At 41.6% G+C, this 142,834-nt stretch overlaps 9 protein-coding genes across 17 annotated transcripts in view; 4 read left to right on the top strand and 5 right to left on the bottom strand.

Annotated features, from left to right (window-relative positions):
• Nucleotides 1-7,985: 7,985 nt before the first annotated feature.
• Nucleotides 7,986-12,093, top strand: LOC134403124 (galactose-3-O-sulfotransferase 2-like). Its single transcript, XM_063133230.1, has 2 exons — nt 7,986-8,810; nt 11,254-12,093. Exons 1-2 carry the CDS (start codon nt 7,986-7,988, stop codon nt 12,091-12,093), a joined length of 1,665 nt encoding a protein of 554 aa, XP_062989300.1.
• Nucleotides 12,094-14,293: 2,200 nt separating this feature from the next.
• On the bottom strand, nt 14,294-20,905 carry LOC134403123 (aquaporin-12-like). The gene is made up of 3 exons (XM_063133229.1): nt 20,299-20,905; nt 18,132-18,248; nt 14,294-14,421 (listed from the first exon to the last, which is right to left on the bottom strand). Exons 1-3 carry the CDS (start codon nt 20,903-20,905, stop codon nt 14,294-14,296), a joined length of 852 nt encoding a protein of 283 aa, XP_062989299.1.
• A 10,397-nt stretch (nt 20,906-31,302) lies between these two features.
• PAK2 (p21 (RAC1) activated kinase 2) lies at nt 31,303-76,939 on the bottom strand. The gene is made up of 15 exons (XM_063132298.1): nt 76,817-76,939; nt 54,962-55,172; nt 49,805-49,905; nt 48,439-48,589; nt 47,717-47,748; nt 46,007-46,108; nt 44,556-44,685; nt 43,452-43,515; nt 42,802-42,850; nt 41,813-41,925; nt 41,287-41,404; nt 40,122-40,221; nt 37,717-37,913; nt 36,518-36,655; nt 31,303-35,058 (listed from the first exon to the last, which is right to left on the bottom strand). Exons 2-15 carry the CDS (start codon nt 55,146-55,148, stop codon nt 34,972-34,974), a joined length of 1,569 nt encoding a protein of 522 aa, XP_062988368.1. The 5' UTR covers nt 55,149-55,172; nt 76,817-76,939; the 3' UTR covers nt 31,303-34,971.
• Nucleotides 76,940-81,360: 4,421 nt separating this feature from the next.
• On the bottom strand, nt 81,361-90,245 carry PIGX (phosphatidylinositol glycan anchor biosynthesis class X). 2 transcript variants are annotated; one of them, XM_063132294.1, is made up of 7 exons: nt 90,223-90,245; nt 88,857-88,941; nt 87,894-87,951; nt 86,784-86,925; nt 83,427-83,640; nt 83,070-83,170; nt 81,361-82,414 (listed from the first exon to the last, which is right to left on the bottom strand). In XM_063132294.1, the coding sequence occupies exons 2-7, from the start codon at nt 88,927-88,929 to the stop codon at nt 82,256-82,258; spliced, it is 747 nt and encodes a 248-aa protein (XP_062988364.1). In that variant the 5' UTR covers nt 88,930-88,941; nt 90,223-90,245; the 3' UTR covers nt 81,361-82,255. The 2 variants fall into 2 exon arrangements, with proteins under 2 accessions (XP_062988364.1, XP_062988365.1); XM_063132295.1 differs by lacking the exon at nt 90,223-90,245 and adding an exon at nt 88,175-88,336 and having other exon boundaries at nt 88,857-88,927.
• Nucleotides 90,246-90,746: 501 nt separating this feature from the next.
• Nucleotides 90,747-93,690, top strand: CEP19 (centrosomal protein 19). 2 transcript variants are annotated; one of them, XM_063131528.1, is made up of 2 exons: nt 90,747-90,830; nt 93,186-93,690. In XM_063131528.1, the coding sequence occupies exons 1-2, from the start codon at nt 90,818-90,820 to the stop codon at nt 93,542-93,544; spliced, it is 372 nt and encodes a 123-aa protein (XP_062987598.1). In that variant the 5' UTR covers nt 90,747-90,817; the 3' UTR covers nt 93,545-93,690. The 2 variants fall into 2 exon arrangements, with proteins under 2 accessions (XP_062987598.1, XP_062987597.1); XM_063131527.1 differs by lacking the exon at nt 90,747-90,830 and adding an exon at nt 91,989-92,143.
• Nucleotides 93,691-104,736: 11,046 nt separating this feature from the next.
• On the bottom strand, nt 104,737-127,489 carry NRROS (negative regulator of reactive oxygen species). The gene is made up of 4 exons (XM_063132281.1): nt 127,411-127,489; nt 113,696-113,772; nt 111,399-111,510; nt 104,737-108,149 (listed from the first exon to the last, which is right to left on the bottom strand). The coding sequence occupies exons 3-4, from the start codon at nt 111,492-111,494 to the stop codon at nt 106,191-106,193; spliced, it is 2,055 nt and encodes a 684-aa protein (XP_062988351.1). The 5' UTR covers nt 111,495-111,510; nt 113,696-113,772; nt 127,411-127,489; the 3' UTR covers nt 104,737-106,190.
• On the bottom strand, nt 124,765-131,398 carry FBXO45 (F-box protein 45). The gene is made up of 3 exons (XM_063132289.1): nt 131,093-131,398; nt 128,449-128,805; nt 124,765-127,557 (listed from the first exon to the last, which is right to left on the bottom strand). The coding sequence occupies exons 1-3, from the start codon at nt 131,381-131,383 to the stop codon at nt 127,372-127,374; spliced, it is 834 nt and encodes a 277-aa protein (XP_062988359.1). The 5' UTR covers nt 131,384-131,398; the 3' UTR covers nt 124,765-127,371.
• Nucleotides 131,189-137,348, top strand: WDR53 (WD repeat domain 53). 6 transcript variants are annotated; one of them, XM_063132285.1, is made up of 3 exons: nt 131,189-131,260; nt 133,919-134,412; nt 136,462-137,348. In XM_063132285.1, the coding sequence occupies exons 2-3, from the start codon at nt 133,933-133,935 to the stop codon at nt 137,035-137,037; spliced, it is 1,056 nt and encodes a 351-aa protein (XP_062988355.1). In that variant the 5' UTR covers nt 131,189-131,260; nt 133,919-133,932; the 3' UTR covers nt 137,038-137,348. The 6 variants fall into 6 exon arrangements, with proteins under 6 accessions (XP_062988355.1, XP_062988357.1, XP_062988356.1 ...); XM_063132287.1 differs by lacking the exon at nt 131,189-131,260 and adding an exon at nt 131,522-131,565; XM_063132286.1 differs by lacking the exon at nt 131,189-131,260 and adding an exon at nt 131,745-131,781.
• Nucleotides 137,349-142,473: 5,125 nt separating this feature from the next.
• SMCO1 (single-pass membrane protein with coiled-coil domains 1) overlaps nt 142,474-142,834 on the top strand; it is a 7,572-nt gene continuing 7,211 nt past the window's right edge. Inside the window, exon 1 of one of the 2 annotated variants that reach the window (XM_063132291.1) lies at nt 142,474-142,499. In XM_063132291.1, coding sequence (XP_062988361.1) covers nt 142,486-142,499 — 14 coding nt within the window. In that variant the 5' untranslated portion in view covers nt 142,474-142,485. The other variant, XM_063132290.1, reaches the window with a different exon arrangement.

Genomic DNA, 142,834 nt, shown 5'->3' with positions numbered 1-142,834 from the left:
ATGGAGAGGAGGACGATTACATATGTTACCTTGGGTTCATTAAGGAGGAAAAAGGTGGGATATAAATGCAAAAAATAAATACCTCAGTTGGAGCCTCTTAAACCTGCTGGCAAAGGACAATATTTACAGGGTATCTCCCATATATACTCACGCATGATGCCATGTTGGCGCTTCGGACATTAGGCTGGCTTCAAAGTGATATGTGAGAATACTGACAAACCTTATCATGGCTAGCTATACAAGAGAAATAGGATGCTGTTTTCTGACCCCCATGGACCAAAGGGAGTAATGTATCTTGAGACGTGTTCTTTTGCTATTTGCCAACCCTTACTATGAATCCACATTTGCTTGCAGGAAAGAATGCTTTTCCTTTTTATATAAAGTGCATTTTCTCACTTTAAATGTTAATTTTTCTGACATTTCTGTCTCACTTTAATTTTAAAACATATTCAATGAAAAAAAATGAAAATCAAAGGGGAAATGTTAGAAGTTCCCTTCTTGCAGTTGGACCCAGTAGATGGCACTATTGAACAACTTCTTTATTTGTCCTGACAAGTTTCTCTGTGGCCTTATTCAGGTTATCAGAGCATCATCACACAAGGGAAAATCGGATTTGCTTACTGTCGCTTCTCCACCCATGCGTTTGTCCCTCATTACTTCTTCTTTTGAAAGAGGAAGTGAACAACGTGCTTGAGGCCCATTCAGTGGGCTGTTTTGATCACGCTGCTTCTCCTGAACACAGCAAGAAGTAGCACCAACCTCCATCTTTATTTTAAGTCGGACTTACTGGGGTGTGTTTTTGTGACATGAGGAAGGCTCGAAGAGGCAGGAGGCATACAATGTCATGAGATGGACCCCCGAAAATCCATGAGTGCCCAGTAATGAGCATGCAATAAAACACTCGTCTGATGGAGTTCTCAGTGACTGCGCCAAATGCATTAATATTCAACCCATAAATACAAGGAATAGGAATCGTCTTATTTGGCACTTTTCTTTAAAAAGCCAAAGTAGGTGTGCAAGTCCTGTACTGGAGAAAGAAGAGAGATCACAGTCTTTTAAATCAAATGCAGTTTTAAAAAATGTTGAAAGCTGACAAAAAATGTTCTTATTTTATTTTTGTTTCTTAGGCACCTTTCAAGACCTATGCCATCTTAAAATATAAAATAGTAAAATTCAATATCACACTATCAAATCACCTTAAATTTAAATAGTTTTAAAATAAGCCAATTAAAATAAAGTAAAATATAATAAAATGCAATAAAACATTTTCAATTAAAAGCCAAAAAAACTCATGTATGTTTTCAACAGGTATGGTAGATTGTTATTGTAGGAGATAGGATAGGGTTACTGGCATTTGCAATGTTGTTTTTATTGCTACAGGAGCTCCCCTGCTCTCAAGCAGTACAAAAGAATAATGTTCAGCCTTTGAAGGAAATGATTTACTTTAGGAATAAGCTCAGGGTTACTTGAGCTTATTTCTTAAAGAAACCCAAACCTAATCTTTGGAACTTGTCAGATACCTTTGGAAAAGTAAACACTCAACTTAACGGCATGGAATATTTAGCTGTTCTCAATAGTCCGATAAATCATCCTAAAAGATTAAATAAATAAGTATGCAGTAACGGCTAAACTCCCATAGAGGATTTTAAAGCTTCTCAAGCCATGGAAAGCACAGCCTCTTTTTTAATTAACATTTTAGTGAGCTGAACACATAAAGCTAATCCCTATATGGAGAGCTTTTCTACATGAGACTTTTATTGAGCACTTGTGATTCCGCACTCACTGTAGTTTAGGGATGTTTTACACAAAGTCAGATTCTCCAAGGTTTCTGTAGTGCTTTGCAACCATTATCGCAGGGTTTTGGTTTTTTCCCCTAATGAGGAAAGTCTAGTATTTTTTCTGAATGGCATTATAGAAACCTAATGTAATTGCACAATTCCGCTATACCACAGTGCCATGTAGTGGTTGTGTAATGGAATATATAGAAAGGATGCGGGGTGGGGAACTAGAAAAAAACAGATGTAAAAGAGCTGATCTTGATCCCACAAAGAATCTGGAAACAGAAACCTCGGTAAAGGCGCAACTTAAAGGCCTCATGTAGAAAAAACATGAGTTGGTCCATTGGCCTGTCTCGCCCAGTACTGTCTGTTCTGATTTCTCCAAAATTCCTGGCAAAGGATTTTTCCATTCCAGTTTCTTGTGGTCCTTTTCATCTGGAGACAGATCCTGGGACCTCCTAAATTTGTTTATTTTTTAATCTGGGTTGGCAAACTGCCTTTTGTTTGTTTCTTGCTCTAACACAGGGGTGGGCAACTTTGGGTCGCCCAGGGAATAATTCCCACCCCCCGGACTCTCCATGGGCCACACTCCCACTATGGTGGCAAAATGTCTGTGGGTTGTTGTTGTTGTTGTTTTTGGTCACATTCTAAACCTCGGTAGCAGCTGGAATGGACAAATTTTACTTGAAAACAAGCAAACCATGTCTCTACTCTTTTTTTCTCCCCTTTGGGGAGGGTTAAATAGGGGAAACAGGGACCACATGTAGCCCATATGCCATGTATTGCCCACCCCTGAAGTGAGCTATGGGCCACAAAAGCTTATGCTAGAATAAATGTGTTAGTCTTTAACGTGCCACAAGACACTTTGTTGGTTTTGCTTCAATCGACTAACACAGCTACTCTCTGATAAATGAATACACTATTCATCTTACAAACAAAAAAACATCAAGAATCACTCTGTGTTATCACATACACAGTTGATTGCAGCAGCTGAACAGATGAGTGGTGAAGTAAGTACTGCAGCTTTGTCATGTAATGTGGGCTTGTGCCTACCTAACCTGGCTTCAGTCTCTCAGGGAAACCAACAAAGCCATTATTTCCCACTATAACACTCCATTAATAATGTGGCAAATTCCAGGCAGTTAATGGTTAGTCCCAAGATAATAAGGCAAGTCCTTCGCATAATCAGAAATACAGATTGTGCATGCACAGCCTGCATGCCAGGTAGGCGGGATTATTCAGATACACCTATTCTGAGTAGAAAGGGAAAACATATTTGCTTTATACGTTTTCCTATCTCAGAGCATCCTGGGTTGATTTCAGCACAGTAGGTCCCTTTCTGTGCTCCGTAAACCCAACCATGTGCAAACTCAAAAGACACTGGATGAAGTAAGTGCCTCAACTTCATTTTATTCCTGCAAAACAGCCTTGTAATGGGTAACAAGTAAATTCCTCCCATGTGTCTGTAACACAAACTGCCATCATGTTGATGGTAGTGTATAGAAACTCAGAACTAAGATGCAAGAAAGATAGAAATGTTTGTGGAAGCTGGGGGATGGGAATCAGCCCAGGAAATATTTCAGAGCAATTTTCCACTACAAAATAATAGGAGAATTAAAGGGTTTGTAAGAAGATGGCCTATTAGGGTGGTTGGTGATGGAAAACTATTTCTCCTATTATATATTTTTAACGTGCACAGTGAACCCTCCTTTTGGTTAAACCTTGCCTTCATCAGAGGCAGTTAGGACTTGTTTACCCTCAACAGTTCCCATTGGCACAAACTAGTGCAAGGATGGGAAGAGAAGACAGATTGCAGTTTCCAATGGACGATCACCTGATTTACACATCCGCACACAACTGGACTTGATCTGATCCAGCAATATACTTTTTATATTTTTAAGTGAAATGCTGATTTGGGATTAATTATACCTTAATTGTTAAGAAATCTTGAATGTGCACTCTTGCTTTGTAAAGATAAAATGCATTGTGCTGTGGAGGTTCTAGTATTTAATAAAGTAGGCCACTTGTGATTAGAAAGCCAAGATTTTTATTTATTTTCATAACTGAGATTTGGGTATTAGAAGTTCAGCGGTGCCAAATCAATCCGGGAGAGACAGGGAGAGACGGAGAGACTTTACTTGGAATTCACATTCTGTTCTCTCTTGTATTTATACCATTTTTTTAAAAAAAAAGAAAAATAAATCTGTACATACCATGGGTTTTGTTGTCATAAATGACTGTAGCTGACTGCTGCACACATGCATGATCACCTTAACTCTGCTTTCCACTTGCATTTTTGTGAGATTTTGGACCAATTTGACAAGCACCCATTCCTGCCTAACTTAGTAGTAGCTATGTTATTTAATTCAATGAGAATGGGAGAAACTGGCCATACCAGTCATATCATCAAGCTCCTCCAGGCAGCCACTCCAGGTTAAAACTCTCCCAAGTCCTAATACTTTTAAAGGAAATGGTGTAGTGCAATATAAGCCCTGTACAACATCAGTCTAGGCAATAATTCCTGACTCTTCTCAGTTTAGCAGAATCTCAGGCACCAGACTAAATTGTATCTGCCTAACCTGCAATAAACTTGTTTTCACTGGCACCAAGGATAATAATTAATGTGTCAAAGGGACTTTCATAATAAATCAGGAAATTAACAAGCTACTTGGGCAGTGAGCAGGCACTAAGAAGTATGGGCTTGCCTCCATTTCTGGATTGCTATATAGTGACGGTGTTCACCTATTCTCATACAAGACTGATATACCCAATCAGCTGAAGCCAAGTAGCATAGAATGAGATCAGTGGCCATAACCTATATTTCACCTGTGTTAAGGCGCTCATGGCTATCTTTTCCATTTTGCCATTTGAAAGCCAGGTTTGCTGCCTGACACACACACATGCTTCCCCCACCACCACCCCCGGCAAGGATCCTGTATTTCAACAGCTGCTCAAGAGGCTGTGATAGGGATAATTTCCAGAGGAATAGCCGTGTTAATCTGTTGCAGTAAAAACAACAAAGAGTGTTGTGGTACTTTAAAGACTAACACATTCATTTGGGCTTTCGTGGACACTACCCACTTCATCAGATGCACCAAGTGTTAACTTCGGGTCTGGCAGATTTATATACAAACACTGGAGAGTGGGGTGGGGAGTGTAGATTGTGTTGTTAGAAAGAATTAAAATACAAAAAATGAAAGTTACTTCAATAGTCACCATTCACAAAACTTTGTTGTATGATAATACAGACATCATTGCAATGGAGAGCTGATTGACATATGTCGTGTGATTTAAATCAAACAAACAAAAAACCATCTTCTCTATTCAAACCACAGTAAATAGATTTGCATCTCTTTATGAGTTTTACTTCAGCAATTTCACATTGATATCTGTTTTTAAATTCCTTTGTTCAAGAATGGCCACCATAAGGACTTTGACAGTGTGTCCTGGGAAATTCAGCATACTGAGCGTCAACTGCTTCATTTGTTCAGGGGTAGCAGTATGCTGAATCTGTGAGTATGGATATGAGAAAGGTGATCGGGAAAGAGTGTTAAATGTTAGGAAAGGTGAGACTGTGGTCATCCAGTAAAGGATTTGCAGTCAGAAAAGATATTTGAGGGAAGGGGAGACTGTATCACACAGAGTATAACAAAAGCTTCAAAGTACAGCAAAAGCTACAAAAGTAGGAATGAGTGAAGTTAATTTCAGATACATTGAATGTCTCACTTGTTCTTTATTCCAACAATTTTAACATTAAGATGTTATGTAGAACAGGCTTGTCTTAATTGTGTGCTGTAAAATCAGACATGTGACCAAGGTCATGTTTGGGTGGGCATGCCCCTTTGGGGGCTGGACATATTGGTGGGCACACCATGTTGTCCTCCATTTTGGTTTCCAAAATATGGTCACCCTGGGTGCTCGGATGGTCTGAAGGATGGGAACGTGTCTTTTCCAGGCCTTTTCCCTGGAAAAAGGGATCCCAGCTCCAGTTACCCCAGAGAACCCCCGTTTTTCCAGAGGTCTTCAGGGTTTTCCGGGTCATCTGGTCACCCCTAGAGTGGTAGTATTCCCTGAGGAGTAGAAAAAAAGCCTCTAGGTCACCACATCTATCATGTGTGTTGATTCAGTGGGACAAAAGGACTGGCCCCATGAAAGAACAGGCTCTTCCACCTGGCTCAGTGTGCAGCTGGATAAATTCACAGTGATGCTGGATAGTTCCAAGGTGTTCCTGTTGAGGATAATTGAAGTACACAACAGCTTAGACAGTTTGGTGTGTTTCTTTTTCTTTAGAGAGGCAAAAGTTACTTGCTTTGCCTTGGAGAATGTTTTCCAGGGCTTGTCATAGGGATGTACTACCTTTTCAATCTCTGCCACTCATAAAGCTGTTAAAGGCACAAGTTCCCTGCCAGCAGTGGGATGAGGGGGATTTAATAATGCAGCCTTAAGCTGAATCACTCATGCCTAAGCCTGCTACAGCAGTAAAGAAAGATTACTCACAGTGCAGGGTTATACAGCACAGCCGCTGATTCGCAGCCACCGCAGGGCAAACAGAGGAAGCTGCGCTTTGAAAAAATCAGGGACTCGCCCTGACTTTTCCCGCTGAAGCAAGGTCACGACTGCTTTTCTGCTGTCTGACCTCGCTCCACCATCAAGCCAGGGGTGTTCCCAGGTGGAAGGCGACCTCTGATTGGTCGCCAGGCAGGGGGCAGGCCCAATGAGCCTCTTGGCCACTGGAAATCCCATGCTGCATCCCTCGTTGGGATTACCTGCTGCCATCTTCCAGCAGCGAAAGTGCAGGGTTAGCGGCAGAGTGGTGCCATGAAGGCAGGCTCCAAATGTCCTGAGCTGATGAACCAGTTCAGAGCTCTGGAAGTTTTGTTGTACCTTTGCAAAACCATAATTAATGAAAGCACATTATATTATGTTGTCAGAAATAATGAATGCGCTGGGTTGCTCCTAATGGGAGATGTCTAATGGGAGGCTACAATTCCCAGCATTTCTGACTATTGGCCATGCCAGATGGGGTGGATGGGAGTTGAAGTACACAACATCTGGAGTGCAATGGTTTTCTTCTCCAAGGGGCTGTCTATACATGGGGAAAGCCCCAGGGTGGCTGTGGATCTGTGCCGCATCGATTAGATGACACAAGCGCAGCTTTGCAGCCACTGCAGAGCTTCCCCTGGATGCTACAATTAGAAAAAACTTTTTCAAACTGAGCAAAGTCGATACGGTGCTTCCACCATGCAATGTCGCTCCAGGGCCAATCTGGGGTCATCCCAGGGGTGTAGCCTGGTGGAAGGTGACCAGTGATTGGTCACCTTCCACCAGGAACAGGGCAGGGAAACTCTGGGACTTGGATGGCTGCCCAGAAACTGTTCTCTCTCCTTGGCATCAGGATTAGCCAACACTGCCCCGGGAGGCAGGGCAAATCCAGCGCTGTGAAGACAGCCCCCAAGTGTGACTTTTGGCTAACGGGGGGGGGGGGGACTGAGTCTGCTTGGCATTTGGTTTAAGTCTTTTCACTTCCACTTCCATAGACTTGTGCCTTCTGCATAAAATGCTATTGAAATCAAAAAGCCCAGATTAGGCTGATGTTTTTCCTTCCCTCCCTGTAAGGAAATGGAAGCTCAGATATAGCAGCCCACTGGGAAAGCTCTGGATTGCCCTTTTTCTCCTCTTCCTCCTCTGTGCAATACTCCAAGTTGTCGAGAAGTTCAAGTGCACCAGGTAGGTTCAGTCCTGGACAAGATGACACATTTTGTATTACACACACACACACACCACATGCAGCTGCCCAAAAGACGGCAATTGCCTGCTTCAATCTGCCACCAGTTCAATTTCACCTGGCTCCCTGACAATGACCCTTTTAAGGAAAAAAAATACATTGACATTATGTACGTCATTGCGTTTTAATGTGCACAGTTTTCAAAAATGCATAGCAGCCACTGATGGTGGGTTGATAATAATTGTATTTGCAGCAGGGCAGGGAGGGGGAGTTTAACCGTTTCCCCCTCTATTCCTTCATTATTACATTTTAATAATAAGATATCTCCAGAGGTGATTTTGGAAAGTGTTTGGACACAGTGGTACAGTCAATATCTGAAGGATACATATTCTCTTCTTCTTAGCAATTGTAGGTGTGATTTGAAACTGAAGCAGCTGGACCTCAAGGAAAGCAGAGCCAAAGAAAAAAAATTCCGGGTTCAAATGAGTCCAAACTCTTCTGACCTTTATTCAGAACATGTGCAAAAGAAGATCACCACCCCACAGAACAGGGAGAAAGAAAAGGATGCAGAGGACAATAGGCATGCCATGAAACTGAGGAAAGCATTCAACAGAATCAAGCAGCTGGATGCCAGTTTCAGCAGTGAAGAGATCATGCCCAAATCATCTGCACAGAGTATTAAGAGGGGAACAATTGCCCATATAACCATAGGTCTGGAGGACCTGAACCACAGCACCAAAAAGATCCCTGTAAGAGCCCAAGTAGCAGTGACCTCTGAGGACAATACAAAGCCTGTTGCTATAAGAAAGGCTGGAACTTCCCAGATCAGGCTGGCAGAAGCTGCAGTGGGCTTCACTACAGATGATCAAACCTCTGGTATTCAAGAACCTGGGAGAAGATGCTCTGCCAATGGTACAGCAATGACTAAGTCTCAGGCCTCTGTTGCTCTAAAAGTCAAAAGGCCAACTGAGTTGGCATCAAGAAAGCCAGGAAAAGTGGTTCTTCCAAAGAGTGGAAGAACAGCTGGAGCAAACATCTCTGACTTTTCTCAAGTTGCGGCTGCAGCATGCAAACCCAAGACCCATGTGTTTTTTCTGAAAGTGCACAAGAGCGCCAGCAGCACTGTCATGAACATCTTGTTCCGTTTTGGCGAGACCCACAACCTCACCTTTGCCTTGCCAACCAATGGCGCCAGTCAGTTGTACTATCCCAATTATTTCACAACGGCAATGGTGGAAGGATTTGCTCCAGGCAAAGCTTCCCACTTCCACATTATGTGTCATCATATGAGGTTCTTTCAGCCAGAGGTAAGAGCCAGAACTCTTATTTGCTCCAATTCCAGAGCTGAGCTGTCATTGTTCTGAAAAAGTATAGCGTTTGGAAGCAGGACCACCCCTACTGTTAGGTAGACTGAAGTGGCTACCTCAGGCAGCAGATGCCTGGATGTGGGGAGCGTAAGCAAATTGTGGGGAGGACAGAGCTGTGTTTGCTCTGCAATCCCAAATTACCCGTCTAAGCCATCAGGTGCAGTCAAATACAGTCCCATTGCCAGGGCTGAAGTAAAATCCAGTTTCTCGTCAAGTTAGCTTCTGTACTTGGAATGGTGGGAGGGTGTCAGGGCCTAGCTTCAGCACGGCAGTGGGCCTTGTAGTTTATCGCTTATTCAGCTTGCAGAAAGTTAGATTCTATGTAAGTTTATCTTTGTCAGTGTTTTTAGAGCAGAGGTGGGGGAGTCACCTTATTCTCTGTTTACCTGCTAGCTTAGGGTGACCATATTTGGGAAACCAAAAAAGAGGACACCTAGTGTGCGTGTGGGGAAGCAGCTTTCTGAGTCCTGCAGAAAGTACGTTATTCCCCCGCCACTTTAAAGAACCCGATTGGAGTGGAGGAGGGGAAAGGATTTCATTCTGCACCACCACCATCCACTCCAATTGGGGCCTTTTCTATAATGTCCAGGAATGACCCACTTTCCCCTTTAAGACCTCAATTGGAGCTCGGGGTGGGGGAATGATGTGCCTCAAGAAAGCATGTCACTCCCTCCTGCCATGCTAATGGCAGCCTTAAAGGGGAAGGTGTGTCATTCCAGGACATTATTGAAAATGATAGAAAATCCCCCCTGACACCATGGAAAGAACAAAAACCAGGACAAATCCGGGGAAATCCTGACAGTTGGTCACCCTATGCTAGCTTGGCTTTGGCAAGGAGGGAGGCTGGAAGGTCTCTGTGAGAAAGCTGACAGAAATAAACTCACACAGATTCTGACATCCCACAAGCTAAATAATCCCAATCTCTTCTAGACTACTTCTGATTAAATTCTAGCTATAAACTACAAAGCCCACTGCAGTACTAAACCTAAGCCCTGTTTTTTTGTTGGGGGGGGGAGGGGGGAATCTGTCCTTTGCCTCAGGCAGCAAAATGTCTTGGGCTGGCCTTGTTTGTAGAAAAGGGGGCCCCCAGAGGCGAGGGAGGAGTGCTGGGAGTTGAAAGGGATGGTGAGAAGGACCAGGACTTTGCTGCAGGATATGCCTCTTTCAGATCTGGAGAATTTGGCCGCATGTGACCAATATTAAGCAGGATGGAATCACAACAATGTAAACCTGCAGAGGTCCCCAGCCCATATTCTAGGAGTCAGATTATAAGGTAACCAAATCATAGCATGCCTCATACTGACAGGAGAAAGAACCAACAAACTGAAATACCAGAACTATCTGTAGGACAGAAGGTAAATTTAAGAAACACACCTCAGAGCAGCCTTCCCCAACCTGGTGCCCTCCAAATGTGTTGGACTACAACCTATATAATCTCCAGCCAATGGCTGGGGATGATGGGTTTGTAGTTCAACACATCTGTACGGCACCAATTTAGGGAAGTCTGTCTCAGAGTAACACCTAAGGCACCTATATATTTTCCCAATTGGATCACTGTAGTTTAAATGGTAATTTAAACAAGTCGGTGTATGTTTAGAACATAGATGATCTCCTAGTGTCAGATGCTTTGAATAGCCTTTTTGACAGAAAGGCAAGATATAAAACTGGTAATTTTAACATGTTAACTCTTTTTAATGTTGTCATTTTTATTACTGATTATTGATTTATTATTGCATTTATATCCCGCCTTTTTTCCTCCAAAGAACCCAAGGCAGCGTACATAATCCTCCTCCTCTCCATTTTATCCTCACAACAACAACCCTGTGAGGTAGGTTGGGCTGAGAGTCTGTGACTGGCCCAAAGTCACCCAGTGGGTTTCCATGGCCGAGTGGGGACTAGAATCCAGATCTCCCAACTCCCAGTCCAACACTTTAGCCACTATGCCGTTGTTGCAAGGTTTTATTGTTTAAATTTTTTATCTACTGCTTTGATGAGTTTGTTTGTTTGTTAGCAGATAAGGCGGTATATGAATGTTAATAATAATAAAAGAAGTAATAAATTATAAATAGAACGCAAAGTTTTCAATTCCTGTCACTATTTAATAATCCTGATCTGGTGTCATCCACATGCATGACATTTTCATAAGGATGAGAGGACAAGTCCCTGGCCCAAAGGGTTACAGTCTAGATAACAACACAAGAGAGAAAAAGGGAGAGGAAATAGTTGAGGTACATGGGGAAGCATACGTGATCATTTCCTGCACTTAATGGTGTGTTGCAAGAGTAGTGTGTTGTGCCAAAAACAAAGTGGAGAAGTGGAAACAGGTGAATTTTGTGACTCAGATTATCTCCACCCCTCACCCCCACTCTGTTCCTATTCCCAGGTTGCCAGAGTGATGCCAAAATCTACCTTTTACTTTGCTATCCTCCGGAATCCTGTTGATCTCATGGAATCTTCATTCACCTATTACAAAATGATGTCCCCGTTCGCCAAAGCCAGGAACCTGGAGGAATTTCTCAATCAGGCTTCCCAGTTTTACAATGCCTCTGCCCAGGATAGCCATTATGCCAAAAACCTGATGACGTTCGATTTTGGATATAACCACAATGGGAACTTCTCGGCAAAACACGTCCAACTCATGCTGCACACCATCGAGGCGCAATTTGACCTTCTCCTGATCTCAGAGTACTTCGACGAGTCCATGGTACTGCTGAAGAAGGCTTTGTGCTGGGACTTGGAGGATGTTGTCTCCTTCCCTCTCAACAGCAGACACCATAGCACCAAGGTCCATCTTTCAGAAGGAACCACAGAAAAGATAAAGAGCTGGAATAAGCTAGACTGGGAGCTTTATGTGCATTTCAACAGGACATTCTGGGAAAAGATAGACTGGCACATTGGCCGGGAGCACATGCGGCAGGAAGTGAGGGCCTTGCAGCAGAAGCGGGAAGAGCTGGCAAAGGTTTGTCTTCAGGAAGGGAGCAGCGTAGTCCCAATGAGCATTAGAGACCAGGACTTGGCACCGCTGCAGTATGGCAAGGCACAAATCCTAGGCTATAACTTGAAACCTGGGCTGGATAAGGCAACAAGGGGGATGTGCCGGCGTTTGGTGACCCCTGAACTTCAATACAGTAGACTCCTGTATAGGAAACAGTTCCACAACAAACTGTTGAAGTTCAGAAACCCAGCTCACTTGCCAAAATTACACAACCGCAGGACCTTTTGAGAACAAATCAACAAGACACACATTAGTAAGAATTGAGCTTTGATCTGCATCCTGACACCATCAGGACTAGGAGCTCCATCACACCTACTGTTTTTATCTGGTTTTCAACCATGGTTTCCCCCTCCGTTTCCTTAGCAAGTCAAGCACTGGGCACTTTCACGTCTGTGCGTTGTTGCATCTCATGTATCTTTTCACCTGGAGCGCTACTATGCTGGCGAAATCTCCTGCCCCGCCCCCTACATTCTCCTGTCCCCTGCAGTTAATTTTTTTATTTTAAAAAAATATTTCTTTATTTCTGCGCAAATACAATAGTACAGCAGCCTGAAACCACACAATTACGATAAAACAACACACTATACTTTCCCCTAAGATCATATTAAACAAACTCCAAGGAAGGGACACCGTTTGTAGGAAGCAGGAGGGAGCGCATGGGCTGAGACTGTTGCTGTCCCTTGGCTGGGGAAAGGTTTACAGGTGGGGAGGAGGGAAAGTTTGTTTTGCTTGTTTCAAAGGGTGGGCAGATGAACAATCATTTTAACTAATTTCTTTTGTAAAGGTGGCCAGGTCCCTTCCTTTGCTCCAAGGTAACCAAAATCCTTACATCTACATAATTTTTAAAGATAAAGAGATCACAGTTGGCGTGGTGATAGCTCTTAAGGAGGGCTTTAGCCATGCTGAGTTTGAATTAGATTGGTTCATGTCTTGATTTTAAGGAATTTTTAAATGGAAATTAACAAAAATGCTTACATCTGTATAATTTTTAAAGATAAAGAGATCAAATTTTGCACAGTGGTAGCTCTTAAGTAGGGCTTTAGCCATGCTGAGTTTGAGTCAGATTGGTTCATCCCTTGATTTTTTAGGATTTTAATTTTTTTCCCTTAAACCCTTTTCCAGATAGTCCACTAGTGTGAAGGTTCACCTGTTTGCAATTGTGAAGGATATCTTTTCCTTTACTTTGATCATGCAAAGCTGTGCATCTCCAGTTCATAAAATAGAGATCTGCTGGTTCCCGTATTCAAGAGTAAATCCCATTGATTTCAACTGCATTTACATCCAAGTCATGCTAAAATCCCATGCATGCTTACCTTTGAGTAAACCCCATTCTGGCAAGCGCAATTGACTGCAATTCTGATAGGCTGTAATGGTGTAATAATGCAATGATGTACTTAAGGGATTAGAGAAAGTCAACCCCTTGCATGTCCACAGACTGGTCTACCTATCCTCATTTCAAGGAAGTATTGTTGCCCTGTAAAACTTCGGAGAAAGGGAAGGGGGGGGGGGGAGAAAAAGAACACACAATCCGTTCCCTAGGTTCCTTATAAACCGAGTTGGAGGCTCACACTCCACAACTGTGATAGCCTTTCCAGAAAAAGTAAAACACACGACACAAGATACAAAGGTCTTCTGCTTTCAATGGGATAGATATGTATTTCTGTGTGATCTCAGTCCAATCCTATGTGTGTCAATTCAGAAGAAAAAAGTATGGAGTGCAGTGCCATTCAGTCCCCAAGTAAAATGGTTTAGGATTGCAGCCTTACAGTGTAGCCATAAGCATAATTACTCAGAAATAATTCCCAGTGAATTCAGTGGGGCTTCCTCCTAAGTAACCACACATAGAACTGTAGCCTCACTGCTCCACTTAAGTTATATTATACCTTGACCAGCCTTCTCCAACCTGGAGCCTTCCTGATATGTTGGACTACAACTCCCATCACTCCCAGCCATGCTGACCTAGGCTACAGATTGGCAGAGGGAAAAGTACAATAGAGTAAAGCTCTTGGACATGGCTCTTAAGCTGTGTAAAGAAACCTTACTCTGTGTTTACAGAGATATTGGTGCTTTCCCCACTGCTAGAGACTTAATTCAGATCAGCTGATAAGAAGCACACACAGTCATTATCAGTTGTGCTCGAAATATTTTAAATGGTTTTGTATTTATTATCTACTGTACTCAAGGGTTGGGATGCAACATTATACTAAGTCACAATACAGGTGCAAGGGGCAGGTTGACCTTTGCTAAGGCTGCAAACCTATACCCACATACTTGGGAGTAAGCTCCATTGAACTCAGTGAACCTTCTTTCTGAGTAGATATGCACAAGATCGCAGAGTAAGTACTAGAATGCCTCATCTCTCTCTCCCTCCATTCTCTCAGTTGGCCCTGAGCAGCTGATCCTCTTCTCTGTTTTTGGCTCGCTCTGTTCAGTTCTGGGCACCAGAGTGAGCTTTCCCCTTGGGTATCCTATATTTGTTCTTTTGACTGTAGAGCAGGTTTGTCTGGAAGAGCCGAGGGATGTTCCCCTGATACAGGAAGAGAGCTATCAGCATCCCTAGAAAAGAGCCAAAAACAAGAACATTTGCTGAAGATAAGCAGATTTGGGTGTGTCCAGTGCCTGGATGGGAGGCTGCCTGGAAACCCCATGTATGCTAACTTGAATTCCATATAAATGTACTTTTAAAAAAACTGGCTCACTTTGTTTCCCTGTACTTTATTCCAGGGCCGTGTCTATATACGACTCCGCTTTGCCTCCGATTCCCCCAAACCCCACAGTATCGCTACAGTGAAGCAGAGTCTAAAGAGTTACAAGGCTTGGAAAAATTGGAGCACAGCAGGGTGGGGAAGGGAGCAAATATGGAGGGGCCCACTTAAAGAACAGAGCAATATAACCCTGTCACAATATACAATCCAGGGTTAAGAAGGGGTTAAGAAAGCAGCCGTACCAGTTGCAGCAGCATTGCCTATGGATTGCCCTTACTTTTGTTCCCCAACGTCCATCACAAGGTGGCTATTATGAGGCTTGTCAAGCCCGCCTCCTGCCCTGCATCCCAGGCCTACCATCCACCAGGATCTGCCCCTGGTATGCACACTTTCTAAACCCCAAACTGAAGCCACCACTGACAGACAGGAAACAACAGTGGTGACATTGGAGCAATGGGGAAAGTCACGGTAAATTGATACTTGGAAAAAGCTCAATTTCGGGGGGGGGGGGGGGAGGCCTGATCTGGCTGCAAGTTTGTGGCTGTGTCCTATGCAGCAGCACAGCCATGACAGGGTATTCAGAGCGTACGGAGCAATCCCAGAACAGTGCAGCTTTTTTCAGAGGTAGACGGTGAGCAAGGTTTGGGCTGCCCAGTTGACCAGAAAGAGAGAGAATAATCTCAGGACGCTGTCAACGGCTTTATTGATGAAAAGCCCTGGTGCATTTTGGCCTCTTTCTGTAGTCTTAGGCCTTCGTCAAAGGGTTATAAAAATGTCTGTAGAGATCCTTGGAACAGACTGCCTTGTGCTGTAAACTTTCTCACTGCCATTGTCGCCAGCTGCTCTTGCCTCATCATTGTTACCCCTTGCTTAATAGGCACAGAGCCAGTGAGCGAGCAGGCACAGGTATCTACTGCTCCTTCTTACCCCCACGGCTGCTCTCTGGGTGAAGAGGAGTGAAGTCCAGGCGGCTCTTAGCAGTAGGACCCTGCTGGGGTGTGAGCCCTCATCAGGTACCCAATCATGTCTACCCTTAACAATGGCCATGGGGCCACCCCACCCATTAGGCACAGTGAGGCAGCCTCCTCAGGGGACAGGTGATGGGTAGTGCAGAGGAGTGGCAAGGCGTTGGAGGACAGAATCTGCAAATCCAGGCTGCTTCTCTCAGGTGCAGTGGAGGTTGTTTTCCTGTGACCAGTGTTGGAAGATCCAATTGCCAGTCCAGTTGGCGTCTGTATGCACAAAGAGTGAGGCGGGTCGGGGGGGGGTGACAAATCTTGTCCTTTGCCTCAGGGCAGAACAATGTCTCATGTCAGCCCTGGGAAGGATGTAAACCCATTTAACAATTCCTACTAGCCAAAAATTGTGTCTTCTGTCTTCTAACTTGTCTGTATACCTGCCTGCACAGATCAAACCCTAATAAATTCATTGGAAGAACTAGCTCAGCCTTCCCCAGCCAAGTATCCTCCAAAGGTGTTGGACTGCATCTTCTATAACTCCCAGCCAGCATGGCCATTGCTAGCTAGGAATTATGGGAGCTGTAGTCCAACACATCTGGAGAGCACCAGGTTGAGGAAGGCTGAGTCAGCTAATAAGACCTGCATGATTGGAAAAGGTTGCAAGTGTCTGTGGAAAGACTCCAGTGGCCTCTGTACATGGGCGCTTTCATTATACACCAGCTTGCCCCAGATTAGGACAATATAATGGGGGCATCAAACACCTCTTACCAAGAATGACAAAGGCAAGTAAATATTTTTTCTGCTACTACTTTGTGCTTCCCAACTATTTAAAAACCTTTTCTATTAGTATGCTTTTGTTCTAAAAATCAGAAAGATTTCCTGAGACAACATTGCTGGCAATTAAGATAAGCAAGATATACTTCTAAGGACTGTGTGCAGGTAGACCAGACTAATACTACTGATATTTAACCTGCCCTTCTCTGCAAGTCAGTTAGAGCAGAGGGGGGAGGGGGAGGGCAGTTGGATTTTCAAATACTGGCAAGGACTCCTTGCTCTTGCATGCTAGTAAGACTTCCGCTGCCGCATAACTACCATGAGAATTTCCCTTGGATGCTTAAAGTTCAAGTATTTTTCCAAAAGAGACCTGTCACTTTTGGAGGTCTGCATTTTGGGCTGCATTTTAAATTTTAGCTTTCAACTGCATGAAAATAAATTAGGATGCATTCCTATCCACGATTACACAGAAAGAAGTCTGACAATTCCCAACATTCCCCAGCCAGCAAAGGATTGTGGCCCAAGTCTTTAAACATTTCAGATTCTGGGCCCATCTTTAACCCCCATTTTTCTTTTTACCATACCGTTTTTCTCCATCTCCATCATGTTCCCCTCACTTTTTATTGGAAGAGAAACTGCCTGGGCTATATCTTGCTCCATTTACTGCAGGACTGTGCAACTTGTGGCCCTCCAGATGTTTTGGCCTACAGCTCCCATGATCCCTCACTGTTGGCTCTGCTGGTGAGAGCCGATAGGAGTTGTAGACCAAAACATCTGGAAGGCCACTAGTTGCCCATCCCTGATGCTTCCTAGCCAACTGCTGTTTTGTTAAGAACAAGTCTGAGATAGATAGATAGACAGACAGACAGGCAGGCAGGCATCTTTAACATTTCCAATTCACATTCCTGTGGGCAGTATCATCTTCTACAGAACGAGACCAGGTGGCTTTTGATGCATGATTTGTGTTGCCGGAAGAAATGTATGCCCATGTTTCTCTAGTGAATCTGCTAGCAAGGCACTTCTGCTTTTCACTTTTTGCAATACCAGTCAATGCTGTCTCCAGGTTTTTGAGGGCGCCTGGGCAAGACACCTTCAATGAGACCTGCCCTCAGGGAGTCTACCTTCTCATAACCATTGTCACTAACCCTGTTGCTCCTCCTCTTCTTTCTCATCATTGCTACCACTTGGTTACTTGACAGGCAGAGAACCAGGGATCAAGTGGGTGGTGGGATCTACTGCTCCTCTTTCTCACTACCATTGTTATCTGGACTAGAGACAGATGAACAAGCACATTGCAAAGAGAAGCAATTCCAGGGAGCTCTTGTCAGAGGGCTCCTTCTGCACCGTGGACCCTTGGCAGGTGAGCAACCATTGCCTACACTTGATGCCAGCCCTGATACCAGTAACAGAGCTTGCTGTCTCTTTTCCAGGAGTTTGGAGGACTTCTTTATTTTTTCTGGATACTCCATCTTTGACTGCTTCGGGAATGTCACCCTACTTTCTTCATTTCTCTTTCTTTGAGACTCTTCTCCAAATGCCTGTGGCTAACTTTATTTGATTTTTATTTTGTGAACCCTTAAAATATTATGGTTTTACCCCTGGAGTGGCACACTCCATCTGGTCACAACCCACTTGTGTTGTTGTTGTTGTTTAAAAATGTTTCAGTGGATAAATGATTGTAATTTATCACCAGATGGCCTGAGTGTTGGAGTCATTTCAAAATGACCAAAAATAAAATGTGAGAAGGGTATAAGCATTAGTGCATGTTCTAGTAACATCTCAGTTGCAAGCATGATTGAACCTTCCATGCTTTTGGAAGCTGGCTCACCTGAGATGGGTGCCAGCCAATACACCTGTATGTACTCCAGTAAGCTGTTTCCAGAGCAGGAAAAGGTCACAGCCCAGGCCAGGCCAGGGTTAAAAAAGGCTCCTGTGAGAGGTGCAGCTGCAGGAGGAGAAAAACAAACAGTTGAACCCACCTCTTTTCCTCTCAGATTGGCTTACAACCAACTAGCATGTGCCACAATACGGTCTATTAAACAGATACAATCAAATGCTGTGTTTAATGAAAACTTAGGGAGTTTCGCCTGAAGTACTGAATTTTGAGTTACAGGTCTGCCAGGTAGCACTTGGTAGAGCGTAGCACTCAGGAGATGTATGAGATTAGTTTGCAGGCAAGAAGCTTAATTGCTGCCACTCGTTGGCTGCTAATTGGCAGACTTATTTCAGATGCCTACTTTGTTTGGTGGGAGGGGGTCTTGCTACCAGTGGTGCAGTGGTAAATGTTGAAGTGCAGGAGATCACCATGACAATGTATGCTCATCCCCAAAGAGCAGACGTACACAATGACCAATTTATTAGGATCATACAACTGCAATCTTATTATGCAAATAAAACAAATTGAGCTTTGAACAAAAGATCTTCAGGCAGCTAAAATGCAACCTTTTCACTTTGAATGAGAAATAAAATTTAAAAAGTCTTGCAAAGAAGTATTACCATCTAAACTGCTGATGTTTTGGACTTCAACTCCCATCAGCTCTAGCTAGCGTGGCCAAAGTTCAAGAATGCTGGGAGTTGTCTTTCAAAACATCTGGAGGACAACAAGTGAGGAAGACTGATGCTGATCTGTGAGAAACAAAAGTAAAATGTGAAGAACTTTGTTATCAACTCATTGATAAAAGCATGGACCTACCCCTTGAAGGAAGGAGATCCGGAAGGCAGCAGTGCTAGCAATCATTTACCTGGGATGAAAAGATGCCTACACTACAAGAAGGCCTGGGTGGAATATTTTGGACTAGAACTCCCATAATCCTTGGCCATTGCCTTGTGAGAGTTGTAATCCCAAACACATTGAGGGCACCTGGTTGGCTACCCATGCTGTAGCACATCCCTCCTCAACAGGAGCAGGAAGCAAATGCTGCTATTGACAACTGCTCTTCAGCATGGAGCAGTTTGAGACCCAATGAGAATCAATGAAGTGTGCAAGGAAGAAAGCACCCAGTGCACCTTTGTCAGCCAATGACCTTAATTTCCAGCTGCCTGGCTGGTCTATATCACTCCCAGATTCTCATTCCCAGTGACTGGGTTCACACAACACGTTAATCTACCATGGATTGCCATGTTGCCTGAATGCAGTGCATTTTTATTTATTTATTTATTTATTACATTTTTATACCGCCCATTTTCCAAAGGATGGCTTGTTAGCCATGTAGTGTGGGTTTTTTTTTTCTTGAACAAGCCACCCTGAGAACCCATAGCTTGTTGCTGGGCTGTTCAGGGTGGTTAACAAGCCATACTGCATGGTTAACGAGCAACCCTGTGGAAAACACTGAGTTCAGACATGATAAGCCACCCTGCAAAATATGTGCTGCATTCAGACAACACAATAACCAACAGTTCAACAACAACTTACACTGGGTGAGTTAGCATATTGTGTGAACCCAGTCTCTGTCTCGCCTTTTGCACTGCCCCTACGATGAAAATCCAAGGACAGCAAATTCAACCAGGTGATTACAAGAGCCAAAAACTAAAGTGTGAGGATTTTTCCACCCTAGTATTGGGAAGGGGGAAACCTCAGCTGATGCTTGGGAAACTTCCCTCTAAGTTTTCAACAGGAGGTCATCACATCCAATAAATAAATAAGCCCTCCCAACATTAATCTCCAGTGAATGTTACAGATCCTGTTTCCTACCTCAGAACTTCTCAAACAGTAAAGACTAGCAGTTGTAACAAGCCTCACACTGATGTCATCATGTGAACAGAAACATTCTAGTCAGAAAAATATGCCATATGGTGCCCTCCAGATGTATTGGGCTACAACCCATCTGGAAGGCTGCCATATCCCATTGGTACACAAAAGAAAAATAGATTAAAGATAATCTAAACATTGGACTAGAGTCAGTAGATTAATCTATATATCAATATCAATACTTAGGTTTTGTGCTTTCTAAATATATATCATGATGAAACGCAGGAGTTTGGGCTGGAGTCCTTACCTGCATAGGCCAAGGCAGTAACCGTGAGTGCCATGACAGGGACTCTGTACATGGGAGAGCTGACCTGGAACCTGAGAACTACCAGCTGGAAAAGAAATGAACACAGGGCTTCCACAAAGATGCCATGGGAGATAGAGGTGCTGAGAGATGAACTGCAGTCTTGGACCATTAAGTTCTGAATCATGTGGAAATCTGTCAATTCCCTGGACCAATATTTCTTGGTAAAAGCAGAGGCCGCTTCCATCCCTACAAACTGGGCCAAGAGTTTGGCAGCAGCGGCCCCCAAAGAAAAATCCAAAGCTAGAAATTCGTGGAGAGAGACAGTTGGGTTGGCAGAAGCACCGTCAAAAGTGGCACCATGAACTAAGAAGAGAAGAAAGAGAAGAGTCAGGCTCACATCTGGGCCAAAGCCACCTCCCCATGGACCAATCTCCCTCAGCATCTTCAGTTCAAGGCAGCAGGCACACATCTGGAATGAGCTGACCAGTTCACTAGCAAAATAAAAGTAGAGCTTAGGTGGAAAAATTCTCTTGGCGAACCGCCTGGTCACCTCACAAAGAGCCACGATGGAGAAGAAAAAGGCTATGGAGACATTCAAACCAGCCATGCTGAAAATCACACAAGAGATGGGAAGCGTGCTGTAAGTCAAGGGACTTCACTGCATGGGAAGAGGGGAGGGGGAAGGATCAGCCACCGGCTATTCTTCCACGTAAAAGCACCTTAAGCAAACGTGGCACAGGCTGACAGGCAACCAAGTCAACAGGGTCATGGAAATCTCTGGGAAAACCAACACATTTGAAACCCAAGAAGTAACTGGTTTGGACAGAGTATAGCTCCCTTATCACCGCCACATCAGCTCTAACTGGAATTTCAGCTTTGTTCTTTTGTATGATCACAGGCACTAGATAAAGCCTCTTTAACTAGAATGCCAATAAGCGGCAGCCTGGAACTGGTTCAAAATGCAGTGAAACAAGCAGTTTTATATTTTGATCCAACAAGTAACCCCAGGAGCACAGCAGTTGAAATCCTTGCCCCAAAAGACCTTCACCACCACCTCCTCCTTCTTGTTAAGATGAGAGTAGTACAAGTATGACCATCCATCAAACTCCTAAGCCCCACCCACTGACAGGTGCCCCTCCCCCTTTAGACCGGATGTCCCGCCTTAGACGGAAGTCCCGCCTTAGACGGAAGTCCCTCCTCCGGAAAGAGTGGTCACCTGACATGAATCACATGACCCCAACAGGGTCATGTGACCCCTCTAGGGTTGCGTCAGACCACCCTCGACCAATAGGAAGGGGTTTTAGAGCCCTAACCCTTACGGGATTGAAGAAATCCCCCTAGATTGATATCTCAATGTTGATTGGTCCAAAGGGGGTCATGTGACCCCTCTAGGAAAGCGGAAGGCCGCCCTCGACCAATAGGAAGGGGTTTTAGAGGGTGCACGTGGTCCTGTAAGGCCAACCCCCTCACTCTAGACGCGTATAGAAGGGATCCCCCAATTTTGCCTGCCCAGACACGTTTTCCTGCATAGAGAAGATGGTGAATCCAACCCCCACCAGTGGCTCTTCACCAGTTCCTCCACAGACACCCTTGAGGAATCAAAACAGAAAAATGAATACAGCCTCACGAAAACGGTATATCAGTTCTAGTTCTGAAGATGATGTTTTCCTCCCATGTAAACATCTAGACATGGAACAAACTGATGAGCCTGAGACACTCCAAATGTGGCACAGCGTCTTAGAAGTAATTTCTGCAGAGAACCTGGAGGTAATCAAAAATCAATCTTTCCGTCTCTGTGCAATACTTACCAGTGGTATAAAGGGGCTCATACATGTTCTATTTATAGGCATCAGCTGTGAAAACACCCACCACAGAAAGTTCAGAGGTGCCCCCACTTGAGGCCTTGTTAAATATGTCTTCAAATGGAAATGTTGAAATAGATGTGTGTGATTAATGCTATAATTTTAGAATGAAAACTCTGATGTGTATCTTTAATACACTACCAGCATCTTATAATTATTTTTTTAGGATTTTAATCTTACAGCTGGTCAAACAGGAGCCGTCCACATGTGTGAGATTCTCGGGCTGCAAGCTAGTGAAATAGCTTATACCTCTCCACAAAAGAGACGCAAAGCTATGGATATGCTAGTGCGATCTACAGTTTTTGCAATTTTGAGACATTGTTTAAACCAGTACCTGCATGAAACCTGCATGGGGTGTACTTTGAAGGGGCCTGGGCAATCCGCACCCGAGTGTCTAGTCTGGCCCAAAAGTGTCAAATCTAGAAAGTTGCGAATTGTATGTGGGAAAATCAGTTTTAAAAGCATATTACATGTTGTCATTCTAATTGGCTACAGTTTAAATTGTCTTGTTCTCCAAGGCATGTTGATCAAATTTTGATATTAATTACAAAAATTGGAAGGTCACACAACGCCTTGAAAACATTAAATACACTCCTGAGACCAGTTCATGAACCGTTTTTAAACCATGTTGTACATGTTATTCAGAAAAGAAAATATCAATACTTCATGCAGTAGGTATAATAAAAGTGATTTATTTTTTAAAAAACTTTAGTGTTTGCCTGTTTTGTAAAAAGAAAAAAAATCATAAGTTGATCCAGGCAGGGGCATTGCGTTGCCTTTTGCTTTTTAGCACTTCTGTGAGAAAGGATAGGTGTGTGTGCTGTTGTTGTTGTAAGGCTCTTGGGGGATTTTAGCTCATCCAAAGCTTCTCTGTTAGCAGGGTTGCCCACTACCGAGGTTGGAACATTCCGTTCAGCCAGAGCCCTCATAAAAACATCCCAGCCTTTAGGGGTGCGTTTGTTTGATAGGGCATGCATTTGCATGACTCCCTTAACCAAATCCATCATATTTGAGCCAGATATAACATCTCCCTTGTACACAAAGGTACCTTTCTCATCCCATGAGGAAACAGCCTTGTTTTTCTTCATTTTGTTTAATAGGAGTCTTCCATGTTTTTTATATCTAGCTGGTAGAATGTCGAGTACTTCTTGGTAGACATGGTCAGAAACCCTGGCCGCATCATCCATGACTTGTATTGTCTGATCTATGGCCTGTGTTGTCTGCGGTAGAAATAAGTTTAGGGTTTCTTTCTGAGCCTCCCTCTGCCTCACATGTGTTAGATATTTTTGAAGCAAAGAATCATACTGCTTGGCTTTTTCATATTCAGTTAAGCCCTGTCTGTTAAGAATGTTCTGCATTTCAACATCCAGAGAGTTTATTGTTGCACTCCTGATGTTCTCTTCCTTAGGTTGCCCCTTTAGTTCTAGCTGGTGGCTGGGGACCAAATACATCTTTTCAGCATACTCCATTAGAGACTGGTTAAAAGACCAGTGATCAGGGGGATTGCAAAACTTAGTAAGGGCCCAAGAAACCCACCAGATTGTTTCACCAAATACTTCTTCCTTCTCAGCGAGATTTTCTTGTTACTCAACTTTTTAATAATGGCCCGCTTCTTTCTTAATACACGTACCTGCTGAGGAGATAGAGGTATGTTGCCTTTTAAAGTATTGAGGGCTATTTCCGCAATGGCGGCGACCAGGTCATCAGAAGCCGTGCATAAAATAGCTTTTCTCTGACGTGGAGATGCCTTAATAAGATGTTTTAAGAGAAACAGATTTCTTTTTACACGGGCTGACATGTTTCCTATTGTCTGTACAGCAATATTTAACACAACACTAAAGCCGGCGCTTTTTGTTACCCCCTGCGGTATTTTTCATAGTGTACACTACAAGTAGGTCTGGTGGAAAAAGACCTGTTCTTAGTCTATAAGATTCTGGGGTAGTGGCATTTAAATCCACAACCAGATAACCATAAGGTTTGCTTGTAGAATCTGCAAAAGCTTCCATGAAGAATTGATTGTTTTGAGGATACATTTGACGAGCTAAAGTCGCAATTTGTAATTTATCTCTAGAATTTTTGAACAGTACCATATATTTAGCATTTAGGCTAATGGTACGGTTGCTTTTTCCCTTGCAGAAAATATTCTGCATGATGAAAAACACACTCAAATTCCTGTGATGTACATACTGAGTAAAGGCCTTTTCAACTTCGCTATTATCAGACGTAGACAGCATTAGATCATCTATCACCAAAAAAATTACTTTATTGGGGGGTAACAAATCAGGATCATCAAGTTTCTCAGGCAAACCCTCCACAAAATGGATAAATGAGTATTTACACAAGAGATTTTTGTATAAAGGTTGCCAACAACCATAACACCAGACAATATTTTCAGGTACCACAGAAAACACATTATGAGCATTGTCCAACATATTTTTGATAAAAAAAACTTTTCCCACAGTTGCTAGGCCCTGCCAAAATAGCTGAAAAAGGATGCAGCCAATGTGTATCCATATTCAAAAACCATAGGGTAGAGTGTTAAACCCTTCAGTAATAACTCTTTTGTCGTATACCACCTTTTGAGGTTTTTTAAGAGTCTTTGATTCAAGGGACCAATTGGCTTTGTTCCTTACAATCCCTGGCTGTTGCACAACAATCTCATGAGCCGGTCCCTGGTCCCTGTCTGAGACGTATGCAAAAACCAGGTCTTTGAGACTGTCAAAATTAATTTTTTCACAATTAGCCATGTTCAGTGTGATCCCTTTGATTTTGAGAAAAGCTTTTCCTTTAGAATTTTTAAAACCTTAAGATTTTGGACCTGCTGACACATACTCTGTGATAAAATCATCTGCGGGTATTTCACTTGTGAGGTCTCCTAAATAATCACCTAGCCGCGGTACCCACTCTCCAGGATGACTCACAAAAATCACAGAATCTGTGTCATGGTATAAGCACCGCTCTTGCAATCGGTCTAACACTTTGTACAGTTCAAGACGTGCATATGCAGTTGTAAATGCGGCTATAAACACATTCTTCCTGCTTGTAACCGTGGGCCGTGTCACAGAATGTTTCCAGGACACACAAACAGCCTCGTCATCAATAAATTCACACATTGAAACATCATAAGCATCAGAAAACAGAAGCTGAAATAACTCATCAGGATCTCTCACCAATTGTGTGTTTGGCAGGTTTGTCCTCTGTCCAAATTTTCCCCACAGAGAATTTAAATATAATTTAGCTATTTGCCTCTTTGCAGGGTTCACTTCAATCTGATCGGGACGTAATTCAATCCCTTCATTTCGGGAATAATCAGCTATATATCGATTTTTATCTTCTGCAGTGATACACCATTGGGGATACCCTGAAGCCTCCTGTTTCTGGCATAGATGCATATCAATATAATCTGAAAACAAGCGATTGGTCTTATTTTCAAAATGCCAGACTTCAAAAATCGCTGCCACCTTGTACCCCTTTTCTATAGCAACATTAAGCTCGATTGTACACCATGTTCCTAATAGGGCCCATTCCTCATCTGAATGTTTACAAGGTGTCTGTTGGTGAGTTTCTGCACAGGTTGCACACAGCACAAACATGAGCTTACCATCAACCTTGGCCTGGAGAACAGGAAAGAAAAGTCCCCTGGGTGGATAAACTTTAACCCTTGCAAGGCCAAAGTAATCTGTGAGTGGCTTAAAGTTCTCATAAATTATTTCAGGGTGGCCAAGAGGGTAATGCTTGTTTTTATTTACATAAGGATACAGTCTTGTAAAATCATAGTAATGTATCTTTTCCCCATCTTCAGGTTTATAATAGAGGGAGATCGCATTAGTACGTCCCCCAAAGAGGGCGTCTCTAGGTTCTATAGGTTCTGGGAAACGAGCAGCAGTAAGAAAATTCTTGAGGTCCTCATCTGTGCTTAACATTTGCCACCACTCATGTTCCCAGATGGCTATGACCTCAAACCCCATTAATTTCAGCATTGCAGTCCTTTTTTCTGTGCTGTTGTATAGGCTTCCATATGTCTTACCCATTAGAGGGTTATGATCTGTTGGAGAATAACACAGTACACAGCCATGCCAAAAACAGCCATGAAATTCAAAAGCTGTTTTCTTATTGTCTATGACAGCATACCCATCTAGAGAATAATTATCGACTTTGAATTCGCCGCCCTTTAAGGCATGCTGGATCTGGACTAAGACAAGGAAGATCCAAGTTCAAATCCCTATTCAGCTGTGGATGTCACTGGGTGAACTTGGTCCAGTCACATTCTCAGGCTAAGCCGCCTATGCTTGGAAAAAAGGGTAAGGGGAGACATGTTAGAGGTGTACAAAATTGTGCATGGCATGGCGAAAGTGGATAGGGAGAAATTTTTTTCCCCTCTCAAAATACTAGAACTTGGGGTCATCCCATGAAGTTGATTTGTGAGAGATTCTGGACAGATAAACAGAAGTACTTCTTCACACAGTACATAAATTATGGAATTCGCTACCTCAAGATGTGGTGATGGCCACCAATTTGGATGGCTTTAAAAGGGCTTAAACAAATTCCTGGAGAAATCCTATCAATGGCTACTAGTCCTGATGTCTATATGCTACCTCCAGTATGAGAGGCAGCAATCCTATGTTGCTGGGGACCATGGGTGGGAGGATGCTGTTGTGCCATGTCCTGGTTGTGGGTCCCTGACCAACAGCTGGTTGGCCACTGTGAACAGAATGCTAGACTAGATAGACCTTTGGTCTGATCCAGCTTGGCTTTTCTTACATTTTCTCAAAAGTTATTGTTGAGATTAACCACGTATATAACACTAAGTTCCTTGGAGGGTGTGGACTCAATATGCCAGACATAAAAATCTGTTCTGTAGAATTCACTTGAGGGTGTGAAACCAAAATAGTTTCTAGCAATTCTTTCTCTGGGGTTTGTAGGTGGTTCCAGATCCTGAACTGAATTTTTGATTGGATACAAAGACAGACTTGTGCATCACTTTGCCTTGTCACCCTTCCTCAACCTTGCTGGGATGCAGAGGAGCCACAAGGACCACAAATGAACAATGGCGCTTATTAGGATGTGCTTTCCTTTTCTAGTTGTTTTATGGTTCACTTTATACGACACCTATATCTTTTAAATAAAATAAAATTCTTCTCTGATGGAAAATAGCATGTTCTCTTATGTGGCACTAGCCAAGATGGAGGTGGGAGCAGAAGCAGTGTGTTGGGAGAAACAGATCACATGGGGTAAGCAGCAAGATGCCAAGTAAGCTCAGCACACTTTCAGATATTTTCTTCCCTACTGATGGTGGCTGCAAACCTGGAAACAAAGCAGAAAATGCCAGTTTGTAGATACTTCTGATCATAGGAAGATGAGGCTACAGTTGGTTTTGTTGGGAGTTGCTATTGTCTTTGTTCCGATCCTCTGCTGGTATGCCCTGGCTAGCAGCCATGAGCACACGGACAAGCACAGATGTTATCTGGCTTGGCCAACGTCTAGCATGCTAAAGAACCACTCACCTAAAAGCACTGCAGCTGCCAGAGGAAGTTGAAGTCCTGAAGCACCCTTTAACTCGCACACTGAAACAGAAGGTTCCTTCAGAGCTCTTTTATACATTCAGAAATGCACATGACCACCTCTGCACACTCACCTGTGAAGTAGTTAACACCTCGGGGCATGATCTAGAGCAAGTTCAGAAAGGGAGGGGGCAAAGAATTAAGCAGCATTGGCACAAGAATTCATTGCATATCTTTTCTGGCACATTGTACTGGCCACACTCTTTAAGTCTTCTGGATTTAATGTACCCACCTGACTCTCAACAGAACAAGCAATTTCCAGTGAAGGTGTATGGTAGGCTCTCTATAAGCCCAATTATAATGCAATCATGCATGAAGCCAATCTATTACATTTAAATTATTATTATTATTATTATTATTATTATTTATTTATATAGCACCATCAATGTACATGGTGCTGTACAGAGTAAAACAGTAAATAGCAAGACCCTGCCGCATAGGCTTACATTCTAATAAAACCATGATAAAACAATAAGGAGGGGAAGAGAAAGCAAACAGGCACTGGGTAGGGTAAAACTAACAGTATAAGAATTCTAAGCACTTTCTTTAATATAGTTGCCAAATGAGTGAAATAAATCTCTAGGACAGAGTTTCTTGAGTGCAGCCATCAGGGGCTTTGTATACAGCTACCAAAGCACATTTTGCTCCACTGACTTATATAAAATTTGGCTGTGCTGCGGTGAGCACAAGCACCATGCATATTTTCTGGCCTCACCTGAAGCCACAGCAAAAGATCAGTTTGAGAAACAATACCTATTCCACTAGTCTGCTTCCAGTGAACCATCATACCGCTATGTAGATGAAAAACCAGGTTTGGCAGTGGAAGTCACAGCCAATATTCCTGTCTTTGTGCTGTTTACATCTTACATTTTTAGATGTACCCCTAATAATGCATTGCATGAAGTGGCTCTCAGACACCCAAACTGAGGGACTGAGTCTTCTCTCAGAGTGCAGTTCTTACTGCAAAATTAATCACCATAGTGTTGTGTGTGACTAGACTTTCTAATGAAGCATAACCTGTGATAAACTCTACTTTCTGTAGAGAAAAACCAAATTGCTGCATAACAGAAGTGGGTGTAATGGAGGTATCACATTGGCGCAACCCTCTTCAAGAGGCCAGCATTATACTCAGAAAGTATAACAGGATGGTTCACTGGATTAAGAAAATATGGAATTAAAGTCAGTATTTGCTATAAATCTAGCCACTGCTTTCCAGGGGAAAAAATTGTAAGTATCTTAACACCATGAAAAACGTGTCAGCAAACATGTGTAACTGTTTTTTCTAACCAGGAAGTTATAATTGAGATAGAGAATTGCCTGAAAAACAGTATTCAGTAGCATGGAAATGTCACAGCTGGTCTCTGCCTGTAATGGAAGCTTTGAACAAAAATTATAATTAAGCTGCAAGTCTGCTCCAATGAACCATCACACCATATACTCCTAAATGAAACATATTCTAAGTAGGGGTGTGCACGGACCCCCCCGCTCTGCTTCACTTCCAGATCCGCGATTTTCGGATTGGGCCGCTTCGCTCCGCCCATGTCCGCTCCGCTCCGCTCGGAGCTCCGGATCCGGATCGGAGCTCCGTTTTTTCCCCCCCATAGGGTTGCATTGAAAGCTAAAAAAGTAAACAACTTTTTTTCGGTTCAAGTTAGAAACCTCACGTTTGGCACCATGACACCTCATGGGGGTATACACATGCACACCAAGTTTCAAGGGAATCCCATCATCCCCTGATTTTTGGGGAATTTATGAAAATCGGGCACCCCATTCACACCCCTTTCCATAGCTCCGTCAATTTGCACGCTAAAAATCTCAAACTCGCCACCATGAGAGCTTATCCAGGGACACACACGCACGCCCAGACTCAAGGCAGTCCCATCATCCCCTGATTTTTGGCGCGGTCTAACCTGTAACACACCACCCATAACCCTAATTCACACCCCTTTCGATAGCTCCGTCAATTTGCACGTTAGAAACCTCAAACTCGGCACCATGATAGCTTATCCATGTGTCCACATGGACGCCCAGACTCAAGGCAATCCCATCATCCCCTGATTTTTGGCACAGTTTAACTCACCCCAAATTGTCCCATTCTACAACTACGTCAATTTGCACGTTAGAAACCTCAAACTCGGCACCATGATAGCTTATCCATGTGTCCACATGGACGCCAAGTTTCAAGGCAATCCCATCATCCCCTGATTTTTGGGGAATTTTTGAAAATCTGGCACCCCATTCACACCCCTTTCCATAGCTCTGTCATTTTGCATGTTAGAAACCTCAAACGTGGCACCATGAAAGCTAATCCATGTGTCTAATCCTACTGTATGTAGGGAAATGGGACAAGAAGTGTGTGTATGCTTTGCCCAAACAGGATTTGAAATGCTCAATCAGTGGCTGTTGCACTTCACAAACAGTGCACTGCACACACAGCATGCTCACACAATCACACAGTCACACACAGAGTCCAAGTAACAGAGATAAGAAATAGAGAATAATTTTTGGGGGGTATTTTTTTGTATTTTTTGGTATATAGAAGGAAGATGAAACACAATCAGGCTTTAAGAGAGGGGAGGGGGGGGACAACCAACCAACCAACCAACCAAACACACACTCCAAAGTTTAAAAATAAAGTTTATATTAAATCAAAGTAAGGGAAAAACACAGAGCAAACTAAGCTAAAAGTCAGAAAGAAGCAAACAAACACACACACGCGCCAAGCTAAATCCTAATCTATCTCCAAAGTCCAAACACAGCAGCAGCACCTATAACTAACTCCTCTCTCCACGAACGACAACCCACAAAGACGCTGAAAGCTCTGAGGGTGCCTCTGCCTTAGTCCCCCCCTCCAACGCTGGGATTGGAGGATGCTTCATGAGGTGATCAATTCTCATCAGGATTGGGAGTTGAATGTGCCTGTCATCGCTTCAAATAAACCCCGCCGCGCCGCAGCCGGGTTTACCCTACCGTTTGAATTGTAAATGTACCCGATTTTTTAAAAAAACATGGCATGCGAACCAAAGGACACAGAAAGTTGAGAGTACTCTCAAAATGACCCCCATCCACGATTGTCTAAGCACAAGAATTTTCAGAACGATAGCTTAAAAATCAACCCAGTTATCCCCGATTCTTTTCCACAATGCAATCCTATGGGCGAAAACCGCCGTTTGACCCGCTCTGTCCCTGTTTGTTGACCCGATTTTAAAAAAAATATAGCACGCGACCCGCACGACGCAGAGAGGTGAGAGCAGTCTCAAAATGACCTCCATCCACGACTGTCTAAGCACAAGAATTTTCAGAACGATAGCTTCAAAAACAACCCAGTTATCTATGGGCGAAATGTTTCAAGATGGCGATCGGAGCGCTCTGCGGAAAGAGAAGCGCTACGAAAATGGTCGCTTCTCTTCGCCTTGCTTCTAGGGGTCCGCGGTCCGCTTCTACTCTGCCTCTGGGCAAGGCGGAGCAGGCCAATTCGCTCCTGCTTCTGCGCTTCTAATAGGAGCGGAGCACATGCCTAATTCTAAGGTTCCAATCCTATTATCAACTCAAGAAAGGGGGAGAAAATGAGAGCCATCAAGCATTTTAGAAATGTTTATTTCTAGCCCTGAAAGAACAAAGTCATTAAACATAGTCAAATACAGTAGTTAATATTGCAGTAACAATTAAATAACAGAATGGGATTAAATTAAACAAAAGGCAACAAAATCTGAAGACAGTAAAAAAAAAACTGAAAGCTTGCACTACTTTCATTTCCATCTGATAAAAGTGAGAGGATAGGAACAAAGAAGGAAATTGTTTTAAGATGTATTTAATTCCAGCTATGAAGACAAAGAAATTCTCCAACATTTAATAGTGAAGTTAATTTACTCCAAACTGCTTCAGGGTACACATACGGTGACCACTTTATTAATCGGACATATGATGAAGTGGCAAATATCTCCAGCCTAACCAGCAAATGAAAACTTTTGTTTGTTAAGTAAGTAGTCACCTTTGTTTCAACTTCTGGAGCAGGAGGGGAAAACCCTGGGAGCTCATCATTCCAGGTAAGCCTGCTCATGGAACGAGACACCCTTCTTCTCTCTACAGGTTCACATCAAACACTCAAAAACTTATTCACACACACATTTGGGGCAGGGGAGACACCATTTTCAATCTATAGTAGCTTTCTGTCAGCCCAGATTGAATAGTGAGGTCACAGAGCAGCTGTCTTGAGATCTCTGCTACAGGATCCGCTCCCACGCAAACAACCGCCACAAAATAGTATTTTTCAGTGATGGCTTGGATTGGGATCTGGTCCCAAGTTGTGGCATTCAAGATAATGCCTGGATATCACAACATTCAATCTAGGCTAACAAAAAGTCACTAGATTGAAAAGATCTCCAAACGTGACTGTGTGAATCAGCCAATACTTACTCACATTAGTGGTTGGAAATTTGGTTAAGGCATATTTAACAGGAAGGTAAGTTAGGAGTCAAGAGCTCAATTTTATGCTGTTTTCTCACCCATGGCCTAGTAAGCTATATCCCAGGGTTATTTCTTTAGGCTTTCCACTTCTATACCAAGCTTTTAAGACATTTTCAATATATGTTCAGTCCATGTACCATACAAACTGTATGCACAGCTGCATAACAAACCATAATTGGTCAGGAATGTCCTGATAAATCCTCTGTCCAATGAAGAATTCCCATCTCAGTTCACTCCTACATATATCCGTAATCTTTTCTTGCAACAGGGGGGTAAAGAAATTAGAAGAATACACTGCCGAAGCATTGTGCTGCAAGTTACACTTAAGAGAGCCCATATGGGCATGTTGTGGGAGGACTCAATACCATGAGGGCACAAGAGAGACCACGGGATGCACTTCAACAACCCCTGAGCTAATCCAAATTGTAAGCAACTTTTAGAGAAGGATTTAAAAACCCTCACACAGATGCAGTCAACTGCTCATTTCAGATAGTTTTTTTCACGAAATTGAAAGATAATCAATGTTTTTTCTAAAAACTTTAAGATTTTAGAACAGTGTCACATTTAATTTCTACAATTTAAAAAACACACACGCAGCTACACCCATCTATCTCATAAGAATCATGGGATCCACATATTCCATTGCCAGCAACAGACAAAGACCCAATAGTAAGAAAACTAACATTAACAGTAAGGGCCCTTTTAATCTCTTGGTTTGATTCACACGTATCAATTCAAGGGCAAGACTATTCTAACTTTTATATCTAACAGTATTCCAAAGCCATAGCAAGGGGAATAAGAGCGCCTAATATACCACTCAGACCAGGATATTACACCTCCTCGGACCAAACCAAAACACATTCAAAATGCTCTGGAAGTAAATGGGCTGCTTTGTTATAAAGTTTTCGGATGAATACTTCTGTCAGGATACAGGACTGCAGGTTGGAGTGTGGTGTTGCTTTCAGTTGTATTAATAAGGCATTTGTTGGTACAAAGCAGGGTGCAAGCAGCTCCAAGATCTGAGGGGACAGTGTGTCCTTTGTAATGCAATGGCTCAGAATCTGGCTAACACACATTTTGCAACCTGTTCATGAAACCCTAGCATCAGAGATGTTTTTATGCCAACACACCTTAATATTGTTCACAGGTAGGAAGGAGGCTTGCCACTGACCATCAGAAAAGCTGTAAGAAGTTGCCTCTTAACTAGGGATTTAAGATGTTTTTCCAAAAATACCAACTAGGAATGCAAAAAAGCTATAGCACCAAATTAATGACTCTCTTGTTATCATTTGGCACATTATCACTCAGGAATTCTCCATAAGCTGCACATAAAAACATAGTGATTTTAAAAGGCTGATGTGTGTGACAATGGAGTCCCCAACATATATGTGACCACATTAACCAGAATTCAATTCCTTTACTACTCCAATTACTTTCATTTAGGGAGGCACTTTATCTTGTGTTGTCTTCGGCCATAGTAGTTCATAAGTCTTTCGAGAGATAGGATCATCATCCAGCCATTCACAAACCAATTAAAATAATGTTGAATCTAAGCTACTCTTTTACTTCCAATTTTTGTCTCCATAGAATAGCACTTTTGGTGTTCAGAAGTTCAGTTGGCTGGATTATACAAAAAGTCTTGGATCTTCCTTTTTCTTCTTTTCTTTTTTGCAAATCTGCTGGGTCTTTTGTTAGTAGAAATGGTGCATATATATTTATTTATATTTATATATATAAAAAGGAAGAGAGCTCTAATACTTAGTCCTGATGACTCCAAAGTTGTTTTTGGAGGGAAAATGTACAACATATACAAAATGTATTTAATACAAAGAAGGGTAATTTAAAAATTCAAAAGGCACCAGCATAAATCCCAAAGCCCAAGCCAGAACATGGATACAGCACTTTGCTATAAAACCACACACTTTCAAGATATCCCTTTAAAGTGTTACCAATAAACCTACATAGGCAAAGGAGGAGTGGAAGACAATTCACAGGAATGGGGTTCTCTCCCCAAGCCCAGGGGGTGGTTTGAACATTAAAGAAAAGGAACACTTCCCTCCTTTCCTCCGTATGTATTCAATCTCCAAAATTTAGAGGCATCTTTCCCTTATGTTCAGAAGTCCATGCAACAAAATTCTACGGCAAACTTTGCTGAGCCTTCTTCTTCCCTCTCTGCTCATGTTCTTCTGCCTTGAAGGACAGTCATTGAAAAATTATGGTTCTTAGGTAGTTGGGTGTTAATGCTACAACAGTTATAGCTAAATTGAATATTAAGAGAAAGAGGATAAGAGGAGCTTTCACATTTCTACCACATCTGCCTTTAGTAACTCAGAGCTTGTCATATTTTCAATGACTGACTGTCTGACAAAGATAAGGGAAGGGAAAGGCGGGGGGGGGGGGGAGATCAGCAGATCAAAGTAATGCCTCCCTCTAAAAGCTTGAATCTGTTGTTCAAGTATTGAAAGTGCCCAACAGAGCACAATGAGTGGGATCTGGTACAGCAAAGTCATTTAAAAAAAACACCTCACAGGCATAATAAAATCCATTTCTGAGTTGTCTGCAGAAGTGGTGAAAAGGCCAGTAATTCAGTTCACAACTTCTTCCAGACTCCTAGAAGAGTTCGCCACCACCATTTTTCTTCTTCTTTTGTATCTCCAAGGTGATTTTTCCCCTTCTGCAGACTTTCAACCCCCCTAACAAGAGCAACAATTTATATATTATGAAGACTTTTTAAAAAAAAAATCATGAAAAAACAACAACTCATGAAGGCCACAGCAACAATGCTAACGGCTGCTCTTCATTGCTTCTTTGGCTGCTAGGATCAACGGCGTCAAGCTGGACAAAGGTTTGGCCAGTTTCAGGAAAGGATGCTAACGGGAAAGGAAAGAAACCTATTTTAATAGAAGGACACTTCGGATTAAACTTCAGTAGCAGCGTTTCAAAGCTAATACTTTGCAAAGAGTGCAAAATTGAGATTATACTTATACATTATATTATGTGTGTGTGTGCGCGCACTCACACACACTGAATCAGGATGGAGCTTAAGAGATGTGTGGAGACTGAAGCAGAGATATACCAACACAGCTCATGTCACCAGTATCTTATGCCAAACCTGGACTTGTGCATTCCAGTTTCCTCCTTGATTGCAAATCACAATTAAATTTGAAGTGGTTTCCAATTATGGTTTGCCAAGATATAGTTTGCCTAGCTCAGATGAAACAGCAAACTGTGGTTCACCCCAAACAAGGGAATCAGAGTGCCCAAGAAGAGTGGGGAGTGTGCAAGCTTGGCAAACAGCTTCACTGCTCAAAACACAATTTGGGAGTTACATCTGAACCAAGCTGTAGCAAAAGTTCCTTGGATCTACAATGTTGTGAAAGGGCTCTTCCCCCACATTTCCTTGCCAGGAATCCATTTATCCAAAGGGCTGCCATTATCATGGTCTTCCTGTAATGCAGGCAGTGATGGGGTGATGGGAGGCCCAATAGGTTGTGACTCTTACTCTCACACTTCAAGGGAAGATGGACCGGTGAAAGTTTCAGTGAATGGAGCAAGACAGAGTTGTGTGAAGAAGATTCTCACCACCCTAGAGAACTGCACTGATGCTATTGCTGTTGCCATCTTGCCATGTATCCCCACTTTGCATTTTTGGCAAGAACAGAAACAGCTTCCTACCTCTTCTTCTTGATAGGCCTTCACTGAAGCCAGCATCAGCCAGCTGAGCCATGCATTCACAACCCACCCACCCCCTTTGCCAACTTAGAGCAAAGGTTTGTGCTTCAAAGGCAGAGCTTCACACTGAGCTGGGGTGAGAGGAGAACAAGTGGAGATGTGACTCTCTGCTTCTACCGGCCAAATGCCACAACGTTTGTCCCAAATTGTAGTGGATCTGGGGGGTAGTGGAGGAAGAGAAGGGACAAATGCTTGTAGCCCAACAGTTTGCTACATAGCTTGGTGGAACATGAACCACTTTCCTCCAGGGAAAGGTTCATCTGGGAATACGGGAGAGGAGCAGGGGGTTGAACTCGATAGCCTTATAGACCCCTTCCAACTCTACTATTCTATGATTCTATGAACTGTACTGGGCTCTTCAAGAATTCCACGGGGAAGGAATAGAAAAAATAATTGCTCTGGGGATTCCCCTATCATGAACCTCTCCATTTGCAAAGATATTCTCTTTATATTAATGCTCCCCTTTCTATTCCAGCTCTTCTGAACTCATTGGTTATACAGTCTTCTTGTACAGAAGCTAGATTTGCTTGCTATCTAGCTTTGACTAGAAAGCATTTTGTCTATAATTCATGCCATTTACGAAGTCTGTCCCTTTACCTGTAATAGTTCTTTGGCTGACCCTCTTTTCTCTACATCCATTTCCAAACAACTATTTAGAAAGTCACGGAATATGGGAGACAGTTTCTCTGGATTCTGCAGCTCAGGAGTGCCATTAGTTGCTATCAAGTATAATGCCTGCAAGACAGAGAGAAAAAGAAAGAAACCTCAGAGTTATGAAAACTAAAAAAAAAGTGGCTTGTATTCTACTACATGTGCATCTGCGATTAAGTTACAGAATTGGAAAGGACCAGGGGCTTATTCTGAATTAGTGTTTTTCTGCTATGTTCTAGGAAATCCAGAGTTCTTTGGAAGCTTGTACTATGTTAACTGAAAAGCAGCTTGCCTCTTCAAGAAGTGCATGAAGCTAAAGGGGAAACTTCAATAAAATGTGTAAACGGTCCTACCCTGTATTGTTTCATTGGATTAAGGCCTAAAACTACACTTTCTTGTCTGCTGGTTTTAAATTTTTATTCCATTTTAAACTATCTATTTATTTATTTATTTATTTATTTATTTATTACATTTCTATACCGCCCAGTAGCCGGAGCTCTCTGGGCAGTATTACATCCACAGAGGAATACAGAAGAGCCTACCTGAACTATACTGTTTTTGTACGTTGGTAAGCCTTTCTGTACCAGCAATCTAAGAGCAAACTGATATAATGGCCCCGTTCAGACAACACGCTAAACCATGCTGCTTAACCACAAAATGGTTAACGGAATGCACGCATTCTATTAACCATTTTGTGGTTTTGCAGCATGGTTTAGCATGTTGTCTGAATGGGGCCAATCTCTCAATGAACTATATAATCATCTACAGCAGGGGTGGGCAATCTTTGCTCCTTGGCCTAATTTCATGTAGCCCCCTGCAAGCCATCAGGCAAGAGCATCTGCCCCAACAGACCCTTGGTTGGGTGGAAAGGAGAGAGGGCGTGGCCGTGATCACTTTTTGCTTTGGCCCCAGCCACAACCAGCATGTGGCCCATGACAGGTTACACCCAACGTAATTTGGCCCTTGACAGAAAATTCCCCACCACTGTTCTACAGCTCAACTTGTTACCAGAATGAGAAAGCTCTGTGCAAATGATATGCAAATGTTTCCACTGGTAAAAGGTCACATAAACCTTTCCTCTTTCTGATCTGCTGTTTTAAGTGCACACCAAGGCAAAACTATTTTTCAAAGCTGAAATACTTTACCCTCAAAGGATTTTCATTGAGATATGGGGGCTCTCCTTCAACCATTTCAATAGCCATGATACCAAGAGACCAGATATCCACTTTAGGGCCATAGGCCTTCCGTGTAACTACTTCTGGAGCCATCCAGTAGGGCGTCCCAACCATAGTACTACGTTTGCTCTGCTCTGGAGTAATCTGAGCACAGAAACCAAAGTCAGCTGCAAAAAGAAAGAAGCAAAAAAAAATCAAGTTAAATAAATAAGTCCTACACTTATTGTTAGAGTCATCCGGAGTGTCCTTATTACCCCAATTACGCTTTGAGAAAAAGTTGAAAACATTTCAGTGCTCACACCATGCTTCAGAAGGCTAAGCAAGCTGAAGCTAACATCACTGGTGACAATGAATAGTTAAAAGATGGAGAACTCCAAAAATTCCAGGCTCCTATTTTGCTTTTTAGCCCTTCCTATGGGTGCTCTGCTCTGGATGATAGAGAACTAGATTATAAAGCTATGCTTGACTGCATTGTGCTACCCAATAACCATTTTAAGTCCAGATTGTTTCCATTAAACAATGCTTTAAATAATATATGTCTGTGTCAAAAGGGTTTCTTTTAAGGAGGCAGCATTCTATTTGATTGTGAATGAATTATTACAAATTTTGTCCAGATTGTTTCCATTAAACAATGTTTTAAATAATACATGCCTGTGTCAAAATGTTTTCTTTTAAGAAGACAGCATTCTATTTGATAGTGAGTTATTTTTCTGTTTAGATAGAGGTATAGTTTCCTGTACATTTCAATTTCTAAAGGGAGTTTCTTGCTGGGCAAATTATGGCGACAGACAAGAAACATCATAAATGGTTGAAAGTGTGTGAAGAAAGGTAGCAATCTCGATAGGCAACAAGCATACTAAGACACACTGACATAATTTAAGAGTTAAGTTATGAGGCTGTGATATAGTTTAAGAGATCAAAGAAACCACGACAAAAGAAATGCAAGATTAAGCCATTCCTGCCCTTGAAGGTTAGCATGGAAGGGCCGAACTACACATTATGTGGGAGATCAATGATTGGCTCTCTCAGCATGTTTTGGTTTTTAAACAAGACCTGACCTATACATGCAGCAGAATGAAGCTGCAGAACACTGAGGTAGTAGAATAGACTATACCACTTCAGACTACAATCACATCTTACGACCCTACATTAAAAAAACCCAAAAAACCTCCACTAGTTTTCTATTTATAATGGTACATTTTACATGGAGGAGCAGTGATGCACTTTAGATTGTGGTGATGGATCCTAGTTTTGAATATTTATTTATTATTGCATTTATATACCACCTTTTTTCCTCCCCCTCTGCATTTTATCCTCACAACAACAACAACTCTGTGAGGTAGGTTGGGCTGAGAGTCTGTGACTGGCCCAAAGTCACCCAGTGGGTTTCCATGGCTGAGTGGGGACTAGAACCCAGATCTCCCGACTCCCAGTCCAACACTTTTGCTACACCACCACACTGACTCTCATTTCTCCATGTAAAAAAGAAAAACTCACTCCAAGGTAAAAACAAATAAACCCAACAGCACTAAAATAGGCTAGCACATTCCTTCTGTACCAATTTGGTACTTACAGTGAGTGGTTCAAGTAGGGGATGCATTCACAGGTATAACTCGTCATCTGAGTACCTCCCACCACCCCCATTAGTAAACTTCTAAGCCAAGACTTCATTTAGAAAATGTGTTAATGACCAATTTATAAGACCTACAATACAGGCTTCTATACACTTTACTAATCCATGGTTGTAGTGCAGGAGTTAAGATGGCCATGCTGATTACTGAAGGCAGGAATTGCTCAATTAGGTATTTCCTTTCTTCTTTTTTTAAAAAATATTACTATAACTTAAAGCCTTAACTGCTGCACTGAACTCAGTCTTAAAGTTAGTCTAATCAAGGCTGCCATCTGCTGGCTTAAAAATGAGAACAAACTTAACTGGAGATGTTAAAATGGAGCATGCTAATTGTGAGCTGGTTTACTTTTATAAATGGAATTAGGTATTTTAGTTTTAAAAGCCAACAGATGCTTTGCCATTTGATCTTGTGGGCAACTTGTGGCTCTTCTGATGTCTGGAGCTACAGCTTTCACTGTCCCTCACAATTGGTTATTCTGACTAAGGCTGATCTGCAGCGTACAATTTTGCCATTGCAGTCTAAACATTCATGAGTTATCCAAATAACATATTCTTCCTATCCCATGAGCCATGTGCTTGAACTCTGGCAGGGAAGAACTGAAAGACCTTGAATTGTTTCTCACAATAAATTTTGCACTAAAATCCACCACAGTGGACTCTGCAGTGAAACTAACCTAGACACACCCACCCACACCAGGCAAACATTTTAGCCATATTGCCAAAGTTGGAATTGTCCTGCACTTACTCAGCTTAACTGATCCATCCATTCCTAAGAGCACATTGTCACTTTTAATGTCTCTGTGGATCACCTGGTTGGCATGTAGGAATTCCAAAGCCTGCAAACACTGTATGGAGACAATAGAAGATATTATTGTTTAAACAATTTCTATTTTCACAATGGGAAGAGATAGTTTAATAACCTGAAATGATGATTTACTCATTAAGTAATAATTAAAAGACCTCATCTCCAGCTAAACAATGCCCCAAAGTTACCAAAGTCTTGAAATACTATTTAACAAAAATGAAATAATGTATTTAACAAAAATGTTTGGGGAAATTGTTAGTTACATAGGTAAGTAAATGTTTTTGGTGCCTAAAAATAAACTTTTTTTATCTACAATAATCTGTCTATGCAAGCTGAAATCTATGTTTTATGCTATTTTTATGTTCTTTGTAGTAAGTCAAATTGAAATAGTGATATACTCTATTGATCTGTCTTTGCAATTCATCTCATCTTAAATCATTAACATAACAGTAACAAGAGAACTGCATCATACATTAGCAAACAAGAGCATACACTGAAAGTAGACACATGCATATTCACATACTTTTAAATAGTGGTGTACTTATTTTACCATGTGCACATGAAGCTGCAGTTGGCAGTATCTGCATGCACAACATATGTATGTGTAGCGAGTGTACAGATATATATTCAAGCCTAGTTCTCACTTAGTGGGTAAACCTGTGTCTTTAGATCCAGGGTATCGCAAGCCTGAACCCTCTTCCATACAAAAAATCTCCTCCAAACTGAAAATCAGCCTGTCAGGGAGAAGCCACACTCCTCCTCAGAAACATGGGGGGTTTCCACGGTATCTTCATTCAGAAGTTATTTATAATTCAAGGTTTATCCTAGAGTTTGCTTAAGTAGAATCCTGAGAAATTAAGCTGCACTTAATCAAAACATCATACAACTTTAGAGTATGTTTTAAAACACTGTGATTTACATTTCAGCAGCTGTCAAGGCTTGCATTGCAATTGATACTTCCAGAAAATAACTCCAAACGGTGGGCTAAGTCTCCCCACAACCAGTCTTTTAAAAAATAAAACTGGAAAGTTAATAACTTTGCCTCAATAATTTAAGTGCACCAATCATTTAAATGCATCCCTTCCTTCAGTTATCAGTTACCCACCTCTCTGCAGACCGCAGCAATCTGTGCCTCATCCATACAAGTCTCTGTTACTACATCTGTGAGAGACCCGCCAGCCAGATACTCCATTACGACAAACAGTTCATCTCCTACTAGGTAACTGAAGGTAGAAATTGAAAAAGTTAGAACTTCAACACACTGAGACAAATAGTTTGAAAGGCAGGAGAAGTTAGATTTAGGTAAGACAACAAAAAGAGTTAATCCATCTACTCTACCAAAAAGCAATCAATCATTGCAACTGGAAAATGTGTTTGTATTGCCATCAATCTGGTATGGAGAATTCCCTTGTTTTTCAGAGATGAGCCTGGTAACTGCACAAGAGTATTAATAATTCGGATAAAACATCTCACTTATTAGTTACATATGCATTCTACTCTTCCTCCAAGAAACTCAAAGCAGCATCTTGGCACAAAGAGAATGATTTTCCCAAGACGTTGTGAGCTTCATGAACCTGGGTGGTTCCTGTCCAAATCTAAATCTCTAGCCACTATTTCATGTACTTAGTTACCTGTCTAGAAAGTTGACTATGTTTGGGTTCTTCAACTCTTTCATTACCAAGATCTCATTGATAATTAACTCCTTCTTGGGCTGTTTTTGAAGATTTATCTGTTTAATAGCGACCTGAAAGAGGAGGGGGGAGAAGAAGAATCAATGCAAGTGGCTATTCAAAGAAAGGAAACTATAAAAAATGTCACAAGACTAAAATTTACAAAGGTTTTTCCCCCCTTCACATTCCTTTCCCCGAGATAATAACTACTTGGCTACAAGGTAGAGATAGATAAATTGTTCCATGTAAATGACATCACCCTTACAGGTGGCACTCTTACAGACGCAGTCAGTCAGGACAGACAATACAACTGAGTTTTTGAGTGAACTCAGTCATTCTTGGAGAAAAGTTTTCAGCACATTACCGTGATAGCAAATGTAAGTGCTTTCAGGCAAGGGGAGGCGATTCTTCTTATAAACAATGCTATTTCTAGCATTATGAACAGAAAGTTATTTGAAAGAGAGTGATTTGGGCAGGAAAAGAAATCTCCAGCAACATAAAGGCCTGAAATGGTAAGAACCAAGTATATGTATGGGTGAACCCAAAGAAATTTTATTTGATTATTTATTCTGTGCCCAGTAATGTGAAATAAAGCAAAAAGAGCAAGGCTACAAGGTAAAGTTAAATCTGATTACAAAGTGCAGTTAAAAACATAATATATGGAAGGAGGAAGTATCCTTGGTGGATGCTTAATCAACCCAGCACTAAAATTAACTGTTATGATCTTGAGTCTGAAATAAGTGTATCTGGTTTTCACAAGGCATCCAAAGTACTTCTAACGTTCACCATCCAATTCTACAGAACAAAGCAATTACTTTTACTGACAATTATGACGAATGTGCTAATGGAAGATAGGGTTGTTTTCTTTCAAAACCAGCAAAACCTATCACATTCAATGCTGCCACTGTGAGTTTAAAATTCAAAGCTATTAGAAGGTATATCGCTCTTACCTCCTGTCCTGTTGCCACATCTATGGCAATGAAAACTGTACCTGAAGCCCTACAAAAAGGAAGTATGTAATTAGGTGTGACACTTCTGTTAATTAACATGCAGGTACAAGAATGGGCAACAGCTGTACTGTCTTTCCTGGATAATTTCAGTGTATTTAAAATTCTCCAGGAAAAAAGACTCTAGATTGTAAATTAAAAACCCCAAGACAATGGTCTCTATAAAACAATCTGAGGATCAATGCCTCTATAAAACAATCTGCCCTTTTACAGAGTATTTCACAGAATCGTCTGACCATAACGAACTAGCCTGAACAATGGATGCTTAGGATGAACCCATTCCCTATTCCCCTAACCTAGTAAGTAACACATGGGGGGGGGGAGCATTCATCTCAAAATTAAGCAGGAAAGCAACAGTAAGCTGCAGGAAATTCTTGCTCATAATTTCCTACCTCATTCCATAAAGTAAATAGTAAATAGCAAAGCACATAAATGAATGTTTCAGGGATTCTGCATCTGTTGGAGGTCTGCATTTGGTTGCTATTACTTATATACTGCTGACATTTCTGTATTTGTAAACAGTGAACATAAAATGGTATTTGACTAATACATTTCATAATCAGTACATACAAGGTATATTTATAAATACTCACCCTTGCCCTATTTTTTCATATCTGGTATATTTTTTCTTAGGATCTCCTATACTCACAATAATTCCTTAAAAGAAAATTCAATATAAAGTATAAGCCAACTAAGATGTGCTATGGATGTCAACTGAAAACTACTACATAAACATTTCAATCAATACAAAAAACAACCATAGCCTGAATCCTACGTTGCTCTTCTGTTCATTTAGAGAGGAGGGGCAATTTCCATTAACTCCCTCCTCCACCTGCAGCCTGCTACACATATCCTAAATCATCCCTCCCCTACTAACCTGTGGGAACAGACTTTGGGGGGGGGCATGGGGGAAGGAGGGAAGCATGGAGAGTTATAGAATTGCTTAATGTTACACAAGATACCACAGAAGTTCTCACAAATCAAATCCCTTCACATAACTCTACTGACTTTTAAACAAGTAAAGATTACTTTTGTCATGACCATCTCAGGCACACACTAAAATATAAAGGTATTTTGGGAAGTAAAACCATTTCTTCTCAATATATAGCACAGGCAACTATTCTGTCATTACCTCCTAAACCACCTTCATACTTTACCTCTATTACCTGAATGGAAAGTTCAATGCCTCTATAAGGTCTATTCACACAAAAATGCTTGCTTCCTGTCAACAATGGCGTGGGGACAGTGTAAGCACCAGAGATGCTTCTTAATAATGCATCAAATAGAAGTTCTTGCTGCACTGCAGTATGTTCCCAACTACAATCGCTTGTCTAGAATACTGATGGCTTACACCAGCCTTCCCTAACAAGATGTTGCCCTCCAGATGTTTTGAACTACAACTCCCAGCATTCCTGACCATTGGTCATGTTGGCTGGGGCTGATGGGAACTGAAGTCCAAAAATCTGGAGAGCACCAGGTTGTGGAAACTGGCTTAATCAGGAAAATGTGCTCAAATTCATGCTGAGATCAAAGCATGTCATAAGAATGGGTCAAATGAAGTCACGAAGAGTCGGACGCGACTGAACGAATAAACAACAAAATTGATTCATCATGCAAAATATTTAGGACACATGACATCAGGCTAATTACATCAGCACCCTATCTTAGCGAAGAATCAATTAAAAATTTCAACTTACGCAGCCTTTCCATGATCTCATCATCTGACATCTTAGTTTTCTTTTTCTGCTTATCAGCTGATTTAGTAGCGCTGTCACTCGAGTCACCAGACGGCGCTGGGATGGGATCTATTACTGACCGTGTATAAATCTGTAAGAATGTAAGATCATGTTTGTAGTCTCTTTTCACGTTCAAACTGCCATAAATACTTAACATTCTTGGTAGAAGATTTATGACTATCGTTTTAGCCCAGGGGTCCCAATCCAGCCCACCTGGGTCCCCCAGATGGCCACCTTCCCTTCTCCTGGCCCCACACTCTTTTCCCCAACTACCAACAGTTTGGAGGTTTTCTGGCTTTTGCACAGTTTTTTCCCCCTTTCTAAAAGGCTGAAATGGCTCTCTTAAGGCTTAGTTACTTGCTGGAAGAGCTTTAAGCTAAAATACACTGGTATTTTTGGCCCTGCTCACCACTAGAATGTGACCCCCTGAGAACTTCTCCGAAATGGAATTAGGCCCTCAGGTTAAAAGAGATTCAACAGACACTGTTTTGCCCAATATGGCCCCAGAGTTACTAGATTCTCTTGACTGACACGGAAGTTGATGTGGTTTGCAAATATTAGAGGAAGTCGGTTTTCAAAACAACTGACCTATTTTCTCCAGTAGTGTATTGTCACATGAATCCTTTATAGAACTAAGACTCCAGATGCATATGACTAAAAAGAGGTGTCCTACACAATTTTACAAAGTTCAGCAATTTTACCCCAAGGCAGTCATTCTTTGCAAACACAGAAGCAAATTATTCAAGCCAGATTCTGTCCTTAGCGTGCAAATGATACCATAAGAAAATATTATAATAATCTGCCCTTAAGCAAATTCAGGTGCTGAAAGAAATGATGCCAAAGGGGGGTGCAGAGAAAGAAGAGGGAGGGGCCAATATGCCCTGTAAAACTCCCAAGGTTTGCACATGTATAACAAAACCAGCCCCTAACAGGCCAATGAGGACCAAGTATGCTCAGAAGACAAGGAATGTTGTGTGCCGGTTGGAAAAGAAAAACAAAACATTGGTGGGTGGGAGGTGGGAATGCCCTGCTTGGGTGTGAATGTTTGATTGGAACCCTAAAGAGGAGCACACGTCTTCGGAGGCTGCATACACTGCAACATTTTGTTGAAGGTCTCACTAGTTAAGTCTACTCCTACTGCTATTTAGTATTTATATAATTCTCCCTCTCCAAGAGCTTAAGGAGGTACCTACCTTATTATTATCCCCATGATACAGATTAGGACTGAGGCTGAAAGCCAGGGACTTGCCTAATGTCACCAAGCGAGTTCTGGCTAAAGTCAGATTTGAAATGGAAACTTCCAGTTCATCTTTTTTAACCCATTACGCTAAATTTATTAAAAATCTGCAGAAAGCTGTACTATGGACACATAGCAGTAAAGCAAAACTATTCAGTAAAATAAAACCACTCACTGATTTTGTATGATCTGGTCGTGGGGCAATAATCGGAGGAGCCACTTCATCATCGTCTTCCTCTTCAGCTGCTGCAGAAGGCTCTGAACCTTTTGCATTGGGCTGCAAGTTTGTTTTTTAACAAAGGAGTAAAATAAATAAGTCCTAGTGTGGAATGTTTGGGACGTTCATTATAAAATGTATGCCAGAATGTTACGACAGCATAGAATAATAATAGGCTGCAGGATATCATGTGTCATTCACATTTTGAAAGCCTTAAACTGACATTTAAAATGCTTGTGCTGGCCTTGACCAGCTCTGTGTTTCATTTAAGAGATTTCATGTTTGCATGGAGCCCACAGTTCAACATGTATATGTCCAAATTATGCAATCTGTGTGCCATAAAATAAATGTGTACAGTCTGTGGAATTTGGAGGTAGCAATGAGGTTCTATGTATGTAGCCCCTTATACAACTTTGAAACCCAACATGCAAATGGCATGTGGGGTCAGGATAAGGCTATCAATAGCTCGTAGTCATGATGGCTATATATTACCTCTAATACCATTTACTAGGGGAAATGAGCAGGAGGTTGCTTGTGGGTTTCCCAATGGTGTCTGGTTGGCTACGTTGGGATCAGAATGTTGGGCTAAATAGGCCATTAGCCTGATCCAACAGGGCTCTTGCTACCTTCTTAAGAATCAGAGAAGGCAGGGGCTGCTCCATCCTCCTCTGGCTTGCTCACCCACCCCCTTTCTCTAGTTGAGATCAATCTTTGGTCTGATCCAGCACAGTTCTTATGTTCTTATAAGTACACCATGGGAGTGAGAAAAGATGGCAACATCTCATTCCGCCACAAGTATATTCCAAACATCTGTATCGAGCTTTTTTTCTTTTTATGTTTATTGTGAAAAATTAAGAATGTCCAAAGCTCAGTTTTAATTGTTATAGCACTGTTATAATTAAGGTTGTGGTACACCTCTTCATATTTATGTATCTAAACCCAGCCTCTCTGAAGATTTAATTATACACTGCTTACAGCAAATTTTAGCTTGCCTTATTAGTTGGTAGTTGTGACTTCTCCTTCCCTTTCCTGAACATGGTGTGTGCGGAGAATGGAGGGGTGTTTGCCCCAGTGCAGGGTTGATTCAGAAGTTACAAGCATGCCCCCCCCCCCCCAACTACTTTGTGCAAGAAAGGGGAACGAAAAGCACCCCTTCCTTCGCCCAAATTCTCTCCCCCTTTCCACTGGGGTTTTACAGGAGGCAGCAATGGCGAACTGCTACGGGCACCACCTGCAAGAGCTTGACTCACATAAGAGGCCATCTCTCCTTTCCATCAAGGAGAACGAGGGAAGGAAGGCAATGTCCCTCCCACAAACATGGCTTTTGCTGGACACACATGGGTGCTCATCAGGAAGGGGAGGAATTCTTACCACTAGCAAGTAGGGCAGTGATTTAATTAAACCTTGGTTTTGATACAACAGCAACCTCTGATCATCATATGAGCATTGACTCCACAAATGCTTGGAGTGGGCTCCTAAAGAATCCCATTGACTGGTGAACTTAACTTTAATTACTCAGTTAAAAGTGTATGTCTGGTGACTGGCCTCTTTAAGCAGACACTTGAAAACTACTATAGCTCAGTAGGATTGGGCTATATCAAGAATTGCAATAAAGCGTTTTTAGCATGTTGGGAGATGCAATGAATGTCATATAATAACCATACTTACTGCTGGCGCTCCTGAAGGGAATCCATCCTTTTCTAAAAGAGATTTGAAAATTAAATTAAAATTTAAATATTAAATATAATATTTAATGTTAAATTATTAAATATAAAGACAAGTCCCGAAAGATACTGAAGTATCTTTATTAATTTAGGAATGACAATGCATATGAAAGGACTTGGGATCAGACACCTTGTTCCAAAGGAAAAACAAACAGTTCTACTCTTTCAAACCCACATGAAAGACCATTATCCAAACTTCAGGAAGCACAGATGCAAGTTCTGGATACATCAGTATATAGTGTGCTCAAACTTGAACTGTTATCTCCAGATAGTTCTTAATTATGGGGCCAAACTTAAGGTTTTAATGCAAAATTTTCCAGTCGTGCTCTCAAGATCTCTTCCAGCACATCTTTCCCTCAGGATATAAATTCATTAACAGATTAGTTTTCAGTTCAATCTCTGAACTCCAGCACTCCTGGTAATCTCCGCTATGAATACATGTTGAACTAAGTCTTCCAACCACTTTGCCACACAACTGGATCCTAACCATCATTAGCATCTTTAATGGGGTTCACTGAAAGCCACACACCCTATTTCTCACAAGCACTCTATCTTAAACAGTTTCATTACACATTACTCTCTCCATTTAGGGACCAATCCTTTAATTCTAATGAAGAAGAGTCTGAGGTTCCCCATAAACATGCCCCAAACATACTAAAGTCACACCTGTAGCAGAGAAGCTCAAATATTTCTGTTTTGCCGTGTCTTTAGAATCATAGAACTTCAATACATCTAGTACAGCCTGCGGGTTCTTCTTCTGTTCTAGCTTGGTGATATTTGAGGTCTGTAGCAGCCGAGCCCATTGCTCTGGCATTCCCTGAGAACAGAAGACAAAATTAATGCATTTCACATCTGAAATATAAAACCTATGACCATACGGACTTGGTGTAATCATTGCCTCAAGTTCCTACCGGTGGTCCAACAAAAAAGTCTGCATAATCCCAGCTTCATAAAGATGCCCAGTCCATAAAAATGTCCAGTCCATCAATACACTGTGAAAAAGAGTAGTATTGTCTGCGTCACCCACCCTAATTTGATACACAATGGCTACATTCACATGGAATGTTAAACCAAGATTCTGGGTGATCTTGGCTTATCATGAGCAAGCTGCGTACTGGTACCTGCAGCCCATTCACTCCCATTTGGCTCCTCTTGTTAGCTCAAGAAGCTAAACAACCCAGAAATGGTTTGTTTCATGTATCATCCAGACCAGGGATTCTGATTTTCTGCTTCCAAGTAAGCCAGAATTTATTTATTTTTTATTTATTAATTACATTTCTATACCGCCCAATAGCCGGAGCTCTCTGGGCGGTTCACAAAAATTAAAAACATTCAAAGTATAAAACAACAGTATAAAACCATAATATAAAATACAATATAAAAGCTCAACCAGATAAAAACAGCAGCAATGCAAAATTACAAATTTAAAACACCAAGTTAACATTTATTTATAGACTGTTAAAATGCTGGGAGAATAAAAAGGTTTTCACCTGGTGTCTAAAAGCATATAATGTAGGTGCCAAGCAAACCTCCTTAGGGATCTCATTCCACAGCCGGGGTGCCACAGCAGAGAAGGCCCTCCTCCTAGTAGCCACCTGCCTCACTTCCTTTGGCTTTGCAAGCCAAAGGGTAAAGCATAGCAGACCCCTGGTTTGGAACAACCATTTCAGGTTTCTTTAGCCACACACTGTAGTTAAAGGAGTCAACCAGAAGTAAATGGGCTGTATTCAGCAATGTGTTGCTCATTCTCAGTAAGCCAAGATCTCCAGTTTGGACAATATACTAAACAAATCATTGCTGGTTTGTTTAGTTGGGAGGAGCCAGGTGGGATCACAGCTAATTCACATTAAGCCAGGATTTCCTGGGATCTTGGCTTACCATTCTGTGTGAATGAAGACAATGTCTATTTGCCATAAAGTGATTTTCGGTTTTCTGCAGCTATCCTGTTGGGATCACAGAAGAAGTATCTATTCCCTTCTATATTAACAATAAACCAGCACATTATGAACAGAGTCAAGCTTGATATACTTACAGTGAATTCCCCAGTAACAGCATCAAAGCCAACATGAATGGTATGTTCAAAGTCTGATGGGGGAGAGATTTCAGGCCTTTCTTTTTCCTTTTTCCTACTCCCTACAAGAAAAAACAAAATGGTCAGCCAAGGGGAAACAAGCTATTTAGCCCCACTCCAAAATGTAGTGAACCTACCCAGCAACATTTAAAAGCAAATATTCTGTATGCAGAACAGTTTAAGTATACGAATGTCCCATGGTTGTTGTAACTAGAGTGCCCTCAATCAAGCAAATTTCAGCTAAGAAACCTAACCGTTTTGATACCTATGTGAGTTAGTCAGTGAGGCCCAACCATTTTATGTAACTAATTAACTAACCTTGCATTCAACAAGGTGGTACAGAGATTAGTGGTTGCTACTGAAAACTCCCACTAAGCAGATTCACGTGCATGAAAGAGTCACAGAACTCCCATAGGTCAAACCATTACATGTGAAGGACAGGAGCTCAGTGCAAAAGCTTGTGCTTTGCATGCAAAAGGACCCTGGTTCAGATCCCGGCATTTGTAGTTAAATGATCCGATTTTAGATGACAGGAAAGAGACCTGGGGAGCCTCTGCCCATCAGAATACATAATGGGATAGATGGATAAATAGTCTGATCTGTTCTAAGGTTGCATCTTATGTGTGGCTTTTGCATGCTCTGGATTATGAGGTAAATGACATGTTCCAACTTTTGACTACCAGACGTACACATTTTCTAGTAATCAGCTTGTCTTGGGCAGCTACTTCCAGGTGTCTAGAGCATGCAAAAGTACCTTAACAATTCAGACACCATCATGAGTCAGTGAAGCATCTTATATACAATATTTTTAAGTGTATTCGTACAACACCAGCTGTATTTAATAATTTTAAAGTTTGTTTCTACAACACTTTATTTATGTATTTTATTTTATTTTTCGAAGTCACAGCTATGAGATATTTAAAAGGGGTGTTATCTTGATACTTAATAATGGAGCCTTCCAGATGTTTTGGACAACAAGAGCCATTATCCTTGACCATTGTCTCTGCTGGCTGAGGATTGTGAGAGTTTTAATACAAAACATCTAGGGGGTACCAGGTTGGGGAAGGCTGTTATAATTAACAAAGTAGCAGGCAGAAGATCACACAGGATCCAATAATTATGCTAAATCTACATGGAGTATTATACTGGAATCCATCTATTGTTCTGCCTGAGTCAGACTGGTTTTACAGAGTGCAGTTCATTCCAATTATGTCAAAACCAACTATCTTTAAACTGAGTAAGGCAGAACAACACAGAATAAATGTGTGGGGAGGTCTACCTGGCGCCTTCACTGTACTCTTTTCGTCGCCAACTGAAGACCTTTTTATTCTCTCAGTATTTTAACACTTAATTTTAACTTAAATTTAAATTTTACTGTTCTAACTCTGTATTTTAATCTTATATCAATTTTGCTGCGTGGTTTTATCCTGGTTGTGCTTTTTATACTCTATTTTGTATTTGTATTTTTAACCTGTTGGTTGTTTTATTATGGTTTTCATTTTTGTGAACCGCCCAGAGAGCTTCGGCTATTGGGCGGTATAAAAATGTAATAAATAAATAAATACATACATACATACAAATGACTGCAACCTTTTGGAGTGAGTAATTTCAGGACAACAGCCAACTATATTCAATTTCTCTTGATATGCAAGTTCACTCATTAATTAACTATAGAATAACTTCTGTATTAAATTTATTAATAAAATGCAAATAAATAAAAGTGATTATGTTTGTGTTAAATCTTCATTTACTTATTTTAATAACTTAACCGCCCAGGGAGCTTCGGCTATTGGGCAGTATAAAAATGCAATAAGTAAAAATAAAAAATAAATTATAAATGTTTAAAATACGGCTGATGTAGAAAGTTCCCAATGTCCCCTGCTATCCAGACAGCAAGTTATTGGATTGTTGGTCTGAATCTGAATAAAGAGTGCCTGTAACAGATAGCTACCACTATTCCCTCTGGAGAAACTCCTGGTTCAAGAACAGTTCTAGCAGAGATCTGTTTCCCCAACAAGAATAACAGCATATATATACTTCCTCAAAACCTAATAGCCAGACAGGCCTGTGCAGGTATGCACAGTGATTCTGCATGTACATGGGTGGCGTTGGGGCTGGGTCGTGCTTCCCCAGAAGGGAATCCCAATCTTTGGGGCAGAGCAACCACAGAATGGAGAGCTGACAAGCTCCCATACAATACATGTCGAATAATGTCTGTAATGCTCTGGGTTCTGGCCAATTTCAAGCATTCCCTCCAGAGCATAAGAAACTGAACATTCTTCCTGAAATCTTCTTCTTGTAACAACTGTATGGCTTAAGAACACCAACTTCACAAATCAACTCCTCTCCTTCCAATAAAATGCATCTCTTAGACTGAGATCAATGGTCCAACTCTCCATAAAGATGGATAATTAATAAAAAAATTAACCTAAACAAATGTGAGCTTGCAAGAAATACTTTACTTCAAAGCCCGATGCATTTCAGCTTGTGTTCTCTCAAAGGCCTTCTTCAGGGGGTTGTTAAAAGATATCTGCAGAAATACTTCTAGCAAGGTGATTGCCTCTTATGATAATCAGTCGCCATTGACTGTCATAGGAGCCAATCACCTTGCTAGAAGTATTTCTGCAGACGTCTTTTTAACTACTCCCTGAGGAAGGCATTGGAAAGAACACAGGCTGAAACGCTTCAGGCTTTGAAATAAAGAATTTCTTGCATCCTGAGAATCTGTTTCTACTTTTTCTGTCCTGACTTGGATGCTCTCCTCTTTTGGTTTATAATAGTAATAGCCAGCTAGCCAAGAGATGTGGGCAGCTTTGCATCTTTTATCAACAGGTACATGAGCCTTATGAAGTAAGCCAAGCCATTATTTTGAACCTCTGACTATATTTGCACCGCAGCTGAGTATTTAATATAAATTTCTTGCTCATGTCCCTGTTTTGAACACAAATTTATAAGCAATTTGTACATTTCCAGAGCAAATTGGATTGCAATACAGATTGCTTTAGAGTCTTAAAAGAAAAAGCAGGCTGTACATCATATAAATAATTTATATAAATTATTGGACACATGTACAGACTGCTTCGGAGAATGAAAAATCCCATAAAATTTGTTAAAAATAGCAGATCATGATTTTTGAAATTGTTTTTATGACCATCAACCACAGATCATATGATACAGCCAACATTTGGCAAAACTATTGTGCAGAATTAGTGGACACTGACTAAACCATCACAAAACAATCCTCATGTCTTGCTTTCTATTCTGCCATTTCAAAATATTTTTGAAAAAGCTATTCAAATATTTACAACAGAAAAATAAAGACATCTAAGCAAAATAAAGCATTAGCTTCCATAAATTACTCTTGCAGATGCATGAGAATCAAGGGACTCAACTCAAGATGGAAAACCCCTTAGGTGCTTACTTTTATTTTTAAAAGCAGACACACATACAAAATCCTTATGTAGTGGACCCCAGATGGTTTGTAAAGACTTACTTTCATGTTTCAAAACAAAAAAGGCATGAAAGGGTAGAGACAATAGCTATACCACCTGGCTCTTCGCGTTTCAATTACAAACTAGAAGGTGACCATTTGAAACTAGTTTCTACATGTTAGCTTTCACAAGTACAATGTTATAGAAGCAGGTACATTTGCAGCATATATTTTTCATCTCAGGTCTAAGCTAACAATTAGGTTGATAGCTAAAAACTATAATTATGCATATAAGGAAGATTAAAATGTAAATATTTCTATTTTCCCCTGGTCATTTCATACAAAACATTCAGCTAATTTTCTCAGATCACACTGTCTACTCATATCCTCCAACTCTGAAAACACCAAAGTTCCTGTTTACAGAAATTTCAAACTTTCTGTAGCTGTTAGAGGGCTATAGTTTAGTTTTTAAGGGCAGATATGTGGTTCAAAATCCAGCATCTATAATACTAGGATCTCAGGTAATAGGACTGAGGACTCAGACCTTGGATAGCAGGTGTCAGTCATAGTAGGCAATACTGAGCTAGACAGATTTACGTATGACTCATATAAAGCAGCAGCTGCTGCTTTTATTATTATTATTAAAGATTAATCCAGGAAGAACTGCAGCCAGCCAAGCAAGACAGCCCTGCGTGTTCAGCTGCTCCGTGATTCTAGAGGCTGCTTCTCTCCCCATCCTCTCCTAGAAAGGAGAAACAAGGCTACATACCAGATTGCTTCTATCCACCTCCTGGGCATGGAGGAAAGAAAGAAAAAGAGAAAAAAAAACAATCCAAATATGCGGTCTCCAGAATACAGCTGTGTCTTAAAGGGCTTCATTTGGAAATATGTGCCCTTGTCTTGCTGGAATGACCCTCTTTCAGTCACTCTCTACCAAGGACAGAGAGAAGGACAGAAGGAAAAGCAGAAACTAGCTCTGCTGCATTCACTCAGTAAGGTGATTCTGACCCTAAGCTAGGGCAAAAGAGACAAAAAGAGAACAAAATCAAATCCCACATCATTCACCCAGCTGAGTAAATAAAGCAAAGATGGTTGCTACTTGTCTCTTTCTGCCCCAGTTCCTATACTATGACAGACGCATAGAAAAAAAAACAAGTAGTCAGCCAGTGCCATCAAATTAACCACAAAGATAGATGTCCTTTCACCCTCCCAGACTTAACTGGGGAGGAAACAAAGGCTATCCATCACTAACACAGAGGCAAAACAATACTACACTAACAGCATTTCCCATTATTGGTTACTCCCATCGTCTAGGAATTTGAGGAAGAGAATGCAGAGGAGTGTAACAGCAGATCCCTCCCTATGTTCTGGGAACAGGGAGGAAGACTATAAGGTGTGTGGAGCACTTCAGGCTAATGAACTAGGACATGAGTGACCTCCCACTGTCAGTTTACTTACAAGGCTATGTTAATCTGATTTAGAATTCATAATATCTCACTGCTTTCATGCTATTTAGCTTGAAAGCAGTGAGATTTTATAAACTCTTCAATAAATAGGCATACTTTGAATAAGCACAAGAACTGAAATGAGATCCAATATGCATGTGTTTGCAGCTCCATTATGCCATATGGAGGATGCTGACAAGCATTGGGAAGCATGTCTTGAACCCACACAATGTAGCATCTTACCTTTTTCAGTACTAGAGAAAATGGAGATGATTTTGTTCCTAGGCTTTTTCTCTTCTGGCACAGATGGCAGGGGTTTCAAACTATGATTAGCAGATAATGGATCTTTGCCTCCCGAACTGAAGATGGTACTGCTCATTCGAACGGGTGGAGCTGGTGGCTTGTCTTCGAGCTCTCCGTTGTCAGACATGATACTTAATGGCTAGTCAACACACTGAAATTGAACAGTGAAACACTTTGTCAACATAGATTCATTAGTACAACAAAAGCACATCACAGCTTGTTTATTCTTCTTTCATTTTCATTAATATTTCCTATGGGGAAAGAGATTTTAAACCAGCAGCAGGCTGGGGAAGGTTATTTCTACCATTGCCTTTTACCTTCCCAAGGACATCATTGCAGCATATGATGCAAAATTTAGGCACCAAATTTCTTGACAATATAGTTATTTCTTACTGCCTAATTTTATACATATAATCCGCCCATAGTTCTGCAAGACAGCAATGAGCAGAAACACACCCTTGTGCTCATTCTACAGCAAAAACAGAAGGCAGCAGTCTTAGAAGTTCCCAGGTGGCACATGACGATGGAGACTGGAAGATTATTTGCAATTTAGTGTCTTTTTAATTATTTGCTGCCATTTTTCATCACTTTGTTTTGAGTGCTGATAACATGATCCCTCCAACAAGGACAGTCAATTTGTAATCCAATTAACAGAGTCCTTGTGAAGTCGTCTCACTCATTTGTTTTTTTCAAACATTCAGCTTTGCTAAATTAACATCAGGCTTGATGCAAAAATGATTTATTTATTGTTTGTTTCAAACAACCTCTGATAAAGGTGACTGTGTAAACTGAAAACTGCTTCCAGCATTTAGAATATTATTTTCAAACATGTATTTCTTTCAAATAAAGGCACTGCCTCACTTAATCAGGGCTCATTACTTTATTACACCATCTAGTCGGAGGTCATAGATAGCCAAGAAGTTCCTAATTAAACAAGTCAATCACAGAATAAGCCAGTGAATTCAAATCACTACTAGTCCTGATGACTATGCTATTTCCGGTATCAGAGGCAGTAAGACTATGTACACCAGTTGTTAGGGGACATAGATGAGTGCTTTTGCACTCATGTCCTACTTGTGCGCTTCCCATCAACAGCTGGCTGGCCACTGTGTGAACAGAATTCTGTACTAGATGGACCCTTAGTCTGATCCAGCACGGCTCTTCTTATATTCTTATGAATGTGTGAAACTTGCCCCTCTGAAACCTCCCACTTTTTTCACATTTGTCACCCTTAGGATACTCAACTCAAAATGCAGCAATAACAACAGATGCCAACAACTGACAGAATCATCCTGTCAGGAGCTAAGATGTAGTAATCCTGTGCCCCTTGGTTCCCTTGCCCAGACCAGGGAGCCCTAAAAAAAGCCCTCTCCTTTCTGCCTGTGATTAGGGCATAATCCCTCCCAAGTTTAGCCGCTTCGTATAGTTTTCACCCCAGTTCTACTCTATCTTTGGTTCTTCCAGTCAACACCAAGCTCTGCCACCACTTGTTTCAAGTTCCTGTTTTTCAGGCTACTGCCTACTTAGTCCTTCCTTTATTCAGAAATTATATGTGCTCATTGACCGAGCTCGCTCGCACTCAAAAACAACTAATGGTTAAAAACCCACAGGTTGTTTAATGGTGCAAACTGGGTCTTTATGTTTCAGGGCAAGCTTTCCCAGCATCCCTCCCTTCCTTCTTCCACCCTCCCCAACATAGTATTCAGCCTAAGACTAGGCTGGGAAACATGGGTGGAAGAGTGCTGTTGCACTTGTGTCCTGCTTGTGGGTTCCTGGTTGGCCACTGTGTGACTGGACTGAATGGACCTTTGATCTGAACCAGCATGGCTCTTCTTATGCTGTGAAGGTTTTTCCAAGCCTCCTCTCTGACTCTCCTTGCCTGTTCTCCACTGTCACTTTCCTCAAGCCTCTTTCCTCACCTGCTCGTCCTTCTGGACTTTCTGTCAACAGCCTATTCTGGTCCCTTCTTTCACAACCTCCTTCCTTTTAGCACCTAGTTCTTTAGTTTCCCTATGTTCCATGATCACCTCCCAGTCCTCAGACTGCCCCAGTGTAAGGTTTTAATCCCAGTCCGTTGTTTCTTCTCCCACAGAAGCCATACTGTAAACTGCTTAGTTCCCTAACCAACTCAGCAATCCATGCCCACACACCACCTGAGTTCATCCATGCCACACACTTTACTGCCACAAATATATTACAAGTTAAAGTTTTGTTTATTTGCTGTCCAGTACAGTAAGAACAGACATAGGTGCTTTAAGGTCCCCAAAATAAGAAATGCTAAGACCCAAACGCATTCAAGTTAGCATTCACCTTAACATCTATGTCATGGCTAAGAGAGCAATTACAGCACAGTCCTATGCATGTCTATTCGAAAGTAGGTCTCCACTGAGTTCAATGGGGCTTATTCCTATGATATACAGGATGTCATTCTTAGACTTCCTATACATTAACAAAGAAGAAGTTTGCCCCTCCAAGCCAAGAACCTTTAAGCAACCCTATTAGACACCCCTTCTTCTCTCCCCAAGCTGCTTAGAACCAAGAACAAAGGTTACTTGATATGAAGTTAAGAAGTAGTTAAAAGGCACTCCGGCTATGAGCAGAAAAGTTATTCCCTCCTTATTAAGCAGGTATTCAATAGATAATAATGAGACCTGCAGGCAAATCCATAACTGCTCTTTAGCAAGAGATTTACAATGACTAAGAACTCCTTTAGTTCTTTTCAGGTGGCTCTCCATTGGTTTTAATTTGATCCAGCATGCAGCTATCCTGTGCAATTCTAAGTACTCTGAAACAATACCTGCTGCCTAGGTTGACACAACACAATGAGCCATAGTAAGCCCATGGCTCAAGGAGGTTAGGGTAGAAACCAGCAGAGATTGCATTTGCAAATTGTTCTGTATTCTGTACAAGAACAAATAGCAACACACTATGTATCCTTTATATTTACATCAGAGATAGCCAATTTCTTTAGCATGGAAAGCCTAGTTCCCCTGCAGCCAAGCTGCTTAAAAGTCAGATCTTCAACCAGCGATATCATAGCTGCTTTCACGCATCTTGACCAGGGATGGTCCAGCTCCCACCCACAAAGCAACCCTGGCTTTATACTGATCAGTGCCCTTCCCCAAGCAATCTAATCCTTGGGGAGTGGCATCGGCCTTGCCAAAGGCAGAGGCATGCTTTCTAGCTGTAGCGGCCCTCCCAGTGCTACATAAGAAGCAGAAAGGCAGCAGAACCAAGGTCAAAATCAACAGGCAAAGACAATGTATCAGGGATTTCCCAGGGTCAGCTGTGGTACCGCCTACACTGGGAAAAACCCAGTGTTTGCTTCTTCTCAACAAAGGGGAGATTTTACAAAGCAGAGAGAGTCTGCACTTTACTCTGCAGTTCCCAATGAGTGCACTCAAAAATGTTAGGTAACCTAAAGCCACAGGTAAACAATTGGAAATTGGACTAAATCGAACCTGTCAGATGCTCTCTTTATGCTGCCAGTTGGCCATCCCCCAACTCTATGCAGATTTAAAAAACTGCCTATGAAACCTTGCATTCAGATTCAAACTGAAGATGATTTTTTTTTTTAAAAAAAAAGTGTTTTCTCAAGGTAGCTTGCACAGTTCACTTACCTGCTCAAAGTAGCTTGCACAATTACAACTCAAATACAAATGTAAGTACAAAAAAATGCAGAAAAGTAAACAGGTGAAAAAGTTCCAACACATTAAAATCAGTCAAACCAAAAGCAGAATGGAAAAGATGTGCGATACAACTTTTCCTAAGGACCAATAAGGAAGGAACCTATGAACCTCTGAGAGTTCATTCCACAGCCATCAGGCAATTTATGAAAAAGCCCTACTTCTAGCTTCAACTGTTCTCATTTCACCCATATAAGGACTATGAAGTAGGGCCTGACTGGTTAACCAAAGCTGGCATGCAGCTGATACTTGGAGAGACGGTCTCCCAGACATGTGGCAGAACACCGGCTCCTTGCATTGAGCTCAGAAGCATCCCAGCACCTTGCGCAGCTGAGGTAGTAATGTATGTATACATTCATACCTTTTGATATCCACTAGAAGACACAAGCAGCAGTGTTCTGCACTAGCTGAAGCTTCTAAACTGTTCTTGTTCATTAGAGTAGTCAAGCCTTGAGATTACAAAAAAAAAAAAAATAGGTTAGCACTGCAAGATCTTCCCTATCCATGAAATGGCAGAGCCTGTACAAGTGAAGCTGACAGCTCATTGCTGCCACAGCCACTTGCTTATAAAAAAAAAACAGACCAAATAAAACAAGACTCTCAGACTTTGAACATGTTTTAAGAATGAACTGTTACCCCCATTGCTTGCAGGCAAACCTTCCCCACCATGGCTACAAGAAGATTCACCAATCATCACGTCCTCTGGATTCAGCTCTGATTTATCCATTCAGATAATGCAATTGATCATAGCTTCCAGGTAACAATTCAGGATGGAGACAGCAGTTCCCACATGTCCAGTACTGAAGAGTAACATTACAAGCTGATTGTTACAGGTCACTCACATCAGTCCTGCCATTTATTAACAAGGAAATATAGTCCACTATAGGAAAAGACAGCCACACATACATACTGTATACACAACATGGCACTGTATTCCTGAAACCGCTATATACATGCAATGTAATCCTGAAGCAGTGAGCACAGTTAACATTAACCAATTAAGGGAGAGGGAATTTACACAGAAGGAAAGGAGGGAGTGTGAGAGTTCACAATAGATTCAAAAACCAACATTATGTCTCCACTTAAATTTCATCCTTGGAGGACCTAGACAAGGATGGTCTACTCTGAAAACATTATCAGGCATTCCTGCTAAACCTAGAGAGATTCTATCTCCTACTCAGCTAAGTGTGAGAGAATCTTTAGTGACATACCTGGAGGCTAAAAGAGAGGTCCTGGATTATTTCAGGCAACATTCATTCCAGGGAAATTAGATGAACAAGGTGTACGCTGACTGACAGGGAAGCTGAAACAATGTCCCCTACTTAAGATAGATTCTCATTTGACCTTTCATTTGCATACACATACTCAAGTGCAATACAGATGCGAACCTTGTCAAGTATGAAGGGTGAAGGATTGAATTTTCAACAAAATTCCTTTTAAAATACAAGAAAGTTAGAGTACCCAAGTACATAGCGTCAAACTGGAATATGCACTAAGATTCTGAATTAAAGCTATAGTACCCAGCAATGAAGTGGATTGTTCCTACTGTTCCATACTATCATTCACCTTTTGCAAGAAAACTATACATTCTGGTTCACACATAATGCCAATTCATAGGTTAAACAGCCCATGAATTGGTGGGGCTGCATGAGAGTGAGTGAGCAAGGGCACTGCCGCCCAATCACCACTTCCACTTTGCATGTTTTCTAAAACAACCGAAAAACACCCTAGTTCCTCAGTTGTTCGTCATGATATCCGAACTTGGCACTCCAGTTTGTTGAGGGTTAACAACAAATCATGGTGTCCCTACTCTACATTTTCAAACAATACCACACATGAAACAAGATAACAATGAAAAACCTTTTCTCTTTGAACTGCCTGCACCCAGATTTCAGATATGAAGCCAGCCAGTCTGTGATTTTTCTATGTTAAAGGTGGAAAGGCTCACAACATTTGCCATTTCTTTTGACAAAGATGAACCCTTGCGTTATTGAAAATACTACTCAAAAAGTCCACTACTAAGCTTGTTCATGGTGTAAGAGGAAATCCTCTTATATACTTTATAGTCATTTAAAAATAGGAAGTGAAGTACTGTAAGCCATTTCAAAAGAGTAATGAATTTAAGCTTCTGCACAAAACATGGCAGCACTGATAAAGCCTACAACACCAATTGCAATACCACTCTATTCTCCTACATAGTGACAATGGAATATCTGGTTCATTATGTATTATTTCACATCCACCTAAAATACTAAATAAAATAGTAAAATACGCAGCCTAAAATACGCAACACAAATGTTGGACAAAAGATGGTCAAAATTCCAAGTTAACCAGAGCACCATCTCCATGATATCAAAGCATTTTAGAGCTGTAGCAGAGGACATTTTTGAATTCTGCTTCAAAAACTTTATTTTTGAACCCTTAAAACTTTATTTTTAATTCTGATTTCACCACTTTCAGTGACTTTCACTGAAAACAGAACTGATTACTTAAGTTTTTACTATGTATTCATAAAATATAATACATCAAGTGTGAAAAATAATTTTAGTTGGTTAAATTAGCAAATAAAAGTAAGAAAACTGAAGCTGTAATGCTCAAATTACTTGTGCCAGGACACACCCAGCAATATCCATCATATCAAAAAGCACCAAGAAGCAGAATTTGATGCATCCATTCAACAAAGCACTAGGACCATTTTACCAAAATTCTTTATAATTAACTTGCTTTAATGGTCCATAAGACAAATGTAATAAATCTAAACTAAGTTGACACTGACAGAGTAACAGTCCAATCCCATGCATGTATGCTCAAAAGTAAATCACTGGAAATTCAATGGGACTCACACACAATTGCATCCTAAGTCAACAAAATTGACTGAAGTGTTGACTGAAAATTGTTTAGCAATCACTGAAAAGGCCATATTATCAATATTCTGTTTCTGCTCCGTATACTTGGAATGCCCACCCAAAACAACTACACAGCACCACCCCTCTCCTTTTGTCTTCCATAAAGCCTTTGACAAGCCCTTAATTTTCATTCCCAACTGGGGGGGGGGGGGAAATGCCTAAATGTGTTTATACATATTTGCTTATATACTTTCCCCCTTGTTTTAAACTCCTCTCACTATTGCTGGCCATTCCCAATCACATTAGCACCGTCAGCTCCCCTACACCTCCTATATGCAAATGTACCCTTGTTTTCCCCATTAGGAACTAGATAACCCACACTAATTATTGTTGTCCAAAGTACTACAGCTTCATCTCCTTACACCACAGCTGTAGAGGGGAAATTTTGCTGCTCTCAAAGATTAAAACACATTGAGGTGCTATTTGGATCAAAACTAGCTACTGATCTGACCATCACTTCTCAGTAGAGATTATGAGGAGAATCTCCAACACACCACAGTAGAGACAGAGGCCCTTTCTACACCTAAGGATTATTATTATTATTTACTCTGTACAGCACCATGTACATTGATGGTGCTATATAAATAAATAATAATAATTATCCCAGGAAAATGGAGGGATCATCCCTGCCTGCTCCCAGGATCCCCTGTGTGTCATTTGGATGCACAGGGATAATCCTGGGATGATCCCGGGGGAGAAGACAGGTGTAGAAATGGCCTTAGAAGTATCACTCTGCTGATGGGATACAGGATCACAGATTGGTAGAAAATATTGTTCATCTTAGATATTTGTAGCAACATGACAATATTAGGTCATAGGTATTCAAGTGAAACATTAGAGGAAAGTTTAAAAATCAGTTTATAAGAGAAACTTTAAATGCATTTGTACTGACCTGCACAAATCTGTTCTTAAAAGCAATTTCCTTGCAAACGTAGCTCAAACAGTTATTCTTGTATGCTACAAAATAGAATCTCTGTAACGTTTTCATATATTCTGTAAATCACCTAACATTAGTAGGTGTTGTAGACAGGATGGTTTTGGTGGGTTTAAAATAAAACCCCTTCTTACACACTTACAACATATACATTTGGAACACATGTTTAAATTATGTTAACAGCAATCTGAAACAGGGGATTAGAGAGAGAACAAACTTAACAGAAAGCTCTACAGCACTTGCAAGCAGCATAACCTCTTGTAAATCAGCCTATAACTAATGATTTTAGGAAACATTTTCCTAGACAAACTAATCAAATTTATTTTTAGATACTAAGACCTGGTTTGCACCTAACAACAACTGATGGGTTCTTTACCCATGTGATGCCAGAGCCGCAAAGGAACAAGTGAGCTGCCTCCCACGCACTCGCCCCTTTTGCTTTCCATCTGGTTTCATCAACAACCCAGGAATGCCCCATTCCTGAGTTGTTTGATGTAATGTCTGAACCTGAAACTCTGGGTTGTTGAGGGGCAAACAACCGAGAGTTGTTGAAACCATGCTTTCAAACTCTGGACTGTTTGCCTCTCAACAATCCGGAGTTCCAGGTTCAGACATCACATCAAACAACCCAGGAATGGACCGTTACTGAGTTGATAAAACCTTATGCTAAGCAAAAGCAGTGAGCAGGTGGGAGACAGCTCGCTTGCTCCCCACATGGCCCTTACAACCCATGGGTTAAACATGGATTGTGGATGAAACTGGATGGAAAGCAGAAGCAGCAAATGCATCCTTAGTCATTACCCGCGAGCTCATAGTTAGTTGTTACATGCAACCTCGGGGATGATATTTGAGTCCACTAGGAGGGCTTATTAACAACCAGCCTGGGGATTTTTTGTCCACAGTAAAGCCTCTCTGTCAGGAGTGGCTCAGGAGTTCATGACTACCATGGCAATCATAGGCAATTTCTAGCCACGCTCATTCAGCTGCACACACCTTGGACCTGTTTTTCTGCTGAATGAGAGTGATCTAGGGATGGGGAAAGCTCCATTATCATAGACAGCTGAGGGTTGTTCCCTCAGTTGAACACCCGCCCTTGGCAGGGGTCCTGTAAGGATGGTCTGTGCAAGATGGACTAAGTGTAGCTGCCCAAGTTAGGATTGTCTGTCCAACTGCAGCTGCCACATGTGGGAGCCACAATTTGGATAAGGCCTGTGGCTGGGGAGGCCAGTGCTTCTGATCCAAATAAGAACCTCCACAAATACCAATGGAATAGCTTTTCCTAAGTATAGCTGCCACATGTACAGGATCCAATTTGGCTTGGGCTCACAGTGCATGGGAAAGGGAAGGTTATTCTCTCTCCCCCCCCCCCCCACGCCAAAGTACTGTGACTCTGATCTAAATTATAACTCTTTCGTTTCATTAAGTTTAGTGGTTTTTTTGTTTTTAAAAAAACACGCTAGAGGATTTCAGGGATGCAGCTAGTTCCTCTTCCTGATCTGGCAGAGGAACTCATGATGCTGCAGTAGGAGTCTCCCCAGTTGTGAAGAGCAGCCAACAAGACTGTTCAAAAAAGTTAGAGGGGGGAAAAAACCTTCAGCCACCTTATCCCAATAAATATGATAAGACTAACTGGTAAACCCACACCTGGGCAAAAAAATCTCTAAAACTGCTCCTGCCTTCCCAATTTTCAGGGCAATTTCATTTCAGTCCTCATCTACCAAGAATGGATGAAAAGAACTGGGATGCAAATGACAGCCCAGTTCTAGTTTCAGTTTCTGCAACTTGGGGATGCAGACAGGATTATTGGAGGTAAAACCAGCTACATGTGTATGAAACCCTTGTCCATCCTGGCTAATAACAGCAGCCAGAAGTGGACTGAGTGAGTGGGTGGTGGGTGTTAAAAATGCCTCATTGTAGGAAGAGGTGGTTTTTGCATATTTGAAAAAGACAGTTGTAAGATTACTGAAAACCCTATTCCTTTAAATCCTTAACCGGTAGCTATGTCTTTATTTTTACTCTACAGAAGGTGCTGATCCAGTTCTTAAAAGCCCCTTACTCCTCCCACACACTAAGGTTCTGATCCTGCATTAGTGTAAGAAAATTTCAATATATATCTAGAAGGTCTCCAGAGCATGGCTACAAGGTCTTGAAACACCAAAAGCAAAAGATGCTCCATCCACATACTGTATATCCTGAATTATGTAGCATTGTCTGGTGCTAAATATGAGCCAAATCTAATAATGCTCTCTGTTGCATTCCATTGTACTATGACTAACGTTGTATAAGACAAGCCTAAAATGAAACAGGGTATTCTACTGAAGATAGCTTATAATGCTGGGTCTCAAGAACAGGCAGAGTCTCTGCACCAAAGAGAATTATGATCTGCCTGCTATTATACAGTGTGGGTGAAATGTAGAGCTTCACATAGAAGCTTGCCCAACAGTCACACCGGAAAGCAATGAAAGGAACATGAATGAAGCCCAAATCTTCTAAATCCTAATGTATTCACTATGGGCTATCACATGGATAATGTTGCTTAACAGAGACTGAAAAAATTACAGTAACTATTAGATCATCCACACTTCCGTATTCCAAAACATTTCCAACTTGTGTGCCTGTAAGAGATGGGGCACAAAAGGTTTCACCAATACATGCACAAAAAGAGCTAGCTATTTTTACTCTGCAGGACAGATACCATTATCCTGGAGATAAATTTAACATCAGTTTTTATTATGCACATTACCAACTACAAAGAGCCAAGCAGAAATTTGTCTTTTTCCAGAATATTCCACCCACTATTATTCAAGTACTAGTAACTAAAAAAACTATTCAAGTTTTCTGTACTATATGCATAGGAAGCATTCCCTCACAATCACCATGTCTCTTAACATACCTCTACACCAGTGTTTGATAGTATGATCTAGTGATTGATGAATTAACTGATGATCTTCCTCCTGAAGACTATCCTCACTGAATGAATCTTTCGTCATTATAAAAACACTCCACCCCTTGAGTTAAACTCTAGAGGTTTTCATGCTCATGTTTGTAAAGGCACTATATTTAGAACACTAAAGATAAATATGAGCTAGTTACAATGGCTCCAGACAGTAGATAATTAGTACTCTTAACCTAAATTCAGTATAACATTGATGTTTTGTTACACAGCTGCCTGAAACAAACGGAAGCATTACCTCTACATCACAAGAAACAAGCCAAGAGAGCGATGGAAAAGGGAGGTAATCTCCCATATCTTTACAGCTGCCAAAAAGCCAGATCACTCTCTAGGAAGAAGTGTATCTCATCTCTTAGCAAGAAGGCACCCTAGGAAGCTGCTGACAGGATGATCCCTTTCCATTATGACCTGATGAGCAGCTACTTATTTCAGACTCATCTCCCTTAAGAAGACTGCAGAATCTTCTGAAAGGCATGCCTTTGTCTAAAGCAAAATTAGATACAGGGCCAAGTTATCAAGTTGTTATTGCTAAGCTTTCCCTATAAATGCCCCATAAGAACTACCATCTTGCAATTCTGTTAATATAACCTTTGATAAAATAATACTTGAGAACAGACTTCAATTATAAAAAAAATTAAGCTGAAAAGCCAATTACCATGTATCTATAAGAACAACCAGCATCCTGAATAGATACATCTGATGAAGTCAACAGTGTCCAGGAAATCTTATGCCAGAATATATGCCGTAATCTTTAAATTGCTGTTTTTGCTGCAACAAACTAACATGGCTACTCCTCTGGAAATCAACCAGAATAAATAAATATCCAAACTTTCTACTATATTATCAAAATCAACAGTAGTTTACCACCTGTAATCAGGGACCAGATGACTCAACTAAAATAAATTCCTGGGTGGGGTTGGGATTTCCATCACTGGCCTTTAAGCTTCTACGACTCCCTTTGGCTTGCGGTTTGTAGTACTTCTGCATTCACTACCAAGCCTGGAAGTCAACAAATTTTGTGTGGCCTTTGTGGCCCATGAAAAAATTGTGGTTGCCAGCAAATGCCCCTCCCCCAAGAAGTGAGTTCTTGTCCTTGACTTCATGCTGCATTTTTGAAATGCAGCACAAGATCAGCACAAACCAAAGCACCTCTGCAGTCCCCCTCCAGCTAAAAACTAGCAAGAAGCAGAAGGGTGACAGCGTTCTCTGCATTTGCCTGGGAGCTAGAATTCCAGCCAAGGGCTCTGCCCAGGCTCAAAGCTGGTGAGGAAGAGGCACACTGACTCACTATGCTTCTTTGCTGTCCCTCTCTAGCCCTAAGCTAGGGATTTGTTTTGGGTCTCTACTTGCACCCAGCAAGAGCAAAGCTAGAACAAATTGTAGACGACTACCTATGTTTGTGGCTGGGGAGGAGATCGCATGTGTATGTGTGTGTGTGTGTGTGTGTCCCACCAGCTTTACAGTTCTAGTATTGGGAGGAAGCCGTGGGCTCACCTTGCTCACCATAGCCTGTCTGATCTCTCACTACAGCAAAGGGAGCAGCCAGGCTATGGTTGGACCCTGTGGCTAGGAGTATGTTTTGTACTAGCTGCATTTCTTCAGATGGTTAAAGATTTTTCGCTCAGATGAAGACCAAGCAACCATTATTCATAACTTCACTGATAAGTTTTGAGGGTAGACAATTTATGAACGGCTGTTCGTGATAATGTTTTGTAAATTTTAGGTGGCGCAAAATGCTATGATGACATTCCTTCTAATGGAATGGGTTATTGGTAAAATATGACTCTAGTAACTTCTCTGGCTTCCTAATGCTCAATTCAATGGGTTGACAATGACTTACAAAGTCTCAAACAGTCTGGGCTGAGCATATCTAAGAGACAAACCTAATCCCTATGCCAACACCATGCTCCAATGATAGCAAGCTTAACATACCTTACCTCACCAAGGACCTTAAAAGGGGGCAGGATGGAAATAAAATATAAATCTATCAAAGCACCTTTCATAGTTGTGCAAGACATTCAATTTTTGCTATTACCATTGTACCCATTAATATATATTACTACTCAGTATCCCGGTCAGTTTCTGGGCCCAACTTTAAATGCTGGTTTTAACATGCAAACCAAGAAAGACTACCTTCTGATTTATGTACCTACTCAAAGCCTGATCTTCCTCAGAGGCCCTACTGCCATGCCCACACTGAATGAAATTAAGTGGCTGCCAGGTACCATTTGTCTTTTTGACAACAGTGGGACTTACTAGGGACTTACTAGGTACCATTTGTCTTTTTGACAACAGATCTTTCTGTTCATCGAAGCCTTTTAAATAATTCTGGATCTCTCTATTTAAAGTGTGAGCGCGTTTAATTTTGGGGTACTGTGAGTTGTCGTATTTTGTTTTGTTTTTAATGTTATGTTGGTTTGTAACGGACTGGCATACAAATAACACAAATAAACAGGCACAAACTTCATGCCAACATTCTGAAGTGCTTCAGAATGTTACCAGAGTAAAGAAATTGAGTGCTGAGGAAATACACCTTAACAAAGCCTGGATGGTTCTTTTTGTTACAAGTCGTACTACTTCCCTAACAAAATGTCATTAACACAGGATTTGCCAAACATTTTAATGTAAAAATAAGGCGCATAAAACATCTTACATATTAATACAAAAGTTAAATAGTAAAATACTGTTACTAATAATAATGATGATGATGATGAGTACAAGCAGTTGCAAGTGAGGGGTGGGCAGAAGGTAGGTAAGGATCTACTGGTACATCTCCAGGTGATTTGCAGTAGATCAACAAGAATTCTGACTCCCAATTGCTTAACAATAGCAACAACAAAAGGTCTTTTCCGCCCTCCTAAATTACCCTGCTGAAATCAAGATAGCTTGGGAAAAAACTGGAGCTGATCTGTGAGAGTTCCAGTTCTGGTACTAAGAACAAATTCCTGTATCTGCCTTCTTGAGCTACTACTTTGCACCTGGGTCTGGCTAGTGAACCTTGGGGTTCAACCTGAAACTCTCCATAATACTCCACAGATCTGATGAACTAGACTGAAGCCCACAAAAGCTTATGCCAGAATAAATTTACTAGTGTTGTTAGACTCTGTTGTTTTTGCTGCAATAGACTAACACAGCTACCCTCTAGTAATTAAATCTCGTAAGCCTAAAGCCTGCCTACTTCTGCTGTAAAGAAATAAATTATCTACACTTAGTGCTTTAAAGTAGCTATTTTAGGAGGAAGTCTACAGTAGACAGTTGTGAAATAATTTTCCTGGTTCCAGGTTTCTTCTCATCATTGTGGCTTCCTCTGAAGCAGACAATAGTATACATTCTTGAAGTACTTTTGACTAAAGTAACTATTAATTATTAAACTATTATGCACAGTTTAATTTTATGTAATAATCCATGAGTAGTACACAAGACAAACTGCATAAGCACCAATTTGCAATAAACTTCCTAAATATACCATACACAATTTTTCCAAAGTAGACTGCATTTATCTCTTGTTGTATGTTTTCGTGAAATTTACAAAAACCTGGAATGATTCATTTGTTTAGCACTTTTAGCAGTCAGGTTTCTGATCTCAGTTGTTACCTGACCACTGGCCTTTAATCCATTACTATTTTTGCACTTTGCTGGTAATTAATTAGTAAGTCATACTGAATTTGATTGATGTGTTGTTATGTTGGCCCCAAGAAACAAAAGGCTTGGCACGCTGGTCAATTGATGGATCAAATATTCTCAGTTGGTCACCTATTATTTCACTGTAATCAAATATTCTCAAATGTTGTAAAAAGGTCAATATGTTTAGCAGGTTTACCCTTATGTCATTATTTGTGTAATTTGTTAGCAATACTTGGTGAGAGGGCAGTTTGTCACCCTCGTGCTACACCAGTTCAAGCAAACCTTACAGCACAGCAAAGTTTCTCCTACCAGCTACCTGCTACAGCTGTAGGTATATCCAAAAAAGAATATAAAGTGGTTATCAGCTGCACAAGCCAAAGCGTAAGGCACTCTCCCCCAATCTAGTGCCTCCAAATATTTGGCCAACAACTTCCAGCATTCCTGACTATTAGCCATGCTGGTTGGGGCTCGTGGAAGTTCAAGTCAAAAACGCCTGGAAGGCACCAGGTGGGAAAGGCTGGATTGTCAGACTAGAACCAGAGAGATCCAGGTTGAAATTGTTACTTGTCCATGAAGAGAATCTGTGATGCTGGGCCACTCACCCAACATTCAGCCTATTCAATCAGAGCAGCCGCAAGGATCAAAGAGTCGAGAGAGAAATATATGCCACACTGGGCATTATGAGAAGAAGGGCAGAATAAAAATGTAATAACATATATTTTGTCTCAGTTTTACAATAACAGCTATCTAATTTATTTTTGTAATTAGCTTAAGTGTTTAACCTGATTATGTTTGTCTTACTTGTTCTGATAACAATATTTTAAAAAATACTTGACCATTATTTGATCAGTCAATTAACCAAATGTTTTTTGATCAGCTAAATCTCCAACCCAAAGGAAACAATCACTTAAAATATGGAACTTCTTATATGGCGGTGCCCCAATATTGTCACCTAATTTTACTAATATAGGAGCAGTCAGGATGAATAAAAATCAATGATTTTAAAAAATGATTATTTTGATTTAAATTGGATTTTTAAAAATTTGATTACAGAAAAAGCATGAATAAAATACTAAATTTTGCTCTAACTTAAAAAATAACACAATTAAATCTCATCATAAACATGCTACACCTACATTTATAGTCTCATTAAAATGAAATTTCACTTTTTCTTCTCACCAAGCAAGGCAGAGCAGTTAGTTATGAAAGAAAGACAATATAGCATATAGCAAAGTGAATGCTAAAAGAAAATATATGCTTAAAAGAAATCAAAAAATGACTTGTAAAAAAATTAATTGCTTTTTCCCCCTATCCAGTAACATTTTTTTTCTGTCCAGTAATTACCAAAACTTGCTTTGATCTATCAGTCATGGGTGTTTCATTTTTGTTTGCTCTTTGTATTTTGTGAGGGAAAGGCTAGGCCAAATTGAAACAGAAAGGAAGAACAATGGAGGGAAAAAGAGAAGACAAAATTGTAAAGTATCCAACTTCCTTATTCCCATGCTAAGGCTAGAATCCTATGCCCACTTACCTGGGAGTAAGCCCCATTGAACTCAATGAAACTTATTCCTGAGGAGACATTTATACAATTGACCTATAACCTCAAACTATTATAGGCACTAGTCATAAGACAACTCTTTATGTGAATGTTTTAAAGACATTTCCTCTATAGGTTAAAAAAATAGTAACATCAGGGCACAGATAGTAACATCTGTGGTGCCAAAATTATTTTTAATATCTTTATATGTATAGCAGACACTTGTTTTGAGAAGTTCGCACACACAAAAATCCAATTCTGCAAAAAAAAATTGAAATGAATAAACATAAAAAATCTATTTATAAATAGTAAATTCTAGTAGTACCATAAATGGTTAAAATATAACTATTTGTATTTTACTACAGTTCATACATATTCAGAAAGTTGCTTGTGGCTGAGTTACCCTTTTATGAACTATTTTTTGTCCTACTGGCTGCTCATGAAAATAATGCAACAGTTGTGGTTTTCAGTTTTACACCTCTACAACCATTCCGAGAACAGAAACAAGAGGCATCTAGTCTAGAACATAAGCAATTTATTTCTTACACTGACATATCTAATCCACAGTGCTTATGTGATATATTCATTTTGACCAAACCCACAGAGGCAAATTTTAAAGTCTTTCACTTCTTCTAAATCTCCCCACAACTACAGTGTAATAAGGCTGTGAGCATTGTCTGGGAATGGCTATAAAAGGTATTCTAAGCTTTCACAGCTTAGATTTCAAAGTAACACTGTCACATTTCAAATATTGTAGCCGTGAGTAGAACATTGCTTCCTTTGAGCTTCTAGGTCCTACTATTAGAGTTCTGCTTCAGATTCTGCATTCTAAGGATTCCTTCCTACATTCTTTCCTACTAGTACTACTCACCTCCTGCACCTGCTGCAGTGTACACATGTGCAAGGGACAGCCCCAAGACCCATATCTGCAAGACCAAGGCTAACGATTAAACAAACTTAGACAAGATAATGATGAACAAAGACAACTAGCACAAGTAATTGAAACAAACATGAAAAATGTAAAAACTTTCATTTAACTCCATATTAATACATTAGCTGATATTCCCGGTGTTGCTCAGGTCCCTGAATAAGGTTTATCTCATTTATTTGATAAATAAGAAATATATCTGCGACTTATTCATCTTTAAGGAGAGGACAGGAAGGGGAGAAAGACCCCTGGAGTACCCCTTCACGGTATCCCAGCAACCAAACTGCCCCTCACTACGGCACCCAGGCCCCTCACCAGCCGCTGCTCAGCCTCCAAGCAAGCCCCCATTCTCCACCACAGGCTCCCTCAGACTGACAATGTCATTGGCATACGGCCAGCACAGACCCTGGAGCCTGTAGAGAGAAAGGCGCTGCAGGCGGCAGTTTTCAAATGCTGTGCCTCTGCAGATGGCGTGTTTCTGGGCATGCGCAGATTTTGTGCCTCCCCTTCCCTCCCTCCTTGCCTCCCTCTTAAGGGCCAAGGCCATGCACACCCTTCTCCCTTCAGGTTAGAGGCAGATTCTGAGAAAACAGCAATATCAGGACGGGGTGCCTTTCATGTGGAATTGGGTTGACTCCTTGAGACGAACCTTAGGAGCCTGGAATGCAGCACCCACCCAGCCGTGCACTCACAATGGCTGCAAAAGGCTGGTAAGTCTGGCCTGTCTGGCCTCGTGCCCAAGGCATGCTGGGAGTTCCACCCAAAGCATGCTGGGAGTTGTAGGCATCAGCCTATGTTTTTTAATTAAATTCTTTAAAAGTACTTAAAACCGAAAAAATGTGTTTCTAGATTTTTCTGGTACATTGTACAGCCAGACCTATCAGCATTCCATATTTCAAGTTTCTAACTCAACTGGAAGTGGGTAAACAGCTCCAGACCTACAAACTCGCACACATACTTTCCGCTTTATAGATAGAGATTAGGATTTACAGGCACATTTGTTTTTCTGCTTCAAGGAAGGCAATTAGAAAGCCAAGTAGATACCTTTATTTTCAATTTCAAAATCCTAATAGACATGATAGTCTACTGCAGTAAAAACAATAAAGAGTCTTGCAGCAGCCTGGCATAAGCTTTTGTGGACTAGAATCCACTTCATCAGATGCATGTACTATGGAGAGTTTCCAGTTTATATACCACCACCACCCTTAAACTCTGTTAACACTCCATGCATGTGATGAAAGTGGATTATAGTCCATAAAAGTTTATTCCAAAATTAATTTGTTAGTCTTCAAGGTTCCACAAGACTCGTATTTTCAACTCTTCCAAACTAGTTTCCTACTTCCTTTTCCTGCAGCCTCACATAAACACAATATGAAAAAACAGCTTGCACACTGAGATTCAAATAAGACAACATTCAGTATTTCTGGTCTACTAGCTGGCAGTCAATATGTTCAATACTTATTTCCCAAGGAAGCTATACACTATATCATAGAAGATAGACTAGAAGGGAGCTTCCATCCCATATTTAGCTTTTCAATATAATGTAGCGTACAACTAAAAATACACTTTCAGCTTTGAAAGGAATTGCTCCAACCATAGTAAGATTTAACAAATATCTTGCGTTTAATGACTGCTAAATTAAAAAGGTGTTATTAACCACATGGGGTGGGGAGAGTTGCTGTAGCTCCAGAATGTCAGCATGGAACTGCAAATGCAAATAGTTGCACCTTCCTGGAACAAGAATAAAATTATCTACTCCCCTTCTCAGTGTTTGATGCAACATCCTGATCTGCAGTCAGCAAGCTGGAAAGGCAGGGGCAGAGGGAGTGAGTAGAAAAAGTTCCTCCCTGTCCCAATACACACACCATAAGACGCTCAGGATCTGAAGAAGAAAGAATATACTCCCTGTTTGACCATCTGAGAATAGGAGCAGATCTGACCTTCCCATTCTCCACTGAAACATTATGCAGGTGATGCAAGATATTCCAGTTTCTAGAATGCAAAGGTCAGCAGTGAGCATGTTTTAAGAAGTAGGGATATCCACAGCAACAAGTCTTTGGCTCTGCAGCCCTCTTTGCTCCAGTCAGCCGGATCCTCCCCATCGTGCCACCAAGAAAGAAGATGGTCAAGTGAGCAGAAGTGGCAGATCAGATCACAAGCACTCTCTCTAAGTGGCATGGTGAAGAGGACTGGGCCCCGAAGAAGTAATCAGAAAGAGAAAGAGTGCTGCTGCTGTCCACTCATTCATCCTCTTCTCTTCTCTGGTAGCACAGGGGGCCTAATTACTACCTCTGTGGCTCCCAGGGGAAGTACAAGCATGCAAGTATGCAGAGGCAGCTACTTGCATATAGAACAGCCACATCATCATCTTACTTGCTCACCTGTGCTCTCCCTCTGTGCTTTTCAGGGTAGGGTTTGGACAAGCAAGCCCAATCCTACGTACTGCATCATTGAGGGGAGGAGGCAGGGAAAGACAAGCAAGTGGGGTGGTAGTTACTTCTCTTTCTGGGAAGCTCCAATGTGCCCAATCCTCCCCACCTTTGTGCTCAAAGCATGAAGATAGAGCTTCCTAGAGGAATAGGGCAGGTACCCCATCAAAAGCAGTGGCAGCTGCTCCTTACAAACATCACTTGCTCAATCGTCTTGGGGGTTGGTGCAAAGTAACACGAAAACAACAGCCCCTCTCTTTTTGTCATCACACAGAAAGGATTGAGCAGGTGGGATTGTTCACACAACATGCTAATCCACATTCAGTGACTGAGTGGGGTTATTGTTAAACCATGAGTTATTTGTTGAACTATCTGATCTGAACCCAGGAAATTTTCTGCAGGGTGGCTTGTTAATCACCCTGAACAACCCAACAACAAACCATAATTTCTCAAGGTGGCTTGTTCAAGAAAAATAAGCCAGACACCGAGGTTAACAAGCCACCCTGCAGAAAATTAATCCTCAAGATTGGATTACTGCAACACACTCTACGTGGGGCTGCCCTTGAAGCTGCTCCGGAAGCTAGAGCTAGTGCAGAATGCTGCAGCTCAGCTGTTGTCTGGAGCTGCCCCTTTCCAGCATGTAACTCCTCTCCTGAGGGAAATGCACTGGCTGCCTATTCGCTACCGGGCCAGGTTTAAGGTTCTTGTACTTGTGTACAAAGCCCTAAACAACTTGGGACCAGGATACCTGAGAGAGCACCTTCTCCCTTACCAACCTGCCCGGTCAGAGGTCATCCGAGGGCCTGCTCCTGGTGGTTCCACATAGATTCATCCTCCGATTGGAATCCACCAGGGGAAGAGCCTTCAGCGTGGTGGCGCCCCTCCTGTGGAATTCCCTGCCTCTGGAGGTCAGGCTGGTGCCAACCTTGTATTCCTTTCGGCGCCTCCTGAAAATATCTTTATTCCAAGAAGCCTTTCTTTAATATGCAGCCTTGGATTTCTGTTTTTGCTTCTTTTAAATTTTGTTTTAACTGTTTTATTCTGTTTTTATTTTCATTTTATCTTGTACACCGCTCTGAAATTTTTCAATGGGGAGCGGTATATAAATATTATAAATAAATAAATAAATAAATAAAATGTCCTGGTTCAGACAAGATGCTAACCCACAGTTCAACAACAACCCACACTCAACCACTGAGTGTGAGTTAGTGTGTTGTGTGAATCCAGTCAATGTTTCTGATTGCTCACTCTCCCATTCTCTCTTGGGAGGCTCTACCTGCTTGCTAGCATCTTCCTATGGGCAGCAAAACAAAGAGGAGTGGTCCCAATAAGGCAGCCTGGGTAAAGAAGCAATTCTGCTTGCTTGCCCTCCCTCTCTGGATGGTGCAATAGAAATGACTGGGCTCCCTGGGCCCAATCCCCACCCCTCTACCATGCAAAGAAAAAGTACAGGAAGTTAGAGGTGAAGCGGCTACTCCTTGTACAAACAGCCAACTCTGCCCACTTGCACGCCTGCACTGTCTAGAGAGGGGGAAGTGGTTGGGCAAAGGCAGACACTCTCTCTCTCTCTCTCTCTCTCTCTCTCTCTCTCTCTCTGGATGTTTCAGGAAAATTGCTCCCACTGTACTGCCCAGAGCGAGGGGGCAAGTAAAAGGAGGATGGAGCAACTACTGCCTTCTCCAGTTCTTAAGCACGCAGAAGAGCCCTACTGAATCAGACCAAAGGTCTATGTAGTCCACCATTCTGTTCCCACAGTGACCAACCAGATGTTCCGCTTATGGGATTCCCATCAACATGAGCACAATACCACTCTCCTGTTACCCAGCAACTAATATTTAGAGGCTTATGGCATCTGATACTGACGATAACACAAAGCCATCATGTCTAATAGCCATTCTTTAAATGCACTCTCTAGGCAGCCCCACAATTTCCCCTCCAATGCCTCAGGAGGGAAGAGCCGAGCAGGCAGTAGCTGCCACCAGTATCTCACCTGAGATCTCCCTCGGGCAGCGTGACAGACCCGATCTTTACCATTGCCCCTCCCAGACTGAGAAGGCAGGTGGTGAGTGGCGCCAGCGGCAACTCTTCCTTGCAACCACCACTCACTCACTCGCCCACAAGCAACAGCAGCTGCCCTGCGTCACCTGGCCTCCAAGGGGGAGGAGGAGGAAATGTTGCTGATACTGTGCAAGCCACAAAGCTGGGGCTGAAACGGCCCTGAGAAGGACATCCCCGCACCCAAAACAAACAAAAACAAACCCTGAGGGAGGCTAAAGCTTTCCAAAGCCCATGAAGACCCTGGTTTGTTGGTTTGTTTCCACTGGTGAAAAGAGTGAAAGCAAAGAGTCCCGTTACCGAGCACGCCTAGGCTTAGGAAGCGAGCCCGTTATAAACTGCGAAAGAATAAGGCAAAGTCGACCCTAACCAGCCTTGCGGCTTTCAGCGTTACCCAAGGCTGGATTGGAGAAGCGCGCTCGTCTGCCAGCTGGAGAACTCCACCACGCCCCAGTCTTTTCACCCACCTGCCCGCAACGCCACAAATCAAGAACAGCTAGACTCTCCCCACCTCCTCCTCCTCCTCCTCCTCCAGCGGCCCCGCCGCCCCTCTCCGAGGCTTCCTCCAAGAGCGAGAGTGCGGAGAGACTCCGTCGAAGCCCAGCCTCTGGGCCCGGGCAACTCCGTCTCTCTCCCACCCCCGAATAGGAAGCGCCAGCCCCTCGTCCTTCCTTCCTTCCTTCGCCTCCCCGCGCCGCCCCACGGTCCCCGAGGAGCGCTCTCCCGCAGCCGCCCCGACTCACCAGACACTGGCCGCGCTCCTCGCTACCGGCCCGAGCGCTTGAGGAACTTGAGGGCAGGGCGCGGCCTCCTACAATGGCGGGGAGGGCCCACCGGGCGGCCAAGGGAGTAAGCGGAACCGCCGCGCGTGGCCACAGCCCGGGAAAGGAAGAGGCGGAGCCGGCCAGGCGGCTCCTGGTGCAGGCAGCGGCGCGAAAGAAAAGGGTGGGGGCCAGGGGGAGTGGAACTGAGACCACAATTCCCATCACGTACTTGGTGGACTACATTTCCCACAAGCCTTCTCTTTGTACAACAGGGCTAGCAAGAAGAGAGAAATGAACAAAAGAGAGAAATTGGAATATACTTCGGGGTTATTTTGGCAAGAACGGAGTGTGGGCCTGTTTTCCCTCTTCAGTTCGTTTCAGCGTGTGTGTGTTGTGTTTGTGGATTGTTTAAAATATTAATTTAACTGGGAGGGGATTAGTTTATGCTTTCAACCAGTGGCTACCTTACTCTATTCTTTAATGTCCAGAATAAATGGACTACACTGATCAATGTTCATCCGCTAGTTTTTAAGGTATTCTTCAAAGTTGGAGGAGGGTGTATGGAAAGTTATATGTGGCCATGTGTTCTACTTTACATAGAATAGTAGAGTTGGAAGGGTCCTATAAGGCCATCAAGTCCACCCCGCTCAATGCAGGAATCCTTTACTGTGGTCAGTCCTCCATTTGAAGGTGTCCTCGACTTGAAGGGCTGTCCAATTTAAAGATAACAACATATAAAATATAAGGATGGAGAGGAGGGGCTTTGAAGTTGCTCCTCAATGCTTACAACCGAATTGCTGACTGAGTAAACACACAGGTAATCTGGTCACAGTCTTCCCCACCATGGTTTGATGCAGTGCATTTCATTAAATTATATTCATGATTTCTAAATTTGCAGCTAAAGCTATTAATTAGCATATAAAAATTATTTAAATCTGTGTCCTCTTTCGGTGATGTTAAAGTGGCTACCCTACTCTTTGAAATTTAAATGGACCAGCATGCATGATTATTTCATAACTGTTTGAAAATTGTAACTTAAGATTGTTTTGTAAACATCCAATAAAATCTTTAACACGGAATGGGGGAAAGCATCTCACAAGAAGAGCCATGCTGGATCAAAGCAAGGGCGCATCTAGTCCCACATTCTGTTCAATAGTAGAAATCCAATTGTCTATGAGAAACCCACAAATAGGACATGAGTGTAATAGCACCCTCCCGCTCATGTTCCCCAGCAACTGGTGTACATAGGCATACTGCCTGTGATATTGAGGCGACAGATAGCCAACAGGACTAACAGCCATTAATAGCCTTCTCCTCAATGAATCTAAGCCCCTTTTAAAGCCATCCAAATTAGTGGCCACCACTGCATCTTATGATAGAAAATTCCATAGTTTAACTATGTACTGTAATTCCTTTTATCTGTCCAGCCACTTGTTCATTTTGGTTGCCCTTTTCTGCACCTTTCCCAATTCTACAATAACAGTGCTTAAAAGCCCAGCTATTCTTCTCAGCAAGCTAAACTGTGCTACTTTTCTCTCAGGGCATGTTTGGACGACACATTAGCCAACCCTGCCCTCAGAGACCACCCCACAGATGACTATTTGCATGGTGCACTTGGGCGAAATCAAGGCAGTTTCTGTTCTAGGTCAAAAATCAGACTGAAATGGGCTTAGATTCACCCAAACAGTATGATTTTATATGTTAAAAGTGCACATGTTCACATTGACTAATGCTTCATAGTTTTTGTATCAACAATGAGCAATTCAAGAGGAAAAAAATAAATGAAGAGCCAGGTGTGGTGTTTTTTACACATTAGATGTTTTACACTGAGGTAAATCACTAGACTGACCAATTTATGCAAGCAAAACCCAAAGAAAGTTGAGTGAATCACCCTCTATGAATCAGGAAAAACAGTGGACAATCACACACACCCTCCCTCCCTAGTGATGATGCCTGCTAAATATATAAAATGTAAACACTTAAAACAGACATAATACTGATACTCATGTGCATATGGTGAAGCATCTGTTTGTTTATACGAACACTTGAGTCAAGATGTGGCATAGAAAAAATATTTGAGGGAGGGTAATAAACATGTCTCAGAAGGCAAGCTCTATCTTGCATGCTCAGCTAGAAAGAAAAACAACAGATAGCTTGCTTGCTCATTCAACATTTCCAACTCAAAGCACCATCAAGTATTGCCAGTAAGGCTCAGCCAGCGGAAGAGGGTTACATAATATTATTTCCTTCATCCCTCATTTTGTAGAAGCATTATAACATTCATTACTATCTCTATTTTGGAAATCACAGCTCACTGAAATGTTTTTATCAATTAAAAGACCACAAGCACTTGAGTTTTTACTCCATTCTCTAAAAAAAGACAGCCTCTACACAGTACAGGATGCCTATGAAGTCTGAGCCACAAATGGCCTTACCCTTACATTCCGTAAGTGTATTGTATTCACTTCATTCCTAATGTATATCCAGATAAACAAAAGCAAATGCTGGCATCAAAGTGCCTGCAAATTAAACTATAAAGCTACCATTGTTGCCCCAGTACCTGCAGATACTAGCTGCTTACCACCTCAGTACTACTATGATGTGTGTATGCATGCAGAGAGAGGAGAGGGCTGCACAAGAATTGAAAGGGAACCCCAGAAAAAGAGTGGGCAAAAAGTTGTATCCCTATCTTCTAGTTCCAGCTGAAATTGACCCTGACAACTGGAATCCTTCTGCTGACCTCCCATGCTATTTAGGCTCTGACCTCTCACTTCACCTCAAATTCCATAGCAGAGCTGCTTGTCCTTTAAAAAGAAAAAAAGTTAAACTCATCACCACCACCTAGAAACAAAGCCATCCAGATATTTTTTTCACAAGAACAGGCACATTACCATTTTCAGCTTCAGTGTTTGTTCCAGTAATCTTACAAAGGAACTCCCCCCCTCCCCGCAGGCTGCGTTCCTGCCACTAAGTTTGATGGTAACAGCAAAAACAACAATCCCACCCCCTTTTCAGCTGCAAATCACTATGAAAATCTAAAATGGCCAAATTTTGCTTGAAAACAGGCTAAATTTGGCAATTTTAGCTTTCCAAACCAGTTTACTCCATCCATTTTTGCCACCATAATTTCCCCAGTGTTTTTTTGTTTTTACACCTATATGAGAAAAACCAGAAAGATTTGCAAAATCAGTGCAAGAATTCCAATCATTTCTAATAGATTTCCATAATGTACATTCTGAAAAAGCCAAGCAACTTGTTTGCACTCTGTAAACATATATTCTCTAGGCATACTCAACATATTTATTGCATTTATATCCCATCATTCCTCCAGATGGTATACATGGTTCTTCCCCACTCCCTTTTATTTATTTTATTTAGAATATTTATATACTGCTCCCCATTGAAAAATTTTGGAGCGGTGTACAAGATAAAATGAAAATAAAAAACAACACTTAAAACAAATTTTAAAAGAAGTAAATACAGAGACTCAAGGCTGCATATTAAGGAAAGACTTCCTGGAATAAAGATGTTTTCAGGAGGCACCAAAAGGAGTACAAGGTTGGAGCCTACTGACCTCCAGAGGTAGGGAATTCCATAGGAGGGGAGCCACCACGCTGAAGGCTCTTCCCCTGGTGGACTCCAATCAGAGGATGGATCTATTTGGAAACCACCAGGAGCAGACCCTCAGATGACCTCAGTGACCAGGCAGATTGGTAGGGGAGAAGGCGCTCTCTCAGGTATTTCCTTTTGTCCTCCCAAGAACTTTTTGACATACGTTTGGGCCAGTCATGATTGCTCAGCCTAAACCACCCAGTAAACTTTATGGCTGTGTGAGGATTTGAACCTGAATCTCCAGAACTTGTTCAGTGTAAAAAAATGTGTTTTAGGGTACAATCCTATGCATGTTTAGACAGAAAAAAAATCCTACAATTCCCACTTTTCCACAGCTAGGATCTATGACTTCCTTATGTTTTTTCCTGCATATTTCCAACCATGTTTCCCTTCTCATTTCATGAATATAATTTTCCTTTTTTTCACATGGAATGGAAATAGTGCCATACCATCACGTGTCTTACCTGCAGAACTAATTCAGACTCGCACTTAAAAATTCCTTTGGATCTAATGCCTTTAAAATAACCTTAGTTTAAAGAGGAACATTTAAACATGAAACATCTTGATACAATTACAAGGATCAGTTTCCAATATACAGTTAAGTAGGTGTAGATATGAAAATTGTATAAAACTCTTTCAGATTGACATTAAACCAAAATGAATCAAGTTTAAGATAAACAGAGGCTCACAGCTGACTTCTCATTACATGCTGCAGCTGCTCATATATGGGTAATGGAGTAACAAAAATAACCCATCTGCAATTGTTTTCTTTTACAGCTCCCTTCCCCCAGACAGATGCAGAATACTCTTCATATGGAGCCTGAGGTAGTGGCTGAAGTATCGCCTCAGCTATCATCACTCAGAGAGAACAAAAGACCACTGTTAAAGCAACTCATCAGCCAGTAGTGAAAGATGATACAAAACAAGCTTTTTACACATTGTAGATCCAACAAGAATGCTAGATAATTCATAGACAAGGGAGGCCAGCACAGGTGAGAAATAACCAAACTACACAAACTCAGGCCATAAAATGAAATTGCACATTACAGAAACAGAATTTGTGAATGAGGTATTTTCTACTTTTATTTCATATGGGAATTCATAGTTATTCAATACTGTCTACAAATATGGGAGATGGCACATCTTCCCTTTGAACTGTTTTACATACTAGCTGCCACTTTATGCCCCCTAGTGACATGTAAGGCTCGTTGAGAATAGAAGAATTAAGGAATGAGCTGCTCAGTTTTTCCATTAATGAAGCAATGTCCTCTCTGTATTTCCTTGCATTTTCATCACTAATGATTTACATCCACTGTTTCCTCAGTACTTGGAATAGTTCTACCCATTCTGTTATCCCCACTCAGTGTCATAGTTATCCAGTTTACAAAACAAACACTTAAAGCTTTCTTCTAAAGTGCTATTGCCACTTAGAATTCAGTTTTGTCTGTTTGGCCCATTTCTATTATTGAACATTCATAGAATAAGAATTGGATTATTTTTCCAACGATTAAAAATATAACTCCCATTCCATTATCACATAATTAGATGGCATGAATATGTTGCCCTTATCTGATTCAGGATCAGCCTATTCAGAAAACATGTATACCCTCCTGGAGGGAAAATGACTCAGAAGCTATACAGCTAAGCAAACAGTCATTCAAATAATAAAAAAAAATGGGCCTGCTCCCAAAGCGTAATGCTGGGCCAATCATAAGCCTGGTCTTCTGTTCCCATCCCTGGTTTGTTTGGTGTATTTAGACAGTTCCGTTTTCTCATTATGATTCAATAATAAAATCCTGCTTAGTTTCACAGTGTGCTTTGAACAAAGGAGAAGTGTCCATGCTTGCATAAAGCTGAAAGGATAAGACTGGAACACAATATTGTGCTGACAAGAGTCACTGTGCATACCATTGTAAGGTGATGTTTGAGCCCAACTGGTATCTGCACTTTCAGTTTTTCGTTTACCTACAAAAGAAGAGTTGCAAATTGAAAGTCAAATAACACCTCTTTTGTTCAACATGTGTATTCCATATAAGCCATCATATTTTAGCAGCATTCATCAGGCGGTTCATCTGAAAAGCAGTATATAAATAACTTTGTAAACTGCCCAGGGAGCTTCAGCTATGGGGTGGTATATAAATGTAAATAACAACAGCAACTTAAAACAAATACATTTCAAATATTATCTAGCTTTAGTCTAACAATCTCTTTCAGCACTTTGCATTTTAAAAGACTCCTTGGACCAAGCTCCTTTACAGCTCAATCTTATACAAGTCTACTCAGAAGTAAGTCCCACTGAGTTCAAAGGGGCTTACTCCCAAGTAAGTATGGACTGCAGTCTTAACCATTCTTCCTGATACCAGTGGAATGAGAATCTGGAAGAATAACATTTCCAACCAATCAGTCTTTCTACCTAGAAACAGGGGCTACAATCCTATGAACAGCTAGGCTACTAAACTCCCACTGGATTTAAGCAGTCTAACTACATATAGGGTTGAACACCAACTTCCTTCATCTACTAAGGCCCAGCACTAACACTAGAATAAAACAGACATCTGAAATTTGTTATAGATACATATATTTCAAGAATAACCAAGGGACGGAAGAAATATAAGCACACCATTTTGAACCTTATGCTGTTCCAGTGACACAAATGTATATTCTTTGAGGAACATGGAGCTTCTATATTAGTTTCTTTCAAACATTCCACCGGGTTGAAGGCTAGGAGAAGAAGAAAAGGAAAGAAATACACAAAATAAACTCAGTATTCAGAAAACAGATAATTCATAATTTTTAAGCATGACTGTTTTCAATTCTGAATGTATGTGTAGATACCTCCCAAAGACCTCTAAGCAAAATGTAAGATTGTGTCCCAAAGGGTTTTTTTTAAAAAAAAAATTCAGCATTGCCCATTTTTATTTCTCTTCTAATCGTTCCCCTGTCTTCTTCCCAAAAGTAGAAAGTCAACCTGTCTCACATTTCTGGCAATGGATCAATATTTCTGGAGTCTTCAGTACAGCAGAGATGTTTCCATCACTCTCTGCTGGCCGATGATACCGGCAATGCAGAGGTAATAATGCTTTAAAACAGGAAATACATTCAGGGTCAGGTTTCATATAAATGAGGAGAGAAAGTTCAGTAGCTAAGTACTCAGGAACTTCCAAATCTACATTATCTACAATCACCAGTGCCTGTAAAAAGAGAACAAAGACATAATTAAAACCAGAGCATAATTTCAAAATAAAATCCTATTATAGGCATGGCACTATCTTGCAAAGAAGTCCTAGGGCTGGTATCAATGTCATATTCCTGTACTTGTCCTCACTATTCAGGATTATGGTGGCCTTTGGCTAAACACAATGCAGTCTGTAGAAAGAACTTAACAATGTAATGAAAACTGCCAGAAGGTATCTGAGAGGTCAATTTTTTAAATTGATTTTCTATAACTACAAATAATAAATCATATACATTAAAAAACACAAATTCATCTTCAATTCTTAACTATATGTTATACTACTTAAACTAGCTAACACTAATAAGTGCACCCCAACCACCGGGATCTTATTCCACTTTCCAAAATGGCACTGAATCCTCTGTTAAAATTGTTAAAATGCAATCCTTTTAACAATACATATTCTAAGAACAATTTCCATATTTCTTCAAAATTGTTATTTTTTATTATTCCCCTTCTAACTCTAATATTACATGTTAATTTATCATTTATCGCAATATCCCATATTTCTTTATACCAATCTTCTATATAATTATCCCCTCGAACCTTCCAATTTCTGGATATCATTAACCTTTCAGCTGTTAAAAAGTTCGTTATTAATTCTATTCTCATTTGATTACATTTAAGTTTTCCATATATTGATAACAATGCTACACTTGGTGTTTCTTCTAACTTCATTCCAGTTATTTCGTTCATCTCTTTATACACCATTTTCCATAATTTTTGTACATATTCACAATTCCACCACATACAGATATACGTTCCTTTCTCCTGACATCCTCTCCAACAAAGTGTCAAGTTCTCCTTATTAACTAAATTTAATTTTACTGGCGTTAAGTACCACCTCCATACTATCTTATAATAATTTTCTTTTATCCTTACAGACATGTTTTTCAACACTTGTTGTTTCCATATCCTCCCCCAGTTCTGTTGCTTTATTTTCTCCTTCAAATCTGCTTTTCCTACCATCCTAACAGAATCTTCTTGAGTTTCCATTTCCACTAATATTTTATATATTTCACTCATTAATCCTTTTATCAGTTTATTTTCTTTTTTCTTTCTCTTTTTTTGAAATCAACTCCTCAAATTTGGTATTTCCTCTGCATTATCTTTTAAGCATTTTTTGGTCCATTGTTCCAATTGGATACAATTGAACCATGTTATAGTTTCCCCTTTTAATTTCTCTTTTATTTCCTTCCTAGTTTTCATCTTCTCCATCCAATCTCTTATTTTAAGTACTTCCTCATCCTTTAATTTTTTTACCAACCCTTTTTTTAAATTTTCAGGAAATTTCTTCACCACCACCACCGGTGTTATTGGGGAAGTGGCCGGAACCAATTTCCTTTTATATATTTGCCAGATTTCCAACACATTCTTTAAGAGAGGGTTCTCTATTCCCCCTCCCAACTTTTTATTGTAATCCTTAAAAATATATATTCTCTAACTTCCAATCTAACTCTTTTCCCTTTTTTCTTCTAACCAACTTAAGTCTCCTGTTCCTATTACACTCTCTATTACATATCTCAACTGATTTGCTACATAGTATAACAATGTTTGGGAGCCCTAATCCCCCTATTCTCTGCATTTTATACCATTTTTTTTTTTATTAACTCTCGTTCTTCTATCTCCATTGCAAAAATTGTTTACCATACTTTGCCAAGTCTTTAATTCTTTTTCAGATATCTTAATTGGTAACATTCTAAACACAAAACTAATTTTTTGGTAAAATTCTCATTTTTATAAGCGCTATTCTCCCAAACCATGATAATTTTACCTTTTTATATTCCTCTAATTTGCCCCTTACTTATTCATGAACAGGTCAAATTTAAGTAAGTTAATTTAATATTTATACCACACTTTTCTGTAAAACATTATCATGGCTTAAGATAGAATGAATGTAAAAAATTACAAATACTAAAATAAAAGTATCAATTCAATAAAAATAAAACAAAAATGTGAACATGATATACAGATCTTGCAGAATTCCCAAAGCAGACTTTCTAACGTGATGAAATCTTATGTCTCAAGGCTTGTTTGTTTGTTTCTTATAAAATGTTTAAAATGTTTCTGCTCTTTCTTCTCACCTCCCTTCCAATACCTTTTCCTTTTGTGTCATGTACTTTAAACTGTAAGCCTGAGAGCAGGAATTGTTTTATTATTAACCTAAGTAAGCAACTCTGGGAGCCTCTTTTGGCTGAAGAGTGGGGGAAAATGATGTAAATAAATAAAAATAAAATATGAATACAGGAATGTAATATTAACGCCAGCCCTTATAATCTAAAAAGCTATTTTAGGCCAGTGAAATTTTTAACTTTCTATCTTTGAAAAGAAAATCCCTATGCTACTTTGTGTACCATAAGCTACTTTTGAAAATCCCTTCATTTTCAAAAGAGGTTTCCATGTGGCGTTTAAGAGAGGAGGGCCTGTTTGACAAACACAAGTGGAAAAACCACCCTGACTGCATGAAACATGATACTTTGAAACGTGGATGTTATATCAAACACAATGGATGTTATATTAATGTTATATCTACTTTCAAGAGCTAAGTTTGTTTGTCATAAAATCTGTGTTAGCCATATAGCATATTGTACCAGTGAAATCTATTGATTTGGGTTGTGGGGACCCTGAGTTTTAGCTCAGTTGCTTCATCCCTCTTTGCTTTCTCCACATGGAGAAGCCAGTTGTGCACTCAGCCAGCACTTAAAGGCACCAAATGAATCCTCTCCACCTTCCTGACATCAAGAAGGTCAAGGAGTGATGCCACTTCACTTCTCCCCTGTGTTTCTCTTGCAGAGAAGGCAGACAAATGCCGGTGCCTCAGTGGGCTTTGCTCCACCCATCTAAAGTAGTTAGAAGCATAACTCTTATTTGTGACCAACAAGGGATAAGTGTCCATATGCCTTTAGAGATGTATGAGAAATTTGTTTCAGTTTGTTTTTCAGCAGGATTGACTCAGTTCACACCTTCTGGACTGAATACAGAGTTGAATGCATACTGTGGTTGGTCCATACATTTGGAGAATTTCAACAAACTCAAGTTTTGCTTGTATACACAACATCCCTATACACCATTAGAAACTTATCTTTGTGTATATCTGCATACCTCAGTGAGATTGTGCTTTTGTAAAGACATCAGTTCATAGGGATCCACATATAATCCTTTTGGAAGGTGTACTTTAATTGCCACCATGCAACTTCCTATGGCTTCATCAGATGTACCAAGGTTTACCTTAATCAGGAGTTCTCTAACATTTAAAATAAGAAAACAAAAAGCTCTTTCAACAGATTTCAAATGCTTTCCAAAGAATATACACAATCGCAAACTGATACCAGTCCTGCGGACTACGCCATAAAGTGTTGGTTATCACCTTTAAAGCCCTACATGGTTTGAATCCAGGCTACCTGCGGGATCGCCTTCTCCTGTACAATCCGCCCCACATACTCAGGTCCTCTGGGAAGAATTTACTTCAGTCAACAAAAACAAGGCTGACAACTATTACCCAGAGGACCTTTTCTTCTGCTGCTCCGAGTCTGTGGAATGGCTTGCCGGGAGAGATTCGTCAACAGTCTTCCAGAATTTAAGAAAGCCATAAAGACTGATCTCTTCTGGCAGGCCTACTCAGTTGAATTTTAAGATGCCTTTTTAATAATGTGCTGCTTTTAATAATGTATTAGTTTTAAATGTTTTAATTAGTTATATGTATTTTATGGTGTTTGCAATTGTGTTGTACCCCGCCTCGATCCAGAGGGTAAGGCAGGTAACAGTTATTATTATTATTATTATTTAGTCTGCAATTGTTTTCTAAAGTGGAAAGGTTATGTGCAGTTAACTTGAGAATAAGCCCAATTGACCTCAGCAGAATTCACTTCTGGGAAGACATGCATAGGCATCTGGCTGTATAGGAATTTTCATTGAAGATTATCATCTTTGTATTAATGGAGCTGAACTTGAGAAGAAGTTCCAGTGCTGTATCACTTTAATGCAACTGGTTTTCAACATAACTAAGTGGAATACTGAGCTGCCTATGACTGAGCATACACTGAAACTTACATCAACAATTAATCATTAGCGTTATCTATTATCCCACAGCAAGTCCACATATGTGTCACTAATTAATATTGTTTAATGAATTAGTTCAGATGCAAAATTTTGAAGGATTCAGGACTTATTAACACACTAGTGCCGCCCAACATGTGATTGGCATAAACTCACCTATGAAAGCCATCTTTCAAAAGTTGTTGCCTGATCTCAGGACATGTGTTCTGTGCGTCTATAAAAACAGAAAAAATACTATTTCAACACATTTAAATGTTGGATACTCTTCCATCCTTAAAAATATGACTAGAGTGCCCCTTAGAGGGGAGAAAAAAATGAGGTTATCAATATTATGAACAATATAAAGAGAATTATCTCTTGAAGTCATGGCAGAACTTTACATATTGCAATTTGCTTCTGACTGCTTGCCTGGGTAACCCAGTGGCAAATGCACTAACCTTTCCACCACTCCCCCACCATTTCCAGCAACTACAACTTCCAACAAACAATAGGATTCTCTGCTTGCTGGCTGTGTTGCCAATTGTGCCTTCTACCAGAAAACACCAAGCATTGCAGCATCCAGGACACTCCAGTGTGTTTCTGAGAGTTTCTTATTCTTTCTAGTAGAAAAAGAGAGAAACGCACTAGCAGCGATCAGAAAGCAACATTGTATTTCCTGGCTATGGAAACAAAACACAGCTCTCTGGCTGCTGATTGTATTTTCTCCCTCTTTGGTGGGGGGGTAGAGAGGGGCACTCAAATGCAGCAAGAGAAAGGGTGGGCAAGAAGTAGATGTCCAGGGAAAAATATTTTCTAAGCTATTTTAATTTTACAATCTATGCAGAGAATCGAACCACCTATAGCACTCCTGAGGTATTCCTATGGACACAGAACTGCTGAACAGTGTAAGTATTAATTATACGTCAATGAAAATGACATTCAATAAATATGTCAGAATGCAATCACAAATGTAATTATCTGCATCTGTATAAATGTATTAAATAAAAATGTTATCCCATATCCATAAAGGACAAGTAAGCATCACATGGCATACTATACAGCCAAACAACTAGTACAATAGTCAGTATATTGCTTTAGTTCACCAACTAGTTTCAGGGCAGAAAATGGATTTCAACTTACGCATGCATTCTGGCATACACAAAAAAAATATTATGCCCATCTGAAGGAGCACATTCTTTTTCTGCTTTGACATCTCAGAATGAAACTGCAAGGAAAAATAAATCGCATTATGGGAACAGCTTTTGCTACATAGTGGGATGTAGCCTTCAAGAGATTTTGGACTACAAATTCCATAAACTCAGGCTAGCATGATGGGATTTATAGATCCATAGGGATTGTACTGTCAGAGATTTATAGATCCATAGATGTATATTCTGATATGAAAAAGATCACAATTTCAAATGAAGAAAATATAACCTGTCACAGGGTCCCCAATATCTGTAGATTGGTGTGACATTTGAAATTTTGATAGTGACATGGGTGCTCTCACAAAACGGCTCCCATGGGGGTTGGGCTTGCCTATTCATAAAATAGCTACCATGGTGGGCATGGCCAGTCACAAACACCCAGAAGGGGAACTGATGAGGGTTAAAAAAGAAGAAGAAAAACTAACTAATCCGAGAACCTAAGTACAAGGCAAAGGTCTGAGGTCTAAAACAGGCAACCACTATTTTGGACCCAGTTTTCTGCTCCAGCACCCATTTCACAGAAGGCAGACTAATGAGGCCCAAAGACAAGTAATTTGGCCAAGAAACTGCGTACAAGACAGAGATGGAGTCTGAGTTCCAAATGCCAAATCACATTTGTCCCCACCCCACCCCCACCCACGCAAGTTCCACACTGGTTTTGCCAACCATGTTTATTTGAGGCTTTAAGGCCAACACCTGATGAAGGCTACTGCAACCCTCCATAGAGTTTCATGAACATTTTTGTCAACAGATTGGAAACGATTAAAGAAACAAACAACATCCACATCTCCCTCCCCCCGCGAAAAATGGACAGGATCATCTAGCCTTCTATCAGCTTTCTTTCCCAAGTATTTTGTACACAGAAAGTAAGGAACTAATCTGCAAGTATTTTTTATTTATTTATTGCATTTCTATACCGCCCAATAGCCGGAGCTCTCTGGGCAGTTCACAAAAGTAGAGAAGGTAATCTAAAAGCACACAGAAAGTAAGGAACCAAATCTGAAAGCTACTGACAGTGAGTGCATATTTATCAAGCGGGAACCCCTGACAGCAAATCAGGACTGAAGGAAAGCTAGCAATGCCCCAAACCTAGGATACTGACTACCCTCTCCATTGGTCTACACTAGGAAACAGCGATCCACAAGCATCCATCCAAGTTGAGAGTATCCCCTCAGACTCTCTAATGAGACCCCCTTTAGTATCTTCTCAAACGCTCCCCTCTATGTCCAATGCACCCACCCACCCCCGATGAAGGAAGAAGCAGTGGAGGAAAAGGACGCCACCAGCTCTTTCCTCACCACTGGAAGGTGCAGGACTAAGCCTGAACCGGCTCCCCTTACCTTATATATGCGCTGCCTCTTCTGCGCATGCCCAAGGCCCTCTACAGGAGCATCTTCCTTACGCCTGACTGGAAAGCATAATTAATAGCTGGAATGACCTCTTTGTCAGTCAGTGTCTGACAGCCCAAAGAGAAACGAATAAAACAGAGCCCGTGACGAAAAGGAAAAGAACAGAAGCCGCCACAGAATCTTTGCAAGGGTGGCCCGCGCACACATGCGAACCACTCTATGACAGGCACCGTCTTAGACAACAATGCCAAGGGTCCTGATGTGGTGGCCACGCTGAACAGTCGTTATGGTGATGAATTGGAGGGGGACGGGGGGCGGGGATCCGCTGCACGGCTACTGATGAAGTAAGGGAAGGGGTGTATATGGTGACACGTATAGCTATATTAATTAAGAGGCGCTTGCTTACAGGTGGCATGGGGAGGGGAGTTTAGAGAGGCTCCTTGGAGGAGAGGGCGGAGCCGGCAGCGGGCTGAGAAAGGAGCGCCAGCAGCAGAACCTGTATGTAGGCATCTGCGTTTGGCAATAAACCATATTAACCTTTTTGATGTGGCTTTCACGTGAGTGAACCCCACACGTATTAGTGTGTGCCGTACGTGCGAATGCATCCGTACAGAGGCTGGGGCTGTTTTCTGCAGAGCTTGACTCTAGCACACTGTTTAAAGACGCAATCCAATTCATGCTTAGATAAAAGTCCCACAGCTCGCAGCATTCCCAAACCAGCATGGATATCTTGGGAACGCTGGTAGCTGTAGGGCTTTTCCGTCGTCTGTGTAAACATGCATAAGATTGCGCCCTAAGCGGGCTTTTATTTTATAGAGGTGACATTTCTTTAAAACAAAAAGACCATCTGAAATGGGTGATTTAAATCATACTGGGGGGGTTACAAACTTTCAACCGGGGGCGCGCTTGAGAGAGTTGAAAATGACTTGAGGCCCATCATTCAAATGGCAGCAGGGTGCAGAGTTGGGTTTCAAGGCATGTCTCTGAGCATACGCAGAGTGATTTTCGGCCTCCACTGAATAAACTCCACCTGTTGTAAAGGCTCGGGGATCTGACGTGAGTCACTCCCTCCCTAGTGGAATCTGCCAGGACGTGAGCGCCCGGCGAGGGAAAAGGGCTTTCTAGGACCCAGCGTGCGTCGGACACGTTTGAGTCCCTGAAAGTTTCCTCTTGGAAATCGGAGGCAGGAGGGAGGCAGGTGGCTGAACACGGGCAGCAGCTCAACCGGAGCCCTGCGCGGCCCTCTCCCTTTCCTCGAGTGGCTGTTTCGATCTCCCCGGCTCCCCCGGGGCTGCTCCTAGCTACCCCGGCCCCTGTGCCCTGCCTCCATTTCTCGGCGCTCGGCTTTCCTAACTTCTCTTGAGCGCCTCCCTGCCCGCCCGTTTCCTCCATCACCTGATGCTCAACGTCATTCTGACAAGAGGAGGAAAACGGGAAGGAAAGGGAGAACCGGCCACTCATCTGCTTCCCCAGCAGATGAGGCGGCCGGGGTTTCGCTCCGCTGCTGCTGCTGGTTAAAGCCCCGGCCAAATCTCGATCCTCCTGACTGCGAGACCGACTTCCCCCTGAACTCCCCGTCCGCGGCCCAGGCACTGAAAAAGCTGTACTGAGCGGTCGAGAAGCCTTTTTAAAACATCACTGCCTGGTCTCAACCACTTTTCTCGAATAAACCCCCAGTTGCTCACTAGGCACAAATGGGTGGGATAATCTTCAGATTGAGCTTCTAGAGCAGGAGCGGGGATGTCTTACCTTGCAAAGAAGTGTGGCATCCAATTACAGCCTCCGTCGATTATTTTGATCTATGAAGATCAACTCAAGAGGAAGGTGCGCAAGCGCATCATGCCGATCCGGAATTTCTCCAAGTTCTCAGGTAGAGCATGTTTCATTTGGCTAGCCTATAGTAGTCCCCCTTCTCAATAACTATTTGCTATCTCCAGGCCCAGAGGCAGCATGGCTCCAAACACCAGATGGCGTACAAGAAGCGTCTGGTCGGCTGCTGTGGAGAACCGGATGCTGGACCAGATAGGCCTTTGGTCTGATCCAACACAGGGCTCTTCTGACGTTCAAAATAGGCAAATGAAGATATCACTGCTCCAAAGGTGTTACTCTAGCAGCTCAGTTTGGTGGATGTTGGGCTACATTGTTTATTGTACTGTTTATGTATAAATGGGAATAAAGCATATAGCCTTGTATATGCTGGTATTTATCTACACATCTCAGCACCTGTACTTTTACCCTTGTGTGAGAAAGGCACTGCTTCTGACATTTAGTTCCCATACTTTGTTGGCCAATATAGTAGAATTCAACTTATCTATCCACAAAAAGCAGATCAAATGGGACAGAGGGGGGAGTTTATAGCATATCTCTCCATTTCTGGGAGAAAACAATATAGAGCCCTGGGGCTGATTTATAAGTGCCCTCACAGCATTTGTTCCAGGCCCCTGGGTTGGAGGGACCCTAAGGAAGGGTCCCCCTAACCCCCTATTTTTATTTTTATTTTAGAAATACATAAGTAAAAAAAACGGTTTACAGTTTTGTCTTTAAAAGGCCTGCCAATCAGATGAACTGTTCCCCCTCACCTTCATTTTTGTTGCCAATGTGTTACAGACACTCAACTGCTGTCAAGGTTAATATCCTGGGTTAAATTGTCAAAGTGTTTAAAGTGAACACAGACTTAAAAAAATTGTCCCAGAATTCTGCCAGATTTTATCTCCAGTTCTTGTCTGATCAATTTTCACATTACAGACATGCATCTGAAACTTTTTCTGAGGTGGGAAACAATCCTCCAAGACATCATACATTCTCAGATTTACTTTATGAAAAAATATTTTAAATGCATACTTCCAAAATGTATTGGAGATTTATTTATTTATTTATTTGTTACCTGGTTGTTACTGCTTTCTTTGATGCAGACTGCAGTAGGGCGGCAGAACAGTTAAAGAATAACCCTCGGCACAAGGCTTATTTGGGAGGGGTCTCACTGGAACAACTACAAAAATTACACCGTTTGCTGAGATGCCACTTGGGGGGACAAAGTTTGGATCAGAGTTTGGAGCAAATTCAGCGGGAAGAAACAATTGATCCAGAGGAAGATCTGAACAAACTAGATGACAAGGAGCTAGCTAAAAGGAAAAGAATTATGGATGAGCTGTTTGAAAAGAACAGGAAAAAGAAAGATGATCCTGATTTTGTCTACAATGTAGAGGTGGAGTTCCCACAGGATGAGGAGCTTGAAGCCTGTGAATGGGATACAGAATCAGATGAGTTTTGATCCAGAACCAAGCTTTCAACTCATGGGGTCTGCTCACACAGGGAAGATTGCCTGCTTGAAACATGCCCCCTCATGGTTTTGCAACAAAACTTGACTAATCTTGTTGGTGAGGTGCTGCATTTTGTACTATCAGTTTGAATGAAGGCTTATGCTCTTCCTTTTTATTAACATTTAAAAAAATATAAAAAAGCGTTCTGAAATAATGAAAAAAGATCCAACTCAAAGAGTTATTTACCAACTGTTTGCTAGTTCTTTGCACTGGTGCACAGCCTTGTAAATAAAATACTGGTTCTGCCTCCACAAAAATATCCTGGAGGTTCTGCCTCCACTTGCAATATCGACTTTTAAAAAGCCCTAAACAAGGAAGTTATTTATGTCTTATTTATTATTTTGCCTTGTGTTTGTAAGTAGGATATCAAAGTTTGTCAGTTGAACTTCATTTGCCTCTTTTTTTAAAAAAATGCACCAGTATATTTACTGCAGTATATATTTGTAATATTACCATTTCACACCAAAATGTAAAGTTGTAATTCTTTAAAAATACTAAAAAGCTACCATTTTAAAACAATTGCTTTCTTTGTGGTGGGGAGTGGGTATCAACATTATTTGAGAACTCTAATGTTTAAATGTGCTATTAAAGGCCCTCCAGGATTTTATGAATGTACAGGATCTATTTGTGCCTGATAAGTTACAATTTAGAAGTCATAGAATCATAGAATAGCAGAGTTGGAAGGGGCCTACAAGGCCATCGAGTCCAACCCCCTGCTCAATGCAGGAATCCACCCTAAAGCATCCCTGACAGATGCTTGTCCAGCTGTCTCTTGAATGCCTCTAGTGTGGGAACCCACAACCTCCCTAGGTAACTGATTTCATTGTCATACTGCTCTAACAGTCAGGAAGTTTTTTCCTGATGTCCAGCTGGAATCTGGCTTCCTTTAACTTGAGCCCGTTATTCCGTGTCCTGCACTCTGGGAGGATCGAGAAGAGATCCTGGCCCTCCTCTGTGTGACAACCTTTTAAGTATTTGAAGAATGCTATCATGTCTCCCCTCAATCTTCTCTTCTCCAGGCTAAACATGCCCAGTTCTTTCAGTCTCTCTTCATAGGGCTTTGTTTCCAGACCCCTGATCATCCTGGTTGCCCTCCTCTGAACACACTCCAGCTTGTCTGCGTCCTTCAAGTCAATTTAGCCTTGTTTGTGCTGCGGATATGAAAGCTTTATTATAATACTATTTTAACTTCATAAGCTGTTTCCATGATGTAATGGTTAGATCTGAAGAAACAGCTGACCAATTAAGTAATTTTGAAAAGGGATCAGAGTTAATAATATTTACATAATTCAATCATATCCGATAGCCTGAGCCTTCCTGGACTGGAATAAATTGAAATGACAGATGTGTGAAATCATGACAAGAGTGGTCTGCTAAAGAGGTTCTTGCTTGTGCCAAGGGAATATCTTACTAACTATATTTTTCTAAGAGCCTTTCCGGTGGATCCCTAAATAGAGTAATAAATACATTAGCTCCCCCTTGTTGGTTTCACCTTAGCAAGTGGTAGTCCAGCTAAAGCTGGAGTGCCAAACCAATTTGAGGTGGGGCGGGGCTGAATAGCCCCTTGTATCCCAGTGATACCAGTCACACCCGCTGATATCACCTTGTCCACCAGCGCACATCAAACAGAAGAACTCAGTTGATGGTAGACAGAGTGGCTGCTCCTCCCAGTGTTGGCCAAGTCACATACCGCATGAAACAACTCTGCTGGTGCTGGGAAGAACAGGTGCTCCTCCCAGAACTGTCCATTTGTCACCTGCATTGTTGTTATCTCTGATCTGAGAGATCAGAGATAACAAGCCCCACCCATTGGAGGTACCCAAGACACTCCATGGGCCAGAGGTTCCACATCCATGAGTTAAAGCAATGTGAAACTGAGAACACCTGATGCTTCTCCACTGATTGCAGTTTCCTTGTTCAAATTGTACCTATTATGGGTGCTTCCTAAGAGTTAGGAGAATTTGTGCTCCCCTCTTCTGTGCTAAAGCACAGCTATTCTCTGCTGCCAATCTATTGCAAGTGTGGGGAATATTACACTATCATTATGGGATCAACCAGCATATCCTACAAAATATAAAACTGGGTTGGGGCACATTTTGATCATGGTGAAAAGGTCTTCAATTACTGTATTAGCTTCATTATTGCTTATATTTATATTATTACTATTTTATTTATTATCATCATCATCACCACAGTTGTAATTCCCTCAGCCTGCATATAATTAGTTTGAACGAGTGAAATGGAGTTTATCTTCAGGACGTTCTTTAGGATTGCAGCTTTGCGTGATTACTTTAAGGAAGAACTATTCCAGTGGGCTACATCTGACTCAGTTGGAAACATCAATAGGAAAGGAACTGTTCCATAGTAGAACTAAAAAACGATGTGTTGTCTATGTCATATGCTTCTAGTCTAGAAGGATCTTTCTAGAGACCCAGAAATACAGTTAGGTTTGTATGTCTCCACCATGATATGCTGTTTCACTCTCAAATGCCTATTAAGAGTTTGACTTCAGTTGTCAAAAGTATTACTCGCCACAGGAGGAACTGGCACAATCAACCAATTGTTTCATTCACCAATGTATATATGCACCTTTTACATAATAATATGGACAACAGAACAGTTGTGGTGTAAATGTATACATTTTTTCACCCAATTCATCCTTTCCCTCATGATCCTTTCATTGCTAAAGGAGCACCCCCCTTTCACCACATAAAATATGCTTTGGGTGGGGGAAAAGAATGGGAAATATCCTTGGAGTTTAATTCCGCCTTTCCTTGAGATCCTATTGGTATTCCAGGAGCAACCCCTCTTCACCAGAAAGCTGTTGTCCAGCAGGTGAGAGGACCTCACCGGAATTGTTCTTCCCAGCTGTTTCCTGTGTTGGCAGAAAGGAAGCAGACGGTGCTCCCTTTCTCCTTCCAACAACACTATTTTCTAACATGCACATCTCCATGCTAGCTGTTGCATACTGCTCTATGGCCCAGGATATTTTGCTGTGACATGAGGGAAGTACACATGCACAACCATCTTTTGGGGGGCTTTTCTTGCCCTCCAATAATATTCTGCAAGAATTAGGAGTTTATTATTGGGAAAGATTCGAATGAACTCAGTAGAATACACACGCCTACCTCAGCCCATTTCTCTTACTTTTCACTCTTGCAGTACCCCTTTGCCACTGAAAGGATCCTGGGATGTTTGAAAGAGAGAAACTGGGCTAAGAACACATACAGACACTGAGGTTAAATCAATTTAATTATATATGGATAAAAATGCACATTCAAAATGTCCCACCAGCAATAACATGAATGTTCAAAATCTAAATTAAAAACATCTATTTTTGGTCTCCAGAGGGCAATGTTTTATTACAAGTCAGTTTTTGGCAAATTTCTGCACTTAGCAGGAATCTCATATCAATCACCAAAAATATATCTCCAGGCAGAGAACGGCTTTGGGGATCAGTTATATTGCTATCCTTTAACACTGTACAGTCTCTAGTGATCTAAAGGTATTAGAAATTAATAAATTCGAATTTATTTGACAGGAGATCTATTTTAAGTAAGACATTCAGTAAACATATGATTGAAAATTACTTTGTGAAGGCCACTTAACTTTCTTACTATATTGGCTACCAGATAATCAAAAGGCTTCGTTTCACTCATGGTGAAGAATAACCATTCCCTCAAGCAATTGCTGTAGGATTGCTGGCCTTAGTGACATCACAACACACAGACTCCCTTACCCAAAACACATTTACAACACACATTCCTTTGTTCCAAGTAACAAACTGAGTAAGACTGAAGAGAGAGTAGGGTGGCCATGTGTGCCTCACAAAAAAGGAAGAAATGCATCCCTCTCCCAGCCACCAAAAAAAAAAAAGGACAGAAGACACAGGTTTGCATAATATGTGCATATGCTCTTTTATATGTGTAGATGCACATTTGGGGTGCTATAATTTAATTAGCAATACAATACAATCCACCATTGTGGAAATTAAAAGGCTGTGACCAGTTGACCTGTGTGCCTGCTGAACCTGGTGTCCAGGTGTTCACTGTTGATGGAAAACTTCAAGGCCCCTGCTGCTCTCCCTCCTTATGGTTCTTTATCCTTCAGATTGGACTTGGACTGGGCTGCCCTTCAAAGAGAGGGCTGTCCTCTGTAATGAAGGCCTTATGGCCACCCTAAGAGAGTGGCAAGGAAGTAGAAGCCTGAGATAAAGGAGCAGAGAAATTAGTGGACAAGGAAGGGAAGGAGGGGTTAAGGGAGCAAGTGGCCAAGGATAAGCAAAGCTGGGAAAGACCAATGGAGAGGCTGGGAAAGACCAATGGAGAGACCTAAGAATAGAGAGGAAGGATGAGGAAGGTGGAAAGGGGATGAGGGCCAGACTAGACCTGACTTTAAGGTTGAGCAGCCTCAGGAGCATACATTGGAAGGGAAAGAGTTAAATTCTTTCCCTCCCCAACTCAGAGCTTGCAATTTGTATTTCAAGGGAAGCTCCTATTAGTGGTGCCAATTAATGCCTTCACATAATTAATGTAGTGTTTGACCCTTAGTTGTGGCAAAGGAAGGAGGAAAGGGGGAAAAAAGATCTGACAGAGCTGAGTTTACAGCAGAGAAGCTGGAGCTGTCATTCAGCTCCTTACTTGCCTCCAGCTCATTTTTATGGCCATATTTTCTCATGCATACTCCTCACCATTTAGTGGGCAGGAACTGCACTGGTCTTAGGAAAGGACATGGGCATAAGTTGAAGGAAAAAGAAATAGTTTAGGAATTGGTTAACAAAATGTGTTTTAACCACTTAAGAGGTATAGTGATTCCAGTTGAGGCACTCAGAACTCTGTTCCATTTTCTCAAACAACAGGAATTGCCCAAAGAATCTGGAAAAACAGTAGTAATCCCATGGCATAAAGAGACGGTGGCAGCACTAGCACAAGGCAGGAGAGAAAAGCCACTGAAAAAGAATGTAAAGGGCCTTTGAGGTATAAAAGCAATTGGAGGCTGCTTTCGGAGGTTAGCCAAATGCAAAAAGGATGTGTTTAGCCCAGTGAACACCATTTCTTTACCAAGCAGGGGCTTTGTTGAAAATCTAGAGGACTGTGGTGAACTTCAGCCAGAAAATATAAGTCATGTGAAGGCTGTTAGCTTTAAGGTACAGAACAAGTAAAGTATACACACATGTGACCCATGTGGTAAAAAGTCTCCATTCTCGTTTCCACCACAAACAAGAGGTGGGCAGGAAGCATATACACACTTCAACAGTTGTGGTCACTGCTGCAGTTTTGTATACTGTTCCCGTTCTTCCTAGTAGGCTTGTGAGGCTGGATTGTATGCCTGCCATACCTTTCTAGCTGGTGAAAGTTTGCAAAAGATGCCATCTGTTTCAAAGTGTCAGTAGTGGGAGAAGCTGCATATGCCAAACTTCACCCTATGAGAATGGCCATGCAAAAGCTTTCTGTCCTTCAAGCTTGATGCTATCGCACACAACACAGTACAAAAGCCCCCCATCCTCCCCCCAAAATACAAGCACTGCTTGTGAAACACCCTTGTGTTCACTGCCGGAAGCTAGCTATGCAGACCACACACACCGCACTAGAACCACCTAGATGTACTTTGCCATTCCCCTATAGCACTGATCCCTAATTTGAATAATGCTCAGCAATACAATCTGAGTAACAGTCAACAATACAAAAAACAACTTAAGTCACAAACCTACGCATGACAAGACAGAAAAAGTCCTACAACTCTCAGCATTTCCCAGCCAAGGCCTGTAGGAGTTTTTCTGTGTAAAAATGCATAAGATTGTGTCCCTAGTTTATTAAAAAACCTAACACTGGTTTTCAAGGTCTCACCCTTCCCTGCACTGCCACCCCACTTCCTCTTAGAACAGCTCATGAACTCTTGCATGCTGCACTAGAAACAATTCTTTACTGTTTCTGCAATGCTCTACTCTTCTTCCTGCTGTATCAAATCAGCTAGCTACTAAATCAGCTGTTCCTGAGCTCATGACCTATGGAGCAAACCGTGTCTCCAAATTATCCAGCAGCCCCACCAGTTAGTGCTAACAAGCAGCACAAGGGAGGGGAATCCCGGATAATGACACTAAATGGCTATGACAATTCTAAGCCGTAGGGCTGTGCAAGCTTTGGATTCGGAGTTTTGCAGCTTGGCAGCCACTTTGTGTGGGACCTACCATTTTCTGCATAGCTGTAATGGGAAGTGGGGAGTCCTGCTGCATGCATTGCGGCCCATCAGAGAGGGCAGCATTGTCTTCTCCATAGCAATAAGCCTTTGCTTTAGACTGAGTGGTGCTGTCGTTGTTTAGAGAGTGATGGACTAATGTTGGCATTTAGAGAATAGAAAGAGTTAAGAGAAAACTACAGCTTCATACTTCAGTTGAATAGCAGAAAATCCCCCCACTTCAACACCCATCATCCCCAACAACCATACTCTCCCCCAGAGGGGATCTGTTGTTGTTACAGGTTAGGAGGGGAGTCCTCCATACCTGCAACAGTAAAGCCCCCTGGGGATGATGGTGGGCATTGGGGATGATATGGAGAGGATCCTTGAAGAAGGGAGGCCTAACACTTGTGTGTTGGACCCTTGCCCTTCCTGGCTTATAAAAGCAACCAGGGGAGTACTGGCTTAATGGGTAAGAGTAGTAGTGAACACCTCTTTGCTGCAAAGTATGATTCAATCTTCCCTAAAGGAGGCAGTGGCAAGACTTTTGTTGTTTTTTTAAAAAAAACTCCCACTATGTTGGATAATTTCCAACAGGTCTCCAGTATTCCATTCTTGGGCAAAGTGCTGGAGCATGTGGTGCTTCAGGGATTTCTGGATGAGACAGTTTATGTAGATCCATTTCAATCTGGCTTCAGGCTTGGTTATGGGACAGAGACTGCTTTGGTTGCCTTGGTGGATGATCTATGTGAGGGGGGATCTACACTACTGCTTTTAAAGCGCTTTAAAGCACTTTGAAAACGTTTTGAAAACTGTATATGCAGTGTGTCCTGGGCCCCAACAGATGTCAAAACTGTTATAAAGTGCTTTAAAGCAGCAGTGTAGATCCCCCACTGGACAGGATGAATGTGTCCCTGTTAGGTCTGAAGAAGCTTTCGTGGGCTTTCAGTAACATCAACCATGGTATCCCTTCTGGGGCATCCGTCTGAGACAGGATTGGGAGGCACTGTCATACGGTGGCTCTGGTGCTTCTTGGAAGGGAACTCTCAGAAGGTGATGCTGTGGGATTCTGTTCAATGCAGAGGCCGTTGGGCTATGGTGACCTTCTGGGTTCCATCTTATCCCCCATGCTATTCACATATACTTGAAAAAGCTGGGAAAGATTGTCCTGAGTTTTGAGATTTGTATGCTGATGACACCAAACTCTATCTCTCCTTTCCATCTAAATTCAAGGAAGCTGTTCTGGTTCTAAATTGAAAAGCAGATCAGGGAACAGGGATTCAACCTGTGCTGGATGGGGTTACATTCCCCCTGAAGACTCAGGCTCTCAGTTTGGGTGTACTTCTGGACTCAGCTCTGAACCTGGATGCCCAAGTTTGGGCAGTGGCCAGGAGTGTGTTTGCACAGCTGAGGCTAGTGTACCAACTATGTTCAGTCTAATCTGACCATGGTCACACGTGCCTTAGTTATATCCCATTTGGACTACTGTAACACGCTCTACGCGCCTTTGAAAACTGTTCAGAAACTTCAACTGGTGCAGAATGCTGTGGCCAGACTCTTGATCAGAACCTGTTACAGGGAGCATGTGACTCCCTTATTACAGCAGCTTCACTGGCTACCAGCCTGTTACCAGGCGGAATTCAAAGTGCTGCTTATGCCTTATAAAGCCCTATATGGCTTGGGACCAGACTGTCTGATGGATCACCTTCTCCCCTACAAGCCTGCCTGGTCCTTAAGATTTTCTGAAGAGGCCCTTCTTTAGAGACCACCACCGTCAGAAGCGTGTTTGGTGGTGATGGAAGAGAGGGCATTTTCAATGGCTGCTTCCAGGCTGTGAACTCCCTCCCCAGGGAGGCTATCCTTTCAACAGCAGGCAAAGACCACTTTATGCAAGTAGGCCTTTGACCTGTAAGTTGGTCCGTTGCACTGGGTGCTGATTTTATTCTGCAATTATTGTGTTTATATTGCATTTTAATGTGTTAATCTAATTTGAATTGTTTTGTAAGCCGCCTTGAGTGCCATTTTTTTTGCAGAAAGGTGGGATATAAATCAAATAAATAAATAAGAGACCCAAATGCTATCCCAATCTAGTGCCCTTCAGATGTTTTAGACTCCAACTACCACCATACCTGACCATCGGGCATGCTGGCTGAGGATTATGGGCATTGTAGTCCAAAATAACTGAAAGACAGCATGTTGGGGGAAGGCTGGGCTAGGCAGACCAATGCCTTGCCAAAAAGAAGGACCATCCACCCACCATTAGTCTCTACACAGATAAATCTTTGCAATTGAAACACATTGAGTCACAAGTAGAGAACATGAATGGTGCCCACTGAGCACATAGCTCCAAATGGTTCAGCTGATGCCTTCACAGAGCGCCTTTCACAAGCTTGCCTTGTAATAGGTGTGGTTTCCCAACTGGTATAGTTTGATCAGATAAAATACAAAGTTCATTCCTTTTTCTCCTTAACCTCCTACTGATTTTCTGTTGGGCAATGCCAGATGCCAGCGCTTTTAACCACATCCTGAATTGAAGATGCTTTTCCCCAAGTAAAAACGAGAACCAGTTAATCTTTGTTGCTCCTATATATGGTAGAGGAAGCTAACAAATGCCTAATAAGGGAAAAGCGACAGTCATTTCTGGCTTCTCCCAACAGCTTTACAAGAAACTGTTGAGCACACTGGAAAAACAGGGCATTTTGTACCACCCTAACCAGTTTGGAAACAGCAATGATGAAAACATTTGGGAAGACAGATGCCAGCAATTACAGTCTGCCTCATTTTAGATACTTTTTTAGTTTACTAAAAGCGGAATTAATCTAACTGAGCAATGAAACATTCCAATCCTCATAACTACATGCCCTTAGACCATCTTCCTGCTTACCCTGCATGCAAAACAAGTAAGTCCCAGAAACATTTCCCTAGCAGTATCACCTTAGAGACTCTTTAATTGTGCATAACTTTTCACAGGCAACCATCTTCTTCATTGGATGATGTGTGAAGTGGACAGCTTTGTGTATTTCTTCCGAAACAGGATGACACTTTGTTATATTCACATAAGGCCAAGTGAAATGTGAACACCATACGTTATCCTGGTTTCTTTCATTGGGACTGTGTATTATTTCTTGGTAACTAGAAACCTGCCCCCAGTTTTAAAAACTAAAAGATGACTAAGATGCACCCATACAACCCCTGTGTGTATGTATCAGAACATGGGTTGAGGTTTTCTCAGCATGTGGTTTTCCTGCTTTCAAACCTCTACCACAGAGAGGCCTCGAGTAGTCAGCACTGATCCACACATACCAAAACTAGCTGTTTGCTAGGGTAATGGCAATCTCTTATGGTACAATAGCACTGCTTTTAGCCTGTAGGATCCACTGTGTGTTTTTTTTTAACCACTGGCATTAAACCCTAGCAGGAACACTCAACTGTAGAAACCAAGGGTGCTTTCAGATGTGGCTTTTATGTTGTCATAAACCTCCCTTCCTCATTCAAAGACTTTTAAGGGGAGGGGGTGTCAAATGACATTGGCTTCAACTTATACCTCTCCAGGGATCTCCCACTCTTTCTTCCGTATTTTTTTTTTTTTTTATCACGGAAAATCCATTATGGAAGAAAAGATGGAGTAACTGCACAATGCCTTCCGACTGATAATGCTACTAGGAACCCTTTGTCTGGATGCACTCTAAGGGCTGCTTTAGATTAAAGGGAAATTGTGTTTGCTTACTGGTGCTTTTCTTGCTGCTTTTCTTTCACAATTGTAATGAGCTGAATTACATGGGAGAAGAGAGCGACCACATGGTCTGTAATCAAAAACTTCCCCTCCTCATATTGAATGGAACAGCACCCTCTTGTGGGAGTTTTGCAGTACAACTTCAGCTGCACGTGGTAGTAAATCCCAAGATATTTCAGAAGAATCAGAATATCCAAAGTTTTTTTTCTAATGGAATAACCAGGGGAAGGAGCGAGAGATGCAGGAGGTTCACAACGTTGTCAAAATGACCTGTAAACTTCCATAAGCGGCCAGTCATGAGTGTGCTATAAATTTAGAGAAGCCCTAAATCACCAGACCTGGAAGATACCGATGATATGAGGTGGTGACAGATGGCCCATTTCTCAGACAGGACTTCTCCTCTCCTATTTGCTCTTACCAAATAAACAGGGGTGTCATTTGTTTCTCAGCTGTGTAACAACTGCAACTCGGTTGTGACTCAGTTTGCTGCATTCATATCAGAGACTAAGTTAGTTCATTATCAAATAAATTTTAAAGTAGCTTTTACATCTCTTATTAAAACCCCAAGGAGATGAGTCTACAGAAAAGTTGCCCAAGATTTATCAATTTAAGAGAAACTCACGCAAATGCTCATATAGAGAAAGTTCCTGTGGGAGAAAGAAAGATCCAAAGTAATTACTTTGCGAGACAACGGATTGTGCCCTGTTGCTCCTGACAAGCACTGGCTTTTTGTGATCCTTATTTACATAAATAAAACTTTCTGCACAGTACCAGCTTTCCAGCTTTCACCTTCTAACTTCTACTTCCTCCCTCATTCAAGGAGTGTGTCCCTTTGTTTTTAAACACACTCCTCTTCTTCTTTTCATTTCATTACGATTTTTATTAGGGCAGCTAGTAAAAGTTGACAGTTTACACCACCTCATCAGACAGCATGGAGTATTCAACTGAAATGTTAATATTTATCATTAGGACACAAATAAATACATATGTGAGCCTCCAACAGACTCTAGCCAATAAATTGGGAAAAGACCGAAGCAGTTGATACACCTATGCCTGTCCATGTGTTTCTTTTAAGAGATTGGATTGGATATAATTAAGAAGTGAATACAATAAAGGGATGCTTTTTTCTATGGCTTTATCATTCATACATGGAGAACTGAGCACCAATGAAATGTTGAAGGACAAAGTTAGTGGAGCTAAGAATCCTGCTGTGAAATTGGTGATTGGCAAATCTCTTGGGGCTTTCTTCACGAAGCTGAGTTGGTGCCATCTCCCTTACCACGGAGGCATCGGGTAATCCTGACGCCAAGGATGGAGTGTGGGGTTTCCAGCAGCCAATCCCTGGTCACCTTCCACCAGGGACCACCCCTGGATTGGCCCTGGAGCAACGTCAGACAGCAGAAGAGCCGTAATGACCTCGCTCCCATTGAAAAAGTCGGGGTAAGTCCAATGTGCAGCTTTGCAGGAAAGCCCCAAGGTGGCTGCGAAACTGCGGCTGCTTCATATAACTGATGCAGCACAGACTCGCCGCCACCGCTGGGCTTTCCCCGCATATAGCCAGCCCCTTGGTTTGTAACAGATCACACATTTTCATTTCTTCCTCCACCACCCTTCATGACAAGGGAGTGGGGTGGGCTTCAATTTCTGCTTTTGTTTTTAAAAATGAAAATTTAAATATTCAGAATGTGGCAAAATTGCCATATTTTGCTGTTGACTGCATTATCTTCAGAGTTTTATGCTCTGGGAGCCAAATTAGATATGCAAGGCAACTGTTAAATATGTGTTTGCCTTGCTCACTGATAAAAGTCAGTGTGGATCTACCCATTACACAAAAGGGAGCATTTAGAGGAAAGGAGTGAAACCAACTCCCACCCAGCTCTGCTGCCTTACCTCACTGCACTCTGAAGCTTTAAGAAATTTCCTCTCTGCCTGGCTCATTCTGGTACTAAGGACATACCTTGGGGGAAAAGACGCTTAAAAGCAGCGGAAGCCAGTATGGGAAGGCAAAGGAGAAACCCAAATTTTGCTGCTGCCTCCCACATGTTCTTTTTTATGTATCTCTGAAAATTCTAGCTCTCTCACTACACGGTTCCCAATTTGACCTGAAACACTCATCCTGTTTCTTCCCACACCGGGAGGAGCCAGGCAATAGCCCACAGTGGTAAAAGGTAAGGAATATAAAACCTGTGCACTCCAGGAAAGCTAAGGGAAGACCCCAGCATCCCCTCAAACATGAGGCCTGCCCCATTAGTCTTTCAATTTGTGCATGAACAAGGCTGCAAATGAGGTGTAGGTGGGGAGAATGCTCCTCCTAGAAGGGAAAAGCAAGTTTTTGCTTGCCCAAGAAGTTATATCTACTTTGGAAAAATTGATCAATCCCCAGCAAAAAGCCTTTTACATTCTTCTTTGAGGTTTGTAAAGGCCTCTTCTTCCTAGTGTGAATTTTAACCATATATCATCTGGCTTGTATCTCTCTGCATAGAACTCACGTGCTGTGCCATCCTTGCCAACCACATAAAAAGGACAGTTTATTATGCGAGTTGGGCAGCTCCTCGTAAAACCTCACCACATGCTGTGGCTCAGTGGAACCACAGCTGTGGCTGCAACTCCTGAGAGGGTAACTCCCATCCTGCCTGAGGCCATTCCCTGAGGCTTAGTGGCTCGTGTCTTCCATTCCCACCACCCCAGAGTCAATATGGGCTGGATGTTCTGTACCTGCTTTTTACTATTTGAAGAATGTGTTGTCTGAAAGTCAGAGAGATGATGACAGAGGCAACCAGCAGCACCAAACAGGTCGGAAGAATAAGCACCAGATAGAACAAGGTCATATCTGCTGTTTGCCACTTGCAATTCTGGAGGATCAAGTCAGGTAGGTGGGCTACTCTGAAGAACCTGGAGGAGAAGTTGCAAGTGACTTGACTGCTGTCTGCAATGCATATGGTGCCAAGGCCGTGCAGGGTATGCCACCATCCAATTTTGCAGCAGTCATAGGGATTCTGGCTGAGGTAGATCACATGCAAGCTCCTTCCAAGTTGATTTTGCATGGCGTGTTGAGGTAGGGTGTGGAGGCCATTTCTCCTGAGATCCAGCGTGTGCAGGCTTAGGCTTGCTAAAGATTCGGGGAAGCTGGTCAGAAAGTTTTCAGACAGATCCAGGTTTACCAGCTTCTGAAAAGCTGAAAAGTCCAGCTTTGTGCCTGCAGTGGAGAGGCCGGTCTGCCTGAGAGACAGCACTTGCAGGGACCATGCAATACCTTGCAGAGGTCTTAAGCCATTGAGCAGCAGCCTGGGATTGTTTGAAAGGTCTAAGTGTTCCAGAGAGGTCCCCTTAAAGGTGTGGCTGCCCAGCACTTCTAAGTCACAAGCAGCCAAGAAAAGGTTCCTCATGGAGGCAATGTTATTGAGATCTATGCAACTGGGGCTTCCAGCACTATATGGGGGGCAAATCTCTATTGGGTTCTTACTGAGGTCAACTGTAGTGATCTTTGGTGTGTGAGTAAAGATTTTAGCTGGCAAGCCATGCAGTTTGTTGCTGCTTAGATTTAATGTCCGGAGGTTAGGTAAGCTGCCTCCAGGACCCAGGTTCACCTGTAGATCCAAAAGTTGGTTGTAGCTGAGATCCAAATTAATGAGAGTGTTGAGCAGTTCTTTCTCCTGCAAGTGCAATGCCTTTAAGCAGTTGTGGCTGAGGTTCAGGTGAGCAAGGGAAGCAACCCCTTCAAAAAACCTATCCGGAAGATACCAGAGCCTGTTCCAGCTCAAGTCCAGAAAGCTCAAGGAAGAGAGGTTGCTGTGGCTGTTTTCTTCCCAGAGATCATGGGTGGTGATGTTGGTGACATTGCCATCCAGGAACAACAGTTGCACTGAGTTCTCCGAACTATTATTGGAGAAATTGCCATAAAAGTTCAATTGGTTGTGGGCCAGCAGCAGAGTCTGCAGTTTATTTTGCCTGGGCAACAGCGGGAAGAACAGGAGCTGGTTGTGGGAAAGATCTAGTGTTTCTAATTCAAAGGCAGCATCGCTCTCTGCAGCCATGAACCACTCAACGTGGTTGTAGCTGACATTTAGCATCCGGAGTTGGGTTAGGTCAAACTGCACAATGCAAGGGATGTAGTTGTAGGCCAGATTAAGCTGCCGCAACCCTTGCACACCCTCGAAGGCACCAGCCTCAATCTCAAAGATATAGTTCTGCTGCAAATCCAGGTGCTGTAGCTTGGTCAGGTTTCTGAAGTGAGAATCATCCAACCTCATGATGGCGTTCCTGGCTACAGACAAGGACTCCAGAGAGGAGAGATGCTGGATCAGGGTGCCCATCATAACCTCAGTGAGCTGGTTTCCAGAGAGGTCCAGCTTCCTCAGGGCAGGCAAAGTCCACAGAGCAGATGCCGTCACAGAATAGTTCGTGGACAGGGCATTGTTGGCCATGGAAAGTACACTAAGACTCCTGGTGCCCAGGAAGGCTCCAGGTTCAATGAGTTGCAACCCATTTTCACACAGGCTGAGGCTATGCAGGACATGGTACTGCACTAAAGATGCATTCCTTAGAGCCTGTATAACATTGGCATCCAAGAATAGTTCCTTTGTTCCGGCAGGCAAGTCTTCCAGGATGGAGCTCAGCCTCCTCCCATTGCAATATGCAGTTCTCTCTACCTGCAATGAAAAACAAATAAAGATGCAGAAGAGGAAATGGTAGGGCCATCTACTGATGCCATACAGCACCAGGCAGGCAAAGTACTTAATTTGTTATTTTAATGACAGCATGGTATCCCTCTCCATGAGCAACTGCTCATGGGTAAGGGTTACTTTAGAAGACATCTGAGGGCATGGATAGGCTGGGGATGTGATGTTGGGAGGCAACAGTGTAACCTCACTCCTTTCACCATGTGAGTGCCCTATATTCGAGTATGGTATGAATGGGGCTTACTTTTATGTCTGGACAACCTGCCACAGAGGATAAGAACATAAGAAGACTCATGCTGAATCCAACCAAAGGCCTACTTAGTCCAGGATTCTCTTCCCACAGTAGCCAATCCTATTTATTTAGTTATTTAGTTATTTACAATATTTACATATCGCTCCAAATCTAAAATAGATTCCAGAGCATGAACATAGGAATAAAACAATAAACAGATAAAAACATTAAAATAGCAAATTAAAATTGTTCAATTTAAAACAATATCAACAAAAACCTGTGGCTGGTCAGTTAAGGATTGCTTCCTGGAACATAGTGATATATATGCCAACCCACAAGCAGGACATCAGTGCAACAGCACCCTCCTGCTCATATTCCTCAGCAACGGGAATTGAAAGGCATACTGCCTCCGATACCAGAGAAATATAACAGGGTTTGCTACTGGCTGGCAGGATGGATGGCTTTTTAAAATTTCAATTTTTTAAAAAAGCTTATGTATAATTGTCACAAGTTTCTCTACTCTAACATTAGGGTGGGTGTTGAACACTACTTTGCCCATTCACACTTCTCACTTATATACATTAACTTCTCAAGGCTTGTGTGTTGGCACCACTTCGCACATCCAGACTTTGAACTCCTGTCTACTTACTGCACAAACATGCGACTCTGAGACCCTCTTCCCAATGCCCTGCGTTTCATGCCAGCACCATGGGGCTAAGTTACAGTAGATGTCTCTGGGTTGTCTGTGCAGCCTCTGTTGTCTCTCACTCTAAGTCATTGCAGACAAACCAAAGCCTCCAGCCTCAAAAATATCTCTCTCTCTCTCCCCGCCCCGCCCCAAAGTCTCCCAATGGTCTAGCTAGGCTGCACACTTGTGGCTTGGGATATTGCTTATTACAGGTTATTGCTTGGTCATGTCTGGTGACTCTTATATCACTATGATGATGATGATGATGATGATGATGATGATGATGATGATTATATCCCGCCTTTTGCCCAATACTTTAAAAACCTCTGCCACCTGCCACCTCCACCTCCTCTCCTCCTGCACAACTTTGATGCACTCTTAAAACACTCTGCGTGGCAAGCCAGCCTCAGGGCCAAGCTACAGGTGCATCTGGGTTGCCTTAAGGCTTTCTCTGCCTTATGCCAGCCTGCCAACATTTCCAACCTCAAATAATCCCCCACCTCCCTCTCTCTCTGCCAAAGTCTCCCAATGGTCCAGCCAGGCTGTGCACTTGTACCCTGTGGCTGAGGGTAGGACAACAGCTTATAGCTTGGTTGCATCCGGTCACCCTTGTTTTTTAAAAAAACTCCACCGCCAGCCGCCTCTGCCTGCACCAAAACTGGACTCTGAGACACTCTTAAAAAGGCTCTGTGTGGTACAGCAGCCTCTCAGGGCTCAGCTACAGCCATCTCTGAGTTGTGTCTTCAGTCTAACTCTGTCTCTACGAGATATGCCAGCCAGCCAAAGCCACAAATCTATCTATTTTTCTCTGGTATGCACTTCAAATGTTCTGCATTGCATCCCAGCAGTGCAGTCAGAGCCTAGCTCACAAGTGTACAAAATGAAGTGGAAGGGAAGTGGTAGCGAAGCAAAGCAATGATATGCCAGGTTCCAACATTTGCAGCAACAAGGCATCCGCAAAGAAGAGAGCCTCTCTCTCGACTGGCACCTTACTGTTGGTCGTGAGAGTTTTTCTCTAAAGATGACCCTTCATCGCCCATGATGTGGAAATTTGAGAAAAAGGCCTCTGGCCCATTCTCTTTTGCCCTGTGGGCTGCTTTGACTGACCTCTCCTTTCCCACATTTTGCTTTGTGGATGCCTTGCCTCTGCTGAGCTCCAGGTACCCGGCTGCACACCAAATCTGCAACAGGAAAGGTGCCCTGCTTGCCCAGGACTTCTTACCTAAAGACTGGAGATCCCCTTAATGCCAAGGGCTGAAACTGCTCAGTGTGCAACTCCCCAAAGAAGAGGTTTGACAACCTGAGTTTGAAGGATATGGCTCCAGCAGTTTTAAAAAACAATAATTTTATAACTTTGAACTTTTTTAAAAATCCTAAAAATACAATGGATGAACAGATCTGGTTCAAACTCGGCATGGCTAAATCTCTCCTTAAGAGCTATCATGGTGCCAACTTTCAGCCCTTTATCTTTAAAAATGTCATTTTTAAAAAATAATAATTTTAAAATCTCAAACTTTTTTAAAAATCCTAAAACTCAATGGATGAACAGATCTGTTTCAAACTTGGCATAGCTAAAGTCCTTGTTAAGAGCAATCATGGTGCCAAGTTTCATCTCTTTATCTTTAAAAATGACATTTTAAAAAAAATAATTTTAAATCCTCAAATTTTAAAAAATTCCTAAAAATCAATGGATGAACGGATCTGTTTCAAATTTAGTATGGCTAAAGCTCTATCTAAAAGCTATCATGGTGCCAACTTTCAGCTCTTTATCTTTAAAAATTACAGTTTTAAAAATAATAATTTTAAAACCTCAAATTTTTTTAAAAAATCCTACAAAATCAATGGATGAACAGATCTGTTTAAAATTTGTGTGGCTAAAGCTCTACCTAAAATCTATCGTGGTGCAAGGTTTCATCTCTTTACCTTTAAAAATGACGATTTTAAAAATAATAATTTTAAAACCTCAACTTTAAAAAAATTCCTAAAAAATCAATGGATGAACAGATCTGTTTAAAATTTGATATGACTAAAGCCCTACCTAAGAGCTACCATTGTGCCAAGTTTCATGTCTTTATCTTTAAAAATGACGGAGTTATAAGCATTTTTGTTAATTCCCATTAGAGCTGCTCTTTGGTTGGGGAAGACTGGAAAAATCCGGATTTCCCCTCCCCCTCCTGGATTTGTCACCAAAAACCTGGGCAAATCCAGGCATATAGTCACCCTATGTTTATATATCTTTTATTTTGGTTTTAACATCCCAATGCAGAAAGAAGACATTTAGAATTTCAAGAAGACTCACTAGTTTGCAAAGACTGTGATAGGTTTCAGGTTTGCTTCCCCATCCTGTATCTAGGAAAGCTATACACAGGGATATACTCAGAGCTATTAACTCCATTTCAGCACCGGGACTCCTGCAAAGAGAGACAAAGCAGAAAGAAACCATGTGTAAGAAGGCCTGTACAATTTGTTGTTTACAGTTGCTTGTAGTTTGTATTACAGGAAGAACTAGATGTCTACTTGGACGCATACAAACCATACATCAAGCTCTGACTGAATATTTTATTTGCACAATGCACATGTCCTCCGCACATTGGAAGTTCTGCCAATTACCCACTAATCCCAAGGTGGCAGTTGGAACCCTGGACAAGGGGCAATATTGGGATCGATGGATGAATGGAAGGATGGATGAGGGCCATATAGATGTTTCCAGCCACAGTGACACATGCCAGGTTAGATTACTGGAATGCATTCTATGTGGGGCTGCCCCTTGATGATGGTCCAGAAACTACAAGTGGCACAGAATGTGGCAGCTAGAATGCTTATGGGAGCTAGGCACTTGAATCATATCACACATATTGGTTCCAAAGGCTCCCTATTTCCCCCCGAGCTCAGCTCAAAACGTCACTTTGGGTGTTTAAATCCTGAAATGCTTTGGGACCACATTATCTGAAGGACTCCCTACACCTGTATGACACTGCTGCAGCATTAAAATCAGTGTCAGTGGACCCTGCTCTCTGACCATCACCAAGAATGGTTAGACTGGTGGGTCCCAGAGATAGGGCTTTCTTGGTGGTGGCTCTGCAACTTTGGAACTCTCTCCCCAAGAAGACATGTATGACCACATCATTGCTAGCTTTTTTAAAAAAAAAACCCTGAAGGCATATCTATTCTGGTCTGTATTTTATTCTTTAATATTTACCTGTTGCTCTGTATGTTCTAATTGTAATAGTTTTTTCCATGTGTTTTATAATCTTGTAAGCCACCTTGTGAGGGCAATGTGCTCTGAAAGGTGGGTAAATAAAATATTTTAACTAATTAATTAATTAAGACTGTGAAAGATTATCTCTATAAGAAACTTGAGGACGGAGACAAGGCAATAATGGTTTTAAGAAAGTGAAAGGTAATTTGAGAGCCTTCCTTTCCTTAATGTACATATGTAGATTTTGCTCACCATCACGTCTGGTCAAGCACAGCTTGCAAAACTTGTTTACCAAAGGCAAAAGTGAGGCACACACCATGAACCTTCAGCTCTCCGAACATCGTCTCATCTCTGGTCTGAATCTTCAGGCAAAATTATACATAATACCAGATGTGGGAGGGGGGACACTAGCTTGATCAGAGCACTGATATGACAAGGAAGGATTTTTTAAAAAACAAAAACATATTTTTTCTCCTTACACCATTTCCCCAATCAAAATAGCCCCAATATTGAAGCTTCTACTGTTAGCCCTACAAGGGGAAAATAAATATTATCACCAGATCAGATTGATTTTGTGGTCTTGTAATTAGATTTATGATTTAAGGATGAGGGAACTCAAGTCTTAAAAACACGCACAGGCAATATCCTTTCAAAGGCTGACCACCAAAGCAGGAATCAAAGGTTTTTCACCTTCTCTCTTTCTCTGCCAATTACTAGCAAGTTTTACCTTGAGTTCCTACCCTGTTCATTTTCTGTCTTTTTCTTTGCCATTACAGTTCAGTGATTTGGGCATCAACCACCACATGGCCCCTGCCTTCTTCATTTGGTTCTGGCACACTCAACTCCTGTAACCATTCAAAGAAAGTTTTTGCAACTAAGAATCAAGTGCCTGAATTTGCTGCTTCTTTTTTCTCCTTCCTCCCAATCCCCTTTCCTTTTGTGTCATGTTTTTTAGATTGTAAGCCTGTGGGCAGGGTCTGTCTTAAGAAATATTTTTGTAAGCCACCTTGAGAGTCTTTTTGGCTAAAGGGCGGGATAAAAGTACTATAATAAATAAATAAATAATAAACAGCTAGCCCTCCGAGTAGATTCTCTCTCAAATTAAATTTGGTATTTTCTCATTATCAGTAAAAATCCCCTACCTTGTCTCTTCCCAAGGTATCATCCAGGACACCTTTCCGTTACAGAATCCTACATCGTGTCCTCCAGGAAGAACCACACCTCATGGAACTGATACACGTTCTCAGTGAACTCCACCATGCCATAAAGCAAGATACACCTTTTGCAGCGCAAGGGTTCAGAATGGGCCAGCATCTGTTGTATTCTCTCCCTTAGTTATCATCTGCCACCCTTTCTTAAGGCAAAGAACAGCAACACGTTCTGGGGTTGTTACTCACCGCTTGGAGCAATGGGCTCAGTTCTAGAGGGCTCATTCTGCACCAGTGATCTCTTGTCCTCTGATCTCTTGGTATCTCTTAAAAAGAAAATGAATAAATAAATAAATAAATAAATAAATAATAAAAGAAGCTGCTTCGTGCTCACTTAACATCAGATTAATTTAGAACTTGCGGAAGGAACTAACGGAAACTGCAGTCACATGGATCACAAAGCAAGTTGCAAGCTGCTTCAGCCAGCCACCCCCACCCTCAGCCACCTCAGGCTCAGCAGTTGCACACAGAAAAGTTGCGTACATGCAAGTCACTTGAAAATGAGAAGAATATGAGAAGAAGGGAAATGAGAGGAAGGAAACTATTCAGAGCAAAATTGAAGCCATTCGTTGAACCTTAGGTGACTGCTGCCCTGTGAAGGCTTCGTTTCCTTTCCTCTCTACAACAAAGCTACCAATATTAAAGAATAACAAAATTAGGGCGTAAGGCATCAAGGATTAGAGAGTCCACTTCATCAGATGCCAGTGGACTCTAGTCCCTGAAACTTCATACCACAAGAAATTTGTGCTTCCAGAGGGAGGACTCATAGCACTAGCTATCAGAAGGCATTGTACAAAGTGATGACACAATAAAAGCCTTGCCGGGATGTGCCTTAGATGTGGCTTTTATTGTGGAACTGCCCCCTGCCCAATCACAGAATGTTTACTGGGTGGAGTCCAGATGTCTTCATCTTCCACTTGTAACTCTCCAATGCTTCCCCGTAACTTCTTCCATTATTTTTTCTTTCCCCCAAAATATCTATTGAAGATGAAAAAGCAGAATACTCACACAATGGTCTTAGTCCATATGACTGGTTACTATCTTACCCTGTCCTGAAGGCTCATAGTACATTTAAAATACCACATTTCTTCTATGAAAGCCACAATTCACTATAAATAAATATGCAGTGACTAACATTAGTCTAGGAAAAATACAGTTTGATCATGTTCCTGAGCCTGTGTGTTTTTTAGAATATTTTATGTATTTTACAGTTAATTACTAGTCACTGGGACAACACTGAAAAATAAAAGGTTAAGGAGAAATTACACTTACCTGCAGGCTAGCACACGCCTGCCATTTTAAAATGCAAATTTAATGGTGTTCCTGTGCTTTGATTTTGGAAGATTTTGGATATGTTAATCAGTTATCATTTCTGAGTGGAAAATATTTTCAAACGCTTCTGTTACAATTTTGCCCACATTCAGTGCTTTCCCCCCACATCTTTCTTAGACTATGTGTGTAACTCTAGATAGGGGTTGTGCGGGATTCTCTATCCCAAGAAATATGCCATAGGAAAGCTAGCTGATATGCGATACAAGCAACCTGATATGAGATACAAGGCATTTCAGTCAGATTTTAGGCCTGGTTTTGGCACAGAAACAGCCTTGGTCCTGTATGATGACCTATGTCAGGAGAAAGACAGAGGGAGTGTGACTCTGTTGATTCTCCTTGATCTCTCAGCGGCTTTCGATACCATCAACCATGGTATCCTTCTGGAGCATCTGACTGAGTTGGGAGTGGGGGGCACTGCATTGCAGTGGTTCCACTCCTACCTGGCTGGTTGGCTCCAGAAGGTGGTATTGGGCAAACATTGCTCGGCTCTGTGAATTCTCCAGTATGGGGTTCCGCAGGGGTCAGTTTTGTCTCCCATGCTGTTTAACATTTACATGAAACCGTTGGGTGAGGTCATTCGGAGTTTTGGAGTGTGTTGTCATCAGACAATACTGTCATCCAGACAATACTGAGATGCTGTTAGTGGGTGGTTCTTCTGACCGGACAGTGGGTGTTCAACCTATTCTGGATGGGGTTGCACTCCCCCTGAAGGAGCAGGTTCATAGCTTGGGGGTTCTCCTAGAACCATCTCTGTCACTTGAGACCCAGGTGGGCTTGGTGGCATGGAGTGCCTTCTACCAGCTTTGGCTGGTGGCCCAGCTATGCCCCTATCTGGACAGGGATAACCTAGCTTCAGTTGTCTATGCTCTGGTAACTCCAAATTAGATTACTGCAATGCCCTCTACGTGGCGCTGCCTTTGAAGATGGTTCAGAAGCTGCAGCTTGTGCAAAATGCAGCAGCCAGATTGATAACTGGAACCAGAAGGTTCGAGCATATAAGACCGACTCTGGCCCGCTTGCATTGGCTGGCTATATTTATTTATTTATTTATTTATTTATTACATTTCTATACCACCCAATAGCCGGAGCTCTCTGCGCGGTTCACAAAAATGTTTTCGAGCTCAATTCAAGGTGCTGGTTTTAACCTATAAAGCTTTATATGGCTTGGGGCCACAATACCTGACGGAATCCCTCTCCCGACATGAACCTACCCATACACTACGCTCAACATCTAAGGTCCTCCTCTGGGTGCCTACCCTGAGGTAAGCTCGGAGAGTGGCAACCAGGGAGAGGGCCTTTTCAGTGGTGGCCCCTCAATTATGGAATGATCTCCCTGATGAGGCTCGCCTGGCACCAACGTTGTTATCCTTTTGGCGCCAGGTCAAGACTTTTCTCTTCTCCCAGGCATTTAACAGCATATGCTGAGTTTTTTAACTGACCCCAGAATAGTTGTTTTAAATGGATAATGTTTGTTTTTGTTAGTATCTTATGCTTTTTATGGTTTAAATATATATATATATATATATATTCACTGTTTTTAACTTCTGTAAACTGCCCAGAGAGCTTTGGCTATGGGGCGGTATATAAATGTAATAAATAGTTAACAATCAGGAAACAGATTTCCAAGTCCATGTTCATGAAAAACAAATATGTTACTGGTAATGACTGGCCAGATTTTGTTCCTCTTACATGTTCAAATGAAATGAGCTGCTGAAAATAATTTAAGAAACAATTCAAACAGGAAGTCAAAGAAATGAGAATCTAGAGAACTTGGGGAAATAAGGGGCTTTCCATTATTTATATGAAACATATCATAACCAGGACCTGAACTACATATCTGAGGCTTTGACTCAATTCAGAGATAACACCAAAGTATGGCTTGGCATTACATGAATGAGCGTAGAACAAACCTCCAGCTCACACCCTCCTTCTTTTGAGGGCTGAAATTCTCTCCCTCCCTCCCTGGTTTACAAGCAAACCATTGTATATAAAATCAGGATTGCAAACCAGGATCAAAACCTGAATTACAATCCTGGTTTGTAGGGCAAAGTGCTGCTTCAGATGCAACAGTAAACTATGATTTGCCTACAAACCAAGAAGAGAGGAAGAGAATCACAATGTGTGAGGGGAGAAGGGACTGCACAAGCTCATAACTCATTCACACTGTCCCAAACCATGATTTAATATTACACTTTAACCAAGCCATGAGAAATTCCCTGCCATAGCAAGTATATTGTTACAAGAACTTCATCAAAAGTAAGAAATTGGCTACAAATAATGGTCAACGACATTATTTTGAAAATGACATTTCATGTTTAGGCCAATACCCATGGTAAAGATTCAACAATATTCTAGAGCAGTGGTTCTCAACCTTTTTTTGCTCCATTCCCCCCTTTCACCATTGTTCAGAATATAATTCCCCCCTTCCCAAGATAGTCTAACTCAAAAGGTGCATTCCAAATAATATGCATATAATATTGAAAATCTTTTATTTTTTCCATATTAGTTCCATTTAAAGGGGCAACGCAAAGCATGGTCCCTTTTACATTCTCAGCTCCCATGCTTTGCGTTGCCCCTTTAAATGGGAAGGTTGAAACTTCCAGGATTGCAAGGGAGGGAGGGAAAAGAGAGCAAAGGCCTGGCTTTTGCAGACGACATGACACTTTTCTGGGACGTTTTAAATAACGTGTAGGAAGACATAATCTACAGGACATCATACTTTGCTGAATAGTGGCCCCAGTTCCCCCCTGGAACCCTAAAATTCCCCCCAGGGGTAGAATTCCCCCCTTGTTGAGAACCCATGTTCTAGAGGGTACTACTATTAATAATATTTAACATTATCAGCATGCCAAGTACTGCAGAGCACAGATGCAACTTTGCTTCTACTTCAGCATCCTACTTATACAAAAAAAAAAAAAAAAAGAGTTTCTCTTCTCTTAATTTCTATTTTAAACAGAGAAGTGATTGTGAGTAGATTTTTATAGCATGGTAGTTGGCTGTGCAGAATATGCAGTTCACAATTTCCATAATTTCCTGAAGTTTTCAAAATGTGGATGGAAACAATAAAAGGTGAGTTACAATCTAGGCATGGTATAAGTATTCATGAGACCAGCTATGATGCCTTAACATAACATGCTGAATCTGCAACGGCATCCTCTTCAGTCTTTCCTGACTAAAATATGGTTGACCTTTGGTCCATACCACCAACATTTAGCAATATGCTCTCAGAACATGTGGTCCTTAACTTGCATAGGACCTTTTATTTCCAGCAAACTTCCTGCGTGCACTGATCCTAGGAATGAGGCACAAAGTTTCTTGCCATAGCACAGAATCTGGTTCTTATCTGGTACAGATGTATGGAATCCCATGTTCAATCATCAGCAAGGAATTTAGATTAGCAGACTGAATTCAGCCAACTCTTAGCCTCCTTGCAATGTACTCCTGGTTAATTTAATCCTAACCTGTTTTTGGTATATACTGGCCCTCAGAAAATTCCCTATGCTTACAGAACTAGCACGCTGTGGGAGAAAGCTAGCTTAGAGCTCTACTCCCTATCATGCTAATGGCATACGTACAGAGCATACAAACATTCAATCCCCCACCTGCTGTCTGAGGAAGTATTGTCCAGCTAAACATATATTACAAGGCTGCAGATCATAAAGTTTGGATCTAAGAGCTGCGGGCAACGAAGGAGAGAAACGGTAACAGGAGGTCCTTCAGCAATTACCAAGTGCATTCCTAGCACCACTAAATCCACGCAACTCCCATGCCTAAGTCAGCCAGCAACACACCACCTAGGTCCCTTAGCAGTAGCTTCCTCCTTCATAGTTCTGCTAGGGTTTGAAGGGGTGGAAACAAAAACAAGATGTGTGCATTTTGGTATGGCCCATTGGCCAATGGATGCCTCTCTCTAACCAAAAACATTTATCTCATCCTGAACGTCACTGACAATCCAGTGATGTACACAGGGGAAAACAAATAGCAACGTCTATCTGCATATGAGTCAGCCATCCACATTCCTACACTAAAGCTCATTTTAGGAAGTTAGTACAGTTAGCAGAAGTGAATATATATGAACATTCCCCACAGACCCAGCTGTGTTCCAAAGAACCCACATTCTCTGGCCAAGAACCCAAAGAATGTGGGTACTTTGGAACAACCATGCATTACATGATGTATGCTAACCTGAAGAGTAATCCATTCTAAAGCTCCTACAGAAGTCAGGTCTACTGATTTTGCCCATCAGCTTTACTGTCTGTGTAGAGACAACCTAACTTAGCTATCTTCTAAATGCATGCAGAAATATAAAAAATCTTTAGGGGGGGAAATCCCTAAGGTGAGAACCACCAAAACAACCCAGTGATGACTGAGTTTTCTTAGTGGCCATGGTGAATGGAGTGACTGGAATCCTGAATAGCAATTCACACTGCAACATTTTGTTGCAGGTTCCGTTTGTTATTTTCATGCTGGTGGTCTGTGATGTCACCACAGTATGCAAGGCTATCACTAGACCAAAGTAAAAGCAACCCTCACATACTTTTTACATGCACTATGGCTGGGCCCTTAATATGGTGGCTGTGGGTTTTTATTGATTTTTATTTTAACTTAAAGTATTTTTAAAATATTAAAACAACTTGAAGGTTGGCATGTTGCAAAATGAGGAAGCACACTTTTGAATATCCACAAACACACATTCAGTTCCTTACTAAACATTTTCAGTTTTGTGGTGTAGTGTGTTGGACTAGGCCTTGGAAGATCCAGGTTCTAAGTCCCCAGTCTGCCATGAAGCTCACTAGGAGGGTTGCAAGGATAAAATAGAAAGGAAATAAGTAAATGCTAGCATTCAGCAGCATTAAACTAATCTGAAGAGACCCTCAAATTGCAAATACTTTTAATACCCCAATTTTCTTTAGTCAATATTTATTATGATGCTCAAAGAGAAATTAGTACTTTGGCTTACCCACCCCCTTCTCCCATGGAATAAAATGGACTTCTCACTTACTAAGCAAAAAATAAAAAAAGTATAGCAGGCAATAACCACCATAAAGTAGTCCATTTTACTCCCACTCTCTCTCAGACTGCCATTCCAAAACGACATATTAAATCATTCATTTTGGGGGACCTAAAGAGTATGCACATTTTAATATTCATCATGAGCAATTCACACTGCAACATTTTGTTGCAGGTTCCGTTTGTTATTTTCATGCTGGTGGTCTGTGATGTCAAATGAAATCACAAATGAAATACATGGCAAGTGAATAGTTTTACCTTAGAACTCACGGCAAATTTTGCTTTTGAAAAATGTAGCCATTGTGCATTAGAAATTTGCTGACAGATCACACTGGTTTCCATCTGAAGATTTGATATCCTGCACTGCACTTAAGGTTTCTTTTTTGTGGTAAGCTGCTGTCCCCTGGTGTTAGAATATCAGAGTGGGTCTCCCCGCCCTCCACGTCGCAATACTATTCAGACCAGCACCAGCAATGTGATGAATATTTATTTCAGCCTAAACAGATGTTGCCAGCACATTTATCCAGGAAAGGCAGACACGTTAAAACTTATTTATTTCTTGTAGGATTTATGTTCCCTGTCTGTCACTTGAGTTTTTAAGGCAGCTTACAAATAACCACAATTACAAAAGTAATTTAAAACAAAAAAAGTTAAAAGCATTACAATTTAAAAGAACATAAAAGTACCAAATGTTAACTCAACAGAAGTGCTTATTGTTTGTCAGCAGCCAGCTTTTATCTATGTACGTGGTTCCTCGCTTTCCCTATTTCAAAAGCTCCAGGAGCAGCCTACCGACTGCCGTTTTCTTTGGATGGGAGATCACTGGAGATATATGGTATCTTTGTAGTATTTGTTCTTTTTAAAAAATATATACATGGACTACATACTAGAATAGCAAATAGGCACTCCTGTGCTGAGACTCCACAGCCACTAATCCTGTATCAGTTTGCCAGGGAGAGCGCCTCTGCATACCCAATGAGCTTCAAACAACTCACAGTGCTTTGCCTCTCCCTATTCAAACTGCTTCAAAGTATTTCCACAACTGGAGGGTCACCTTTCTTAACTGTGGCTGGGCATTACACTCCAAAAGCAGGAGAAGGCTTTCCAGCTATCAGGAATACATCTCCCATTATTAGTTTCTAGTTGATAGCCAGCATCTACAACAATATATCAGTGGAAAGGATTAAAAAGGCAATAGAAAGAATCCATATACAAACCTGACAGTACAGCTTTTTAGCAGTCCAATCAACTTGTACTCATCTTGCATTGAAGATAAAGCGGAATGGCACAAAAGTTGTATAGCCAACGCCTACTAACATTTCCACACGCAGAAAAGTTAAGTTCCATGAAAACAAGAACTTTCTCTCCTCTGTCTGTTGTACATGAGAGATTCCTAGGTACCACTCCACAATGTTTATCATTCACTATTATTTTTTTTATGTTCAGGCTCTGCGTGCTGTTGCTTATATAGCCAAAACTGAACCACCCATGCACAAGAGGAAGGCACCAGCAGTCTTGGGGGAAAGTATAAAAAAATTTTAGGGGGGAAAATCCCTAAGGTGGGAACCACCAAAACAACCCAGTGATGACTGAGTTTTCTCAGTGGCCATGGTGAATGGAGTGACTGGAATCCTGAATAGCAATTCACACTGCAACATTTTGTTGCAGGTTCCGTTTGTTATTTTCATGCTTCTTGTTCCCTTGCATAGTTACTCTGTAAGGGAAATTAAACAGACTTTTATTTGTATTAGTTCAATGAGCCAGAATGCTTTGATTGAATCCCATCTATCCACACAGTTCCAATTTAAATCCTATCATTAATAAACACACATCAGTTCTAATTCTGTTCACACGGCCTAGCTTCCAATGGTGTCTGGATTGCACCCGCTTACTTTAGTGGAGCTAAAGCTACAATCCTATGTACATTTACATGGAAGTAAGCCTTTGTGCTACAGAACCTCTCATGACATCAACCAAATGCAAATGTGATCCTTTGGGGTTATTTCCAGCCTGATTGTAATCTGAAGTACAAAGCAACCTTAATTCATAGATGTTGACTATATCAGAGTTGGTGCTGGAGTTTAAGGTACCTTGTGTTGCTACTCTTTTCATAATCACTAACATGCACCCCCTTGGAAAGAGTGTGCCACCTGGAATACGCAGCTACATGTTGAGCAAACATTAATGCATATCGTTAATCAGGCAGGTGGGAAAACAATTATTACTGACCTTTTCAATGTTGAAACTTTATGAACTCAAATGCCAAATAGGAGTTCTGCTTCTCTGTATTATGTTCCAGCGTTAAGGTAGCAGTTTAAAAGAAGAGCACCAGATGAGTGCAATCCCCTGCAGTTGGGTCAAAACACACTCTCAGACCTCTGCATAAGAGCAAGAGTCCAAACCATCTTCCTGGCCCATCCGCGAAAAGGCAGATGCTACTCATGTGAATAAAAGGGGAAGGAAGAGGCCAGCAACTGCAGCACAACAGCTGCATGTGCAGCCACTTCATGCCCTTAAAATTGCTTCATAGCAAAGCTTTTGCTGCATGTAGACACTTCAAGCACTGCCTTTCAGCAGGGGCTCTGCCCCTGTATCCTGCACGCAAAGGCATAACTGGACTTGAACAGCTGTGGCCACCACATTATAGTCTCAGTCAGAGTGCTGCTTTCAAGGATTATCCTGTCCTGCTATCTACGCCCAGAAGATCCTATTCGAAGTGCTGTCCCCAAACAACTCTCAAAATAGGTGTTAAGAATGCACTGTGCTTTCCTCCCTTTTTTTCCAAGTACGCTACATCAGGAGACTTTTACCAGGAGAGCAAGAGCAGCAGTTCGCTCATGTGGCCTCTTGGAAGTGTCTGAGGGCCATTTCACACATTACTTTTCCTAAATGCACTCCCAAGATGTTTTAGATATGTGTCCAACATGTGACCGAAGCAGACACATGTATCATGCAGGTACATTTGTCAGGGTGCAACTTTTCTTTCTCACTACCCTTCAGCATGCATTCATCCTTTCTTTCCCACACAAGCTCCACCTACCTCCGCACTTCCTGATCTATCTGATCCCCTGGCAAGCCCCCTCACCATCCCGATTTTACCCCACAGCACAGGCCCACTTGCTATTAGGGATGGGGAGAGGACAGGCACACAAGGAGATAAAACAAGCTCCAAAAGCATAGCAGCTTCATCATCTTCCCTTGCAGTGAGGAATTTAGAAAGGCTCTAGTAACCCTAGTGCCGCCTTATACTCTCCTTTGTGTTATCCCACCCTAGTACTATGATTTCCATGTCTCAAGATCAAAAGCATTGGAGAGCCAGTTCACACAAAGCCCGGATGCATGGACACCTCAACAGCAAACCCTACCTTTATTCATCCTCCCCTATCGAGTTTATAACCTATCATTTCCTATAAGGTTATATGAATGATGGGGGAGGACGTGCAAGCCTGTGATATTACCTCATGATCTACTACGTTAGGAGTGGGCAACTTGTGGCCCACCAGAAGGTTTAACCTACGACTCCCACCATCCCTCACTATTGGCTATACTATATGGGAGTTGTAGACCAAAAACCTGGAGGGCTGCAAGTTGCCCACCACTGCAATATGTGGAAAGCTATGACCCTAGGTTATGTTTTAACTGGTCCTTAGGCTTAATTCTTCCACAGACTAGCATAATAAACAAATGTGACTTGGATAATTTCCACATTGAAACAAAGTGATCTTTAACAAAACAAACAAAAGCATAACTGAAGGTTACTGTACCATACAAGGAACTTATGGACAAACTATAGAGCAGTATAGTTTTTGCAGCCCAGCTATTTTTTCTCATTTACTTTTGTGTGTGTGTGTGTGTGTATATCAGAGCTGTGCGTAGATGGCCTCTTGAAATTCTCCACCCTATTTATGGGCAGAGAAATTGTGGGGACAATTTTACCGAATTTCTCCATGGTGAGCAGAAATTCTCAGTTTCTTGGAGGTGGAGCTCCCCATTAGCAGCAGTTGCAGCAGTTTTCCATTTCTTCCTCATAGTTTTTGATTTTTGTGCTGCCACTACAAGTGGCAACATCAGCATACGGGTTTAGCAACCTGGTCACCACTTTACACTCTTCACCATGCCCCATACCTAGTGTCATTCAAGTGTATGGTGGGGTGGAGAAGGAGGCAACCCACAAAAATGGTGGGAAAATTTAGTGTGTGCTTTTTCTTTCTATTCTACATTTCTCCATTGCTTTGCAGACTTCCAGGCTGCTTGCAACTTCTGAACTGAAAAAGCCCTATGAGGGGAATTACTTCATGATGTCTTTCCCTGTGCATTAATTGTAGTGTGGCAAGACAAGGAAGTGATCGTACAATGAAAGACAGCACACTCGCACACATTCCGCCACCTCATAAGAAAGGTAAGCACAAGAACATTGAAACCAAACCATGAAAATTTCTCCAAACTTTTCTTCTTTGAATTTCTTTTTGAAAGAAAATTCTTCTATAAAATTGAATGAGAAAGGTTGAAAAAAATGTGGAAGACATTTTCGGCACAGCGAATTTATATATTTATGATTCTCTCAATCTCTCTCTCTTTTACACACACGTGTGTATGTGTAAGGCCTTAGGTAGACCTAAGGTTCATCCCTGTTCATGTCAACGACACACAGGGGATCCCAGAAGCAGGCAGGGACGACCCCGGGACGTTCCCGGGATAAACCTTAAGTCTAGCTAAGGCCTAAGAGAGAAAGAATCAAACAGTGCATTACCCCCAGGGAAATTAACAATTTGGCATCAGCCAGTCACTGGAATATTGTAATCTTTGTATTCCATTCATACAGATAATATTCTAGAATCACTAGGGTAGACCACTCTACTCCATTTACACACTCAAATATAAAATACAATACTACAAAGTAGTATTTTTCTGTTTTAGTAATTTATTTCAGTATTTTGTACATCTTGTAGTTGGTCTTCAGGTAATAAGTTATAAGAGGTTTATATACATAAATGTCCCTTGTGCCCAAAGGAATTATGAATCAATGGCAAAAGCAGAATGCTATGCCACATGTATGGGAAAAGATGGCAGCACATCCTATATAAATGGAAATAAAACCTAATAAAATTCCCTGGTACAGTTCTTAGGATCAGCTCTCTCTACTTGAAGTCCATAAATAAGTGCAGAGGATAAACCATCCAAGACTGCATAGGGAGACTATATTAATCAAACAAAAGCTTTTCTTTTATTTCAGCTCATGCCATAGGATCTTTGTAGTGATATATTTTATAGCATTGTATATAGTTAACATTTTATCTGGAAATCACCCATCTTTCCCAATTCACTCACTACTTCTTAGTACCATATGTTGAACAGTATTCATTTGCTTTGTTTTGACTTTGTTTTAGAAACAGACGATGAATGAACTTGTCCTATTAAGTGACATATGACACACAGAACAAATATTTAAAAACATGCATCCCCCAAATGTAGTTTTGTAGTATCCGAGCATGGAAGTGAAGGCCTGGGAATGAGTAAATTCTGACCAGTTGAGAACATGAAGGCATTTTACTCTCTCAGCAAAGTCACTCCCACTTTTTCTGAAACTCCCCTTTCTCCCTCAGATTCTTAGCAGCTGTCCCATGCCATCAACCAAAAATTGCGGGTAGACAGTTGATTCACAGTCCAAATCCAATCATCAACCATGATTTTCTTCTGCAGCAACTACAAGGAGGCAGCAGCGAAACTTTGGAAACAATATTCAAGCTAGATGTTTTCAGCTGCAATCCTATAAACATATACCTGGGTATAAGTCTCATTAAAATTAATAGAACTTACTTCTGAGTAGGCATGTAAAGGATTGCACTATTAAGACAAGATGACTAAACTTACAACAAGGCAGTTAGGTTGCTGGGAAGGTGACAGCATGAGCACTGTAGCCACTGTGTATTGACGCTAAAGACACTAGCTTAAGAGTTACTATTTTAAGTCTTTTATGCAGGTTAAACATCTATTACTAAAAAAAATACAAACATGGTGTTTAGCAGCACTCACAGAATGGAGCCAGCTTTCTCCAGTTTAAATTAGAATAAAAATCCTTAAGAGAATTGTTCTCTTTAGTACACCTAAGGAATTATCAGATGCCTGCAAGACTGCACAATAGAAACTATGTAGTAAAGAATGTAAACAACACCTCTTTTCTTTTCAAAGACACAATCCTATGCATAGTCCCCTGGGAGTAAGCCCCATTGAATGCAGTGGGACTTACTACTAAAAAAAATTCAGAGGATTGGACTGAAAGTGTTTTATTACTTACCCTGAAATAAATAGATATATAAGGCAGAACAAAACAACATTATAGTAGCAAAAAGTTGGCTTATGGATTTACAAGGTTAAGACATATAAGCTGTGCAGGAACAATGTCAAAGAATAGCAGAGTTCAAGAACATTAGAAAATTGCCTTGGGGAAAGACAGCTACATCCTAATCTGTAATGCTTCCTTTTTACACAACTCATTAGCTCTACAGAAAGATTTCTCAGCATACACAGTAAGTTTTCATACAACCAAAGAGCAGACCCCATACCTGAAACCTGGGCTTAAAAATTTGATTCCTGTTTAAACTTCAATTTATTTAAAGTAATGGTTTAAATATTTTAAAATAAATTCTTCCATGGATTTTTAAAACAGTAAATATTTGGGTGGTACTTTGGAAAACTAAAATTTCAAAACATTTGTATTGGAAAAGGACTTTACCCTTAAACACTCACACACTTCTAGCTATCAATCGCAGCCATTTTACAATAAGCATACGTAGCAAATTCTGTCACAAGAGATGTTGTACAACAGAACAAAAGAAATGCACTTGTATATGTTATTTACCTCCTAGAAAGAAGCTGGCAATTGACATGTAGTAAGGGGGAGGGGGTTGTTTAAGAATTTACATTCCAGATAGAACAAAATAAATGGTTGCTTTTGCTCTAATTTTTAAGTGATATGTAGAAACAGTCTTTAAAATACACTTCAGTGTAGCTGCACAATATTTAACTCTGGAAAACTGCTGTTTTGAGACTATGCTTTTCAGTACATTTAAAATATATTAAATAAAATGCAACCAGTTTGTTACCTTTGGTGAAACACACTGGATCAGAGGCAGGAAGGGAACAAACAATTTTAAGAATGGAAATCTTTCCCACAAAACACACTACACACACATCTCAGGTAACTTCCTCAACGATTTCTATTAAACATTTCCTTAAATATGTACAAAATTCCACATTGCCACCTTTGCAACAAAGTCTTATGCAACATGCATGTGATTAACTGCCCATTCAATCAACTGCAACCCCCTGAGGATTTTTCTGGTCCGGCAGAAAAAGGAAATGTTAATGTACTCTCTTCAGTACAGCTGGTCTTCTAGATCCCAAGTTTTGGTTTTCCTGGATGTTACTTAGACACATTTCGCTCATGCTTTCCTATTAACCAACATGCAGGTCTTTCCATATTGTCAACTTGATTTTCATGTCCCAGTTAAAAAACAAAAGTGTCATCCATCTAAAGGTTTTCCCAAATAAACTAATGTCACCTCAGTGTTGCCATACACAGCAGACACTGCTGGATACAGACATGTCTTTGGCAGTCCCCGGAAAGCAACTCCTAGGAACTCATAGCCTCGCTCAAAAGCCAATGTCTTGTCTTCCATGTCCAGGATGACACGAATTCTCTCACCTATCTGTGAAGAAAAATAGGAAAGATTGGAGAAAAAATGAAAAGGACAAGAGAAAGATAGCAAATGGATGCTAAAGACAAAACAATTCGTGAAGAGAAAAATGCATATGGCCCAGGTCCAGGTTATCTGAAAGACTATATTCTCCCTTATGAGCCTGCCCATGCTTTGAGATCTTCCGGGAAGCCCTTCTTTCAGTCCCACCTTCTTCACAGACACACCTGGTGGGAACATGGGAGAGGGCCTTCTCAGTGGCTGCTCCAGTGCTCTGGAACTCTCTTCCCGGGGAAGCTAGACTGGCTCCCTCCTTGATGTGCTTTCAGAAGCAGGCAAAAACTTCTTTGTTCCGGCAGGCCTTTGGTGAATAATCTGGGCCTCCGTCTATGTTGTGTATTTTAAAAGTTTAATGTTTTAATATTGTAATATATTTAATATATTTTTAACTTTTGTGTATTTCTTTCATAGGTTTTAAAATGTATGTTTTAAATTTTGTAATGCTGTCTTGAGGCCCAGTATTGGGCAAAAGGCAGTATACAAACAAATATAATAATAATAATAATAATAATAATAATAATAATAATAATAATAAGTAATTAATACACAGATAAGCCGTTCGAAAAGTTTTTGTATTGGTCAATAATAAAACTAAGATGCAGTCATCTCAGGGTCACACAAGGAACTGTAAATGACTACTTGGTTAACTACAGAAAGACTTCAACCATAGGCTCACTTACCTAAGAGTAAGCCCCACTGAACCAGTGGGACTTATTTCTAAGTAAATACACATAGAATTGTGCTTAAAACAAAACATACCACAATCTATTAAGCAAGTATTCTTGAAGATACAGATCTTCACAGATCCAGCAAAGATTTGAGTACACACTGAATTTCACTCACTTGATATTTTGGGGCATTATTGCACTGGGGAAAGCTTCCATTGACTTCTCCATTATGTAACAAGTTATTGTCCACCAAATTCCAGCCCCAGCTCTGGTCATCACTTCCTAGGAGTGCCACATAGCCCTGACACTGCATGGGAGCACGTTTTGTAGCAATTCCAATTACTGCCACTGTGCCAAGAGGACCTTCCCACCAGACTTCCCAAGCATGACGGCCTTCACTGAAGCCAATCTTGGTCCTTGCTCCATCTGTACTCTGAGCAATGGGATTCCGGTGCAAAGTAAATCCATTCTTCTTAATGTAGACATTCCTAGAACAATCATTGGTGCTGAAAGCATGCTGAAAGGCACGTACCTAAGGCAGAAGGTTTTAAACAAGAAGAAGGAATTTGAGATAAGATTGTCAAAATAAACTGTAAAGTATGCAAACATAAAAACTCAGTCTCTAATAAAAAGTAGATTAGTTGTTCTCTTCAGTTTTAAGACTTTACCTCCGCTCACTTCCCAACCTATCTGAGCAAGACTTTTTTCTTTTGTACCACAGCAATAAGAACTAAGACCGAAAGACTTGAGGTACAAGTCAGATATTGGGGTGTGTGTGTTGAACCATGAAAAGCTCAGAATGAAATGAGGAGTTAGGAAATGGGGCTACTCATACAGACAGACCAACTCCAAGAAGACAATGAGCAAGTTCAGATGATGTACTGAAAGTTGTCATGGGTTATTTAACTCACAACAAGATGCAGCACCCGCAGACACCAAATTGCATATCCAACCCCCGCACATGTTGTGTGAACCCAGTGAGCATGGGTTATGCAAGAGTTAAACAACCCTTGCATAACCCTGAAACAGACCATGAGTTGTTTAACCCTCGCATAACCCATACTTGCTGGGTTCGTACAAAACGACAACCCCTCAGCGCGGATTGCATATTCAAAATGGTGGCACCAACTGAGTCCAGCTGCCAGGATGGTAGCTTATTTATTTGTAATTGTTTATTTTAAGCAGGGATGGACAACTTGTGCCCTAGCTAGCATAGCCATTGTGAGGAATGATGAAAGTTGTAGACCAAAACATTTGGACGGCCACAAGTTGCTCACCCTAATTTAAAACATTTTATCTTGCTCTTTAGCAGAATAGGCTCCTAGAATGGGTTACAGATCAAGAAGAAATGGGACAGTCCCTGCTTTACAATCTAAAAGGCACAACCCAAAAAGAAAAGGGATGGGGAGGGAAGAGGAAGACAATGACACAAGTTACAAAGTTTTATAATGACCAGTTAGGATAGAGAAGAGCTGGTCCCTCAACAGAGTTGATGGAGAGGCCCTACTAAGAACACAAGAAGTGTCATGCTGGATCAGACCAAGGGTCTGTCTAGTCCAGCACTGTGTTCAGACAGTTGCCAGTCAGCTGTCAACCAGGCACCAACAAAGCAGGACATGGTGCAACAGCACCCTCCCACCCATGTTCCCCCGCAACTGGTGCACACAGGCTTACTGCCTCGAATACTGAGGCAGCACACAACCATCAGGGCTAGTAGCCATTGATAGCCTTCTCCTCCAGGAATTTATCCAAGCCCCTTTTAACTCCATCCAAATTGGTGGCCATCACTACATCTTCTGGTAGAGAATTCCATAATTTAACAATGCGCTGTGTGAAGAATTACTTCCTTTTATTTCTCCTGAATCTTCCACCAATCAGCTTCATGGGATGACCCCTGGGTTCTAGTATTTGTAGAGAGGGAGAAAAATGTCTCCTTATCCACATTCTCTACACCATGCATAATTTTGTACACCTCTATCATGTCTCCCCTAAGCCTCCCTTTTTCCAAGCTAAACTCCCAATTGTTGTAAACTTCCTTCATAGGGGAGATACTGCAACGCCTTGAACATTTTAGTTGCACTTTCCTGCACTTTTTCCAGCTCTATAATATCTTTTTTTAGGTGTGATAACTTCTCTTCTCTTTTGGAATAGCTGTTACCATTTAGCAGTATATACCTACCTAACTTTAACATTACAACTTCTAACATAAAAGGCACTTGGCCTGCAGCCAGCAGCTGGGTGGAGATGCCACATCAACATAATATGGGTTTCAGGGGAGTTTCCACACCACAGAGATGCATGTTCAGCCACGAAATAAAGATGCAGGCTGCACTTCATTTGAGCCAAGAAATAGCCCCAGAATTGGTTTCAAAACCAGAGCGCTGTGCCTTTGTGCAACACTCACACGCACAACTAAATGCTTCTACCCCCTTCCTACACATTTGGATGTAACGGAAAGGCATTCCTATCACACAAAGCATGACTCCTAAGCAGATTAATGCTGCGCACCTCTAATTTTAGAAATGAAGCATGGGAAGTATGGTCCAGTCCAGCTTTCTTCAACCTGGAGCCCTCCAGATATGCTGGAGTACAACTCCCGGAACCCGCCCTCCGCCCGCCAGCATGGTCATGCTAGCTCGGGGATGGTGGGAGTTGTAGTCCAACGCATCTGGAGGCCACCAGGCTGGGGAAGGCTGGACTCGACGGAGAGCGCTTTCGGTGGGTGATGCTGTTAGCACTGCCGCCGCCTTTCCCCTCCATCCCTGCGTTCTTCGTCTCCTTGCTCGCGCGCGCCAACAGAGCGGGACGGAGAGCCTGACCTTGCCCTTGTAGGTGGGCACGTTGCAGAGGATGTCGGTGCGCAGCGCCTCCTCGGCCAGGCTGCGACCAGCCAGGCTGCGCCACACCTCGCTGTTCTCGTCGCCGTGCAGGACGCGGTACCACAGCTTACACACCAGCGCGCAGCTCCGCAGCTCTCGCAGCTCCAGGTAAGAGAAGACGAATTCCAGCACCCGCCCAGGAAGCCGCCAGCCCCCGGCAGCAGCAGCCGCAGCAACCGCAGCAGCGGCCGCCGAGCTGGGAACCCCGCCGCCGGCAGCTGCCGCCGCCATAGCCTCAGGCGACCGACCACCGACCCTTGTGTGTTGCGCGCGCGCGCAGCGTCCAAACCGACCCGGCGGAGGCGGTGCGAGGGCGCGAGCCCACCAGCCAGCCCCACGGACCAATCCGGCTCGCGCCGTCAGCAAGGGAAGGAGGAGGGCCGGACGCTCAACGTCCTCCCCACCCGTTGCCGGTAAGGGCGGGCGGAAGCGCAAGCTCTTAGCCTGTGTGGGGCTCGGCTTCAGTAGCTCTCGGGTATTGTCGCTGCCTCTCACCTTGGATTTACGGCTAGAGCAGTGGCCGGAATAGTCTATATTCCTGTCGGTCGCCTCTCATGCAACCTCGTTGTTGTTTACGTTAATTCTGTTTTGTAGGTTGCTAGGCCTTGAAGGTGAGCCGGCCATATTGGGTGAGGGAAGAGCTGTCCGCGTGCAGGGGCGGGGCGGGCTCTTCTAAATACATGCGCCCAACAACCTCACCTGTCAATGTAAAAAGGTGACGTAATTTTTCTTCGCCGGAAGAGAAGATAGTGGCATGGCGAGGTTGTGTTGTTGATTCTGTTCGCGGTAACTGAAGTGTTGTTCGTAAAGTGGTGGGGGTGGGATGGTTCGGCGTATTTATTTGGGGGTAAGTCCTATTGCAGCCGTGGACGGACTTCCAATTAAGCACTTTTAGGGTTGGGTGAGTTTCTGACCCGTCAGCTCATTTGATCTCTTAGGTAGGTTCTACCATCTGCCATTCGTTATTTTAACTGCCATTTTTTATTCCCAAAGAACCTTCCGTTTTTACCTTAGTTCTTTCTTTATCTTTCTGCACCCTTCACCAAGTGGTTTCCTAGTTCTGAGCATTGTGTGTAGGTGTTTTGCCCCCGTTTTTGTCAACACCTGCCTGAGCCAGAGTCAAATACTCGTCACTACCCAGTCTTCTCCCTTACTCTGACTCCCATTTTCACTTTGGTACCCTGTAATGGCCAAGGCTCGTCTTCTAAATCATTTATTGTGATCCTAAACATATTTATCCACAAGTCAGTAAACTGGGAATTAAATGCCTTTGCCTCGTAAATCTGGGTTTGTTTGTTTTTAATTTTCAAACACCCTACCTCAAAAAAATAGACATATTTGGCTTTGTTTTCTTTACGACTAAAATTTCACTATTACTGTCAATGATTTGCCCTTCCCAAACTTAGAGAGCAATGCTATGATCTTTGGATGAGCATCCCAGGAACTATAGGATTGTTCAGAATGCTTCAGAATGGGGAAGCTGGAGATCTGATCTCCCTCTGACCCCTTGAAGCTCCCACAGTAAGAAATTTGCCGGCTGCCCTCTGAGGTCAGAAAAGCAACCTCAGAGGAGGAGAAAAGGGAGCGTTCCAGTGGAAGGGGAGAACACCAGAGAGGCCCGGGTACACATTATCCTGAGCTTCTACCAGCCTCCTTACTTCCCGCTCCAAAGTGCCTTTGCTAGATAGAGGTTGCCTTCGCTGCTCCTCCTGCCCTGCATTGGATGATCAGATGCCTCTGAGTTCAGGGGCTTTCAATCATTGTGGGTGCTATCCATAGAATTGCACCCTTAATCTGCCATTAGAATTTTTGGTTGCAGCTCTCTGGGATCATGCCATATAAAAATATACACTGATGAGCTGTAGAGTAATATACATCTAGACACAGTTATTGTATGCCTAAACAATTGGCTTCTCATTTCAAACAAAACCAGATGGATACTTTAATATTCTTTGTTCTAGAACTATGTATTGTGGCTTCAAGGTTGGCATGACAATGCCTGATGTTAGTTACTAGTCTTGCAATGTGCAAGTGTATTATTAAATTCAGTCATCAGGAGCCCATCACAGAAGATCCCTAGTTCTTGTGATATATGAGGAAGAGGTTTTGTGGTCCGTGAAAAGTTCAGTAATAAAGAATAAGAAATCTATGCTATACACACACCACTCTAGAGAATTTTAAGTAATTCTCATGTGTGTTTTCAGACTTGATTTGTGGCTTTTTTAGTAATAGAATTCAGTTGCAGCTCCAGCTTGTCGGTGGATGGGGAAAGTGGCATTGTGTGTCTTTAAAGGAATCATTTCTTTTTTGCAAATTCAGCCCATTTCATTGCTTCCTGTTAATCCAGAAAAGGAGGTGGTGGAATCATTGGTGGATAGCCTCATATTTGCCATTTAGGCCAATGCAGGAAGTCCAGAGCATCCCCAGCATCTGTTTAACTTCTGCATTGTTGTTTCTTTAATTCTGTTTTGTAGTTTATTGGGCTGGCCATATTGGATAAGAGCACCCACATTTTAGGCACTAAAATATGACAGAGGCTTAATAATTACAAGAGGAATTGTCTCTAATAATGTTTCAATTAGTTGATATGACACTCCAATATACTTGGAGTTCATGGTTTTATATTTCTAATCAGTATGCTGCACCTTGGGGAAGCTAATATCTCAAAATGATCATAATGCATCTGCCTAATGATACTGCATCCCTCAATCTATATCAGGAACAACTCTTACTTTATTAATCAGTGCTTGGTGGGTTTTTTTTCAGTCTCTTGAAATACTATGGCTGAGAAGTGGACCACTGGACATTCTTCTTCAATATTATGTTTGAATGTGAGCAAAGATGGTCTGTTGGCTTCAGGAGCAGAAGGAGGGGAGCTCACTATCTGGAATGAGGATGGGAGTTCAGTAGAACATGTACGGATCCAGAAAGCTGAGGATGTCACTAGTGTTGTGTTTTCTCCCACCTGTCCTAGAAGACTTTATGCTTCTCATGGGGAGACAATTAGCATGCTGGATACCAGATGTCTTAAGGAGCCAGTTGAATGTTTCCATGTGAATGAGGAAGAGATCAATTGTCTTTCAGTAAATGAAACAGACAGTTTCTTAGCTGCTGCAGATGATTCAGGAGCAATAATGATCATTGACTTGGAAAGCAAGAAATTAAGCCGCTGCCTGAGACGACACTCAAATATTTGCACATCTGCTGTGTTTCGGCCTGAAAGACCTCAGAGTCTTCTATCATGTGGTCTGGATATGAAGGTGATTAGTGGTAGATGAAAGTTTGCTATATATTGCATATTGTCTAAATGTGTGAGCAAAGATTTTCGTAACTTTCCTATTTTACATTAATCTGGCTGAGCCTCATGTGGTAGTAGACATAATTCTACCACACATTGTTTAGGAAATCAGACATTCTCTTTAAAAGCATAATATCTGTGTCAGATAAGGAAAACAAGCAGGCAAGACAAAAGGACTAGCTCTTGGGAAGTTGGCTGTCTGGGAGCCCCAGTATCAACAATGTGGCTAAATCAAATGCTGAAGTGGTTTAATGTCGGTCTTAGCCTTGGAACATGTTAAGTAATAGAGTACCTTTGGGGATGTGCAGAGTATTTTCCTCTTACTCTACTGGGTAACTAGACCACAATTCCTCTGATTAGTGGGTAGGGCTTCTAGATCAGGGAATATGGTTTGTATACTAGATTGAACCTTGGCAATTCTCTTAGAGACAGCCAGGGTTACAGTTTTAAATACCGACTCTCTCACTTAAGTTGTATGAGAAATTCCTTCGGGTCTTTATAAAGATTAAGGTTATAAATAATGGGGAAATAAAAATGTATCAAAACACGGTGGTACAGGCTTGATTTAGGCAACATGTTTAAAGTCTCCAGATCATAGGAGGGTGCTGTGGGTTCTCTTTCTCCTCCCATGCATAGGTTCCTCCCTCCCTTCTAGTTTCTAATCTCCAAATCATGTTTGGGAGATTAGGAATATAATATCTGAAATGAACAGAGAGTCCTGAGCCACATAAGCAATTTTAATTAGTTATTTTAGGAATATAATACTATTAACGTGACCAAATTTTGCTAAAGAATAAAGTAATGCATGTGGGGAAACTTAATTCCTCTAGGGAGAGAATAGCTCTTTCAAGGATAGGGAGTAGGATACAGATGCAAGAGTCAGAAAATTGATGGACAAGAGATAAGAAAAAGGGGGAAATATTAATTTCTCTATTTTAAGTAGGAGTTATCTGTATTAAAAGCCTGTGTAAAGTGAACTATGATGTTCAGAGTTAATGCTTATTTTCTACAATGTTGCTTCTAAATTAAGAAAGAAATAATGCTTGCTCATTTTCCTCTATTTATTGTCCATTGTCAATAATATAACATATAGGTCTGTCTGTTGTCGAAGGAATGCTAACTAAATTTTCACAGCTTGAGTAGGATCTGACTCAGTTCAGACAACACGTTTGTCAACACAGTGTGAGAACTCCACTCAACCTCCTAACAGTTTTTAGGAGGTACTCCCCACACAATATGTTCTAACTCCACCACAGTGTGACTGGGCTACCGTGGTGTTGAGTAAACTCCATTGTGAAGTTTGATTGACAGTTCCTCTGCCCTCTCTCCTCTCCTGTTGCTCCCAATGGTGTTCCAACAGCCATTGCTGCAAAAAAAAAACCCACAACCAATCCCGGTGGCTCTCCTAGAGCGGCACTCACTCCTTTCGCCGCTCTTGCCAGGGAACTCTGTAGCCAGTGGGAAACATCAACTAAGCACAATGGAAAACTCCATGGAGCCCACCACGCAAAACAACGTTTGTGCAGGAACTCTCCTCTGAACAGCATGGATATTCAGTGTGGAGTGTTTTCCAAAAAAAACCTCCACTGTGGGAGGGAGTCTTTCCACCAGACAACACATTTCTCAGTGGTGGTGTAAAAACTCCACCGTGGAGTTCTAAAACTACTGTTGAGAAACTTGTTGTCTGAACTTGGAGAAATTCTGGTCTTTCGTTCTGCTTGGGAAATTGTACTTTTTTACTGCACTTGTAAACAATAAACAAGTGCAGTAAAAAACAATTTAAAGCTTAATAGTGATATGAGAGCCATTTGATATAGAATATACATTGTAGTTAATAGTGCTTTTTCCATTTAATTTGTAAACTACATGGCATATCACGTGTGAGAGGTGCCTCAATTTCTAATTCTAGGAACAGGACACTGTAAATGGAACTCTAAATTAGGTACATACAGTAAAACAAATATGACACCCTTTTAGTACTATGAAATAATACTGGATTTTCTATTTGTAGGTTATGATGTGGAACTTGCAGAAAGCTCGCCCACTGTGGATAGAGAACTTGCAAGTGGAAGAAGGAGATGAGAAGTCAACTGGCCAGCTCTTTAACCCACCCCTGGCCCATTGCTTGTCTGTTTCTACTTGTGGCAATGTCTTTGGCTGTGGAGCTGAAGATGGTAAAATCAGAATATTCCAAGTAACAGGTGCCAAGTTTGAACAGGAGATGGCATTTAAAGGTCACTCCTTAGGAGTGTCACAGGTTTTCTTTCTACCAGACACGTATTGGTTTATTACAGGAGGGAATGATGGCAGAGTGTTGTTGTGGGATGCCAGTAATGAAATAGGAAAGCTGAAGAGTCCAGTCAAGTCCATTCAGAGAAGGAAAACTAAGATGCCCAATACCACCAAGAAGTTTGACAAAATGAATGCAGAATTTCCAAATGAGTGTGTACCAATTTCACCAAAATTAACCATTGAACATGGAGAGAAAGTGAACTGGATTACATATGCAGAGATTAAAGGCTCTAGGAGAGTGCTAGTTGCTGATCAGACTAGCAGTATATCAATCTATCCAATTGCTGAACCTTAAACATATCTTGGCAAGTAAATGATTCTGTGTTATTCTGGACCTGGCTGTTTTATTACATTCAATAAACTAAACCAACCGCAGCCCTTCTGTATATTACTAAAAATATTTATTTTGGCAGTTGATAAATGTAATTATATCAGTAATGGGATATCTTGGGCTAAACCTGGTATGATCTTACTGCTAATAAAAACCCAGTTGTGAATGTGTGTGTATATAAAGATCTCAGATTGTTACAACAGGAAGAAAAATAAAGATGGCATATCTTAGCACATGCTTTTGTTTGTATCCCTGACATAAAGACATCAAAATGAGAGCTTCGGCTATTGGGCGGTATAAAAATGTAATAAATAAATAAAAATACTTGTGCTTATAATTAAGATGTAAGATCAGGGCCGACACAATGTTTGGAGGGTCCCTGAGCATGTTACCCATTGTGTTCCCACCACCATCCCAGCAGCCTCCCCAAAGCTCTGAGCAGTAGGAATGGAGGGGGACCAGTGGCAGTGGGCAACAGAAGATAGTGGTGGGTAGTTCTGCACTAAGGAAAGAAGCACTGCAGCTACCTAACCTGTTGCTCCGCTTCACAGTGTTGGGCCCTAAATATATATATATTGCAAAATGGAAGCCAGCATCAGCTGCGGTGAGGCTTGGCATTTGCCCCATCATGCTGGCTGCAGATGCCAGGTCTGTTTAAATAATGCTTGACTTTATTTGTGTGTATGGGTGTAACATATATGAGGGATTGTTAATGCTAGAAAAATGTTTGAACAACTTCAGCCTTTTTTAAAAATGTAATTTGCAAATTTGTCAGAAGCTGTCTATTCTAAGTCAAATACTTAGTTTGTCCTGGCCTCTTATGCTCAGCCAAATTTTATGCATGTAATATGTTAGTAATAACAGAAGTAAAGAAGCTAAATTCTGTTCCTTCCCTTGGACTATCCCCGCTGATCTGATCTTGCACACCCTTCAATGCACTTTGAAGTCAATTGGGCTATATGAACACAGTCTTTAGATTTGAGCTTTAATGTGCATTTTATCCATAAGGAATCCTGAGTTGTTCCAGGATCGATGCAGGATTTATTTATTTATTTATTAATTACATTTCTATACCACCCAATAGCCGAAGCTCTCTGGGCGGTTCACAAAAAACCTCTACTTGGTTCATCTTTCCTCTGCTTCTTGGTTCATAAACTGAGAATTGAGTTCAAAAGAATCCTGCAGTCTTAAATACAATGCAGAAAAATCTTGGTTTCTTTTAGAAAGCATTGATATATAAAGCAACTAGGAAAGTAACTTTTCATTTTTCTCTTTTGACATACTGGGTCTTGACCCATTTATACCTTTCTGCCTGTCAGACCAGCATATATGATAAATCCTGAAACACAACTAAATGGTACAAGGAACATATTCTAAATTCCTGGCTTTCTTCTTGTTCTTTTCAGACTTTGGGAGAATAATGTAACCAATTGATAAGGTCTTTGTATACAAAAGTAACTAAAACCCTTTTACAGAAAAGTCTAATCTTATGCCTGGTTATTTTCTGTAATGTGGAAAGATGTGGCTTTTGCTGTTCTATTAGACTTTCAAACAAAGATGTTTGATACTGTGGTTAAAAAAAGTATATGGTGTTGTAAAAGTATCCTAAAATGGCAGGCAGACATTGTCCATGATATCCAAATCAGCAAATTCTTGCTTTGGAGAGTAAGTGCTAATTATAATTGAAGTGGCTTTCCATTTTGGATTAGAAAGCCAAGAGCTAGTCATAGTTTGCTAATCTGCACTTCACAGCAAATTATGGTTTGTGTGGGACTGCAAACTGAAACTGTGCTAGAGGGAAGGAAGACGCACAGAAGCCCCACAGCTCATGGTTTGGAGGACTGAGCTACTGAATCCTATAACAAAGACTTGCTTTATCCAAAATTTGAGTTACTAAGGGAGCAGTTTTATCATTTGCTCCCTTGGAGCCTCCAATCTTGCAGGCTTCCAAGATTCCTATGCCCTGCTGGGCTGGACATGATGAGTGGCTGAGGCGATCTTCACTTCCCCGTCCTTCGTTCTTTGCTTTTCCCCTAGATGGGCTTTTCAGCCTGCCTAGTGAGGAGGCTGGAGGAGGATCAGGATAAATCATAGAATCATAGAATAGCAGAGTTGGAAGGGGCCCCGCAAGGCCATTGAGTCCAGCCTCCTGCTCAATGCAGGAATCCACCCTAAAGCATCCCTGACAAATTGTCTCCTTCCTTCCTTGCCCACTGGAATGCCCCCTTTTACCCCTCTCCAAGGTTGGGAGAGGTAGCCAGCGCAGTTGTCTCTTTGCTGGCTGCAAGGGGTCAGGGAGTTGTATCTCTGAACTTTATTTATTTATTTAAAGCATTTTTATAGCGCCACCTCACCATTTCTGGTATCGTGGCACTTTACAATCACATATAAAACAATTCCATTAAAAACCCTCAACCTACATTAAGACAATTCCATTAAAAACCCTCATCCTCAATCCATTAAAAGCCCTCAACCCAGTTTAAACCACCCCCTCCCCAAACTCTTGTGAAAATAAAAACGCCTTACAAAGGCGTTTGGAAGAATTAAGAGTGGGAGCCTGTCTAATCTTCAGTGGCACATTGTTCCATAATTGGGGGCCAGCCACTGAAAAAGCCCTGGCCCCCGCACATTCCAATTTGTAGCAGGGGACCATCAGGACACCCTGCTCCTGAGAGCGAGTCTGCCAATGGTGAGACACAGGAGAAAGGCGAGTACTCAGGTATCCAGGACCCAAGCAATGCAGGGCCTTATACATGGTTAACAAGACATTGTAGCAAACCCTAGCAGCCACCAGCAGCCAATGGAGCTCCCGAAGCACCAAAGTGATAGAAGACGACTTCGGGAGCCCCTTGACCAACCTGGCTGCTGCATTTTGTACAGCCTGTAGGCATTGAATTTGCTTCAAGGGAAGCCCTGTATACAACAGGTTGCAATAGTCCAGCCTGCAGGTAACCAGGGCATGGACTGCAATTGTAAAGTCAGACTCTGACAGAAAGGGGTGAACTTGGCGGAGCATATGTAGTTGATAAAAGCAGCTCCAGACCACAGCCCCCACATGTGATGACATAGTTAGGGACTGGTCAAGAATAACACCCAGGTCCCACGCTTCAGTCACTATCCTTGGTCGGATTCCTGAAAATGACAGATCTACGAGCTCCTGCATCAAATCTGCCAACTGCTGACCTCGGCCAATCACCATCAACTCAGTCTTCTCCGGATTGAGCTTTAGCTTACTTCTGGACATCCAATTACAGATCTCAGCCAGGCATGAAGACAGAGTAGCAACTGCCTCACCAAGGTCTGACCCCACCAAGATGTATAGTTGGGTATCATGAGCATACATATGGTACCTCAGCCCATGGGCTCTAATTAACTCTGCCAGTGGCCTCACATATACATTGGACAAGAAAGGTGAGAGGATGGAACCCTGTGGAATTCCACAGGGGAGGGCTGTGGGGGTAGATGTACAGGTGCCCATGGTAACCACTTGAGCCCTTCCGTCCAGGTAGGACTGGAACCAGGCAAGAGCCAGGCCCTCCAGTCCCACCTGGGTCTTCAACTGTCTAATCAACAATCCATGATCCACTGTGTCGAAGGCCGCTGAGAGGTCCAATAACAGCAAGATGGACAGATGACCTTTGTTCATCACTAAAAGAAGATTGTCACTGACTGCGGCAAGAGCAGTCTCCATGGTGTGTCCTGGTCTGAAACCAGATTGAAAAGGATCTAGAAAATCGGAGTCATGAAGAAACTCTTGAACCTGCTCCAATACCACTTTCTCTACAACCTTACCAAGAAAAGGAAGGTTGGAGACCGGTCGGTAGTTTGTCAGCAGCAATGGATCAAGTGTTGGTTTCTTGAGAGGTCGCACGCTACCCACTTTTAGGCAGGTGGGCACCCTAGCTTCCATCAAGGATGCATTCACCACTGCCGTTAAAAGTGGACCCACCACCGACCAAGCAGGGCGGATCAACCAAGTTGGACATGGATCCAGGCTGCAGGTGGTTGGCCGGACCTGACTGAAAATCCTCTCCAGCTCAGTCAAAGATACTTAGCCAAAGCAATCAAGCGTAGGCTATATTCTCAATGCCTCAAGCGGCAGCTCAGCAGGATGACCTGGAGGAAAACCAGCTCTAATTCCATTAATCTTATCAACAAAAAAATGGGCAAACTCGTCACATCCATTCACTGTAGGTTCAGCTACCGTTGCTGCGCAGTTAGAATTTATCAAGCTGCGGAGCACTGAAAAGAGGCCAGCTGGCCGGTTCTTTATTGTGTCTAAGTGTGAAGAGAAGAAAGATTTCTTCATCCTCATCACAACCCTATGATATTGTTGGCGGTGCCACACAAGGAATTTGCAATCAGCAAGAGAGCGGGTCCGTCTCCAGTGCTGCTCTAATCTACCCAGCCTCTGTTTCATCCCACGCAACTCATCTGAAAACCAAGATCTGAGTGCTGTGTCTGACCTGGGAGTGGGGAATCTGAAATATGCTATGGTCTCTGGGATGCTTGCCCAGAGACCATAGGATTGTTCTCTAAATAATTGTTTTTAAGCTATACAGTCTCATTTATTATTATGGCAACCCTGAATGGGTTTTAGCCAGTTACAAGTCATATATAAAATCAAATACAACAAATACACCAATACATATATTACATTATATTACATAGTATTATTCCACATATGGCTTCTGATAGGACGCCATTTGAATTATCATAGTTCTTAGAGTACATCCCTATTCAAAAAGGCTTTCCTGATTTTTGCCGCATTCACCGCAAAATAGGCTAGATTTAACGATATAGAATTCATTGTGAGAAGATGGACGATTTTGTCCCGGTCTGTGCTGTGGGCCATTTGATCCACGTATCTTGCTAGATATCTATTCCTGGGGGGTCTCATATAATCTGCAATATAGAACGTAGTGGACTGTGTCCACCACCACCTGGGCATCGCAAATACATAGTCTCTGTTCCTCTGGGATATTTTTATGCCTTCCTTCTCTAAAGTTGGACGGCATAGACTGAAATCGCAGACTGGCAAGGGCTCTACGGAGCTCAGAGGTGGTAATTTCAGTTATATATTTTTCTTCCCTATGTTTTACTTTTATATAAGGGTAACTGTTGGAATATCTGGAAGCCTTAATTGCATCCATATTGATTTTACTGAAATGACACAGTCAGTTATAGAGAAGTAATGGAAAAACATGAATACAAACATAAAATCTACATGTGAAGAAATATATTTAACATGCTTGGTAACATTAACATTTTAATACAGAAAGGTTTAAGGAGTAAATTACTGTTCCTCTGACAGGCAACATAATATGAATCTAATTATTTATAGTATACTAGTAACACGTTACAGCACAATCCTATGCATGTCTCTTAGATGTAAGTCCCACTGATTTCAATATGGCTTTTTTCAGGTAAGTATATGTAGAGTTGCAGCTTTAGTGTGATTTTTTTTCTTTTCGTTTTTTGTTTTCATGAAAGTAAATCAAATTTATATAAGCAGGAGAAACTGTCATAGCTGCTCTGTTACAGTTCAATGAAAAATGTACTTGTGGGCATGTGTTAATAAGCTATCCTTAGATGTGCTCGCTATAAAAAGCTTTAAGTGAAAACTGACCTTCAGTATGTTGGATCCCGTGTGTTTACGGCTGCTGTCTGCTACCAAAGAGAAACCAACCAGCATTCAACAGTACCTTTCTTTCCCCCCTGAAGATGACTAAAGCGGCTATATCTCTGTGTGCTCTGAACA

The sequence above is a fragment of the Elgaria multicarinata genome, chromosome 8 (genome assembly GCF_023053635.1).
Source record: "Elgaria multicarinata webbii isolate HBS135686 ecotype San Diego chromosome 8, rElgMul1.1.pri, whole genome shotgun sequence".
Taxonomy (NCBI): domain Eukaryota; kingdom Metazoa; phylum Chordata; class Lepidosauria; order Squamata; family Anguidae; genus Elgaria; species Elgaria multicarinata.
This window is presented reverse-complemented; position numbering and strand designations above follow the sequence as displayed.

What these genes read in the sequence shown, in the direction of transcription:
- LOC134403124 (XM_063133230.1), top strand. Translation starts at nt 7,986, where the DNA reads ATGAGTCCAAACTCTTCTGACCTTTATTCAGAACATGTGCAAAAGAAG. An exon ending in TGAGGTTCTTTCAGCCAGAG is followed by an intron (nt 8,811 to 11,253) that starts GTAAGAGCCAGA and finishes TCCTATTCCCAG; the next exon opens with GTTGCCAGAGTGATGCCAAA.
- LOC134403123 (XM_063133229.1), bottom strand. Translation starts at nt 20,905, where the DNA reads ATGGCTGGTTTGAATGTCTCCATAGCCTTTTTCTTCTCCATCGTGGCT. An exon ending in TACTGCCTTGGCCTATGCAG is followed by an intron (nt 18,249 to 20,298) that starts GTAAGGACTCCA and finishes CTCCTCCTGCAG; the next exon opens with CTGCACCTCTCACAGGAGCC. An exon ending in TTGGCTGGCACCCATCTCAG is followed by an intron (nt 14,422 to 18,131) that starts GTGAGCCAGCTT and finishes GCTCTTTTCTAG; the next exon opens with GGATGCTGATAGCTCTCTTC.
- PAK2 (XM_063132298.1), bottom strand. Translation starts at nt 55,148, where the DNA reads ATGTCTGACAACGGAGAGCTCGAAGACAAGCCACCAGCTCCACCCGTT. An exon ending in TTTCTCTAGTACTGAAAAAG is followed by an intron (nt 49,906 to 54,961) that starts GTAAGATGCTAC and finishes TTTTTCTTGTAG; the next exon opens with GGAGTAGGAAAAAGGAAAAA. An exon ending in TTGCTGCGGTCTGCAGAGAG is followed by an intron (nt 40,222 to 41,286) that starts GTGGGTAACTGA and finishes GTCTCCATACAG; the next exon opens with TGTTTGCAGGCTTTGGAATT.
- PIGX (XM_063132294.1), bottom strand. Translation starts at nt 88,929, where the DNA reads ATGTCAAAGCAGAAAAAGAATGTGCTCCTTCAGATGGGCATAATATTT. An exon ending in AAAAGCACAATCTCACTGAG is followed by an intron (nt 83,641 to 86,783) that starts GTATGCAGATAT and finishes CTCTTTTTACAG; the next exon opens with GCACTGGTGATTGTAGATAA. An exon ending in ACAGCATAAGGTTCAAAATG is followed by an intron (nt 82,415 to 83,069) that starts GTGTGCTTATAT and finishes CTTCTTTTGTAG; the next exon opens with GTAAACGAAAAACTGAAAGT.
- CEP19 (XM_063131527.1), top strand. Translation starts at nt 92,014, where the DNA reads ATGTCTTACCTTGCAAAGAAGTGTGGCATCCAATTACAGCCTCCGTCG. An exon ending in GAATTTCTCCAAGTTCTCAG is followed by an intron (nt 92,144 to 93,185) that starts GTAGAGCATGTT and finishes TCTTTGATGCAG; the next exon opens with ACTGCAGTAGGGCGGCAGAA.
- NRROS (XM_063132281.1), bottom strand. Translation starts at nt 111,494, where the DNA reads ATGGAGTTAATAGCTCTGAGTATATCCCTGTGTATAGCTTTCCTAGAT. An exon ending in ATCACAGTCTTTGCAAACTA is followed by an intron (nt 108,150 to 111,398) that starts GTGAGTCTTCTT and finishes TTTTCATTGCAG; the next exon opens with GTAGAGAGAACTGCATATTG.
- FBXO45 (XM_063132289.1), bottom strand. Translation starts at nt 131,383, where the DNA reads ATGGCGGCGGCAGCTGCCGGCGGCGGGGTTCCCAGCTCGGCGGCCGCT. An exon ending in TGCCCACCTACAAGGGCAAG is followed by an intron (nt 128,806 to 131,092) that starts GTCAGGCTCTCC and finishes CTTCTGCCTTAG; the next exon opens with GTACGTGCCTTTCAGCATGC. An exon ending in ATAATGCCCCAAAATATCAA is followed by an intron (nt 127,558 to 128,448) that starts GTGAGTGAAATT and finishes TTTTCTTCACAG; the next exon opens with ATAGGTGAGAGAATTCGTGT.
- WDR53 (XM_063132285.1), top strand. Translation starts at nt 133,933, where the DNA reads ATGGCTGAGAAGTGGACCACTGGACATTCTTCTTCAATATTATGTTTG. An exon ending in CATGTGGTCTGGATATGAAG is followed by an intron (nt 134,413 to 136,461) that starts GTGATTAGTGGT and finishes TTCTATTTGTAG; the next exon opens with GTTATGATGTGGAACTTGCA.